General features: G+C 53.6%; 1 protein-coding gene across 5 annotated transcripts; it reads left to right on the top strand.

Moving 5' to 3' along the window:
- Window positions 1–11,040: 11,040 nt before the first annotated feature.
- spag5 (sperm associated antigen 5) lies at window positions 11,041–100,107 on the top strand. 5 transcript variants are annotated; one of them, XM_059973722.1, is made up of 23 exons: window positions 11,041–11,183; window positions 18,623–18,751; window positions 26,625–27,635; window positions 27,669–28,816; window positions 30,027–30,219; window positions 33,478–33,597; window positions 46,343–46,435; window positions 47,092–47,226; window positions 49,757–49,850; window positions 56,831–56,978; window positions 57,574–57,633; window positions 59,128–59,281; window positions 65,889–66,001; window positions 71,880–72,054; window positions 72,974–73,079; window positions 73,551–73,640; window positions 78,411–78,534; window positions 81,526–81,658; window positions 90,371–90,472; window positions 91,215–91,367; window positions 93,345–93,419; window positions 95,633–95,713; window positions 99,557–100,107. In XM_059973722.1, exons 1-23 carry the CDS (start codon window positions 11,118–11,120, stop codon window positions 99,641–99,643), a joined length of 4,590 nt encoding a protein of 1,529 aa, XP_059829705.1. In that variant the 5' UTR covers window positions 11,041–11,117; the 3' UTR covers window positions 99,644–100,107. The 5 variants fall into 5 exon arrangements, with proteins under 5 accessions (XP_059829705.1, XP_059829708.1, XP_059829707.1 ...); XM_059973725.1 differs by having other exon boundaries at window positions 26,625–27,668; window positions 27,702–28,816; XM_059973724.1 differs by having other exon boundaries at window positions 26,625–27,899; window positions 27,933–28,816.
- The last annotated feature ends 4,400 nt before the right edge of the window (window positions 100,108–104,507 follow it).

Here is a 104,507-nt window from a genome sequence, read left to right as displayed (position 1 = left end):
ACGGTGAGGAGGGAGTTTCACTCTGTGTCTGACCCCGGGAGTGTGTGATGGGACGGTGTGGAGGGAGATTCACTCTGTGTCTGACACCGGGAGTGTGTGATGGGACGGTGTGGAGGGAGATTCACTCTGTGTCTGACCCCGGGAGTGTGTGATGGGACGGTGAGGAGGGAGTTTCACTCTGTGTCTGACCCCGGGAGTGTGTGATGGGACGGTGTGGCAGGAGATTCACTCTGTGTCTGACCCCGGGAGTGTGTGATGGGACGGTGTGGAGGGAGATTCACTCTGTGTCTGACCCCGGGAGTGTGTGATGGGACGGTGTGGAAGGAGATTCACTCTGTGTCTGACCCCGGGAGTGTGTGATGGGACGGTGTGGAGGGAGATTCACTCTGTGTCTGACCCCGGGAGTGTGTGATGGGACGGTGTGGAGGGAGTTTCACTCTGTGTCTGACCCCGGGAGTGTGTGATGGGAAGGTGTGGAGGGAGTTTCACTCTGTGTCTGACCCCGGGAGTGTGTGATGGGACGGTGTGGAGGGAGTTTCACTCTGTGTCTGACCCCGGGAGTGTGTGATGGGACGGTGTGGAGGGAGATTCACTCTGTGTCTGACCCCGAGAGTGTGTGATGGGACGGTGTGGAGGGAGATTCACTCTGTATCTGACCCCGGGATTGTGTGATGGGACAGTGTGGAGGGAGATTCACTCTGTGTCTGACCCCGGGAGTGTGTGATGGGCTGGTGTGGAGGGAGATTCACTCTGTGTCTGACCCTGGGAGTGTGTGATGGGACAGTGTGGAGGGAGATTCACTCTGTATCTGACCCTGGGAGTGTGTGATGGGACGGTATGGAGGGAGTTTCACTCTGTATCTTACCCTGGGAGTGAGTGATGGGACAGTGTGGAGGGAGATTCACTCTGTGTCTGATCCTGGGAGTGTGTGATGGGACGGTGTGGAGGGAGAGTCACTCTGTGTCCGACCCCGGGCGTGTGTGATGGGACAGTGTGGAGGGAGTTTCACTCTGTGTCTGACCCCGGGAGTGTGTGATGGGACGGTGTGGAGGGAGATTCACTCTGTGTCCGACCCCGGGCGTGTGTGATGGGACAGTGTGGAGGGAGCGCCACCTAGTGTCTGGCGGTGGGAGTGTGATGGGATGAGCCTCCGGTAATTCGAGTTTGGGGAATCTGTGTTGACAGCATAATTTATTTAAAGATTAATTGTATTTGTCACTTGTGCATCTAAACATTAAAACACAGTGAAATAAGTTTGACAATAGGTGCGGGAGTAGGCCATTCGGCCCTTCGAGCCAGCACCTCCATTCTCTATGATCATGGCTGATCATCCACAATCAGTAACCCGTTTCTGCCCTCTCCCCATATCCCTTGACCCCGCTATCTTTAAGAGCTCTATCTAACTCACTCTTGAAAGCATCCAGAGAATTGCAGAGCATGCCATAGATCCAAAACTCTCTGGGTGAAAAAGTTTTTCCTCAACTCTGTTCTAAATGGCCAACCCCTTAATCTTAAACTGTGGCCTCTGGTTCTGGACTCCCCCAGCATCGGGAACATGTTTCCTGCCTCTAGCGTGTCCAATCCCTTAATAATCTTATATGTTTCAATCAGATCCCCTCTCATCTTTCTAAATTCCAGTGTATACAAGCCCAATCGCTCCAATCTTTCAACATGACAGTCCCGCCATTCCGGGAATTAACTTCGTGAACCTATGCTGCACTCCCTTAATAGTAAGAAGGTCCTTCCTCAAACTTGGAGACCAACACTGAACACAATACTCCAGGTGGGGTCTCACCAGGGCCCTGTACAACTGCAGAAGGACCTTTTTGCTCCTATCCTCAACTGACCTTGTTATGAAGGCCAACATACCATTAGCTTTCTTCACTGCCTGCTGTACCTGCATGCTTACTTTCAGTGACTGATGAACAAGGACACCTAGATCTCGTTGTACTTCCCCTTTTCCTAACTTGACTCCATTTAGATAGTAATCTGCCTTCCTGTTCTTGCCACCAAAGTGGATAACCTCACATTTATCCACATTAAACTGCATCTGCCATACATTTGCCCACTCACCCAACTTGTCCAAGTCACCCTGCATTCTCGTAACATCCTCCTCACATTTTACACTGCTACCCAGCTTTGTGTCATCCGCAAATTTGCTAATGTTACTTTTAATCCCTTCATCTAAATCATTAATGTGTATTGTAAACAGCTGAGGTCCCAGCACTGAACCTTGCGGTACCCCGCTGGGTCACAGCCTGCCATTCCGAAAGGACCTGTTAATCACTACTCTTTGTTTCCTGTCAGCCAGCCAATTTTCAATCCATGTCAGTACTCTTCCCCCAATACCATGTGCCCTAATTTTGCCCACTAATCTCCTATATGGGACCTTATCAAAGGTTTTCTGAAAGTCCAGGTACACTACATCCATTGGCTCTCCCTTGACCATTTTCATAGTTACATCCTCAAAAAACTCCAGATTAGTCAAGCATGATTTCCCCTTTGTAAATCCATGCTGACTCGGACTGATCCTACTACTGCTATCCAAATGTGCCGCTATTTCATCTTTTATAATTGACTCCAGCATCTTCCCCACCACTGATGTCAGGCTAACTGGTCTATAATTCCCTGTTTTCTCTCTCCCTCCTTTCTTAAAAAGTGGGATAACATCAGCCACCTGCCAATCCTCAGGAACTGGTCCTGAATCTATAGAACATTGGAAAATGATACCAATGCGTCCACAATTTCTAGAGCCACCTCCTTAAGTATCCTGGGATGCAGACCATCAGGTCCCGGGGACTTATCAGCCTTCAGACCCAACAGTCTATCCAACATCATTTTCTGCCTAATGTGAATTTCCTTCAGTTCCTCTGATACCCTAGGTCCTCTGGCCACTGTTACATCTGGGAGATTGTCTGTGCCTTCCCTAGTGAAGCCAGATCCAAAGTACCTGTTCAACTCATCTGCCATTTCCTTGTTCCCCATAATAAATTCACCCGTTTCTGTCTTCAAGGGCCCAACTTTGGTCTTAACTAATTTTTTCCTCTTCACATACCTAAAGAAGCATTTACTATCCTCCTTTATATTCTTGGCTAGCTCACCTTCGTACCTCATCTTTTTTCCCCTTATGTCCTTTTCAGTTATCTTCTGTTGCTCTTTAAAAGTTTTCCAATCCTCTGGCTTCCCGCTCATCTTTGATATGTTATCCTTCTTCTCTTTTATTTTTGTACTGTCCTTGACTTCTCTTGTCAACCACAGTCGCCCCTTACTCCCCTTAGGATCTTTCTTCCTCTTTGGAATGAACCGATCCTGCACCTTCTGCATTATTCCCAGAAGTACCTGCCATTGTTGTTTCGCTGTCATCCCTGCGAGGGTATTGTCCCATTGAACTTTGGCCAGCTCCTCCCTTATGGCTCCATAGTCCCCTTTGTTCAACTGCAATACTGACACTTCCAATTTTCTTCTCCCTCTCAAATTGTAGATTAAAACATATTGTATTATGGTCACTACTTCCTAATGGCTCGTTTCGAGTTCCCTTATCAAATCCGGTTCATTACACAACACTAGATCCAGAATTGCCTTCTCCCTGGTAGGCTCCAGTACAAGCTGCTCTAAGAATCCATCTCAGAGGCACTCCACAAACTCCCTTTCTTGGGGTCCAGTACGAACCTGATTTTCCCAGTCTACCTGCATGTTGAAATCCCCCATGACAACCGTAGTATTACCTTTGCGACATGCCAGTTTTAACTCTTGATTCAACTTGCACCCTATATCCAGGATACTGTAGATAACTCCCATTAGGGTCTTTTTGCCCTTACAATTTCTCAGTTCTATCCACACTGGCTCTACATCTCCTGATTCTATGTCACCCCTTGCAAGGGACTGAATTTCATTCCTCACCAGCAGAGCCACCCCACCCCCTCTGCCCACCTGTCTGTCCTTTCGATCGGATGTATATCCTTGAATATTCATTTCCCAGCCCTGGTCCTCTTGCAGCCTTGTCTCTATTATTCCTGCAACATCATACTTACCAACTTCCAACTGAGCCTCAAGCTCATCCACTTTATTTCTAATACTTTGTGCATTCATATATAATACTTTTAATCCATTACTCCCCTCGCTTCTCACATCGGTCCCTATTGCACTTGGCCATACACTCCGATCCCTTCCTGAGCTTTCTGCCCCGTCAATTCTGTCATTCTCTCTTTCCCTTTGACACCATCCTTATATTTCCAGTTCTTCTGCTCCCCCCCACCACTACTTAGTTTAAACACACCCGTGTTGCAGTGGCAAACCTGTCTGCCAGAGTGCTGGTCCCCCGCCTGTTAAGGTGCAACCTGTGCCTTTTGTACAATTCATCCCTACCCCAAAACAGATGCCAGTGGTCTACGAATCTAAAGCCCTGTTTCCCACACGGTTTGTGTCAATGATCAACACTTTCAGGGGTCAACCTGTAAGTATCACTGTTTCTGGTGGAAACACAGCACGCCCACAACCCGTACGGATTCGGACTGTCGGAGGAAACCTGTGCTGTCACGGGGAGAACGTACAACTCCTTACGGACATCAGTGGGAATTGAACCCAGATCACTGGCTCTATCAAGCGTTATGCCAACCACGATGCCACCTTCATTGGTTGAATGAAAGGCTGAGTGGACACAGAAGCTGGTTTGAAGAGAACCACCCACTATTAGATAAATGTTGGGCCCAGAGGCCTTCTGTTTGTCCGCGTCCACCTGGGAGGGAGATAGGACTTCATCTGGACATGTCCTGCCCGGAGGGAACCCACTACATCCTCCCCCCCCCACCCCGCCTGGCTTCATCTGGACATGTCCTGCCCGCGGAGGGAACCCACTACATCCTCCCCCCCCCACCCCGCCTGGCTTCATCTGGACATGTCCTGCCCGCGGAGGGAACCCACTACATCCTCCCCCCCCACCCCGCCTGGCTTCCGGGTTTGTTTTTGAAGTCCAGCAGCATAGCGGTTGGCGTGTTGCTATTACAGCTCGTGGGCTGGAGTCCAGAGTTCAATTCCAGCGTCCTCTGTAAGGAGTCTGTATGTTCTCTCCGTGACTGTGTGGGTTTCCTCCGGGTGCTCTGGTTTCCTCCCACGGTCCAAAGATGTACTGATTGGTAGGTTAATTGGTCATTGTAAGTTGTCCTGTTATTTGGGCTAGGGTGGCAGTGTATCTCAGCGGGCCAGGAAGGCCTGTTCCACATGATCTCTGAATAAGTAAATAGTTACTAGGCTGGGATTTACTTTCCATCCCCGTTTGCCCTCGGGAACAATTCCAAATACAAGTCCTTGTGCGGAAGGCTCGTGACACAAATGTGGCCCGGGTGAGCGAGTTGCCAGACAGATTCTGGGCTGCGTTGACAAGCAGATTATCTTTATCTCTGTCGGTGGAATGAAATCTCTAAACTGTCGAGTGTTTCCTGAAATACAACCAGACGATTTTTAAAATGCCAGAATTTAAGTTTTTGTTTGCTGGGGATGGCATCCTGGCGTAATGCTTAACAGCGCCAGTAATTGGGGTTCAACTCCCTTCTGCTGTCTGTGAGGAGTTTGCATGCTCTCCCCGCGACTGTGTGGGTTTCCTCCCTGGTCCGTCCACAGCGGGAGCTCACGGTGCAGCTGTGGGGGGTCTGAGCAGGAACAGAACACGTTTCTGCTATTTCTGGATAATTGCGTTAATTAGTGAGTCAACCTTGTCTTATTCCTCACTGAATAGTCTCAGTAATTAATCTTGTCACACTCTGACAGGAACGTAGATGCAGCTCAGCTGGAGGTCGCTCCGCTGCTCATCGACCAGCCCAGACCGTCACAAGGAGGGTCAACACAGCCTGGGTCTGGGAACGCTGTACCTGCTCATACCGTGCGTGTACACCGGGGACAGGTCACACGACAGAACCTCAATAAGAGACGTGTGTGAGAGAGTGTGTATATACACACATTATGTATATTATCTGTTTCACATTGCCCAACAGTTGAAGGGTCAGGGGTCGGAGACCGTTCCACATCACACACCATTCTGCCGGGGAATGTCTCACCTTGCCCGGGTCTAAAGGAGGCAAATCACCCCCAGGGTCCCAAAGAGGGAGTGAGGGATGTGCGGCCAATGCGGGTAGGGTTGTGATGCCAGCATCCCAGAAATGGACATCTGCACACACACCCACACCGCGCTACCGTGTGTGGGATCGCACTGTGCATTGGTCGGTTTGCATCAGTGACGTGTCACGTGTTCTGTGAGTGAAACGAACACGTGATTATTTGTCACGCGTGCGGTGAGGCGTGTCCATGCTGCCAGTTTACTCAGCCCGACCCGCCCGTCTCGACAATGCGCGGGACGAAACCGGAGCTCCCGGGGGGAAGCCGCACAGACACGGCAGGAATTGAACGCCAATCGTTGGCGCCGTAACAGCGTCGCACCAACCACTGCGATGGCGTGCCGGCCAAATGGCGCGTCCAGTGTCCGGTTTGCCGGTGACGCTCCCCAGCTGCGGGTCATCCCAGGAAACTCCCTGAAACACGGTTCCCTGGCTCAGAAACAGGTCGAGAAATGTGTTGCTTTGTGGCAGCAGTACAGCGCAATACAGAAAGTAAAATCTATAAGGTGCAATAAGAAACATATACAATTAAATTAAATAATTAAACAGGTCGTGCAAAAAGAGAGACAGAAGTAGTGAGGTCACTGTCCACTCAGACATCTGAGGGCAGAGGGGAAGAAGCTGTTCCTGAATCGCTGAGTGTGTGTCTTCCGGATGGTAGCAGTGAGAAGAGGACCCGTCCCGGGTAATGTGGGTCTTTAAAGATGGATGTTGTCTTCCTGACACATTGCATTTTGACGCTGACCTGCATGGTGGAGGAACGACGAGATCTCGGTGTTCTTGTACATCAGTCAATGAAAGCAAGCATGCAGGTACAGCAGGCAGTGAAGAAAGCTAATGGCATGCTGGCCTTTATAACAAGAGGAATTGAGTATAGGAGTAAAGAGGTCCTTCTGCAGCTGTACAGGGCCCTGCTGAGACCCCACCTGGAGTATTGTGTGCAGTTTTGGTCTCCAAATTTGAGGAAGGACATCCTTGCTATTGAGGGAGTGCAGCGCAGGTTCACAAGGTTAATTCCCGGAATGGCGGGACTGTCATATGTTGAAAGATTGGAGTGACTGGGCTTGTATACACTGGAATTTAGAAGGATGAGAGGGGATCTGACTGAAACATATAAGATTATTAAGGGATTGGACACAATGGAGGCAGGAAGCATGTTCCCGCTGATGGGTGAGTCCAGAACTAGAGGCCACAGTTTAAGAATAAGGGGTAGGCCGTTTAGAACAGAGACGCGGAAAAACCTTTTCACCCAGACAGTGGTGGATATGTGGAATGGTCTGCCCCAGAAGGCAGTGGAGGCCAAGTCTCTGGATGCATTCAAGAGAGAGTTAGATAGAGCTCTTATAGATAGCGGGGTCAAGGGATATGGGGAGAGGGCAGGAACGGGGTACTGATTGTGTACGATCAGCCATGATCACAGTGAATGGCGGTGCTGGCTAGAAGGGCCGAATGGCCTACTGTCTATTGTCTATAACTGGTCGTTATGGTGGAGCTATCTGAGTTTACAACCTCCTGCGGTTTTTCCGATCCCGTGCTGTGCAGCGTCCGCGTCAGAACGCTCTCCACAGTACATCAGCAGAAACCTGCAGAGTCTTCGGTGACCAACCAAATCTCCTCAAACTCCAGTGAAATATAGCCCGTGTCTTTGTGATTGCTTCGACATGTCGGGCCCAGGACAGATCCTCGGAGATGTTGACACACCAGAATTGAAACTGCTTGCTTTCCACTTGATAGGGGCTGGTGTGTGTTCCACCGGCTTCCCTTTCCTGAAGTCCACAATCCATTCCTGGGTCTTAATGACATCAACAATCTTATAGTGTGCTCTCCCCCCTCCCACCCACGTGTCCTCCGGTCTGAAGAATTAAACGAATACTGACCCACGGGGTGGAACACAGTGGTCAGAGCCTGCCATTTGTACCCATACCCAGCACCACGTTCATCATTCAGAGAAGCATCAGCGGTCGGCTGAGGCTGGCCCTCGAAGCAATTGCTGTGGATCTGCGGGAAATGTTATTCCCTTAAAGCAGGGGGATATATTCTTACTTTATTCCCATTAGGCAGAGGGATATATTCCTACTTTATTCCCATTAGGCAGAGGGATATATTCCTACTTTATTCCCATTAGGCAGAGGGATATATTCCTACATTATTCCCATTAGGCAGAGGGATATATTCCTACTTTATTCCCATTAGGCAGAGGGATATATTCCTACTTTATTCCCATTAGGCAGAGGGATATATTCCTACATTATTCCCATTAGGCAGAGGGATATATTCCTACATTATTCCCATTAGGCAGAGGGATATATTTCTACATTATTCCCATTAGGCAGAGGGATATATTCCTACTTTATTCCCATTAGGCAGAGGGATATATTCCTACATTATTCCCATTAGGCAGAGGGATATATTCCTACTTTATTCCCATTAGGCAGAGGGATATATTCCTACTTTATTCCCATTAGGCAGAGGGACCACCAGAAAACGGATCCATCTGTGGCATTTAACAGCCGTCTCAAATTCCAAGAAGGAGATGTTCCCTGGCTCAGCAGTGTGAGCTTTTGGGAACTCAAGTTCAAAGTAACTTATTATCTATGTATCTGTACATCCTGTATAGGAACCTGAGATTCATTTTCACAGTGAAATACAGTAAATACACAGAAACACAGCAGAATCAATAAAAGACCGTGCACACCAAGACGAACAACCAGCCAGCGTGTAAAAGACTGTGCAAATAAATAAGTAATAAATATCGACAGCGTGAGTTGTAGAGTGTTTGAAAGTGAGTCTGTGGGATGTGGGAACGGTTCAGAGTTGTGCTGAGTGAATTATCCACGCTGGTTTGGGAGACTAATGGTTGAGGGGTATAACTTTTCCTGAACCTGGTGGTATGATTCCTGAGGCTCCTGCGGCGAGAAGAGAGCACGGCCTGGGTGGCGGGGCCCCTGGAGATGAATGCTGCTTTCCCATGATTGTCACAGTCAAAGTAAATTTAACTACATACACGTCACCTTGAGATTCATTTCCTTGTGAGCATTCACAGGAAAATAAATAAATACTACCAAATTTACAAAAAGCTCTACACAAACAAAGACTGTCAACCATGCACATTGAAATTGACAGACCAGGGATATTTTACACAAAACTTTATAAATAGAGGGACCAAGTGAAGAGGAGTTTAGATATGTACCCTCTGGGAGGGACATGGGAGGTGAGGAGGAATTCAGATAGGAGGGAATTGAAGAGGAGTTTAGATATGTACCCTCTGGGAAGGACATGGGAGGTGAGGAGGAATTCAGATAGGAGGGAATTGAAGAGGAGTTTAGATATGTACCCTCTGGGAGGGACATGGGAGGAATTCAGATAGGAGGCAATTGAAGAGTTTAGCGATGTACACAGATGGGAGAGGTATAGGAAGCTCTGGTCTATGAGTAACAGTACAGCTGAGACTAGATGGACCGAATGGCCTGTTTCAGTTCTGTGACTGTATGACCAAATGGAGGGAGAGGTGCTTTGCTCATGGTGATGGTACAGGAGACCCCAGACCAATAGGTCAGAGTCAGATGAGGAAATACAGGCTCAGGATTGCCTGTGAAATGTGCCCGGGTCCTTACTGTTGTGATTTATGAATGTGTGCCTGTGTGGGTAAGGGCAATGAAACTCAGCTGGAGAACAGTTCTGGATCCCTAGCTTTAGGGAACTTGTAAAGAGGTGCAGAAGAGATTTGGTGTGGTGTTCCTGGCTTGGACACAGATCAGAGAAGATGGAACAGGGGAAGTAGTAAAAGAAATACTACAGTTTCAAATATAAAGTAACAGCAGAGTTCAGGTCAAAGCCCTCGAAACTCTAGTTAGGCCTCATCTGTAGTAATGCTTACAGATCTGGTCAGCCCACTGCAGGAAGGGTATCAAGATTCAAGAGACGGTGCAGAAGAAGTTCACCAGAATTCTGCCTGGATTAAAGGGCACGTGCTGTAATGCGAGGTTGGACAAACTTGGGTTGTTTGCTCTGGAGTGACGGAGGCTGAGGGGAGATCTGTTAGAGGTTTATAAGATTATGAGAGGCACAGATCGAACAGACAAAAACTAATATGTTTCATGAGTTGAAATGTCTAATACCAGACAGCATGCATTTAAGGTGAGATGGGGTCATTTCAGATGTGAGGGGCAATTTTTTTTGTACACAGAGAGTGGTGGGTGCTGCCTGGGCAGTGGTAGATGCAGATATATTAGGGACTTTTAAGGGACATTGAAATTGGCACAAATGTGAGGAAAATGGAAGGGTGTGTAGGCAGAAGCGATTAGTTTAGTTGGGTATTTGATTACTAATTTAATAGATTCGGGACAATATTGTGGGCTGAAGGGCTGTACTGTTCTATGTTGTGAAGGAATCTGAAGCAAGTGGATGAAAGAGCGGATGGGTTAGGAGTTGGGGAGCTCAGTGCAGCCCCACAATGAGGAGAGGACCTCGTACATTCAGTCACCTTGCCTTTATTTAGAGGAACCAGTTGCCAGTGGAAGTAGTTAAAGTGGGTACAATCGCAATATTGAAGAGGCATTTGCATAGTACATAGAAGAGAGGGGGGTTGAAGAGTTTTGGGCAATTGGGAGGATATTGTGCTCAGCATTGACCAGTTCCCACGCTGCAAAACTCTGTGATTTTGTAGCTAGGTCAGGATGTGAAAAGGAAGGCTGTGGGGGAAGCAGCAACAAACACGCACACACAGCGCTGGAGAAACTCAGCGGGTCGAGCAGCGTCTATGGAGGGAGGAGGTCAGCGGTGTGTTGGGGCGAGATTGCAGCACGGCCGCTTGGACCTCCGATCGGTGGCGGCGCTGCAGCGACCCGTCTCCTCTTGGATCCACTTCACCCTCCTCGTTCTTGGCGACCGGCGCGATGTCGTCACCGGTTCCCGTTGGCGGAGCAGCCAATGAGTGAAGGGGCGGTGGATTTGAAATTGGCGGAACCGGAGTAACGGAGGCCCCCTGCGCGCCTCCCCAGCTGAGGGGAAATGTTCGGCGAGCGGCAGTCGGTGAAGTCCTCGTCCGTGGAGAATGACGGCCAGCGGCCGAGCACGGTAGGCAGGCGAGGGAGCGGCCTCCTTCATCCTCGGGAGACACCAGCTTTACCGGCGGTGATCGAGCTGACCTTGAGTGCGGGGGGAAAGTGTCCGGCCAGGGGCTCGGTTTCTGGGTTCACTGGCTCTCCTCTTCGTCTCTGTGGAATACAGAGAACCGGCTGCCGCTCCTTATGGAAGGAAGGGTGGTGATGAAGTGGGGGTGTCAGAGCAGGTTTGTCACACTGTTACCTGGAATGGCATGAGCAGAAGAGATTGACCAGGATGCTGCCTGGATTAGAGAGGGTGCAGAGGAGATTGACCAGGATGCGGCCTGGATTAGAGAGGGTGCAGAGGAGATTGACCAGGATGCGGCCTGGATTAGAGAGGGTGCAGAGGAGATTGAGCAGGATGCTGTCCGGATTAGAGAGGGAGCAGAAGAGATTGACCAGGATGCTGCCTGGATTAGAGAGGGTGCAGAGGAGATTGACCAGGTTGCTGCCTGGATTAGGGAGGGTGCAGAGGAGATTGACCAGGTTGCTGCCTGGATTAGGGAGGGTGCAGAGGAGATTGACCAGGTTGCTGCCTGGATTAGAGAGGGTGCAGAGGAGATTGACCAGGTTGCTGCCTGGATTAGGGAGGGTGCAGAGGAGATTGACCAGGATGATGCCTGGATTAGAGAGGGTGCAGAGGAGATTGACCGGGACGCTGCCTGGATTAGAGAGGGTGCAGAGGAGATTGACCAGGATGCTGTCCGGATTAGAGAGGGTGCAGAGGAGATTGACCAGGATGCTGTCTGGATTAGAGAGGGTGCAGAGGAGATTGACCAGGATGCTGTCTGGATTAGAGAGGGTGCAGAGGAGATTGACCAGGATGCTGTCTGGATTAGAGAGGGTGCAGAGGAGATTGACCAGGATGCTGCATGGATTAGAGAGGGTGCAGAGGAGATTGACCAGGATGCTGCATGGATTAGAGAGGGTGCAGAGGAGATTGACCAGGATGCTGTCCGGATTAGAGAGGGAGCAGAAGAGATTGACCGGGACGCTGCCTGGATTAGAGAGGGAGCAGAGGAGATTGACCAGGATGCTGTCCGGATTAGAGAGGGAGCAGAAGAGATTGACCGGGACGCTGCCTGGATTAGAGAGGGTGCAGAGGAGATTGACCAGGATGATGCCTGGATTAGAGAGGGTGCAGAGGAGATTGACCAGGATGCGGCCTGGATTAGAGAGGGTGCAGAGGAGATTGACCAGGATGCTGCCTGGATTAGAGAGGGTGCAGAGGAGATTCACCAGGATGCTGCCTGGATTAGAGAGGGTGCAGAGGAGATTGAGCAGGATGCTGTCCGGATTAGAGAGGGAGCAGAAGAGATTGACCAGGATGCTGCCTGGATTAGAGAGGGTGCAGAGGAGATTGACCAGGTTGCTGCCTGGATTAGGGAGGGTGCAGAGGAGATTGACCAGGTTGCTGCCTGGATTAGGGAGGGTGCAGAGGAGATTGACCAGGTTGCTGCCTGGATTAGAGAGGGTGCAGAGGAGATTGACCAGGTTGCTGCCTGGATTAGGGAGGGTGCAGAGGAGATTGACCAGGATGATGCCTGGATTAGAGAGGGTGCAGAGGAGATTGACCGGGACGCTGCCTGGATTAGAGAGGGAGCAGAGGAGATTGACCAGGATGCTGCCTGGATTAGAGAGGGTGCAGAGGAGATTGACCAGGATGCTGTCCGGATTAGAGAGGGTGCAGAGGAGATTGACCAGGATGCTGTCTGGATTAGAGAGGGTGCAGAGGAGATTGACCAGGATGCTGTCTGGATTAGAGAGGGTGCAGAGGAGATTGACCAGGATGCTGTCTGGATTAGAGAGGGTGCAGAGGAGATTGACCAGGATGCTGCATGGATTAGAGAGGGTGCAGAGGAGATTGACCAGGATGCTGCATGGATTAGAGAGGGTGCAGAGGAGATTGACCAGGATGCTGTCCGGATTAGAGAGGGAGCAGAAGAGATTGACCGGGACGCTGCCTGGATTAGAGAGGGAGCAGAGGAGATTGACCAGGATGCTGTCCGGATTAGAGAGGGAGCAGAAGAGATTGACCGGGACGCTGCCTGGATTAGAGAGGGTGCAGAGGAGATTGACCAGGATGATGCCTGGATTAGAGAGGGTGCAGAGGAGATTGACCGGGACGCTGCCTGGATTAGAGAGGGAGCAGAGGAGATTGACCAGGATGCTGTCCGGATTAGAGGGGAGCAGAAGAGATTGACCAGGATGCTGCCTGGATTAGAGAGGGTGCAGAGGAGATTGACCAGGATGATGCCTGGATTAGAGAGGGTGCAGAGGAGATTGACCAGGATGCTGTCTGGATTAGAGAGGGTGCAGAGGAGATTGACCAGGATGCTGCCTGGATTAGAGAGGGTGCAGAGGAGATTGACCAGGATGCTGCCTGGATTAGAGAGGGTGCAGAGGAGATTGACCAGGATGCTGTCCGGATTAGAGAGGGTGCAGAGGAGATTGACCAGGATGCTGTCTGGATTAGAGAGGGTGCAGAGGAGATTGACCAGGATGCTGCCTGGATTAGAGAGGGTGCAGAGGAGATTGACCAGGATGCTGCCTGGATTAGAGAGGGTGCAGAGGAGATTGACCAGGATGCTGTCCGGATTAGAGAGGGTGCAGAGGAGATTGACCAGGATGCTGTCTGGATTAGAGAGGGTGCAGAGGAGATTGACCAGGATGCTGCCTGGATTAGAGAGGGTGCAGAGGAGATTGACCAGGATGCTGCCTGGATTAGAGAGTGTGCAGAGGAGATTGACCAGGATGCTGCCTGGATTAGAGAGGGTGCAGAGGAGATTGACCGGGATGCTGCCTGGATTAGAGAGGGAGCAGAGGAGATTGACCGGGACGCTGCCTGGATTAGAGAGGGTGCAGAGGAGATTGACCGGGACGCTGCCTGGATTAGAGAGGGTGCAGAGGAGATTAACCAGGATGCTGCCTGGATTAGAGAGGGTGCAGAGGAGATTGACCAGGATGCTGCCTGGATCAGAGAGGGAGCAGAGGAGATTGACCAGGATGCTGCCTGGATCAGAGAGGGAGCAGAAGAGATTGACCAGGATGCAGCCTGGATTAGAGAGGGTGCAGAGGAGATTGACCAGGATGCTGCCTGGATTAGAGAGGGTGCAGAGGAGATTGATCAGGATGCTGCCTGGATTAGAGAAGGTGCAGAGGAGATTGACCAGGATGCTGCCTGGATCAGAGAGGGTGCAGAGGAGATTCACCGGGACGCCGCCTGGATCAGAGAGGGTGCAGAGGAGATTCACCGGGACGCCGCCTGGATCAGAGAGGGTGCAGAGGAGATTCACCGGGACGCCGCCTGGATCAGAGAGGGTGCAGAGGAGATTCACCGGGACGCCGCCTGGATCAGAGAGGGTGCAGAGGAGATTGACCGGGACGCTGCCTGGATTAGAGAGGGTGCGGAGGAGATTGACTGGGACGCCGCCTGGATCAGAGAGGGTGCAGAGGAGATTCACCGGGACGCCGCCTGGATTAGAGAGGGTGCAGAGGAGATTGACTGGGATGCTGCCTGGATTAGAGAGGGTGCAGAGGAGATTGACCGGGATGCTGCCTGGATTAGAGAGGGTGCAGAGGAGATTGACCAGGATGCTGCCTGGATTAGGGAGGGTGCAGAGGAGATTTACCAGGAAGCTGCCTGGATTAGAGAGCGTGCAGAGGAGATTTACCAGGAAGCTGCCTGGATTAGAGAGCGTGCAGAGGAGATTGACCAGGATGCTGCCTGGATTAGAGAGCATGCAGAGGAGATTGACCAGGAAGCTGCCTGGATTAGAGAGGGTGCAGAGGAGATTGACCAGGATGCTGCCTGGATTAGAGAGGGTGCAGAGGAGATTGACCAGGATGCGGCCTGGATTAGAGAGGGTGCAGAGGAGATTGACCAGGATACGGCCTGGATTAGAGAGGGTGCAGAGGAGATTGACCAGGATGCGGCCTGGATTAGAGAGGGTGCAGAGGAGATTGACCGGGATGCTGCCTGGATTAGAGAGGGTGCAGAGGAGATTGACCGGGATGCTGCCTGGATTAGAGAGGGTGCAGAGGAGATTGACCAGGATGCGGCCTGGATTAGAGAGGGTGCAGAGGAGATTGACCGGGATGCTGCCTGGCTTAGAGAGGGTGCAGAGGAGATTGACCGGGATGCTGCCTGGATTAGAGAGGGTGCAGAGGAGATTGACCGGGATGCTGCCTGGATTAGAGTGGGTGCAGAGGAGATTGACCGGGATGCTGCCTGGATTAGAGAGGGTGCAGAGGAGATTGACCGGGATGCTGCCTGGATTAGAGAGGGTGCAGAGGAGATTGACCGGGATGCTGCCTGGATTAGAGAGGGTGCAGAGGAGATTGACCAGGATGCTGCCTGGATTAGGGAGGGTGCAGAGGAGATTTACCAGGAAGCTGCCTGGATTAGAGAGCGTGCAGAGGAGATTTACCAGGAAGCTGCCTGGATTAGAGAGCGTGCAGAGGAGATTGACCAGGATGCTGCCTGGATTAGAGAGGGTGCAGAGGAGATTGACCAGGATGCTGTCCGGATTAGAGAGGGAGCAGAAGAGATTGACCGGGACGCTGCCTGGATTAGAGAGGGAGCAGAGGAGATTGACCAGGATGCTGTCCGGATTAGAGAGGGAGCAGAAGAGATTGACCGGGACGCTGCCTGGATTAGAGAGGGTGCAGAGGAGATTGACCAGGATGATGCCTGGATTAGAGAGGGTGCAGAGGAGATTGACCGGGACGCTGCCTGGATTAGAGAGGGAGCAGAGGAGATTGACCAGGATGCTGTCCGGATTAGAGAGGGTGCAGAGGAGATTGACCAGGATGCTGTCTGGATTAGAGAGGGTGCAGAGGAGATTGACCAGGATGCTGCCTGGATTAGAGAGGGTGCAGAGGAGATTGACCAGGAAGCTGCCTGGATTAGAGAGGGTGCAGAGGAGATTGCCCAGGAAACTGCCTGGATTAGAGAGGGTGGTTTATGAGGACAGGTGGAGTGAGCCAGGGCTTTTCTCTTTGAAGGTAGATGTGAGGTGATTTGATAGAGCTGTACAAGATGGTAAAAGTGGACAGCCAGAAACTTTTTCCCCCAGGGTTAAAATGGCCAATATGGGGGGCATAATTTTAATGGGTTTGCTGGAATGTGTAGTGGGGATGTCAGTGGAGATTTTTTATTGCACAGTGGTTGGTGTGTGGAATGCACTGCCAGTATGTGGTGGAGGCAGATACATTAGGAATAGTTAAGAGACTCTTAGGTACATAAGTGAAAGAAAGATTGTAGATTATGTGGGAAGAAAGGATTAGATTAATCTTGGAGTAGATTTAAAAAGATGTTGCAACACCCTTGGTCAAAGAGTCTGACTGCTGTTGTGTTCTGTGGGCTGGAGTGAGAGGAGACTGAAACAAAAAATCTGTAGGAATTTTGACAGGGTTGATGTGAAGAAGATGTTCATAGAGCATCACAGCTCTGAAATGGATCCTTTGGCCCATCTAGTCCATGCTGATCTGTTATTCTGCCTAGTCCCATTGACCTGCACCCTCCAAACCCCTCCCATCCATGTACCTCTCCAAACTTCTCTCGAACTTTGCTATCAAGCCCACATTCACCACTTGTGCTGGCAGCTCGTTCCACGCTCTCACCACCATTTGAGTGAAGAAATTCTCCGAAAACATTTCATTTTTTACCCTTAACATGTAACCTCTAGTTCTAGACTCACCAGTGGACAAACCTGTTTGCATTCCTCAATCCGGTATACCTCAGTCGAAACTCCCCTCATTCTCCTGTGCTGTAGGCAATAAAGTCCTAACCTTTTCAATCTTTCCCTGTAACTCAGGCCCTCACATCCCAGCAACAGCACAGGAAAGGCCCTTCAGCCCACAATGTGGTGCCATCCAATTAAATGAGTAATCAAATGGCCAACAAATTCCTTCTGCCTACACATATCCTTCCATTTCCCGCACATTCATGTGCCTATCTAAATGTCCCTAACATACAGAGCCTAGAAAAAGTATTCAACCCCCTTGGAAATTTTCATGTTTGATTGTTTTTCAACATTGAATCACAGTGGGTTTAATTTGCCTTCTTTTAACGCTGGTCAACAGGAAAAGACTCCTGTCAAAATGAAGAGATCTGTTTTCACTTTGATGTGGAAGTCTTTTTCTGTAAAAAAACAAGAAGGCAAATTGAATCCTTTGTGATTCAAAGTTGTAAAACAATAAAACATGATTACTTCTTCTGGCGGGGTGGGGTGGGGCGGGGTGGGGTGGGGTGGGTGGATACTTTCTTTAGTCCCTGATGTGTCAGCCTCTTCCACCACCCCAGGCAGCACATTTTAGACACCCTCCTCTCTGTGTAACAAACATGCCCCTCATGTCTCCTTTGAAATTACCCCCTCTCACCTTAATGCATGCCCTCTGGTATTGGACGTTTCAACCCTGGATAAAAGATGCTGTCTGTCTTTTCTGTCGATGTCTCTCATAATCTTAAAAACCATTAGTGAACACCCTTGTAAACTTCCCCTCTACTTTTTCAATCTTATTTGCTGTTTCCTCTTGTGCAAGAACCTCAAATTGGAGGGTCACTTTAAGTGTTAGGGGGCACCTAATGAGGTAATTTATTTCCTGTTGGGGTGGTGGAACTGCCCCCCTCAAAGGGGGGTAGAGGCAGAGTCTTTGTGTTTTTCTCAGACGGGGAATTAGATTGAGTGGGGTGACATTCTGATGTCTACCTGTCTAAGGAGACTGACCAGGTGACACATCTTGGTGCAGGAGCTGACAGTCTCTTCCCCTATCAGAACTGCTGCATTCACAGTGCCTTTAGCATCGTCAGAGACGCCTCCCCTCAGCCCCACAATCTCTTTGACGTATTACCGTCAGAATGCCCTGCTGCCCCCCTTTACTCCCCAGCTCTCATCCTGCACTCGTCACTTTTCAACTTTTATTGCTGTTGTTCCACAAGTTTATACGACTGCTTGTTTTATTACGATAGTGTCTGTAAAATTATCCTGTCTCACACAAACATGTGCCTTACCGTCAATCTTCAGGTCATGTCACTCTGCTAATATTGAGTGTCTGTGTGACTACGTACATACAGACAGTGCAATCACAGCGCGTAGTCACACGTTCACGCACAGCCGAGCACTGATGTTTCGTTTAACTCTATACGTGTGTGTGGTTGAGTGACGATAAACTGGAACTAGAAATTCTGGAGGGACCCATCAGGTTTGGCAATGTGTGTAGGGAGAGGAACAGATAACTCTTTGGTCTCCAGACCTTTGTCAGACCTGTTGCCTGAATCTAATGCTTGGTGCTGCTGAGGGGTCTTGATCCCAATTGTTGACTGTCTCTTCATGCCCTCGTGGATGCTGCCTGACCTGCTGTGTCCTGTCCGACTGGTACTGACTCTTCCCTTATCTCCTCCCGCAGCCGAGCAGGAAATGTGGCCGGGTCCCGTTGCAGGAGGTGCTGCCGCAATGCAGTGCCCAGCGAGACATACGGAGTTCCAGCCGAGTGGGGAGCAGCTTGACCCCACTGCTGCGTGGGCTGCACCTGGAGGTGGGTATGAGAGTGGTATTGTGAACTCCACATCGTGGGCTGCACCTGACGGTGAGTGTGTGAGTGGTATTGTGAACTCCACATCACGGGCTGCACCTGACGGTGAGTGTGAGTGGTATTGTGAGCTCCACATCACGGGCTGCACCTGACGGTGGGTGTGTGAGTGGTATTGTGAGCTCCACATCACGGGCTGCACCTGATGGTGGGTGTGTGAGTGGTATTGTGAACTCCACATCACGGGCTGCACCTGACGGTGAGTGTGAGAGTGGTATTGTGAACTCCACATCACGGGCTGCACCTGACGGTGAGTGTGTGAGTGGTATTGTGAACTCCACATCACGGGCTGCACCTGATGGTGAGTGTGAGACTGGTATTGTGAGCTCCACATCACGGGCTGCCCCTGACGGTGAGTGTGAGAATGGTATTGTGAACTCCACATCACGGGCTGCACCTGACGGTGAGTGTGAGTGGTATTGTGAGCTCCACATCACGGGCTGCACCTGACGGTGGGTGTGTGAGTGGTATTGTGAGCTCCACATCACGGGCTGCACCTGATGGTGGGTGTGTGAGTGGTATTGTGAACTCCACATCACGGGCTGCACCTGACGGTGAGTGTGAGAGTGGTATTGTGAACTCCACATCACGGGCTGCACCTGACGGTGAGTGTGTGAGTGGTATTGTGAACTCCACATCACGGGCTGCACCTGATGGTGAGTGTGAGACTGGTATTGTGAGCTCCACATCACGGGCTGCACCTGACGGTGGGTGTGTGAGTGGTATTGTGAACTCCACATCACGGGCTGCCCCTGACGGTGAGTGTGAGTGGTATTGTGAACTCCACATCACGGGCTGCACCTGGAGGTGGGTATGAGAGTGGTATTGTGAGCTCCACATCACGGGCTGCACCTGATGGTGAGTGTGAGAGAATGGTATTGTGAACTCCACATCACGGGCTGCACCTGACGGTGAGTGTGAGAGAATGGTATTGTGAGCTCCACATCACGGGCTGCACCTGATGGTGAGTGTGTGAGTGGTATTGTGAGCTCCACATCACGGGCTGCACCTGACGGTGAGTGTGAGAGTGGTATTGTGAGCTCCACATCACGGGCTGCACCTGACGGTGAGTGTGAGAGTGGTATTGTGAACTCCACATCACGGGCTGCACCTGACGGTGAGTGTGTGTGAGTGGTATTGTGAACTCCACATCACGGGCTGCACCTGACGGTGAGTGTGTGAGTGGTATTGTGAACTCCACATCACGGGCTGCACCTGACGGTGAGTGTGAGAATGGTATTGTGAGCTCCACATCACGGGCTGCACCTGACGGTGAGTGTGTGAGAATGGTATTGTGAACTCCACATCACGGGCTGCACCTGACGGTGGGTGTGTGAGTGGTATTGTGAGCTCCACATCACGGGCTGCACCTGACGGTGAGTGTGTGAGAATGGTATTGTGAACTCCACATCACGGGCTGCACCTGACGGTGAGTGTGAGAATGGTATTGTGAACTCCACATCACGGGCTGCACCTGACGGTGAGTGTGAGTGGTATTGTGAACTCCACATCACGGGCTGCACCTGACGGTGAGTGTGTGTGAGTGGTATTGTGAACTCCACATCACGGGCTGCACCTGACGGTGAGTGTGTGTGAGTGGTATTGTGAACTCCACATCACGGGCTGCACCTGACGGTGAGTGTGTGTGAGTGGTATTGTGAACTCCACATCACGGGCTGCACCTGACGGTGAGTGTGTGAGTGGTATTGTGAGCTCCACATCACGGGCTGCACCTGACGGTGAGTGTGTGCGTGGTATTGTGAGCTCCACATCACGGGCTGCACCTGACGGTGAGTGTGAGAATGGTATTGTGAACTCCACATCACGGGCTGCACCTGACGGTGAGTGTGTGTGAGTGGTATTGTGAACTCCACATCACGGGCTGCACCTGACGGTGAGTGTGTGTGAGTGGTATTGTGAACTCCACATCACGGGCTGCACCTGACGGTGAGTGTGTGTGAGTGGTATTGTGAACTCCACATCACGGGCTGCACCTGACGGTGAGTGTGTGTGAGTGGTATTGTGAACTCCACATCACGGGCTGCACCTGACGGTGAGTGTGTGTGAGTGGTATTGTGAACTCCACATCACGGGCTGCACCTGACGGTGAGTGTGTGAGTGGTATTGTGAGCTCCACATCACGGGCTGCACCTGACGGTGAGTGTGTGCGTGGTATTGTGAGCTCCACATCACGGGCTGCACCTGACGGTGAGTGTGTGAGTGGTATTGTGAACTCCACATCACGGGCTGCACCTGACGGTGAGTGTGAGAATGGTATTGTGAACTCCACATCACGGGCTGCACCTGACGGTGAGTGTGTGAGAATGGTATTGTGAACTCCACATCACGGGCTGCACCTGACGGTGGGTGTGTGAGTGGTATTGTGAACTCCACATCACGGGCTGCACCTGACGGTGAGTGTGAGAATGGTATTGTGAACTCCACATCACGGGCTGCACCTGACGGTGAGTGTGTGAGAGTGGTATTGTGAGCTCCACATCACGGGCTGCACCTGACGGTGGGTGTGTGAGTGGTATTGTGAACTCCACATCACGGGCTGCACCTGACGGTGAGTGTGAGAATGGTATTGTGAACTCCACATCACGGGCTGCACCTGACGGTGAGTGTGTGAGTGGTATTGTGAGCTCCACATCACGGGCTGCACCTGACGGTGAGTGTGAGAGTGGTATTGTGAGCTCCACATCACGGGCTGCACCTGATGGTGAGTGTGAGAATGGTATTGTGAGCTCCACATCACGGGCTGCACCTGACGGTGAGTGTGAGAATGGTATTGTGAACTCCACATCACGGGCTGCACCTGATGGTGAGTGTGAGAGTGGTATTGTGAGCTCCACATCACGGGCTGCACCTGACGGTGAGTGTGTGAGAATGGTATTGTGAGCTCCACATCACGGGCTGCACCTGATGGTGAGTGTGAGAATGGTATTGTGAGCTCCACATCACGGACTGCACCTGACGGTGAGTGTGAGAATGGTATTGTGAGCTCCACATCACGGGCTGCACCTGATGGTGAGTGTGAGAATGGTATTGTGAGCTCCACATCACGGACTGCACCTGACGGTGAGTGTGTGAGTGGTATTGTGAACTCCACATCACGGGCTGCAACTGACGGTGAGCGTGTGAGTGGTATTGTGAACTCCACATCACGGGCTGCACCTGACGGTGAGTGTGAGAATGGTATTGTGAACTCCACATCACGGGCTGCACCTGACGGTGAGTGTGTGAGTGGTATTGTGAACTCCACATCACGGGCTGCACCTGACGGTGAGTGTGTGAGTGGTATTGTGAACTCCACATCACGGGCTGCACCTGACGGTGAGTGTGAGAATGGTATTGTGAACTCCACATCACGGGCTGCACCTGACGGTGAGTGTGTGAGTGGTATTGTGAACTCCACATCACGGGCTGCACCTGACGGTGAGTGTGAGAGTGGTATTGTGAACTCCACATCACGGGCTGCACCTGACGGTGAGTGTGAGAGTGGTATTGTGAACTCCACATCACGGGCTGCACCTGACGGTGAGTGTGAGAATGGTATTGTGAACTCCACATCACGGGCTGCACCTGACGGTGAGCGTGAGAGTGGTATTGTGAGCTCCACATCACGGGCTGCACCTGACGGTGAGTGTGAGAATGGTATTGTGAACTCCACATCACGGGCTGCACCTGACGGTGAGCGTGAGAGTGGTATTGTGAGCTCCACATCACGGGCTGCACCTGACGGTGAGTGTGTGAGTGGTATTGTGAACTCCACATCACGGGCTGCACCTGATGGTGAGTGTGAGAATGGTATTGTGAACTCCACATCACGGGCTGCACCTGACGGTGGGTGTGTGAGTGGTATTGTGAACTCCACATCACGGGCTGCACCTGACGGTGGGTGTGTGAGTGGTATTGTGAGCTCCACATCACGGGCTGCACCTGACGGTGAGTGTGAGAGTGGTATTGTGAGCTCCACATCACGGGCTGCACCTGACGGTGAGCGTGAGAATGGTATTGTGAGCTCCACATCACGGGCTGCACCTGATGGTGGGTGTGAGAGTGGTATTGTGAGCTCCACATCACGGGCTGCACCTGACGGTGAGTGTGTGAGTGGTATTGTGAGCTCCACATCACGGGCTGCACCTGATGGTGGGTGTGAGAGTGGTATTGTGAGCTCCACATCACGGGCTGCACCTGATGGTGGGTGTGAGAATGGTATTGTGAGCTCCACATCACGGGCTGCACCTGATGGTGGGTGTGAGAATGGTATTGTGAACTCCACATCACGGGCTGCACCTGATGGTGGGTGTGAGAGTGGTATTGTGAACTCCACATCACGGGCTGCACCTGATGGTGAGTGTGAGACTGGTATTGTGAACTCCACATCACGGGCTGCACCTGACGGTGAGTGTGAGAGTGGTATTGTGAACTCCACATCACGGGCTGCACCTGACGGTGAGTGTGTGAGTGGTATTGTGAACTCCACATCACGGGCTGCACCTGATGGTGAGTGTGAGACTGGTATTGTGAGCTCCACATCACGGGCTGCACCTGACGGTGAGTGTGTGAGTGGTATTGTGAGCTCCACATCACGGGCTGCACCTGACGGTGAGTGTGTGAGTGGTATTGTGAGCTCCACATCACGGGCTGCACCTGACGGTGAGTGTGTGAGTGGTATTGTGAACTCCACATCACGGGCTGCACCTGGAGGTGAGTGTGTGAGTGGTATTGTGAACTCCACATCACGGGCTGCACCTGGAGGTGAGTGTGTGAGAATGGTATTGTGAGCTCCACATCACGGGCTGCACCTGACGGTGAGTGTGTGAGTGGTATTGTGAGCTCCACATCACGGGCTGCACCTGACGGTGGGTGTGTGAGAATGGTATTGTGAGCTCCACATCACGGGCTGCACCTGACGGTGAGTGTGAGAATGGTATTGTGAACTCCACATCACGGGCTGCACCTGACGGTGAGCGTGAGAATGGTATTGTGAGCTCCACATCACGGGCTGCACCTGACGGTGAGTGTGTGTGAGTGGTATTGTGAACTCCACATCACGGGCTGCACCTGGAGGTGGGTGTGAGAGTGGTATTGTGAACTCCACATCACGGGCTGCACCTGACGGTGGGTGTGAGAGTGGTATTGTGAACTCCACATCACGGGCTGCACCTGACGGTGAGTGTGAGAGTGGTATTGTGAACTCCACATCACGGGCTGCACCTGACGGTGAGTGTGTGAGAATGGTATTGTGAACTCCACATCACGGGCTGCACCTGGAGGTGGGTGTGAGAGTGGTATTGTGAACTCCACATCACGGGCTGCACCTGACGGTGAGTGTGTGAATGGTATTGTGAACTCCACATCACGGGCTGCACCTGACGGTGGGTGTGTGAGTGGTATTGTGAACTCCACATCACGGGCTGCACCTGACGGTGAGTGTGAGAGTGGTATTGTGAACTCCACATCACGGGCTGCACCTGACGGTGAGTGTGTGAGAATGGTATTGTGAACTCCACATCACGGGCTGCACCTGGAGGTGGGTGTGAGAGTGGTATTGTGAACTCCACATCACGGGCTGCACCTGACGGTGAGTGTGTGAATGGTATTGTGAGCTCCACATCACGGGCTGCACCTGACGGTGAGTGTGAGAGTGGTATTGTGAACTCCACATCACGGGCTGCACCTGACGGTGAGTGTGAGAGTGGTATTGTGAACTCCACATCACGGGCTGCACCTGACGGTGAGTGTCTGAGTGGTATTGTGAACTCCACATCACGGGCTGCACCTGACGGTGAGTGTGTGAGAGTGGTATTGTGAACTCCACATCACGGGCTGCACCTGATGGTGAGTGTGTGAGTGGTATTGTGAACTCCACATCACGGGCTGCACCTGACGGTGGGTGTGTGAGTGGTATTGTGAGCTCCACATCACGGGCTGCACCTGACGGTGAGTGTGTGAGTGGTATTGTGAACTCCACATCACGGGCTGCACCTGACGGTGAGTGTGTGTGAGTGGTATTGTGAACTCCACATCACGGGCTGCACCTGACGGTGAGTGTGTGAGTGGTATTGTGAGCTCCACATCACGGGCTGCACCTGACGGTGGGTGTGTGAGTGGTATTGTGAGCTCCACATCACGGGCTGCACCTGACGGTGGGTGTGTGAGTGGTATTGTGAGCTCCACATCACGGGCTGCACCTGACGGTGGGTGTGAGAGTGGTATTGTGAACTCCACATCACGGGCTGCACCTGACGGTGAGTGTGTGTGAGTGGTATTGTGAACTCCACATCACGGGCTGCACCTGACGGTGAGTGTGTGAGTGGTATTGTGAGCTCCACATCACGGGCTGCACCTGACGGTGGGTGTGTGAGTGGTATTGTGAGCTCCACATCACGGGCTGCACCTGACGGTGGGTGTGTGAGTGGTATTGTGAGCTCCACATCACGGGCTGCACCTGACGGTGGGTGTGAGAGTGGTATTGTGAGCTCCACATCACGGGCTGCACCTGACGGTGGGTGTGAGAGTGGTATTGTGAGCTCCACATCACGGGCTGCACCTGATGGTGGGTGTGAGAGTGGTATTGTGAGCTCCACATCACGGGCTGCACCTGACGGTGAGTGTGAGAGTGGTATTGTGAACTCCACATCACGGGCTGCACCTGATGGTGGGTGTGAGAGTGGTATTGCGCGTTCACACACGCACAGCACCACCTCACCTGGTGGCAGTAAAAACCGTTGTCTCTGCTTTTCCCTCTGACTTGCTACCTGACCTTATTCTGATGCTTGCCTCTGCCCACTGCACCTCCACTCTCAGTACCCTTCAGCTTTTCCAAAATCTTCTGACTGCATCTGAACTCTTCCTTATTCTCCACCAGTTAAGGAACAGTGCAGCCCTTCAGCCCAAAATGTTATGCCAACCCTTTAACTTACTCTAAAGACAATCTAACCCTTCCTTCCATTTTTCTATCATCAGCGCCTACGCAAGAGTCTCTTCGATGTCCCTCATGTATCTGGCAGCAAATTCCACACACCCACCACGATCTGTGTGTGTGTGTGTGGGGGGGGGGGGTTCCCAAACAAACCTGCCTCGGACATCTCTTCCCCACCCCCCCCCCAATACTTTTATCCAATTAGTTTAAAGTCATCCCCTTGTATTTGCCATCTCCACCCTGGGGAAAAGTCTCTGACTCCACTCTGCCTGAACCTCTTATCATCTTGTACACCCTATCAAAATCACCTCTCCTCCTGCTATTCACTCTCACAACCTTTCCTTATAAGACAGGCTCTCAAATCCAGGTGAATCTCTGCACCCTCTCGCATCCTTCCTATGATGAGGTGAGCAGAACTGAACACGATATTCCCAGCGAGGTCTAACCAGGGTTTTATGGAGCAGGAATGTTGTCTCATGATTCTTGAACTCAATCCCCCGACTAATAAAGGTCAACACACCATATGCCTTCTGAACTACAGTATAAATTCATACTGACCTCCAAGTTGAAATGAAAATGTCTGTGAAGATTGAAAGATTAATTTTATTTTTGATATGTACATTGAAACATACAACAAAATGCATCGTTTGCCTGACTGACAGTTCCAGCCCACAAGTATTACCACACTTCCAGTGTCAATATCGCACGCCCACGTTCACTCAGCCGAACCAGTAGGTCTCTGGACTGTGGGAGGAAACCGGAACACCGGGAGGAAATCCGTCGCGGTCACGGGGAGAACTGCTGCCTTCCCGTTGCGTCTGGCTGGTGTGTTGCTGACTTTGTGGTCTCAGTGTGTTTCTCTCCTGAATCTCTGCTTGCTATTTGCAGGATGGTTTCCTACCTGTCTCAACGCTGGTTTACGAGGACGTCTGCAGGAATATCTTTGTGGAGGAGGAGGAGGCAGTCTGTACTCCCTGGCTGCGGGACCGGATCCCTTTGGCAGCCCCAACAGCTGGGAGCCTCAGTGACACGAGCTCACTGCCCTCTGGGGCTTCTGAACCCGCGGCCAGCGAAGGCCCCTCATCTCCGCGGGTGAACCATGGCAACCTGCCTCGGGGAACGTGCGACAACGCTGTCCGGACCATCGTCACTGAGACACGGGAGGATCCCAAGCTGTCGGTGACTGCAGAGTCGGTGCAGCAGGGAACAGAGACGGCAGTCACCGTCGCAGCTGTACGAGAGGCAGGGTGCCCCCCGACCCCGGCTGCTGGGGTGAGCCTGTCGAACTCTGGCCCTGGGGCCGAGCCTTTCGATGACAGTAACCCCGGCTCTGAGCCCCTCGCCCTCCACCCACCCCCTCATCCAGCTCCAACCTCCCCCTCGGGGTCTGTTAGAGCGAGGGGAGACGGGGAGGCATCACCTGCCAATGAAGAGGGAATGAGGTTAGGAAAAAGGAAGAGGCTTTGCTCGGCCGGAGAAGGGGAGGGGTTGAATGTTGATGAGGGGGGGCAGTGTGTTCAGTTGACCATGGGGGGAGAGCAGGCAGGAGTCCGGTCTGGGGACGGAGCGGCGTGGCGTTTAGCGGAGACACAGGAGAACCCGGCAGCAATCCTTGCTGTACACACGGGAGCAGTCTCCCCTCCTCCCTGTGTCTCGGGGCCCACAGACCTGCAGCAGCCAGTGTTCGCAGTGACACCTGTCGAGGGCAGGGTGCCGGTGCAGCTGGGCAGGGCACAGGTTGAGGAGGAAGGTGAGGGGCAGGTGGTGGAGATTGAGGATGATGAGGAGAGGGCAGAGGAGGAGGGCGAGGCACAGGTAGAAACTGGCCCAGGGAGGGTGTTGGGTGAGAGCTCAGTGCAGACGGAGGTGAGTGAGGAGACGGGCACAGTGCAGACAGAGGTGGAGAAAGAGACGGGCACGGTGCAGACGGAGGTGGGTGAGGAGACGGGCACAGTGCAGACAGAGGTGGAGAAAGAGACGGGCACGGTGCAGACGGAGGTGGAGAAAGAGACGGGCACGGTGCAGACGGAGGTTTTTGAGGAGACGGGCACAGTGCAGACAGAGGTGGAGAAAGAGACGGGCACGGTGCAGACGGAGGTGGGTGAGGAGACGGGCACAGTGCAGACAGAGGTGGAGAAAGAGACGGGCACGGTGCAGACGGAGGTGAGTGAGGAGACGGGCACAGTGCAGACAGAGGTGGAGAAAGAGACGGGCACGGTGCAGACGGAGGTGGGTGAGGAGACGGGCACAGTGCAGACAGAGGTGGAGAAAGAGACGGGCACGGTGCAGACGGAGGTGGGTGAGGAGACGGGCACAGTGCAGACAGAGGTGGAGAAAGAGACGGGCACGGTGCAGACAGAGGTGGAGAAAGAGACGGGCACGGTGCAGACGGAGGTTTTTGAGGAGCCAGGCACGGTGCAGACGGAGGTGGAGAAAGAGACGGGCACGGTGCAGACGGAGGTTTTTGAGGAGCCAGGCACGGTGCAGACGGAAGTGGAGCAGGAGACGGGCTCGGTGCAGACAGAGGTGGAGCAGGAGACGGGCTCGGTGCAGACAGAGGTGGAGCAGGAGACGGGCTCGGTGCAGACAGAGGTGGAGCAGGAGACGGTCTCAGTGCAGACGGAGGTTTTTGAGGAGCCAGGCACGGTGCAGACGGAGATGGAGCAGGAGACGGGCTCGGTGCAGACAGAGGTTTTTGAGGAGACGGGCTCGGTGCAGACAGAGGTGGAGCAGGAGACGGGCTCGGTGCAGACAGAGGACGTGGCAGAGGTGCAGACTGAGGAGGCTGTGGATGGGGCCGAGGAGGGAACGGAACTGGGCATGAGCCCGTTGCCACCGCCTGCATCCTGCGCACTGACCTGCCTCATCCACCCGGCCAACGCTCAGACTCCTGCGGACACCTGGAAGCTGCTGGCGGCTCAACTCGGTACGAGGAGGGTCACCTGCCGCGATGTCAGCACGGGGATCACTCCCCTGGGGTCACACTGTGTCGCCACTTGTATGACCCCCGTCAGCCTGGCGGAGGATTCTGGGAGGAGCACGACGGACAGCGCGGTGCTGACGGACTCTCTGCTCTGGAAGTAAGTTGGGGATCGTTGGGCTGGGCAGTGCCAGGACCCATACCTCACCCACCCAGAGTCTGATCCAGCGGCCTGGCGGGGGCTCTCACCGTCTCACAGCCCCACCGAGCTGTGGCCAGTTCCCTGGGAAGCTACCCAGTTGTAATAAGCAACACACTCAAAATGTTGGAGGAGCTCAGCAAGTCAGGCAGTGTATACGGGGGAATAAACTGTTGATGTTTCGGGCCAAGACAGTCCGGGTTCTGATGAAGGTTCTCAGCTGATAATTACCCTCTGTAGATGCTGCCTGACCTGCTGAGTTTCTCCAGCATTTGGTGTGTGTCGTCCTGGAATTGCTGCATTTGCAGAATCTGGTGTGTTAGCACACTGCCCTCTGTTGGAGAGTGGCAGCCACTCTTCCTGGCTTCCCCAGGGCAGTAATGCTGATCCCACAGGAGATATCCTCACTGACCTTCGGATGGTCCTCCTCCCGTTTCCCCTCATCTGTAACAGTATTCTTCACCCCCGCTGGTTTCTGGTGCAGAATGAGAGCCCTAGGGTCCTGCCCTCTGACAACCAGCACAGCCCTTTCTTGCGTCAGCATGCATTGGTGGTGTCCTCAGCTCCCACGCAGTGTGACTGACAGCTGAGCAGCTCCTGTTAATTCAGTGTGCAGGATATTTTAGGGCAGAGATTCCCAATCTGGCACCTGCAGACCCCTCCGTTTATGGTAAGGCTCCATGGCATAAAGAAAGGTCGGGGAATTCTGGTTTAGAGGGGAGGCTGGGGTTCACTATGGCAGGTAGACAGTTGTCCTGGAAATGTGGACTGTGTGATGCTGGATCTGTCCTCCAAGCATCAATCAGTCCTGATGATAGATTTTAACCTTTATTGTCACATGTACGTTGAAACAGTGAAAGGTGTCGATTGTGTCAATGGCTAACACAATCCGAGGATGTGTTGGGGGCAGCCCGCAAATGTCACCACACTTCTGGCGCCAACGTAACTTACTGAACCTAACCGGTGCGCCTTTGGACTGTGGGAGGAAACCCGCGCGCTCACAGGGAGAGCGTACAAAGTCCTTACCGACCGCGGAGGGAATTGAATTCTGATCTCTGGCGCTGTATGTAGTGGTTACAGTCTCCACCATAACTCTGCAGCACCTCGGGGTACGTTACTAAAGGGACCCTGACCCCCTGAACCATAACTATGACTGCCTTGCCACCCACAGCTTCAACCTGGAGAAGCTGCAGATGGTGCCCCGGGGAGAGCTGGAGCGGCGCCTGGAGACGACCCTGATCATCACCGAGGTTCTGTCCAGCCAGATGAGTGAGCTGTCCAGGAGCAAGGGGCTGCACCGGTGTGTGGGGCCAGCAGACCAGAGAGAGGCCTTCACCCAGACCTCCTGTACCCAGGCTCCCCAGGTAAGGGGTGACCCCTCGGGCCACGTTTTGCTGTGGAAAAGGGGCCATTCGGCCCCTCTGTTCTGTGCCAGTCTTTGTACATTGTGCTCCCCCTCCCCAGCGCCCCCGCTCCACTCTGCTCCCACAAGATCGAGGCTGTTTTATGTCATTTCCAGTACTCGTGTAAAGGAGAATGAAATAATTATTTCTGCAGATCCGACGCAGCACAAAAAACACAATAAGATAAAGACACAATAATAAAAAACACGATAAATATAAATACATAAGATAGCTTCTCTACAGATTGATTGTCTGTCCATAAAGTGACACCAGGGACAGGAGTGTCTGTACACAAGGTGACTGACAGGAAATGTTAAAGTAGTGGTGACTGGGGGTGTGGAGGGGTGGGTGAGTGGGTGGAGGTGTTGATCAGCCTCACTGCTTGGGGAAGGGAACAGATTTCCTCCCTTTCGAGAGGAAAAAACCATCTTTTCTGATGTGTCACATTATCTATCTTTCATTCATTCAGCACAGAACAGGCTCGTCCGGCCCACTAGCCACACCACCCAGCAATCCACCTATTTAACACTAGCTTAATCACAGGATAATTACCATTTACCTTCAGACCGTACGTCTGGACTGTCGGAGGAAACCAGAGGACCCCAAGGAAACTCACACAATCACGTGGAGAACGTTCAACCACCTTTCAGGCAGCGGTGGAATTGAACTCTGAACTCTGGAATAACTGAGCTGTAATAGTGTCACACTATACACTAGGCTTCTGTGGTGCCAAGTAGCCAAGCAATGGCATCTGTTCCAGTCCTTCTCAGCTTTGGAGATAAACTGTCCCGGGGAGTCCCCGTGAGGGAGCTCACACCGACCCGGGGAGACCCCATGAGGGAGCTTGCGCTGACCCGGGGAGTCCTCGTGAGGGAGCTCGCACTGACCCGGGGAGTCCCCGTGAGGGAGCTCGGGGTGTCCCCGTGAGGGAGTTCGGGGAGTCCCCATGAGGAAGCTCACTTTGACCCAGTTTACTGTAACCAGTATTTGTGGTTTTGACTTCACTGTGACGTTTACCTGGAGGAACCTGCCTAGGCCACGTTGTGTACACAGTGTGGGGTGCCCCTGTTACGTGACCTTTGGACGAGTTTAAACCCCACCCCAGACAGGTGAGGGTGAGATCCTTGTACATGATGTGGTGACTTTTAAATGCTGACCCTGCTGCCTATGATATCGGTGCAGAGGGTAGAATGATCTGCGTACAACTGTACAGCAGCCTCCTGCCATTAAGGTTCTCTGCACGTCCATAATGAGGTGTAGAACTTGTAGGTTGGGTGTTTTATTTGCTGTGACAAGAGCCAAGAAAACCGATAATAAAACAGAAACTGTGCCCATCTCAGACCTGAGGTAGCAACACTCCAGTGATAACGAAAGACCTCTTCTGTAGCCAGATTCAAATGGTGAGATGCTACAGGGAAACAGAAGCTTCTAGCAAATATAGCATCAACTATACAACAACTACTGGAACATTCTCTGAACAATTATATAAATCATTCTATGATGATCATAAATAAACACAAACAGTAAAGTTAAACTACATAGAACCATAGAACATTACAGCACAGAAACAGGCCTTTTGGCCCTTCTTGGCTGTGCCAAACCATTTTTCTGTCTAGTCCCACTGACCTGCACCTGGACCATATCCCTCTGTACACCTCTCATCCATGTACCTGTCCAAGTTTTTCTTAAATGTTAAAAGTGAGCCCTCATTTACAACTTCATCTGACAGCTCATTCCACACTCCCACCACTCTCTGTGAAGAAGCCCCCCCTAAAGTTCCCTTTAAACTTTTCCCCTTCACCCTTAATCCATGTCCTCTGGTTTTTCTCTCCCCTAGCCTCAGTGGAAAAAGCCTGCTTGCATTCACTCTATCTATACCCATCATAATTTTATTCACCTCTATCAAATCTCCCTCATTCTTCTACGCTCCAGGGAATAAGGTCCTAACCTATTCAATCTTTCTCTGTAACTCAGTTTCTCAAGTCCTGGCAACATCCTTGTAAACCTTCTCTGCACTCTTTCGACCTCATTAATAACCTTCCTATAATTCGGTGACCAAAAGGATATTACGTGAGAAAATAATCCAAGACGCTTCACCCTGGTGGCCGAGATCCCTCCCCCAGGATCGTGATGGGGACATCCACGCTTTCTCTAACCCTCCAACCTGACTATTCACTCCACTGCACCCTCCTGCCAAACTCTCTCACCTCCAAGTGAGGCCGAACCAGAGTTTTATAGAGCTGCTTCGTTACATCGCGTCTCTTAAACGCTATCCCTCGACTTATGAAAGCTAACACTCCATAAGCTTTCTTAACTACCCTATCTACCTGTGAGGCAGCTTTCAGGGATCTGTGGACATGTAGCCCCAGATCCCTCTGCTCCTCCACACTACCAAGTATCCTGCCATTTCCTTTGTACTCTGCCTTGGAGTTTGTCCTTCCAAAGTGTAACACCTCACACTTCTCTGGGTTAAACTCCATCTGCCAGTTCTCAGTCCACTTCTGCATCCTATCAATGTCTCTCTGCAATCTTCGACAATCCTCTACACTATCTACAACACCACCAACTTTATGGATGTAGTTGAAAAGGTATAAAAACACAAATTGAGTAACAGATTATGTATTTCAATGAAATACAGAACAAATGAGAACACTACCGATATCATAAAGCTGTGTAAGTTCCTAATAATTTATAGATGACACTCAGTGTACGCTGCCGTGTTCTTTTGATTGACTGTAAATGAACAATCTGCTCAGACACCTGGTGTAGATAATGGACTGTATTCATACAACACTTCATGCATCCTCTAAATCTTCATTTTCATTGCAACAATTCAAGATAACTGTCAATACCTCCAAATTCTTTGTAGTTCCTAACTTGTTGAAGTAGTGAGTTTGTTTTGTTTTCACTCCCGGCCATTTCTGGCATCTCCAAGCCTGAATACTCAGTTCTTGCCAACTACGAGTGACAAAAATCGCTGGTTTTTGCAACTGATTTCGTTTAAAAACTGATCACTCTAAGCACAGTGTGGTGTCTAAAGGCCACACATGCACGCGACTGACACCAGTTGGAAACTGTTTGGCAGCAGTCTTCTGTCCCGATTAACGGAATTAACCAGAATCCACTGTATATTGAGAATAGCACTGACCCTCGATCTGACTGAACCCCAGCTCTCCAGTGCGAGTTCTGTTCACCTGTTGTTTCTGCCTTCCCCATCAGCTGGAGGAGCGTTACCAGCAGCTGTACCTGGAGCAGGCCGCCAGGCTGCGGGAGCTGGAGCTCGGGCTGCAGCAGTGCCGACAGCTCCACTCCACCATCAGCACCTTCCAGCATCAGCAGGTCAGTCCGTGCAAAGAAACTAGTGAGTATAGGAGCTTGGCTGACTGGCACGGTGAAGGGTGGGAAGAAAGCTTGCTTCCCTGGCTGGCTGGCTGCCAGTGACCAGTGTCCCACAGGGGCCGGTATTAGGAACACTTCTTTTCACATTGTACGCCAATGATTTGGATGATGGGAACAATAGCTTTGTGGACAAGATGAAGAAAGTGGGGGGGGGCAGGTAGTGTTGAGGAAGTGGGGGTCTGCAGAAGGATTTGGACAGATTGGGTGAAGAAATGGCAGATGGAATATAGATGGAAGTGTATGGTCATGTACTCTGGGAGAAGGAATAGAGGTATGGACTGTTTTCTAAAGAGGGAGCAAATGTAGAAATTGAAGCTGTGAAGGGAATTGGGAGTCTTTGTGCAGGATTGAAGGTTAACTTGCAGGTTGAGTCAGTGGTGAGGAAGGCAAATGCAATGTTGGCATTCATTTCAAGAGGACTAGAATATAAAAACAAGGGATGTAATGTTGAGGCTTTATAAAGCACTGGTCAAACCTCACTTGGAATATTATGAGTTACCTAAGAATGGATGGACTGGTATCCACTGAGGCTAAGGGAGAGAAAAACCAGAGGACATGGGTTAAGGGTGAAGGGGGAAAGTTTAAAGGGAACATTGGGGGGGGGGAGCTTCTTCACACAGAGAGTGGTGGGAGTGTGGAATGAGCTGACAGATGAAGTGGTGAATGTGGGCTCACTTTTAACATTTAAGAAAAACTTGGACAGGTACATGGATGGGAGGTGTATGGAGGGATATGGTCCAGGCACAGGTCAGTGGGACTAGGCAAAAAAATGGTTCGGCACAGCCAAGAAGGGCCAAAAGGCCTGTTTCTGTGCTGTAATGTTCTATGGTTCTATGGCGTTAGAGAGGGTCCAGAGGAGGCTCACGAGAATGATCACAAACACAAGAAAATCTGCAGTTGCTGGAAATCCAAAGCAACATGCATGAAATGCTGGAGGAACTCAGCAGGCCAGCAGCGTCTGTGGAGAAGAGTACAGTCGATGTTTCAGACTGAGATCCTAGAGTCCTGATGAAGGGTCTCAGCATGAAACATCAACTGTACTCTTTTCCATGTTGCCTGACCCGCTGAGCTCCTCCAGATTTTGTGTGTGTCTCTTCACAATTATCCCAGGAATGAAAAGTTAACATTTATCTAGAGATACAGTGTGAAGCAGGGCTTTCTGACCCAATGAGTCTCTCCAGCCAGCAACCCTCAGTTTAACCCCAGCCTAATCACAGGACAATTTACAGAGACCAAGTAATCTACTAACCTGAAGATGAGCGTTTGATAGCTCTGGGTCTGTACTCACTAGCGTTTAGAAGAATGGTTGGGAGGGTGGGGAACACATTGAACTGTTTCCTATGGTGTGGCGGTCCAGATCCAGGGGGCACAGACTCAAATGGAGGGACTCCCTTTAGAACAGAGATGAACAGGAATTTCCTCAGCTGAAAGGTGGTGAATCTGTGGAATTTATTGCTGTGTAGGCAGAGTCATTGGGTACATTTGAAGCAGAGGTTGATTGGTTCTCGATTAGTGAGGGCATTAAAGGTTACAGGGAGAAGGTAGGAGAACGGGTTGGGAGGGATAATAAATCAGCCATGATGGAATGGCAGAGCAGACTCGATGGGCTGAAAAGCCTAATTCTGCTTGTATTTTCTATGTTCTGCTCTGGGATCTGCATAAAGTCTGTGTTTGGGGAGTTAGTTTCAGGTCTGGGTGATTGAGTGGATTCTGGGTTTGGGAGGGGGTCTGGGCAGAGTTTGGGGTCAGGGTGGTCTGTGTTTGGGGAGTCAGTTTCAGGTCTGTTTGGGAGGGGGTCTGTGTTTGGGGAGTCTGGGTGAATGAGTGAACTCTGGGTCTGGGAGGGGGCCTGGGCAGTGTCTGGATGATTGAGTGGGTCTGGGAGGGGGCCTGGGCAGTGTCTGGGTGATTGAGTGGGTCTGGGAGGGGGCCTGGGCAGTGTCTGGGTGATTGAGTGGGTCTGGGAGGGGGCCTGGGCAGTGTCTGGGTGATTGAGTGGGTCTGGGAGGGGGCCTGGGCAGTGTCTGGGTGATTGAATGGGTATGGGTCTGGGAGGGGGCCTGGGCAGTGTCTGGGTGATTGAGTGGGTCTGGGAGGGGGCCTGGGCAGTGTCTGGGTGATTGAGTGGGTCTGGGAGGGGGTCTGGGCAGTGTCTGGGTGATTGAGTGGGTCTGGGAGGGGGTCTGGGCAGTGTCTGGGTGATTGAGTGGGTCTGGGAGGGGGCCTGGGCAGTGTCTGGGTGATTGAGTGGGTCTGGGTCTGGGAGGGAGCCTGGGCAGTGTCTGGGTGATTGAGTGGGTCTGGGAGGGGGCCTGGGCAGTGTCTGGGTGATTGAGTGGGTCTGGGTCTGGGAGGGGGCCTGGGCAGTGTCTGGGTGATTGAGTGGGTCTGGGTCTGGGAGGGGGCCTGGGCAGTGTCTGGATGATTGAGTGGGTCTGGGTCTGGGAGGGGGCCTGGGCAGTGTCTGGATGATTGAGTGGGTCTGGGAGGGGGCCTGGGCAGTGTCTGGGTGATTGAGTGGGTCTGGGAGGAGGCCTGGGCAGTGTCTGGGTGATTGAGTGGGTCTGGGTCTGGGAGGGGGCCTGGGCAGTGTCTGGGTGATTGAGTGGGTCTGGGAGGGGGCCTGGGCAGTGTCTGGGTGATTGAGTGGGTCTGGGTCTGGGAGGGGGCCTGGGCAGTGTCTGGGTGATTGAGTGGGTCTGGGAGGGGGCCTGGGCAGTGTCTGGGTGATTGAGTGGGACTGGGAGGGGGCCTGGGCAGTGTCTGGGTGATTGAGTGGGTCTGGGAGGGGGCCTGGGCAGTGTCTGGGTGATTGAGTGGGTCTGGGTCTGGGAGGGGGCCTGGGCAGTGTCTGGATGATTGAGTGGGTCTGGGAGGGGGCCTGGGCAGTGTCTGGATGATTGAGTGGGTCTGGGAGGGGGCCTGGGCAGTGTCTGGGTGATTGAGTGGGTCTGGGTCTGGGAGGGGGCCTGGGCAGTGTCTGGATGATTGAGTGGGTCTGGGTCTGGGAGGGGGCCTGGGCAGTGTCTGGGTGATTGAGTGGACTGGGAGGGGGTCTGGGCAGTGTCTGGGTGATTGAGTGGGTCTGGGTCTGGGAGGGGGCCTGGGCAGTGTCTGGATGATTGAGTGGGTCTGGGAGGGGGTCTGGGCAGTGTCTGGATGATTGAGTGGGTCTGGGTCTGGGAGGGGGCCTGGGCAGTTTCTGGGTGATTGAGTGGGTCTGGGTCTGGGAGGGGGTCTGGGCAGTGTCTGGGTGATTGAGTGGGTCTGGGAGGGGGCCTGGGCAGTGTCTGGGTGATTGAGTGGGTCTGGGTCTGGGAGGGGGCCTGGGCAGTGTCTGGGTGATTGAGTGGGTCTGGGAGGGGGCCTGGGCAGTGTCTGGGTGATTGAGTGGGTCTGGGAGGGGGCCTGGGCAGTGTCTGGATGATTGAGTGGGTCTGGGAGGGGGCCTGGGCAGTGTCTGGGTGATTGAGTGGGTCTGGGAGGGGGCCTGGGCAGTCTGGGTGATTGAGTGGGTCTGGGTCTGGGAGGGAGTCTGGGCAGTGTCTGGGTGATTGAGTGGGTCTGGGAGGGGGTCTGGGCAGTGTCTGGGTGATTGAGTGGGTCTGGGAGGGGGCCTGGGCAGTGTCTGGGTGATTGAGTGGGTCTGGGTCTGGGAGGGAGCCTGGGCAGTGTCTGGGTGATTGAGTGGGTCTGGGAGGGGGCCTGGGCAGTGTCTGGGTGATTGAGTGGGTCTGGGTCTGGGAGGGGGCCTGGGCAGTGTCTGGGTGATTGAGTGGGTCTGGGTCTGGGAGGGGGCCTGGGCAGTGTCTGGATGATTGAGTGGGTCTGGGTCTGGGAGGGGGCCTGGGCAGTGTCTGGATGATTGAGTGGGTCTGGGAGGGGGCCTGGGCAGTGTCTGGGTGATTGAGTGGGTCTGTGAGGGGGCCTGGGCAGTGTCTGGGTGATTGAGTGGGTCTGGGTCTGGGAGGGGGCCTGGGCAGTGTCTGGGTGATTGAGTGGGTCTGGGAGGGGGCCTGGGCAGTGTCTGGGTGATTGAGTGGGTCTGGGTCTGGGAGGGGGCCTGGGCAGTGTCTGGGTGATTGAGTGGGTCTGGGAGGGGGCCTGGGCAGTGTCTGGGTGATTGAGTGGGTCTGGGTCTGGGAGGGGGCCTGGGCAGTGTCTGGGTGATTGAGTGGGTCTGGGTCTGGGAGGGGGCCTGGGCAGTGTCTGGATGATTGAGTGGGTCTGGGTCTGGGAGGGGGCCTGGGCAGTGTCTGGATGATTGAGTGGGTCTGGGAGGGGGCCTGGGCAGTGTCTGGGTGATTGAGTGGGTCTGGGAGGGGGCCTGGGCAGTGTCTGGGTGATTGAGTGGGTCTGGGAGGGGGCCTGGGCAGTGTCTGGATGATTGAGTGGGTCTGGGAGGGGGCCTGGGCAGTGTCTGGGTGATTGAGTGGGTCTGGGAGGGGGCCTGGGCAGTCTGGGTGATTGAGTGGGTCTGGGTCTGGGAGGGAGTCTGGGCACTGTCTGGATGATTGAGTGGGTCTGGGAGGGGGCCTGGGCAGTGTCTGGATGATTGAGTGGGTCTGGGAGGGGGCCTGGGCAGTGTCTGGGTGATTGAGTGGGTCTGGGAGGGGGCCTGGGCAGTGTCTGGGTGATTGAGTGGGTCTGGGAGGGGGCCTGGGCAGTGTCTGGGTGATTGAGTGGGTCTAGGAGGGGGCCTGGGCAGTGTCTGGGTGATTGAGTGGGTCTGGGTCTGGGAGGGGGCCTGGGCAGTGTCTGGATGATTGAGAGGGTCTGGGAGGGGGCCTGGGCAGTGTCTGGATGATTGAGTGGGTCTGGGAGGGGGGCCTGGGCAGTGTCTGGGTGATTGAGTGGGTCTGGGAGGGGGCCTGGGCAGTGTCTGGGTGATTGAGTGGGTCTGGGAGGGGGCCTGGGCAGTGTCTGGATGATTGAGTGGGTCTGGGTCTGGGAGGGGGCCTGGGCAGTGTCTGGGTGATTGAGTGGGTCTGGGAGGGGGTCTGGGCAGTGTCTGGGTGATTGAGTGGGTCTGGGTCTGGGAGGGGGCCTGGGCAGTGTCTGGGTGATTGAGTGGGTCTGGGAGGGGGTCTGGGCAGTGTCTGGATGATTGAGTGGGTCTGGGAGGGGGCCTGGGCAGTGTCTGGATGATTGAGTGGGTCTGGGTCTGGGAGGGGGCCTGGGCAGTGTCTGGGTGATTGAGTGGGTATGGGAGGGGGCCTGGGCAGTGTCTGGGTGATTGAGTGGGTCTGGGAGGGGGTCTGGGCAGTGTCTGGATGATTGAGTGGGTCTGGGTGGGGGCCTGGGCAGTGTCTGGGTGATTGAGTGGGTCTGGGAGGGGGCCTGGGCAGTGTCTGGATGATTGAGTGGGTCTGGGAGGGGGCCTGGGCACTGTCTGGGTGATTGAGTGGGTCTGGGAGGGGGCCTGGGCAGTGTCTGGGTGATTGAGTGGGTCTGGGAGGGGGTCTGGGCAGTGTCTGGGTGATTGAGTGGGTCTGGGAGGGGGCCTGGGCAGTGTCTGGGTGATTGAGTGGGTCTGGGAGGGGGTCTGGGCAGTGTCTGGATGATTGAGTGGGTCTGGGAGGGGGCCTGGGCAGTGTCTGGGTGATTGAGTGGGTCTGGGAGGGGGTCTGGGCAGTGTCTGGATGATTGAGTGGGTCTGGGAGGGGGTCTGGGCAGTGTCTGGGTGATTGAGTGGGTCAGGGAGGGGGCCTGGGCAGTGTCTGGATGATTGAGTGGGTCTGGGAGGGGGCCTGGGCAGTGTCTGGATGATTGAGTGGGTCTGGGTCTGGGAGGGGGCCTGGGCAGTTTCTGGGTGATTGAGTGGGTCTGGGTCTGGGAGGGGGTCTGGGCAGTGTCTGGGTGATTGAGTGGGTCTGGGAGGGGGCCTGGGCAGTGTCTGGATGATTGAGTGGGTCTGGGAGGGGGCCTGGGCAGTGTCTGGATGATTGAGTGGGTCTGGGAGGGGGCCTGGGCAGTGTCTGGGTGATTGAGTGGGTCTGGGTCTGGGAGGGGGCCTGGGCAGTGTCTGGATGATTGAGTGGGTCTGGGTCTGGGAGGGGGCCTGGGCAGTGTTTGGGTGATTGAGTGGACTGGGAGGGGGTCTGGGCAGTGTCTGGGTGATTGAGTGGGTCTGGGTCTGGGAGGGGGCCTGGGCAGTGTCTGGATGATTGAGTGGGTCTGGGAGGGGGTCTGGGCAGTGTCTGGATGATTGAGTGGGTCTGGGAGGGGGTCTGGGCAGTGTCTGGATGATTGAGTGGGTCTGGGAGGGGGCCTGGGCAGTGTCTGGGTGATTGAGTGGGTCTGGGTCTGGGAGGGGGCCTGGGCAGTGTCTGGGTGATTGAGTGGGTCTGGGTCTGGGAGGGGGCCTGGGCAGTGTCTGGATGATTGAGTGGGTCTGGGAGGGGGCCTGGGCAGTGTCTGGGTGATTGAGTGGGTCTGGGTCTGGGAGGGGGCCTGGGCAGTGTCTGGGTGATTGAGTGGGTCTGGGAGGGGGCCTGGGCAGTGTCTGGGTGATTGAGTGGGTCTGGGAGGGGGTCTGGGCAGTGTCTGGGTGATTGAGTGGGTCTGGGAGGGGGCCCGGGCAGTGTCTGGATGATTGAGTGGGTCTGGGAGGGGGCCTGGGCAGTGTCTGGGTGATTGAGTGGGTCTGGGAGGGGGCCTGGGCAGTGTCTGGGTGATTGAGTGGGTCTGGGAGGGGGTCTGGGCAGTGTCTGGATGATTGAGTGGGTCTGGGAGGGGGCCTGGGCAGTGTCTGGGTGATTGAGTGGGTCTGGGAGGGGGCCTGGGCAGTGTCTGGGTGATTGAGTGGGTCTGGGAGGGGGCCTGGGCAGTGTCTGGGAGATTGAGTGGGTCTGGGAGGGGGCCTGGGCAGTGTCTGGTTGATTGAGTGGGTCTGGGAGGGGGCCTGGGCAGTGTCTGGGTGATTGAGTGGGTCTGGGTCTGGGAGGGGGCCTGGGCAGTGTCTGGGTGATTGAGTGGGTCTGGGAGGGGGCCTGGGCAGTGTCTGGGTGATTGAGTGGGTCTGGGAGGGGGCCTGGGCAGTGTCTGGGTGATTGAGTGGGTCTGGGAGGGGGCCTGGGCAGTGTCTGGGTGATTGAGTGGGTCTGGGAGGGGGCCTGGGCAGTGTCTGGGTGATTGAGTGGGTCTGGGAGGGGGCCTGGGCAGTGTCTGGGTGATTGAGTGGGACTGGGAGGGGGCATGGGCAGTGTCTGGATGATTGAGTGGGTCTGGGAGGGGGCCTGGGCAGTGTCTGGGTGATTGAGTGGGTCTGGGAGGGGGCCTGGGCAGTGTCTGGATGATTGAGTGGGTCTGGGAGGGGGCCTGGGCAGTGTCTGGATGATTGAGTGGGTCTGGGAGGGGGTCTGGGCAGTGTCTGGATGATTGAGTGGGTCTGGGAGGGGGCCTGGGCAGTGTCTGGATGATTGAGTGGGTCTGGGAGGGGGCCTGGGCAGTGTCTGGGTGATTGAGTGGGTCTGGGTCTGGGAGGGGGCCTGGGCAGTGTCTGGGTGATTGAGTGGGTCTGGGAGGGGGTCTGGGCAGTGTCTGGGTGATTGAGTGGGTCTGGGAGGGGGCCTGGGCAGTGTCTGGGTGATTGAGTGGGTCTGGGAGGGGGTCTGGGCAGTGTCTGGATGATTGAGTGGGTCTGGGAGGGGGCCTGGGCAGTGTCTGGATGATTGAGTGGGTCTGGGAGGGGGCCTGGGCAGTGTCTGGGTGATTGAGTGGGTCTGGGTATGGGAGGGGGCCTGGGCAGTGTCTGGGTGATTGAGTGGGTCTGGGAGGGGGTCTGGGCAGTGTCTGGGTGATTGAGTGGGTCTGGGAGGGGGTCTGGGCAGTGTCTGGGTGATTGAGTGGGTCTGGGAGGGGGTCTGGGCAGTGTCTGGGTGATTGAGTGGGTCTGGGAGGGGGTCTGGGCAGTGTCTGGGTGATTGAGTGGGTCTGGGAGGGGGTCTGGGCAGTGTCTGGGTGATTGAGTGGGTCTGGGAGGGGGTCAGGGCAGTGTCTGGGTGATTGAGTGGGTCTGGGAGGGGGTCTGGGCAGTGTCTGGGTGATTGAGTGGGTCTGGGAGGGGGCCTGGACAGTGTCTGGGTGATTGAGTGGGTCTGGGAGGGGGTCTGGGCAGTGTCTGGATGATTGAGTGGGTCTGGGAGGGGGCCTGGACAGTGTCTGGATGATTGAGTGGATCTGGGAGGGGGCCTGGGCAGTGTCTGGGTGATTGAGTGGGTCTGGGTCTGGGAGGGGGCCTGGGCAGTGTCTGGGTGATTGAGTGGGTCTGGGAGGGGGTCTGGGCAGTGTCTGGGTGATTGAGTGGGTCTGGGAGGGGGTCTGGGCAGTGTCTGGGTGATTGAGTGGGTCTGGGAGGGGGCCTGGGCAGTGTCTGGGTGATTGAGTGGGTCTGGGAGGGGGTCTGGGCAGTGTCTGGGTGATTGAGTGGGTCTGGGAGGGGGTCTGGGCAGTGTCTGGGTGATTGAGTGGGTCTGGGAGGGGGCCTGGGCAGTGTCTGGGTGATTGAGTGGGTCTGGGAGGGGGCCTGTGCAGTGTCTGGATGATTGAGTGGGTCTGGGAGGGGGCCTGGGCAGTGTCTGGGTGATTGAGTGGGTCTGGGAGGGGGCCTGGGCAGTGTCTGGGTGATTGAGTGGGTCTGGGTCTGGGAGGGGGCCTGGGCAGTGTCTGGGTGATTGAGTGGGTCTGGGAGGGGGCCTGGGCAGTGTCTGGATGATTGAGTGGGTCTGGGAGGGGGCCTGGGCAGTGTCTGGATGATTGAGTGGGTCTGGGAGGGGGCCTGGGCAGTGTCTGGATGATTGAGTGGGTCTGGGAGGGGGCCTGGGCAGTGTCTGGGTGATTGAGTGGGTCTGGGTCTGGGAGGGGGCCTGGGGAGTGTCTGGGTGATTGAGTGGGTCTGGGAGGGGGTCTGGGCAGTGTCTGGGTGATTGAGTGGGTCTGGGAGGGGGTCTGGGCAGTGTCTGGGTGATTGAGTGGGTCTGGGAGGGGGTCTGGGCAGTGTCTGGGTGATTGAGTGGGTCTGGGAGGGGGTCTGGGCAGTGTCTGGATGATTGAGTGGGTCTGGGAGGGGGCCTGGGCAGTGTCTGGATGATTGAGTGGGTCTGGGAGGGGGCCTGGGCAGTGTCTGGGTGATTGAGTGGGTCTGGGTCTGGGAGGGGGCCTGGGCAGTGTCTGGGTGATTGAGTGGGTCTGGGTCTGGGAGGGGGCCTGGGCAGTGTCTGGGTGATTGAGTGGGTCTGGGAGGGGGTCTGGGCAGTGTCTGGGTGATTGAGTGGGTCTGGGAGGGGGTCTGGGCAGTGTCTGGGTGATTGAGTGGGTCTGGGAGGGGGTCTGGGCAGTGTCTGGGTGATTGAGTGGGTCTGGGAGGGGGTCTGGGCAGTGTCTGGGTGATTGAGTGGGTCTGGGAGGGGGTCTGGGCAGTGTCTGGGTGATTGAGTGGGTCTGGGAGGGGGTCTGGGCAGTGTCTGGGTGATTGAGTGGGTCTGGGAGGGGGTCTGGGCAGTGTCTGGGTGATTGAGTGGGTCTGGGAGGGGGCCTGGACAGTGTCTGGGTGATTGAGTGGGTCTGGGAGGGGGTCTGGGCAGTGTCTGGATGATTGAGTGGGTCTGGGAGGGGGCCTGGACAGTGTCTGGATGATTGAGTGGGTCTGGGAGGGGGCCTGGGCAGTGTCTGGGTGATTGAGTGGGTCTGGGTCTGGGAGGGGGCCTGGGCAGTGTCTGGGTGATTGAGTGGGTCTGGGAGGGGGTCTGGGCAGTGTCTGGATGATTGAGTGGGTCTGGGAGGGGGCCTGGACAGTGTCTGGATGATTGAGTGGGTCTGGGAGGGGGCCTGGGCAGTGTCTGGGTGATTGAGTGGGTCTGGGTCTGGGAGGGGGCCTGGGCAGTGTCTGGGTGATTGAGTGGGTCTGGGAGGGGGCCTGGGCAGTGTCTGGGTGATTGAGTGGGTCTGGGAGGGGGCCTGTGCAGTGTCTGGATGATTGAGTGGGTCTGGGAGGGGGCCTGGGCAGTGTCTGGGTGATTGAGTGGGTCTGGGAGGGGGCCTGGGCAGTGTCTGGGTGATTGAGTGGGTCTGGGTCTGGGAGGGGGCCTGGGCAGTGTCTGGGTGATTGAGTGGGTCTGGGAGGGGGCCTGGGCAGTGTCTGGATGATTGAGTGGGTCTGGGAGGGGGCCTGGGCAGTGTCTGGATGATTGAGTGGGTCTGGGAGGGGGCCTGGGCAGTGTCTGGATGATTGAGTGGGTCTGGGAGGGGGCCTGGGCAGTGTCAGGGTGATTGAGTGGGTCTGGGTCTGGGAGGGGGCCTGGGGAGTGTCTGGGTGATTGAGTGGGTCTGGGAGGGGGTCTGGGCTGTGTCTGGGTGATTGTGTGGGTCTGGGAGGGGGTCTGGGCAGTGTCTGGGTGATTGAGTGGGTCTGGGAGGGGGTCTGGGCAGTGTCTGGGTGATTGAGTGGGTCTGGGAGGGGGTCTGGGCAGTGTCTGGATGATTGAGTGGGTCTGGGAGGGGGCCTGGGCAGTGTCTGGATGATTGAGTGGGTCTGGGAGGGGGCCTGGGCAGTGTCTGGGTGATTGAGTGGGTCTGGGTCTGGGAGGGGGCCTGGGCAGTGTCTGGGTGATTGAGTGGGTCTGGGTCTGGGAGGGGGCCTGGGCAGTGTCTGGGTGATTGAGTGGGTCTGGGAGGGGGTCTGGGCAGTGTCTGGGTGATTGAGTGGGTCTGGGAGGGGGTCTGGGCAGTGTCTGGGTGATTGAGTGGGTCTGGGAGGGGGTCTGGGCAGTGTCTGGGTGATTGAGTGGGTCTGGGAGGGGGTCTGGGCAGTGTCTGGGTGATTGAGTGGGTCTGGGAGGGGGTCTGGGCAGTGTCTGGGTGATTGAGTGGGTCTGGGAGGGGGTCTGGGCAGTGTCTGTGTGATTGAGTGGGTCTGGGAGGGGGTCTGGGCAGTGTCTGGGTGATTGAGTGGGTCTGGGAGGGGGCCTGGACAGTGTCTGGGTGATTGAGTGGGTCTGGGAGGGGGTCTGGGCTGTGTCTGGATGATTGAGTGGGTCTGGGAGGGGGCCTGGACAGTGTCTGGATGATTGAGTGGGTCTGGGAGGGGGCCTGGGCAGTGTCTGGGTGATTGAGTGGGTCTGGGTCTGGGAGGGGGCCTGGGCAGTGTCTGGGTGATTGAGTGGGTCTGGGAGGGGGTCTGGGCAGTGTCTGGGTGATTGAGTGGGTCTGGGAGGGGGTCTGGGCAGTGTCTGGGTGATTGAGTGGGTCTGGGAGGGGGCCTGGGCAGTGTCTGGGTGATTGAGTGGGTCTGGGAGGGGGTCTGGGCAGTGTCTGGGTGATTGAGTGGGTCTGGGAGGGGGTCTGGGCAGTGTCTGGGTGATTGAGTGGGTCTGGGAGGGGGCCTGGGCAGTGTCTGGGTGATTGAGTGGGTCTGGGAGGGGGCCTGGGCAGTGTCTGGATGTTTGAGTGGGTCTGGGAGGGGGCCTGGGCAGTGTCTGGGTGATTGAGTGGGTCTGGGAGGGGGCCTGGGCAGTGTCTGGGTGATTGAGTGGGTCTGGGTCTGGGGGGGGCCTGGGCAGTGTCTGGGTGATTGAGTGGGTCTGGGAGGGGGCCTGGGCAGTGTCTGGATGATTGAGTGGGTCTGGGAGGGGGCCTGGGCAGTGTCTGGATGATTGAGTGGGTCTGGGAGGGGGCCTGGGCAGTGTCTGGGTGATTGAGTGGGTCTGGGAGGGGGCCTGGGCAGTGTCTGGGTGATTGAGTGGGTCTGGGAGGGGGCCTGGGCAGTGTCTGGGTGATTGAGTGGGTCTGGGAGGGGGCCTGGGCAGTGTCTGGGTGATTGAGTGGGTCTGGGAGGGGGTCTGGGCAGTGTCTGGATGATTGAGTGGGTCTGGGAGGGGGTCTGGGCAGTGTCTGGGTTGAGTGGGTCTGGGAGGGGGCCTGGGCAGTGTCTGGATGATTGAGTGGGTCTGGGAGGGGGCCTGGGCAGTGTCTGGATGATTGAGTGGGTCTGGGAGGGGGCCTGGGCAGTGTCTGGGTGATTGAGTGGGTCTGGGAGGGGGCCTGGGCAGTGTCTGGATGATTGAGTGGGTCTGGGAGGGGGCCTGGGCAGTGTCTGGGTGATTGAGTGGGTCTGGGAGGGGGCCTGGGCAGTGTCTGGGTGATTGAGTGGGTCTGGGAGGGGGCCTGGGCAGTGTCTGGGTGATTGAGTGGGTCTGGGAGGGGGTCTGGGCAGTGTCTGGGTGATTGAGTGGGTCTGGGAGGGGGCCTGGGCAGTGTCTGGATGATTGAGTGGGTCTGGGAGGGGGTCTGGGCAGTGTCTGGGTGATTGAGTGGGTCTGGGTCTGGGAGGGGGCCTGGGCAGTGTCTGGGTGATTGAGTGGGTCTGGGAGGGGGCCTGGGCAGTGTCTGGGTGATTGAGTGGGTCTGGGTCTGGGAGGGGGCCTGGGCAGTGTCTGGGTGATTGAGTGGGTCTGGGAGGGGGCCTGGGCAGTGTCTGGATGATTGAGTGGGTCTGGGTCTGGGAGGGGGCCTGGGCAGTGTCTGGATGATTGAGTGGGTCTGGGAGGGAGCCTGGGCAGTGTCTGGGTGATTGAGTGGGTCTGGGAGGGGGCCTGGGCAGTGTCTGGGTGATTGAGTGGGCCTGGGTCTGGGAGGGGGTCTGGGCAGTGTCTGGGTGATTGAGTGGACTCTGTTGATTCCCTTGCAGAATTCGCTGCAGAAGGAAGTGGAGGACAGCCTTTCAGCCGCTGACTCTGCTTGTGAGGAGATGCAGAGGGAACGAGAGCGGATGATGGAGCAGGTGAGGGAATGGAGACCAGAGCCCTCCCCCCCGACTGGGACATGTGTCTGGGGATATCTTCCCAACAGCACTGGGCTCCCTGTGAGATGGCTCTCCTCTCCCCTGGGGCACCACGATGCAGCAGGTGACGGGCAGGGAGGAGGTGCCTGCCCCCACTCTACCCTGCGGCTGCTTGCCCCTCCCCCATTGCCAGCTGTGCTGCCTCGTCGTTGCTCCTGCGTCTGGTCATGGTGCCCGAGCGTCTGGCGGCCCTGCGAGTGGGAATACCAGCACAGCACAGTCCGGGGATGCGCTGGGGACGGCCTGAACCTCACACGTATCCGCACAGCTTACTGAGCCAAATCCGGACGCCCCTGGGCTGCGAGAGGAAACCGGAATACCCGGAGAAAGCCCAAGCAGTCACGGGGAGAACGTACAAACTCCTTACAGGCCGTGTTGGGAATCGAGCCGCTCTTCAAGCTGGCTTTGTAACGAGTAACACGTTCCCGTGTCACCCTGCAGGTAGTGATCTACCTCCAACCTGTGACCATGCCCTCCCACGTAACTGATGAACCGTGCGAGTTTGGAATGAGGAACAAACCCCCACGGTCACAGGGAGAACAATGCTGGAGTGAACTCTGAGCCCCGAGCTAACTGACTGTGTTCTGTCGTCACAGCTGCAGGATGCCAGGCAGCTGGCCCGCGAGAGTACCAGGACGCTCGGAGCCATGGCCCAGGCAACCAGCGAGGCCCGGGAGGAGGCTGCAGCCATGAAGAGCCAAGCGGCAGAGGCCGAGTGGAGGAGGGTGAATGTAAGTGGCTCCTTGCCTGTCTCTCACAGCTCCCAGTTCCTGCAACCTTCCCAGCCTCCCTCAGCAAGCCCTGTGTCAGCCCCCAGAGCAGAGAAGACGTTCCCAGTTCCCCAGCAAGGGTAGCAGCACTCATAAACACGAGGCTGGAAATCCAGAGCAGCACACGCTAAATGCTGCAGGAACTCAGCAGGTCAGCAATGAATAAGCAGTCGGTGTGGACGCTGCCTGACCTGCTGAGTCCATCCAGCATTGCATGTGAGACAGATGGCCGACAGTATCCATTCACCAGCGGCTCTGGAACAATTATCTGCTTCTTGGATCAATAACTGAGGGATTAATCAATAATCTCTTCCCCCATTCCTATTTTACCGACGTTCCTGCAGATCTGAGTGTTGCAACGTGACACAGACTGCATTCCCAGTCCCCTTCCCCGTCCCTGTGTTCCAGATGAGATTAGCTCTGTTTGTCTCAGGAATATCCAGACAGAAATGTTGGTGAAATGTATCATTGTGAACAATCCAACCCTTCCTTCCCACGTAACCCTCCAGTTTTCTACCATCCATCTTCCAATCTAAGAGTCTGGCCGCAGGTGGCACAATGGCACCAGTGCCGGATTCCTGATTTCAAATCCACGTCGGGCCAGCCCCAAGCACACTATCCATCCGTGCTGGGTTGAATGTCGAGCCAGCCACTCGGCCTCGTGAGAAACACAAGGGTCGAGTCAGGAACATTCATACTGTGACCTGTTAATCCGAAAGGAGATCAGTCCTGACACTGCGCCAGATGAGAACGGCTGACTGTCTGGTGCGACATGCGAAAACCAACCTCGCATCGTGTTCCACGCACCCACTCTCTCCGCGTGTATAAAAACCCCACTCTGACATCTTACCCTATTCTTCCCTCCAATCTCATTAAAATTGTCCCCTTGAGTTAACCGTTTCTGACCTGGGCAAAGTCTCAGGGTCTCTGCTCAATTTATACCCTTTCATCTTCGGTAAGGGGTTTGATTTTCTTTGAATGGGCTGGCTCTGGTTTGCAGACTGTCTGTGGAAAGACAGATCTCAGGGTTGTGGACTACATACATAATAATAATGCACTTTGACTTGTGAACCAACTTGTACACCTCTGTCAAGTCACTTCCCATCCTCCGCTCCAGAGAGAGAAGCCCCAGCTCGTTCATCTTATCCTGACAAGACACCATCTCTAATCCAGGCCGCATCCCGGTGAATCTCCTCTGCACCCTCTCTAATCCAGGCAGCATCCCGGTGAATCTCCTCTGCACCCTCTCTAATCCAGGCAGCAATCTGGTAAATCTCCTCTGCACCCTCTCTAATCCAGGCAGCATCCTGGTGAATCTCCTCTGCACCCTCTCTGATCCAGGCGGCATCCTGGTCAATCTCCTCTGCACCCTCTCTAATCCAGGCAGCATCCTGGTCAATCTCCTCTGCACCCTCTCTAATCCAGGCAGCATCCTGGTCAATCTCCTCTGCACCCTCTCTAATCCAGGCAGCATCCTGGTCAATCTCCTCTGCACCCTCTCTAATCCAGGCAGCATCCCGGTCAATCTCCTCTGCACCCTCTCTAATCCAGGCAGCATCCTGGTCAATCTCCTCTGCACCCTCTCTAATCCAGGCAGCATCCCGGTCAATCTCCTCTGCACCCTCTCTAATCCAGGCAGCATCCTGGTCAATCTCCTCTGCACCCTCTCTAATCCAGGCAGCATCCTGGTCAATCTCCTCTGTACCCTCTCTGATCCAGGCAGCATCCTGGTCAATCTCCTCTGCACCCTCTCTAATCCAGGCAGCATCCTGGTCAATCTCCTCTGCACCCTCTCTAATCCAGGCAGCATCCTGGTCAATCTCCTCTGTACCCTCTCTGATCCAGGCAGCATCCTGGTCAATCTCCTCTGCACCCTCTCTAATCCAGGCAGCATCCTGGTCAATCTCCTCTGCACCCTCTCTAATCCAGGCAGCATCCTGGTCAATCTCCTCTGCACCCTCTCTAATACAGGCAGCATCCTGGTCAATCTCCTCCACACCCTCTTTAAAGCTTCCACATCCTTCGTATAATGAGACAACCAGAACTGAGCACAATATCCCAGTGTGGTCCAGCCAGGGTTTTATAGAGCTGCAATGTTACCTGCAGCTCTTGAACTCAGTCCCCCAAATAACGAAAGCCGACACACCATTCACTTTCCCAAACAGCCTGTCAAGCTGTGCTGCAGCTCAGGGATCCATGGACATGAAGCTCGAGATTCCCGTTGCTCCACATTAACAACCCTGCAGTCTGCACCGCTTCACACATTTCCAGATTGAACTGCCTCTTCTCATCCCAGCTCTGTTGTGCTGTTGTAATCTACAATGTCCTACACCACCCACAACTCCACCAACCTCCGTGTCATGTGCTAACCCATCACTGCACTTCCTCATCAAAAACTAACAGGAGTCTTCAGTGGGTCCGCTGGCAACTTCTTCCTGGGTTGGGATGCCAGCCTTGCCTCCGATTAAACTGGACATTTCCTTTGTCCCAGATGCACCAGGAATTGGAGAATTCCAAGGGAAGGCTGCGTGAGGCGGTGGGCACGGTGAAGCAGCTCACTGCCGAGAAACAGCAGCTCAATTCTGGTAGGTACCAAGGAGGGCCCACGTTATCGAGGGAGGGTCACACTGGGAGGTGGTATGGAGGGGGTCACACTGGGAGGGGTGGTACTGAGGGAGGGTCACACTGGGAGGTGGTATGGAGGGGGTCACACTGGGAGGGGTGGGACTGAGGGAGGGTCACACTGTGCGGGGGTGGTACTGAGGGAGGGTCACACTGTGGGAGGGGTGGTGCTGAGGGAGGGTCACACTGTGCGGGGGTGGTACCGAGGGAGGGTCACACTGTGGGAGGGGTGGTGCTGAGGGAGGGTCACACTGTGGGAGGGGTGGTACTGAGGGAGGGTCACACTGTGAGAGGGGTGGTACCGAGGGAGGGTCACACTGTGGGAGGGGTGGTACTGAGGGAGGGTCACACTGTGGGAGGGGTGGTGCTGAGGGAGGGTCACACTGTGGGAGGGGTGGTACTGAGGGAGGGTCACACTGTGAGAGGGGTGGTACTGAGGGAGGGTCACACTGTGGGAGGGGTGGTACCGAGGGAGGGTCACACTCTGAGAGGGGTGGTACTGAGGGAGGGTCACACTGTGGGAGGGGTGGTACCGAGGGAGGGTCACACTGTGGGAGGGGTGGTGCTGAGGGAGGGTCACACTGTGCGGGGGTGGTACCGAGGGAGGGTCACGCCGTGGGAGGGGTGGTACTGAGAGAGGGTCACTGTGGGAGGGGTGGTACTGAGGGAGGGTCACACTGTGGGAGGGGTGGTACTGAGGGAGGGTCACACTGGGAGGGGTGGTACTGAGGGAGGGTCACGCTGTGGGGGGGTGGGACTGAGGGAGGGTCACACTGTGGGAGGGGTGGTACTGAGGGAGGGTCACACTGGGGGAGGGGTGATACCGAGGGGGGGTCACACTGGGAGGGGTGGTACTGAGGGAGAGTCAAACTGTGCGGGGGTGGTACTGAGGGAGGGTCACACTGTGCGGGGGTGGTACTGAGGGAGGGTCACACTGTGCGGGGGCGGTACTGAGGGAGGGTTGCACTGTGGGAGGGGTGATACCGAGGGGGGGGTCACTCTGAGAGGGGTGGTACTGAGGGAGGGTCACACTGTGCGGGGGTGGTACTGAGGGAGGGTCACACTGTGGGAGGGGTGGTACCGAGGGAGGGTCACACTGTGCGGGGGTGGTACTGAGGGAGGGTCACACTGTGCGGGGGTGGTACTGAGGGAGGGTTGCACTGTGCGGGGGTGGTACTGAGGGAGGGTTGCACTGTGGGAGGGGTGATACCGAGGGGGGGGTCACTCTGAGAGGGGTGGTACTGAGGGAGGGTCACACTGTGGGAGGGGTGGTACTGAGGGAGGGTCACACTGTGCGGGGATGGTACTGAGGGAGGGTCACACTGTGGGGGGGGTGGTACTGAGGGAGGGTCACACTGTGCGGGGGAGGTACTGAGGGAGAGTCACACTGTGCGGGGGTGGTACTGAGGGAGGGTCACACTGTGGGGGGGTGGTACTGAGGGAGGGTCACACTGTGGGAGGTGGTACTGAGGGAGGGTCACACTGTGGGGGGGGTGGTACTGAGGGAGGGTCACACTGTGGGGGGTGGTACTGAGGGAGGGTCACACTGTGGGAGGTGGTACTGAGGGAGGGTCACACTGTGCGGGGGTGGTACCGAGGGAGGGTCACGCTGTGGGAGGGGTGGTACTGAGGGAGGGTCACACTGTGGAAGGGGTGGTACTGAGGGAGGGTCACACTGTGGGGGGGTGGGACTGAGGGAGGGTCACACTGTGGGAGGGGTGGTACCGAGGGAGGGTCACACTGTGGGAGGGGTGGTACTGAGGGAGGGTCACACTGGGGGAGGGGTGATACCGAGGGGGGGTCACACTGGGAGGGGTGGTACTGAGGGAGAGTCAAACTGTGGGGGGGTGGTACTGAGGGAGGGTTGCACTGTGGGAGGGGTGATACCGAGGGGGGGGTCACTCTGAGAGGGGTGGTACTGAGGGAGGGTCACACTGTGGGAGGGGTGGTACCGAGGGAGGGTCACACTGTGGGAGGGGCGGTACCAAGGGAGGGTCACACTGTGGGAGGGGTGAGACTGAGGGAGGGTCACACTGTGGGAGGGATGGTACTGAGGGAGGGTCACTGTGGGAGGGTCACACTGTGGGAGGGGTGGTACTGAGGGAGGGTCACACTGTGCGGGGGTGGTACTGAGGGAGGGTCACACTGTGGGAGGGGTGGTACCGAGGGAGGGTCACACTGTGGGAGGGGCGGTACCGAGGGAGGGTCACACTGTGGGAGGGGTGAGACTGAGGGAGGGTCACACTGTGGGAGGGATGGTACTGAGGGAGGGTCACTGTGGGAGGGGCGGTACTGAGGGAGGGTCACACTGTGGGAGGGGTGGTACTGAGGGAGGGTCACACTGTGCGGGGGTGGTACTGAGGGAGGGTCACACTGTGCGGGGGTGGTACTGAGGGAGAGTCACACTGTGCGGGGGTGGTACTGAGGGAGGGTCACACTGTGGGGGGGTGGTACTGAGGGAGGGTCACACTGTGGGGGGGTGGTACTGAGGGAGGGTCACACTGGGAGGGGTGGTACTGAGGGAGGGTCACACTGTGCGGGGGTGGTACTGAGGGAGGGTCACACTGGGAGGGGTGGTACTGAGGGAGGGTCACACTGTGGGAGGGGTGGTACTGAGGGAGGGTCACACTGCGGGGGTGGTACTGAGGGAGGGTCACACTGTGCGGGGGTGGTACTGAGGGAGGGTCACACTGTGGGGGGGTGGTACTGAGGGAGGGTCACACTGTGGGAGGTGGTACTGAGGGAGGGTCACACTGTGGGGGGGTGGTACTGAGGGAGGGTCACACTGTGGGGGTGGTACTGAGGGAGGGTCGCACTGTGGGAGGTGGTACTGAGGGAGGGTCACACTGTGCGGGGGTGGTACCGAGGGAGGGTCACGCTGTGGGAGGGGTGGTACCGAGGGAGGGTCACACTGTGGGGGGGTGGGACTGAGGGAGGGTCACACTGTGGGAGGGGTGGTACCGAGGGAGGGTCACACTGTGGGAGGGGTGGTACTGAGGGAGGGTCACACTGGGGGAGGGGTGATACCGAGGGGGGGTCACACTGGGAGGGGTGGTACTGAGGGAGAGTCAAACTGTGCGGGGTTGGTACTGAGGGAGGGTTGCACTGTGGGAGGGGTGATACCGAGGGGGGGTGTCACTCTGAGAGTGGTGGTATTGAGGGAGGGTCACACTGTGGGATGGGTGGTACTGAGGGAGGGTCACACTGTGGGAGGGGCGGTACCGAGGGAGGGTCACACTGTGGGAGGGGTGAGACTGAGGGAGGGTCACACTGTGGGAGGGATGGTACTGAGGGAGGGTCACTGTGGGAGGGGCGGTACTGAGGGAGGGTCACACTGTGGGAGGGGTGGTACTGAGGGAGGGTCACACTGGGAGGTGGTACTGAGGGAGGGTCACACGGTGGGAGGGGCGGTACTGAGGGAGGGTCACTGTGGGAGGGTCACACGGTGGGAGGAGGTGGTACTGAGGGAGGGTCACTGTGGGAGGTGGTACCGAGGGAGGGTTGCACTGTGGGAGGGGTGATACTGAGGGGGGGGTCACACTGAGAGGGGTGGTACTGAGGGAGAGTCACACAATGGTATTGAGGGAGGATGGTACCGAGGGAGGGGTGTTATTGAGGGGAGGTACTGAGAGAGGCTCACACGTTTGGAGTTCTCTCTCCTAAAGTTGAAAAGCTGCCAAAGAATGGTTTTGGAGACTTTGGGAGTGTGGACTATCACCTGGGCAGCGGACTGAGACGGTGTCCTTGCTGGAAGGATTTGTTTTGTTGAAGTGCAGAGTCTAACTTCGCCAGGAGTGGGGACAGATTTATTCCGTTTGTAACAGTGGATAACCCTTTCCGTTCGGAGTGCCTAGCTCAGGGCGACTGCTGAAGAGGACTTGGGACTTTGGAGTGACCAAGGGGACAACAGACTGGCCCCGGGAGACGGCTTCAGCAGACGGCCCCGGGACAGCACTGAGGGCTTCACTCACAGACTTCCCTGCCTGTCCACTCCATTCCACCCCACATCCGAACTCTTCCTTTTTGGACTGTTTGCTGGGGCTGCACTGGGCGTAATGGTGTAACATCCCAGCGGTAACATTGAGCTTTTGAATTCATGGCACGGTGCAGCTCTGAGATGTCTGTGCTGAAGTCGTATGCAGGGGCTGCGGGGTTGGGAGTTCCGCCCATTCGAGCTGTACAGCATCCTGCATTCGGTAGGAATGCCCCTGTAAAAGCCATGGCAGATGCTGTTGGAGTCTGTGAGGGCATCGTCGTGTCAGACGTCCACCCCTGCTGTACCCCGCTGCAGGGTGCCTAGTTAAGGTCGGGGCATCGTCGTGTCAGACGTCCACCCCTGCTGTACCCCGCTGCAGGGTGCCTAGTTAAGGTCGGGGCATCGTCGTGTCAGACGTCCACCCCTGCTGTACCCCGCTGCAGGGTGCCTAGTTAAGGTCGGGGCATCGTCGTGTCAGACGTCCACCCCTGCTGTACCCCGCTGCAGGGTGCCTAGTTAAGGTCGACGGGTCCCTGACGGCGCTCTTGTGCTTTGGGAGGGGAGTGTGCCAGGGGTGCTCAATGTCAGGACAGCTGAACTCTGTTTGCATGGAGCCATTCCTGTGCCTACTCTGCGGGAAGTTAACGGGTTTGGTTCTGCGTGAACCGGACACGGAGGTTGTCCTGTCGGCTTACACTGACAGCATCCTCCTCATGGTCACCGACCCCGTTGACTTGCAGTGGGAGTGAGAATGCCAGCGGGTTTTCTCAGCTGCATCCTCTGCAAGGGTCAACGGGAGAAGGGCTCGGGCCTCCTGGTGGGTCAGTGGCAGGTGGACTCCCTACCAGAGGGATTGAGGCCGTTTGTGTGGAGCACCACACACCTCCTCTACTTGGGGGTCTACCTGAGCTCGACGGAGGAGACCTGGCCAGTGAACTGGCAGGAATTGGAGACAAAGATCTCTGCCCGGCTGGTACACTGTTCGGCCTCTTTTGTGTGATCTCGTACGGGGAGGGCATAAGTGACCAATCAGCTGATTACTTTAGTCCTGTCCACAGTGTTTGTATCCAGGATCCAGAAGGTGGACTTCTGGGGCAACAGGAGGCATTGGGTCTCTCTGTGGTCCTGAGTATTCTGATCGCGGAGGGTGGTCAGTCATTGGTGTGTGTCCGCACCCAGCTGGCGGCTCTCCGCCTCAGGACCCTGCAGAGATACCCGTACAGTGACCGCCCTCCGAGCTGGCACACACTGGAGACACACTTTCTCTGCCAGGGACCCCACCTGCACCAGCCACACCACTCTGAGGGAACTGCCTCACTTCTACCAAGAGCCGTTGAGGGTATGAGGACTTGTCTCTTCTAGGCAGGGTGCTCTGGCTGCTGGCGGACTGGTCCCAATCCTATTATGGTGGGTCTTGGGTGAGGAGGGGGCTCAGGGAACTAGAGGGCTCCTACCTGCACTAACACCTGGTCAGCCAGAAATGCTCCTCAGACGCAGGCCTCAGAATACCTCACGGGAGAGGGTCCTGCATAGCGTGAGCCGTCTCATGGGGATGCCCACCGTGCCGTTCCGTGACGATTCAAAGCGATTCTTGCATGAGCTGCAACTGCACAACTTTCATCCTTGCCGTCGTCTGCCAACTGGACTCACCTTGACCGTCCGTGTTACCATCTGGCAGCGGAGGGGGCCCCCAGTGGAAGTATCTGTACACAGGGGCCCGTCCCCGTACACTGGGGACCTGGGGTGGAAGGTGTGGCACTGGGCAGTCCCGGACAGCAGGTTCACTGACACCCGTCCCCCTGTCCGTTCTGAGGCCGGTGTGAGAGGTTGCAGCCCCTGTTTGAGTGTCTGAAGGGGCTGCTCGGGTTCTGGATCACTTCAGCCCCGCGATCCTCCTATACGGGCCCGGTTTGGGTGGGGGCGGGTCGTGAGGAGGATCTCCTCAGGGCTTGCTCCTGGGTCTGGACAAGATGGCCGTTCAGAACAGACAGTTGAGGGCTTTGCCAGGCCCACTGTCTGCCCCTCTCCCGAGGATATGTTCGTGCCCGGCTGTCCTTGGAGAGGGAGCATGTGGTCACAGTGGACACAGTGGGGAATTTCCATGAGCAGTGGGCCTCTCAGTATTGACTGTTTTATAGACAGTAGTAATCATAGTTTAATTGGATTTGAATTTATTTACTCTTGTACATACTGAATGTTTCTATTTTGTGTATTTGTTGTGTAAATAAAATTTAGTTGCTTAAAAAAAAAGGGTTATAGCTACAGACCAAGTGGAAGAAGTTATTGACGGCAGGGAGAGGTTCCTGCTGTCTCGCTCTGGCTGTATGACTCTGCAGGTTGTACAGGTGCTCACTGTGATGGGGTTCCCTTTCAGGCCACCCCTCCCCTCTCTATTTTCCTGTAACCCTTCCCTGTGCCTCTACCCCTGGGCATTCGACCCTCCACTTAGAGAAGTGGCTGTTTGCCATTGACTATCCCAGCCTGTCATAGGGACGAATTACCCCACAGTCTCCTGCTTCAATGGAAGTGACTCCAGTCCAGTCTCTAGCTTCCATCTTCCATCCCAGGCCCGGTGAGTCTGAGCACAGTCTCCTGGGCAGCTGTGCCTTTCTTGTAGTGTGATGAGTGGTTAGCACAACGATGCACAACACCAGCAATCATGATCGGGGTTCAATTCCCACAGCAGTCTGTAAGGATTTGTACATTTTCCCTATTATCACGTGTGTTTCCTCTCAAAGCTGCTGTTAGGATCTGTAAGATGTGGGCATGCTGTGTCGGGGCCACAAGTGCAGTCAGACTTGCGGGCTGCCCTCTGGCTGTTGGTTGCTGAGGCAGACGATGCTTTTCTTGTATGTTCACGTGTGACGGATAAAGCCAGTCTTTACATCTGCAATGTGTACAGTGCCTGACCGGAGTCTCGGTCTGTGTCGATGGTGGCCCTGGTTAACCCTTTGCTTCCTTTCCCAGGCCTGGCTGCTCTGACCAAGGAGCTGGTGGAAGTGGAGCAGGACCGGGACAGGCTGATGAAGGAAAACAGCTGCTACTTTGTGGAGCTGGCAACGGCAGAGGCTGCTCTCAAACTCTCAGAGGCCACTCTAGCTGAGAGGCAGGAGAGGTGAGTCTGCAATGGCAACGTGGTAAAGGAAGTGTTTCAGTGAACGTTTCTTGTACCTGTGTATCCCGATCTTCCTGACTCCTCCCCCCGTACCTGTGTAACCCGATCTTCCTGACTCCTCCCCCCGTACCTGTGTATCCCGATCTTCCTGACTCCTCCCCCCGTACCTGTGTATCCTAATCCTCTTGTCTCCCCCCAGTAACTGTGTGTCCTGACCTTCCTGTGTCCCCCCCGTAACTGTGTCCTGACCTTCTTGTCCCCCCCCCGTAACTGTGTCCTGACCTTCCTGTCCCCCCCCGTAACTGTGTCCTGACCTTCCTGTCCCCCCGTAACTGTGTCCTGACCTTCCTGTCCCCCCCCCCCCGTAACTGTGTCCTGACCTTCCTGTCCCCCCCCCGTAACTGTGTGTCCTGACCTTCCTGTCCCCCTGTAACTGCATCCTCTGACCTTCCTGCCACCTGTGACTGTGCTCCCTGATCTTCCCACCGTCCCCTCCCCCATGACTGTGCCCTGTCTTTCCGGACCCCACTCCCTCACACTGTGACCGTACATTCTGCATTTTCTACCCTTTGGTCTGTTTCCTGCCCCTCTGTAGGTTGCAGGCCTCTGAGGAACGGAACAAGGAGATTGACTCCCTGCAGGAAACTGTGCAGAGGTAAGCATGCTTCCTACTTCCAGTGCAACCCTGGAGTTACTTCAGGATATGTTCCACTGCCGGGGTCTCTCTGCTGGTAAATCTGGGGCAGACTGGCAAAAATTTGCTGAGCCTGGGGGTTGCTGCCTCATGATTGTCTGATTAGACATTTGCATCAAGCAGCCGGTGTGCAGGAGGCCCTGATAAAGGGTGTTTGACAAATGAGGAATGGAGGTTTGTGGAGAGGTGGGTTACTGACCAGCTGTCACCTGAGTGAGTCCTGCACTCAATGACTTAACCAACACAGACAAAAAAAGCGCAAAAGGCAACAAAAGTGTAACTACAAAGAAACAAGTATTGAGAACATGAAGTGAGAATCCTTGAAAGTTGAGTCCAGACGTTGTGGGAACAGTTCAGTGATGGGGCAAGTGGTTATCCCCAGGTTCAAGAGTCTGGTGGTTGAGGGATAATAACTGTTCCTGAACGTGGTGGTTGAGGGATAATAACTGTTCCTGAACCTGGTGGTTGAGGGATAATAACTGTTCCAGAATGTGGTGGTTGAGGGGTAATAACTGTTCCTGAACGTGGTGGTTGAGGGTTAATAACTGTTCCTGAACCTGGTGGTGTGAGTCCTGAGGCTCCTGATGGTAACGTCATGAAGACAGCATTTGAAGTATTGTGAGCTGTTCTGGGCCACATATCTGAGACAGGGTCTGCTGGCTTTTGAGAGGCTTCAGAGGAGATTTATGGGAATAATGAAAGAGAAGCATTTGATGGCTCTGGAGCTTTGAAGAATGAGGGGGAACTCACTGAAACCTACTGAGTATTGAAAGGCCGAGAAGTGCAGATGTTTCCAATAGTGGGGAGTCTTGGACCAGACGGCACAGCATCAGAATTGAGGGCTGTCCATTTAGAACAGAGATGAGGAGGAATTTCTTTAGCCAGAGGGTGGTGAATCTGTGCAATTCATTGCCACAGACGGCTGTGGAGGACAAGTAGCCATTAGGTATATTTAACACAGATGACAATTGGTTTTTGATTAACAAGGACGTGAAAGGTTACAGGGAGAAGGCAGAAAAATGGGGATGAGAGGGGTAATTAGTTGTGATGGGATGGCAGAGCAGTCTTGATGGGCTGAATGGCCTAATTCTGTTTTGCCTGTTATGGAACAGAAGAGGTGTTGAGTCCAAAACACGAGATTCTGCAGATGCTGGAAATCCGGGGCAGCTCTCACAAAATGCTGGAGGAACTCGGCAGATCAGGCAGCATATGTGGGGAGGATTGAAGAGCTGATGTTTCAGGCCAAGACACTTCATTGTGATGGGAAGGGTCCTGACCAGAAACGTCAGCCCTTTATTCCTCTCCACGGACGCTGCCTGCCCGAGTTCCTCCAGCATTTTGAAGAAGGTGAGTCTGGCAGGGCTCAGCACGGTGGTATGGAATGGTGAGCAGGTGTGACAGTCAAATGTTCTCTCTCCATGTCTGATTTCTCTGCTGCTTCGTACCGGCGCCCAGTCTGAGGAGGGAGAAGGAGTGTGCGGAGGGAGCACTGACGGAGTCACGGGCCCGCATCCTCAGCCTGACCCAGTCACTGCAGTCGAGGAACGAGGAGCTGCAGGACCTGTCTGACGTCCGGGCACAGGCCGCCCTGATCTCGGACAACTGCGAGGTAACCGGGCTACGGGGTCCGTGTCTACGGTTAGAGATTGCCACAGGGAAGGAGCAGACCCACATCTCCCACTCCTTCCTCGACAGCATCACCAACGGCCTGTCCTGGTCTAACCATGTAGACATTATGGCCAAGAAACCTCACCAATTCCTCTACTTCCTCAGGAGCCAAAAGAAATTCAGCATGTCCTGTCGACCCTTACTAATTTCCAGTGAAAGCACCCTGTCCGGATACACCATAGCTCTCTGTCTGTGACCGCAAGGAACTGCAGAGAGTTACGGACACAGAAACCAAACTCCCCTCCACGTCTGTACTTCTCACTGCCTCGGTAAAGCACCCAGTGTAATCAAAGACCCTTCCCATCCCGCACATTCTCTCACTTCCCCTCTCCTTTCAGGCAGAAGATACAAATGCCTGAAAGCACAGTTCAAGGCCAGATTTTACCCCGCTGTTATCAGTCTATTGAACAGTCCCCTAGTACCATAAGATGGACTCTTGACCTCAGTCTACTTCGTTAGGGCCTTGCTCCTTGCTCTCTGCCTGCACTGCCCTTTCTCTGCAACTGTTACACTTCGTTACTGTTTTACCCCAATGCACTGTGTGATGACCTGAGCTGAGTGTGAGATGAGCTTTTTCTGAAGGAGCTATCCTTCACAGTCGGCTGCGGACAACGAGTCATTGGGTAATTTAAAGCAGAGGTTGATAGCTTCTTGCTGAGTGAAGGTTACAGGAGAATGGGGTGGACAGGGTTAGTAAAATAACTGAGGTGAAGCTGGATCCTGCTGCCAGTGTCAGGGAGGAGTTGGTGGTGTGCTGTTTAACCGTGAACGATTGTCTTTGCTGACATGGATAACGTGGAATGCTGATTCACTGGTTTATTGGCGGGTGGTGGGGGGAGCGTCAAGGCAAGGATGAGGCCACAAGCCACGGGTGGCCTGTTCGCAGCCGCCCAGGAGAGCCGGGGCATCGAGCTGCTGTGCCCCATCAGGGTGCCAGAGGCTGTGTGCTGAGGCATCCATGCTGGAGTCTGAGCTGCCCCCAGTGTTTGCTTGGCAGAGATCGAGCTGCAGACACTCGGAGTTGGGGACTTGGACTGTACTTCCTGTGTGTGACTGTATTTTACAGCTATCTTAACTGTGCTTTGTGTTGTGTGTGACTGTTAGGACTGATTTGTTTGGCTTTACTCTGGGTATTCATGTATGATTGAATGACAATTAAATCTGAACTAAAACCAGTCATGATCGAATGGTGGAACAGACTTGATGGGTTGAGTGGCCTAATTCTTATGGAAAACAGTCTCCCCAGTACAGAAGGAGGCTGTTTGCCCCTCTGGTCTGTGCTAGCAGGGCCCTGTGTCTCCCTCCCTGTCCAGTTTCTTGCTGAAGCTCTGTCAATGTGTCCCACTGCCGCTTCGAGCAGAAGTCTCCAGCTGGCTTGATGGGCGGAGATCCTTGTCTCTCTGCCTCATGCGTGGTGTCAGGAAGGGTTCTTATGGCTGGGCGGTTGCCTTGGGAACCCGGCATGAGATTGTGACCACGGGCCGTGGAGAGGCCATAATGTATCGGAGCAGAATTAGGCCATTCAGCCATCATGTCTGCTCTGCCATTTGATCATGGCTGATTTATTATCCGTTCTCCTGCCTTCTCCCCATCACCTTTTGACAGCCTGGCGAATCAACCGCCACTTTATAAATACTCGATGACTTGGCCTGTACTGCGGTGTGTGACAATGAGACCCTCCCTGTATACCCACACTAAGTATCACCCCCACCATCCTCACATATGAGACCCTTCCCTCCTCCCCCTGATCTCATTGACTTGTTTCACCAGTGTCTCGTTCCAAATTGCACTTTTCACTTGATTAAAGTCACACCACCAGGGGCTGCTGAAGCTTCCAATCAGCCCAGGTCGTTCTGAGCTGGTGCCCCTCCCTCCTCACGGGACGAGCTGCTGCCAGTTTTAGCCTGGCCTACTTACGAGCCACACTCCTGGGCGGTGTTCTGAATTCCTGTCGCGCTCTGAAAACTGGGCCGTGCTCTAATTCTGAGTGTTTGGGGAAAGGTGTTTCTGAGGGTCACGGGTCTGAACCTCTCATGGTGTTAGCGAGCCCCTGCAAACGGTGCTCATCCGTTAATGCCATCCTGCTGATCTGTCCTGCTTTCCCTCTTCACTTCATCCTGTTACTGGGGTACAGGATACCGACTTGAACTCATCAGCAACCTCTGTCCATCACCCCCACTGGGGCATAAACCAGCTCACCAGAGACCACTGTCCATTACCCCCACTGGGGCATAAACCAGCTCACCAGAGACCACTGTCCATCACCCCCCACTGGGGCATAAACCAGCTCATCGGTGACCTCTGTCCATCACCCCCCACTGGGGCATAAACCAGCTCATCAGTGACCTCTGTCCATCACCCCCACGGGGGCATAAACCAGCTCACCAGACACCTCTGTCCCTCACCCCCACTGGGGCATAAACCAGCTCACCAGACACCCCTGTCCCTCACCCCCACTGGGGCATAAACCAGCTCACCAGACACCCCTGTCCATCACTCCCACTGGGCATAAACCAGCTCATCAGAGACCCCTGTCCATCACCCCCACTGGGGCATAAACCAGCTCACCAGAGACCCCTGTCCCTCACCCCCACTGGGGCATAAACCAGCTCACCAGAGACCTCTGTCCCTCACCCCCACTGGGGCATAAACCAGCTCATCAGTGACCTCTGTCCATCACCCCCACTGGGGCATAAACCAGCTCACCAGAGACCCCTGTCCCTCACCCCCACTGGGGCATAAACCAGCTCACCAGACACCCCTGTCCCTCACCCCCACTGGGGCATAAACCAGCTCACCAGACACCCCTGTCCATCACTCCCACTGGGGCATAAACCAGCTCATCAGAGACCCCTGTCCATCACCCCCACTGGGGCATAAACCAGCTCACCAGACACCCCTGTCCATCACTCCCACTGGGGCATAAACCAGCTCATCAGAGACCCCTGTCCATCACCCCCACTGGGGCATAAACCAGCTCACCAGAGACCCCTGTCCCTCACCCCCACTGGGGCATAAACCAGCTCACCAGAGACCCCTGTCCATCACTCCCACTGGGGCATAAACCAGCTCACCAGAGACCTCTGTCCCTCACCCCCACTGGGGCATAAACCAGCTCATCAGTGACCTCTGTCCATCACCCCCACGGGGGCATAAACCAGCTCACCAGAGACCCCTGTCCCTCACCCCCACTGGGGCATAAACCAGCTCACCAGACACCCCTGTCCCTCACCCCCACTGGGGCATAAACCAGCTCACCAGACACCCCTGTCCATCACTCCCACTGGGGCATAAACCAGCTCATCAGAGACCCCTGTCCATCACCCCCACTGGGGCATAAACCAGCTCACCAGAGACCCCTGTCCCTCACCCCCACTGGGGCATAAACCAGCTCACCAGAGACCCCTGTCCCTCACCCCCACTGGGGCATAAACCAGCTCACCAGAGACCCCTGTCTCTCACCCCCACTGGGGCATAAACCAGCTCATCAGAGACCCCTGTCCCTCACCCCCACTGGGGCATAAACCAGCTCACCAGAGACCCCTGTCCCTCACCCCCACTGGGGCATAAACCAGCTCACCAGACACCCCTGTCCCTCATCCCCACTGGGGCATAAACCAGCTCACCAGACACCCCTGTCCATCACTCCCACTGGGGCATAAACCAGCTCATCAGAGACCCCTGTCCATCACCCCCACTGGGGCATAAACCAGCTCACCAGAGACCCCTGTCCCTCACCCCCACTGGGGCATAAACCAGCTCACCAGAGACCCCTGTCCCTCACCCCCACTGGGGCATAAACCAGCTCACCAGAGACCCCTGTCTCTCACCCCCACTGGGGCATAAACCAGCTCATCAGAGACCCCTGTCCCTCACCCCCACTGGGGCATAAACCAGCTCACCAGAGACCCCTGTCCCTCACCCCCACTGGGGCATAAACCAGCTCATCAGAGACCCCTGTCCATCACCCCCACTGGGGCATAAACCAGCTCACCAGAGACCCCTGTCCCTCACCCCCACTGGGGCATAAACCAGCTCACCAGAGACCCCTGTCCCTCACCCCCACTGGGGCATAAACCAGCTCACCAGAGACCCCTGTCTCTCACCCCCACTGGGGCATAAACCAGCTCATCAGAGACCCCTGTCCCTCACCCCCACTGGGGCATAAACCAGCTCACCAGAGACCCCTGTCCCTCACCCCCACTGGGGCATAAACCAGCTCATCAGAGACCCCTGTCCATCACCCCCACTGGGGCATAAACCAGCTCACCAGAGACCCCTGTCCCTCACCCCCACTGGGGCATAAACCAGCTCACCAGAGACCCCTGTCCCTCACCCCCACTGGGGCATAAACCAGCTCACCAGAGACCCCTGTCTCTCACCCCCACTGGGGCATAAACCAGCTCATCAGAGACCCCTGTCCCTCACCCCCACTGGGGCATAAACCAGCTCACCAGAGACCCCTGTCCCTCACCCCCACTGGGGCATAAACCAGCTCATCAGAGACCCCTGTCCATCACCCCCACTGGGGCATAAACCAGCTCACCAGAGACCCCTGTCCCTCACCCCCACTGGGGCATAAACCAGCTCACCAGAGACCCCTGTCCCTCACCCCCACTGGGGCATAAACCAGCTCACCAGAGACCCCTGTCTCTCACCCCCACTGGGGCATAAACCAGCTCATCAGAGACCCCTGTCCCTCACCCCCACTGGGGCATAAACCAGCTCACCAGAGACCCCTGTCCCTCACCCCCACTGGGGCATAAACCAGCTCATCAGAGACCCCTGTCCATCACCCCCACTGGGGCATAAACCAGCTCACCAGAGACCCCTGTCCCTCACCCCCACTGGGGCATAAACCAGCTCATCAGAGACCACTGTCCATCACCCCCACTGGGGCATAAACCAGCTCACCAGAGACCCCTGTCCCTCACCCCCACAGGGGCATAAACCAGCTCATCAGAGACCCCTGTCCCTCACCCCCACTGGGGCATAAACCAGCTCATCAGAGACCCCTGTCCCTCACCCCCACTGGGGCATAAACCAGCTCATCAGAGACCCCTGTCCCTCACCCCCACTGGGGCATAAACCAGCTCATCAGAGACCCCTGTCCCTCACCCCCACTGGGGCATAAACCAGCTCATCAGAGACCCCTGTCCCTCACCCCCACTGGGGCATAAACCAGCTCACCAGAGACCCCTGTCCCTCACCCCCACTGGGGCATAAACCAGCTCACCAGACACCCCTGTCCATCACCCCCACTGGGGCATAAACCAGCTCATCAGAGACCCCTGTCCATCACCCCCCACTGGGGCATAAACCAGCTCACCAGACACCCCTGTCCATCACCCCCACTGGGGCATAAACCAGCTCATCAGAGACCCCTGTCCATCACCCCCCACTGGGGCACAGGCTCGTCAGCGACCTCTGACCTGGGCCAGCCATTCAAGCTGTCCCCAGGTGGAGCCCATCTTGAGAGCTCCTCCCTCTCCCGGGGATGTCCTTTGGAGTTTCTGTGGCTCTGGGATTTTACGGAAGGGGTTGCTAGTCGCAGGTCCCATTTTCCTCCTCTCACAGCGGGAGTCGGCACCGTTCACGCTGGCGTTCAGTTTCATCCCATTCTCACTGTCCTTTCTTGGACTCCCCTCCGTCTCAGCTGCTCCCCGAGCACTTGTGTAGCCTGCCCCGTTCACGTTCATCATACCTCCAGCTCCGAATTCGGAGTGTGTCCCAGCGTCCTGTCCAGTGAGTTGGTGGAGTCCGCTCTCCGGACATCCCAATGCAGTAATGACTGGGCCGGGTCATGGTGCCAGAGACATCAATCAAGGGGTCAGCTTCGCCCCAGGGATAGGGGGAGAATTGCCCTCCTTTCACTTCCACTTCCGATCATTGTCCCTCCCATTATCCCATGGAAGCTGAATTGTGCCATTCAGCCCATCGTCTGCTCATGGCTGATTTATTAACCCTCTCAACCCCATTCTCCTCCCTTTTCTATGTAACCTTTGACAGCCTCACCCTGACTAATCGAGAACCTGCTTTAAATATACCCAATGACTTGGCCTCCACAGCCGTCTGTGGTAATAAATTCCACAGATTCATCACCCATCTCTGATCATTCTGTGGCTGTGCCCTGTGGTCCTGGACTCTCTCACTACAGGAAACGTCCTCCCTACATCCACTCTAACTATGTTGTTCAATATTCAGTAGGTTTCAATGAGAGCCCCCCCTCGTTCTTTTGAACACCAACAAGTACAGGCCCAGGGACATCAAATGCTCCTCATAGTTAACCCTTTAATTCCTGGAATCATTCTTGTGATCCTCCTCTGGACCCTCTCCAGTGCCAACACATATCTCATAGATGAGGCCTGACGTGGGAGACCCTCTCACCTCCCACTGGGTGGGTGCTTAACCCGACGGCAGAAGGCAAGGGTCGCTGTGCGCTGGGGAGGGTGTAGATGAAGTCTGCAGGATCTGTCTGGTGCCAGAGGAGAATCGGGTGGGGTGGGTGGTCTGTGGAGATCTCTGAACCTCTCTCTGCTTGTTGCCAGTTCTTGGAGCAGGAGCTGAAGATTTGCCGGGAGCAGCTGGCAGAGACGGAGGGTCAGCTCAGTGAGCAGATGCGCATTCTGCACAGTCGCAACCTGCAGTGTGAGGAGCTACGGTGAGTGGTCGTGTGCAAATCGCAGGAGGCATGGGATCCACATCGTGACTCCTGTCGGCTGTGGCCCAGGCACAATATGAGGTGTCACCTGACTGTGGCCTCACCATGGCAGTAGAAGAGGCCGTGGGTTGACATGTCGGAATGGGAATGGGAAACCGAATTGGGACAGGTGGCAACGTGTCGGAATGGGAAACCGAATTGGGACGGGTGGCAACGTGTCGGAATGGGAAACCGAATTGTGAGGGGTGGCAACGTGTCAGAATGGGAAACCGAATTGGGACGGGGGGCAACGTGTCGGAATGGGAATGGGAAACCGAATTGGGATAGGTGGTCGACGTGTCGGAATAGGAAACCAAATTGGGACGGGTGGCAACGTGTCGGAATGGGAAACCGAATTGGGACGGGTGGCAACGTGTCGGAATGGGAAACCGAATTGGGACGGGTGGCAACGTGTCGGAATGGGAATGGGAAACCGAATTGGGACGGGTGGCAACGTGTCGGAATGGGAAACCGAATTGGGACAGGTGGCAACGTGTCGGAATGGGAATGGGAAACCGAATTGGGACGGGTGGCAGCGTGTCGGAATGGGAATGGGAAACCGAATTGGGACGGGTGGCAACGTGTCGGAATGGGAAACCGAATTGGGACGGGCGGCAACGTGTCGGAATGGGAATGGGAAACCGAATTGGGATGGGTGGCCGACGTGTCGGATTGGGAAACCGAATTGGGACGGGTGGCAACGTGTCGGAATGGGAATGGGAAACCGAATTGGGACGGGTGGCAACGTGTCGGAATGGGAAACCGAATTGGGATGGGTGGCAACGTGTCGGAATGGGAATGGGAAACCGAATTGGGACGGGTGGCAACGTGTCGGAATGGGAAACCGAATTGGGACGGGCGGCAACGTGTCGGAATGGGAATGGGAAACCGAATTGGGATGGGTGGTCGACGTGTCGGAATAGGAAACCAAATTGGGACGGGTGGCAACGTGTCGGAATGGGAATGGGAAACCGAATTGGGACGGGTGGCAACGTGTCGGAATGGGAAACCGAATTGGGACGGGTGGCAACGTGTCGGAATAGGAAACCAAATTGGGACGGATGGCAACGTGTCGGAATCGGAATGGGAAACCGAATTGGGATGGGTGGTCGACGTGACGGAATAGGAAACCAAATTGGGACGGGTGGCAACGTGTCGGAATGGGAAACCGAATTGGGATGGGTGGTCGACGTGTCGGAATGGGAAACCGAATTGGGACGGGTGGCAACGTGTCGGAATGGGAATGGGAAACCGAATTGGGACGGGTGGCAACGTGTCAGAATGGGAAACCGAATTGGGACGGGTGGCAACGTGTCGGAATGGGAATGGGAAACCGAATTGGGATGGGTGGTCGACGTGTCGGAATGGGAAACCGAATTGGGACGGGTGGTCACGTGTCGGAATGGGAATGGGAAACCGAATTGGGATGGGTGGTCGACGTGTCGGAATGGGAAACCGAATTGGGACGGGTGGCAACGTGTCGGAATGGGAATGGGAAACCGAATTGGGATGGGTGGTCGACGTGTCGGAATGGGAAACCGAATTGGGACGGGTGGCAACGTGTCGGAATGGGAATGGGAAATCGAATTGGGATGGGTGGTCGACGTGACGGAATGGGAAACCAAATTGGGACGGGTGGCAACGTGTCGGAATGGGAAACCGAATTGGGACGGGTGGCAACGTGTCGGAATGGGAATGGGAAACCGAATTGGGACGGGTGGCAACGTGTCAGAATGGGAATGGGAAACCGAATTGGGACGGGTGGCAACGTGTCGGAATGGGAATGGGAAACCGAATTGGGACGGGTGGTCGACGTGTCGGAATGGGAAACCGAATTGGGACGGGTGGCAACGTGTCGGAATGGGAAACCGAATTGGGACGGGTGGCAACGTGCCGGAATGGGAAACCGAATTGGGACGGGTGGCAACGTGTCGGAATGGGAAACCGAATTGGGACGGGTGGCAACGTGTCGGAATGGGAATGGGAAACCGAATTGGGACGGGTGGCAACGTGTCGGAATGGGAAACCGAATTGGGACGGGTGGCAACGTGTCGGAATGGGAATGGGAAACCGAATTGGGACGGGTGGCCGACGTGTCGGAATGGGAATGGGAAACCGAATTGGGACGGGTGGCCGACGTGTCGGAATGGGAATGGGAAACCGAATTGGGACGGGTGGCAACGTGTCGGAATGGGAATGGGAAACCGAATTGGGACGGGTGGCAACGTGTCGGAATGGGAATGGGAAACCGAATTGGGACGGGTGGTCGACGTGTCGGAATGGGAAACCGAATTGGGACGGGTGGCAACGTGTCGGAATGGGAAACCGAATTGGGACGGGTGGCAACGTGTCGGAATGGGAAACCGAATTGGGACGGGTGGCAACGTGCCGGAATGGGAAACCGAATTGGGACGGGTGGCAACGTGTCGGAATGGGAAACCGAATTGGGACGGGTGGCAACGTGTCGGAATGGGAATGGGAAACCGAATTGGGACGGGTGGTCGACGTGTCGGAATGGGAAACCGAATTGGGACGGGTGGCAACGTGTCGGAATGGGAATGGGAAACCGAATTGGGACGGGTGGCCGACGTGTCGGAATGGGAATGGGAAACCGAATTGGGACGGGTGGTCGACGTGTCGGAATGGGAAACCGAATTGGGACGGGTGGCAACGTGTCGGAATGGGAATGTGAAACCGAATTGGGACGGGTGGTCGACGTGTCGGAATGGGAAACCGAATTGGGATGGGTGGCAACGTGTCGGAATGGGAATGGGAAACCGAATTGGGACGGGTGGCCGACGTGTCGGAATGGGAATGGGAAACCGAATTGGGACGGGTGGCAACGTGTCGGAATGGGAATGGGAAACCGAATTGGGACGGGTGGCAACGTGTCGGAATGGGAATGGGAAACCGAATTGGGACGGGTGGCAACGTGTCGGAATGGGAATGGGAAACCGAATTGGGACGGGTGGTCGACGTGTCGGAATGGGAAACCGAATTGGGACGGGTGGCAACGTGTCGGAATGGGAAACCGAATTGGGACGGGTGGCAACGTGCCGGAATGGGAAACCGAATTGGGACGGGTGGCAACGTGTCGGAATGGGAATGGGAAACCGAATTGGGACGGGTGGTCGACGTGTCGGAATGGGAAACCGAATTGGGACGGGTGGCAACGTGTCGGAATGGGAATGGGAAACCGAATTGGGACGGGTGGCCGACGTGTCGGAATGGGAATGGGAAACCGAATTGGGACGGGTGGCAACGTGTCGGAATGGGAAACCGAATTGGGACGGGTGGCAACGTGCCGGAATGGGAATGGGAAACCGAATTGGGACGGGTGGCAACGTGTCGGAATGGGAATGGGAAACCAAATTGGGACGGGTGGCAACGTGTCGGAATGGGAATGGGAAACCGAATTGGGACGGGTGGCAACGTGTCGGAATGGGAATGGGAAACCGAATTGGGACGGGTGGCAACGTGTCGGAATGGGAATGGGAAACCGAATTGGGACGGGTGGCAACGTGTCGGAATGGGAATGGGAAACCGAATTGGGATGGGTGGCAACGTGTCGGAATGGGAATGGGAAACCGAATTGGGACGGGTGGTCGACGTGCCGGAATGGGAAACCGAATTGGGACGGGTGGCAACGTGTAGGAATGGGAAACCGAATTGGGACGGGTGGCAACGTGCCGGAATGGGAAACCGAATTGGGACGGGTGGCAACGTGTCGGAATGGGAAACCGAATTGGGACGGGTGGCAACGTGTCGGAATGGGAAACCGAATTGGGACGGGTGGCAACGTGTCGGAATGGGAATGGGAAACCGAATTGGGACGGGTGGTCGACGTGTCGGAATGGGAAACCGAATTGGGACGGGTGGCAACGTGTCGGAATGGGAATGGGAAACCGAATTGGGACGGGTGGCCGACGTGTCGGAATGGGAATGGGAAACCGAATTGGGACGGGTGGTCGACGTGTCGGAATGGGAATGGGAAACCGAATTGGGACGGGTGGCAACGTGTCGGAATGGGAATGGGAAACCGAATTGGGACGGGTGGTCGACGTGTCGGAATGGGAAACCGAATTGGGACGGGTGGCAACGTGTCGGAATGGGAAACCGAATTGGGACGGGTGGCAACGTGCCGGAATGGGAAACCTAATTGGGACGGGTGGCAACGTGTCGGAATGGGAAACCGAATTGGGACGGGTGGCAACGTGTCGGAATGGGAATGGGAAACCGAATTGGGACGGGTGGTCGACGTGTCGGAATGGGAAACCGAATTGGGACGGGTGGCAACGTGTCGGAATGGGAATGGGAAACCGAATTGGGACGGGTGGCCGATGTGTCGGAATGGGAATGGGAAACCGAATTGGGACGGGTGGTCGACGTGTCGGAATGGGAAACCGAATTGGGACGGGTGGTCGACGTGTCGGAATGGGAAACCGAATTGGGACGGGTGGCAACGTGCCGGAATGGGAAACCGAATTGGGACGGGTGGCAACGTGTCGGAATGGGAAACCGAATTGGGACGGGTGGCAACGTGCCGGAATGGGAAACCGAATTGGGACGGGTGGCAACGTGTCGGAATGGGAAACCGAATTGGGACGGGTGGCAACGTGTCGGAATGGGAATGGGAAACCGAATTGGGATGGGTGGTCGACGTGCCGGAATGGGAAACCGAATTGGGATGGGTGGCAACGTGTCGGAATGGGAATGGGAAACCGAATTGGGACGGGTGGCAACGTGTCGGAATGGGAATGGGAAACCGAATTGGGACGGGTGGCAACGTGTCGGAATGGGAATGGGAAACCGAATTGGGACGGGTGGCAACGTGTCGGAATGGGAATGGGAAACCGAATTGGGATGGGTGGTCGACGTGCCGGAATGGGAAACCGAATTGGGACGGGTGGCAACGTGTCGGAATGGGAATGGGAAACCGAATTGGGACGGGTGGCAACGTGTCGGAATGGGAATGGGAAACCGAATTGGGACGGGTGGCAACGTGTCGGAATGGGAAACCGAATTGGGACGGGTGGCAACGTGTCGGAATGGGAATGGGAAACCGAATTGGGACGGGTGGCAACGTGTCGGAATGGGAATGGGAAACCGAATTGGGATGGGTGGTCGACGTGCCGGAATGGGAAACCGAATTGGGACGGGTGGCAACGTGTCGGAATGGGAAACCGAATTGGGACGGGTGGCAACGTGTCGGAATGGGAAACCGAATTGGGACGTGTGGCAACGTGTCGGAATGGGAATGGGAAACCGAATTGGGATGGGTGGTCGACGTGCCGGAATGGGAAACCGAATTGGGATGGGTGGCGACTGGGCAATCCTGCCTTTTGTGGCTAACAGAGCAAGTGTGCTTGACAAAGTGGCCCCCACCCACCCCAATCAGCGCTGGGTCTCACCAGTGACCGGGTACACTGGGTGACCCCCGACAGATTCACGCCTGGAAGGACTGTTTGAATCCGCGAGTGGTGGTGAGGGAGGAGGTGTAGGGGCAGGTGAGAAATAGGGTGAAATAATGCCTCAGTCTGAGGATGTGCTGGGGGCAGCCCGCAACTGTCCCCACGTATCCAGCACCCACACAGAGTGATCACAGTTTACTAACACTCACTTTGGCCTGCTGGGAGGAAACCCACACAGTCGGGAGAAGAACGTACAGTCAGCGGTGGGAATTAAACCCGGCTCACCGGCACTGTAGAGCGTTTGCTACCCTGCTGTGGCCACTCGTTAAGCAGTCTGCCGCTGGGGTTTAATCTCGGAGGGGATCAGGGCTTGGTGTGGTTCCGTCCCCATGTCATCACGGTGCCAGTGACAAAACGTCCCTCAACAGGGCTCAGCGTGACCGCCTCCAGTCAGAGCTGGACACCGTTAAGATAGATGCACGAGAGATGCTGATGGAGATGGGGGAGCAGATGAGCCAGACCACCGTGAACATCATGGACATGGAAAGTCAGATGGAAGCAGCCTCCAGGACAGCCGAGACTTACCTGAAGATCTGGCAACAGGTAGGTCTGGCTCCGGAGCTGATGCACACCTGGCTTGTCTGGGGTGGAGGCCCTGCAGCCAGTAATTGTTTAATCCCGTTCATTTCATTCACAAGACGCACTGTTGGGGGGGTGGTTGGAGGCAGATACATCAGGGACATTTAAGAGATTCTTAGACAGGCATATGGATGATAGAAAAATGGAGACTGTGTGGGAGGGAAATTGATCTTGGAGTAGGTTAAAACTTGGCAGGCACTGTGGGCCGAAGGGCCTGTACTGTGCTGGACTCTTCTATGTTCTTCTGTTGAGCTGTTTAACTTTGGGGCGGGTGCTGGCTGAGTTTATAACAGTCTGCAGCTTGCTTTGATCCTGTTCACCCCCCATACCAGAAGTCACAGTGATCTCCTCGGGAGTTGTAGACATCTGCAAGCTTCTTTGCTGACAAACCAAATCCCCTCAGCCTCCTCATGATCCCGTTGCTGGTGTTGCCCGTCTGTAAATGCGTTAGTATGTTGCCCCAGGATAGATCAGCAGAGATGCTGACACACAGGAGCCTCAGATTCTGAGATGAGCAGATGGATGATGGAAAAATGGAGGGCTATGTAGGAGGGGTGGGTAAGATTGATGGTACAGTAGATTAAAAGGTAGGTGCAACATTATGGGCTGAAGGGCCTGTACTATATGGTTTTATATTCTCTGTCACTCTCCTGAACTGTTCTAGCAAGCCTCTTGGTTCCCAGGAATGGGCCATAAATGCTAGGAATGCCTGGGTCCTGGGACGTGAATGAGAATGTTGTCAGGGTCCCGTTGTTGTCTTGGTCCGAGTGCTGTTGGGGTCCCAGGTTCAGAGAGGCTTACAACCTGTTGCTGACGGCCGTTTTCTGAAGCGAGGTGCAATGTCTCTACCTGTGACCAACTCCCACTGCTTTCCTTGCCCAAGGATCTCTTTCGGATGGTGGGTGAAGACAGAGCAGAACCACGAACCCCAGCTCTCCAATCCGACCAACAGGCAGCTGCGGCAGAGGAGGAGGCCCGGTCGTGTCCAGGTAGACCTGGGGACGGGCTGGAGGTGGGAGCCAGACATGGCTGGGTGCTCACAAACTCAGAGGGCTAACAACCACTGGGCCCATCACTTCCATGGTAGGACAGGAGGGAGGGAGGAGGCTGAGTGGGGGTATAGGTGAGGACTGAAAGTGGACGCGGGTGGCGGGAGAGGAAGGGGAGGGGTGTGTGAGGAGGCAAGTCACTAGGTGGTGAATGGGCTGGGGGTAAGGCCCTTGTCAAAATGGCAGTGCCTGGTATCGATCGTCTCCGGTGGTGCTTTTGCCCACAGCCAACCCCCCCTGTTGTTTCCAGGGCTGTGCAGGGAGAGATCGGCCTGATTCGAACCCCGAGCCACTGGGTGTAGTGCTGTGTCGTAGGAGCCTGCACACAGGCAGTGGGGTGTGAGGGTCGAAAGAGGCACCAGGAAGTGCACTGCATAACTCGGCCTTAACCTTCCTCTCCTTGGCTGTCAGGTCCAGAGCATCAGGGAGCACCTCGCTGTGACCTCAGGAGTGAACAGAGTGCCTTTGCTCCGATTCAGCCTGCAAGTACGGACACCGCAGGTAGGGTCATGGCCAAATCACAGAACTAACCATAACCACTGCCTGCTCCTATCCCGCAAGTGTGGGGTGGGATAGTAGAGAGAGTTTCACTCAGTGCCCGACCCCAGGAATGTGCTATGGGACGGTGTGGAGGGAGTTTCACTCTGTGTCTGACCCCGGGAGTGTGTGATGGGACGGTGTGCAGGGAGATTCACTCTGTGTCTGACCCGGGAGTGTGTGATGGGACGGTGTGGAGGGAGATTCACTCTGTGTCTAAACCCGGGAGTGTGTGATGGGACGGTGTGGAGGAAGATTCACTCTGTGTCTGACACCGGGAGTGTGTAATGGGACGGTGTGGAGGGAGATTCACTGTGTCTGACCCCGGGAGTGTGTGATGGGACGGTGTGAAGGGAGTTTCACTCTGTGTCTGACCCCGGGAGTGTGTGATGGGACAGTGTGGAGGGAGATTCACTCTGTGTCTGACCCCGGGAGTGTGTGATGGGACAGTGTGGAGGAAGATTCACTCTGTGTCTGACACCGGGAGTGTGTGATGGGACGGTGTGGAGGGAGATTCACTGTGTCTGACCCCGGGAGTGTGTGATGGGACGGTGTGGAGGGAGATTCACTGTGACTGACCCTGGGAGTGTGTGATGGGACGGTGTGGAGGGAGATTCACTCTGTGTCTGACCCCGGAAGTGTGTGATGGGACGGTGTGAAGGGAGTTTCACTCTGTGTCTGACCCCGGGAGTGTGTGATGGGACAGTGTGGAGGGAGATTCACTCTGTGTCTGACCCCGGGAGTGTGTGATGGGACGGTGTGGAGGGAGTTTCACTCTGTGTCTGACCCCGGGAGTGTGTGATGGGACGGTGTGGAGGGAGATTCACTCTGTGTCTGACCCCGGGAGTGTGTGATGGGACGGTGTGGAGGGAGATTCACTCTGTGTCTGACCCCGGGAGTGTGTGATGGGATGGTGTGAAGAGAACCTCACTCTGTTCCTGAGTGTGGAGGGAGGATTTGAAGAAAATTATTGCAACAGCCAATGCTGCAAGGTCAGGTGGCACCTGTGACGAGAGAAACTGTTAACGTCATGGTGAACCTCTTAAGCACTCTCTCTCCTTTACTACTGCTCCCTTCCTGTCGTGTAGTAACCAGAACTGTTCTACCCGTGGGCATCTCAAGTTCAAGTTTATTGCCATCTGTCTATACATATATACAACCAAATAAAACAATGTTCCTCTGGGCCCTGGAGCACACACACAGCACAAAATAAAATATTACCAGAAATAAGTTAATGTATAATTCAAAATGCACAGGTAAACATTTAACAGCTCTTTGACATCGGTGTTGACAGGGTATTCATTCATCTCACAGTCTGAGGGAAGACTCTGACAGTCCTAGTCCTGATGGTAGTGAATGAAAGAATGGAGGGAAGTCATCAAGTGTTTGAGATATTGTATGATGCCATCTCCAAGCAAGGAACAGTTCACCCTGAAGCATTTCTAACCATGGTCAGGGTCTGTGTGAAGAAATCCCTGCCCAATTACAATCAGCATTTAACCTGCAGCACCAGAGGTCCCAACACACGACACCACTGTTAGACTAAGATACGGAATGCCTCCCGTTCCAAGCCCCGACTGCATATCAGGAAATCGGATCACTTGGCTATCGGTCTCCTGCCTGCACACCGGCAGAGCAAGTCCAGAGATTCGGACAGTAAGTAGGTGGCAGAGGAGTGGCTACGGGATTGTTTCGGGTCACTGGACTGGACTCATCAGAGGATCTGAATGAATTCACCGTGGTTGTTACAGGCTTTAATAAAACAGTCACAGACGAGTGTGTCCCCACAAAATCATTCAGATCTTCCCCAATCAGGAGCCCTGGGTGAAGCAGGAGCTTCACAATTGGGGCCAGATCAGAGGCATTCAGCTCTGGAAAACAGGGAAGTTACAAGAAGTCCAGGTATGATCACCGGAAAGCCATTTGGCAATTCCAGACTAAACTTGAATCAGTGATGGATGTTTGACAGTTGTGACAGGGCTTGAATACTCTCACCTCTCGCATAGTTAAATCAAGTGACAAGGCGACAGCAGGGCTCCGCTTCCAGATGAGCTCAATGCATTCTATGTTCACTTTTGGCTGTAAAAACATGGAGGAACCATCTCAAGCTCCCACAGCCCCTGACCATCCGGTGATTTCAGTCTCTGAGGCCAGCCTTCAGGGTGGATGAACCAGGTGGCACACTGGGCCAGCTGCCAAAGAGCCGTGCTGATCAACTGCTGGAGTGTTCACTGACATCTTTAACCTCTCACTTGCTTCAGGCAGAATTCAATGATGCTGGTGGTGGCCTGCCTCCATGACTGTCGTTCAATAGCACCTACGTACTCGGGTCCTGATATGAAACATATCAGGTCCTGTCTCAGAAGCAACTTGGATCCACTGCCATTTGCCCACCGGCACAGCAGATGCCTTCACTCAACCCTGGAACATCTGGACAGCAAACAGCAGGATGCTCTTCATCGATTACAGCTCCGCATTCAATACCATCATCCTGTCAAACCTAATCAATAAGCTCCAAGACCTCAGTATCTCCTTGATTTCCTTACTAGCAGATGACAGTCAATTTGGATAGGCAGTAACATCTCCTCCACAATCTCCAACACAGGAGCACTACGGGGTGTGTGCTGAGCCCCTGCTCTACTTGCTTTACACTTGTAACTGTGCGGCTAAGCACAACTCCAATGCCATATTCAAATTTGCTGCTGACACCACTGTCATAGGCCAAATCAAAGATGGTGACGAATGCTGACTCGTCATACAGGAGGGAGGCTGAGTGGTGTCAGAACAACAACCTCTTTCAATGTCAGCAGGGCCAAGGAGCTGATTATTGACTTCAGGAGAAGGAAACCAGGGGTCCGTGAACCAGTCCTCATCGGAGGAGATGATCAATAACTTTAAATTCCTTGGTGTTGTTATTTCAGGGGACTGTTCTGGGCCCAGTGTGTAAGGGCAATTATGAAAAAAGCACATCAGTGCCTCTACTTCCTTGGCAGCTTGCAAAGATTCGGCACAACATCTAAAACGTTGTCAAACTTCTATAGGTGTGTGTTGGAGAGTATATTGACAGGTGGCATCATAGTCTTGAATGGGAACATCATGCCCTTGAATGGAAAATCCTACAAAACGTAGTGGTTGCAGCCCAATCTATCATGGGTAAAGCCCCCCCGTTCCACCATTGAACACACCTACACGGAGCGTTGTCGCAGGAAATCAGCGTCCATCATCAGAGACCCCACCACCCAGGTCATGCTCTCTTCTTGCTGCTGCCATCAGGAAGGATGTACAGGAGTCTCAGGACCCAACCAACCAGGTTCAGGAACAGTTATTACCCCCTCAAACATCAGGCTCTTGAACCAAGGGGATAACTTCATTCAACTTCACTTGCCCCATCACTGAACTGTTCCCACAACCACTTTCAACAACTCTTCATCTCATGTTCTCAATACTTATTGTCTGTTCATTCATCCATCCATCCATCCATTTATTTATTTATTTATTCTTTCTCTTTGTATTTGCAGTTTGTTGTCTTTTCACATTGGTTGTCTGCCCTCTCGAATGTGATTCTGCTCTGGTTGTTGGATTTACTGAGTATGCCCACAAGATCTGCGTGCAGATCTAACCCATGTACCATTGGAACACGATGTGGCAACCGTCACGCTCAATCCCTCAGTCACCCTTTCTACCTGTGTCACCATTGTGGGGGAGCAACAGGAGAGAGAGGGGCCCATTGCATCCTAGCTGTCTACTTGAAACAGTAGTCAGTAAACAAGACGGGACAGTATGATATGGAGAGCAGGCTGTTGCTCATGCAGCACGTCCCCCGCTCCACATAGCTGATGAATCCAAAGGAATGACAGAGACCGATACAGTTTGGCACCAGCAGCATCGCAGGAGTTGCCAGTCAGAGTTGAACTCGATGTTTGGAGCTTAGAAAAACAGAGGCTATGCACGAGGGAAATTCTAGACAGTTTCTAGAGCAGGTTACGTGGTTGGCACAACATTGTGGGCCGTAGGGCCTGTAATGTGCTATAGATGTCTATGCACGAGGGAAATTCTAGACAGTTTCTAGAGCAGGTTACGTGGTTGGCACAACATTGTGGGCGGTAGGGCCTGTAATGTGCTATAGATATCTATGCACGAGGGAAATTCTAGACAGTTTCTAGAGCAGGTTACGTGGTTGGCACAACATTGTGGGCGGTAGGGCCTGTGTTCAGTGGGGGACTGTCTCAGGGACTCCAGCTCTGGATTTTTCCCTTGGGATTTACTCCCGAAGCCTTCCGTGTGAATGGGTATAGCTGTGAGGCAGCGGAGGTTTGAGATCAGTTTTCCTTCTAGATGAGCTGCCAAACAAGCCCCATCTGCCCGAAACGACTGGTGTTAAGGTGCCAGCAAGCTGCCTTTGCCCCTTCCTCTGTTCCGCCTAGTTTAGTAGCTAAGCCACACACAAAGGCCAGGAGCTGGACTTGTTTGTCAGAGGTTGTTTGAAATGTACGCCATTGGGAGCATTTAATAGATTGTGGGAGCTCGTCACCACAAATCCCCCACCACACCCTCCCTGGCTACAAATACCTTCAGGAATCTGGAGCTATGGACTTGCAACCTGAAGAACTTCGAAATTCCGCTGCCCCTGGCCCAGAGGTTGATCTTTCTCCCCACCATGTTTCCTCTGGGGTGGTAGGCTAAGTAGTCTCTGAATCCCCACCCTGTGACAGACTCTGCCCTTTCCTACCTCAGGTGGAGAGGACACGTTGCTGGTGCGCGTCACCCGGGCGCGGGCAGCACTTGGCAGACTGCTGGACCTGCAGAGCCAGGCGGAGAGTGCCTTACAGCGGCAAGTGAAGGCACTGCGGCTGGAGATGTAAGTCTGTGGGGGGGTGTTGGGCTGAGGTGGTAGTGAATCCAACATCACACAACTCAGGAAGGGGTGGCCTCAGAATCCGGTTTAACTCACTGGCATAAGTTGTGAAATGTCTTGTTTTGCAGCAGCAGTAGAGCGCAAATACGTTGAAATATACTATAAGTTACTGTAAGAAAAACAGTGCCTGTAGAAAGTATTCACTCCCTTGGAAGTTTTCATGTTATTGTTTTACAACATTGAATCAGAGTAGCTTTAATATGGCTTTTTGACACTGATCAACAGAAAATGACTTTCATGTCAAAGTGAAAACGGATCTCTACAAAGTGATCTATATTAATTACCAATATAAAATACAAAATAATTGATTGCATAAGTATTCACCCCCCCCCCCCATTAATATGATACAAATTATCACTGGTGCAGCCAGTTTTAGAAGTTTTTAGAAGTCACAGAATTAGTTAAATGGAGATCTGTGTGTAGTCAAGCTGTTTCAATCGATTGTAGTAAAAATACACCTGTATCTGGAAGGTCCAACTGCTGGTGAGTCAGTATCCTGGCAAAAACTACACCATGAAGACAAAAGAACACTCTAAACAATTCCTTGAAAAGGTTAATGAAAAGCACAAGTCAGGAGATGGATACAAGAAAATTTCCAAGCCACTGAATATCCCTTGGAGTGCAGTTAAATCAATCATCAAGAAATAGAAAGAATATGGCACAACGGTAAATCTACCTAGAGCAGCCATCTTCAAAAAGTGACCATGCAAGAAGGGGACTAGTGAGGGAGGCCACCAAGAGACCTAAGACAACTCCGGAGGAGTTACAAGCTTCAGTGGCTGAGATGGGAGAGACTGTGTATACAACAACTGTTGCCCGGGTGTTTCACCTGTCACAGCTTTATGGGAGAGGGGCAAAGAGAGAGCCACTGTTGAAAAATCTCACATGAAATCTTGGCTAGAGCTTGCCAGGAGGCATGTGGGAGACTCTGAAGTCAGCTGGAAGAAGGTTCTATGGTCTGATGAAACCAAAATCGAGCTTCTCAGCCATCAGACTACATACTCTGTTTGGTGTAAGCCAAACTCCACACATCGTGAAACACACTATCCCTACTGTGAAGCAAGGTGGTGGCTGCATCATGCTGTGGGGATGCTTCACTGCAGCAGGTCCTGGAAGGCTTGTGAAGGTAGAGGGTAAAATGAATGCAGCAAAGTACAGGGAAATCCTGGAGGTAAACCTGATGCAGTCTGTAAGAGGACTGTGACTTGGGAGAAGTTTTGCTTTCCAACAAGACAATGAACCCAAGTATAAAGCCAAAGCTACACAGGCATGGCTTAAAAACAACAAAGTTAATGTCCTGGAGTGGCCAAGTCATAGTGCAGACTTCAATCCAATTGAGAATATGTGGTCAGACTGGAAAAGGGCTGTTCACTCACCATTCCCATGCAATCTGACAGAGTTTGAGCAGTTTTGTAAAGAAGAATGGGGGAAAATTGTAGTGTCCAGATGTGCAAAGCTGATAGAGACCTGTCCACACAGACTCGAGGCTGTAATTGCTGCCAAAGGTGCATCTACCAAATACACATTTGAAAGAGGTGAATACTTCTGTAATCAATTACTTTGTGTTTTATATTTATAAATAATTTTGATCATTTGTAGAGATCTGTTTTCACTTTGACACGAAAGAGTCTCTTTCTGTTGATCAGTATCAAAAAAGTCAAATTAAATCCACTGTGATTCAACATTGCAAAACAATAAAACATGAAAACTTCCAAGGGGGTGAATACTTTTTATAGGCACTGTATGTATATTAAAAAAATTAACTAGTGCAAAAAGAGCAGAAAAGATAAATAGTGAGGTGGTGTTCATGGGTTCATTGTCCATTCAGAAATCCAATGGCAGAGGGGAAGAAGCTGTTCCTAAATCATTGAGATTGTGTCTTCAGGCTCCTGTACCTCCTCCCTGATGGTAGCAATGAGAAGAGGGCATGTCCTGGGTGATGGGTGTCCTTAGTGATGGATGCCACCTTTTTGAGGCATCGCCTTTTGAAGGGGTCCTGCGTGCTAGTGTCCATGCTGGAGCTGGCTGAGTTTACAACTCTCTGCAGCTTTTTAAAATCCTGTGCAGTGGCCCCTCCATACCAGACGGTGATGCAGCCAGTCAGCATACTCTCCACGGTACGTGTAGAGAATCACCCCCAGATTCACACCGTGGCTTCAAAGTTATCCAGGTGGTGGGTGTAGACTAGGGCAGGGGTCCTGTGCAGTGGAGGATACAGACTTTGCAGGACAAGGAGAATGCAAGGAGGAAGGAATGTTGGATTGTGATGGTCTGGGTGTAAGTTAGAATCTAAATCCGGTTTATTGTCACTGAATATGTGGTGAAATTTGTTGTTTTGCGGCAGCAAACTGGTGCAGTACATAGAATGTACTACAAATTGCTGTAGCAATACTCACTCAGTGGCCATTTGTCGTGTACCTTCTGTACCAAAGAAAGTGGGCACTGAGTGTACGTTCGTGGTCTTTTGCTGCTGCAGCCCATCCACTTCAAGGTTCGACATGTTGTGCATTCAGAGATGCTCTTCTGCACACCACTGTTGTAACACAGTTATTTAAATTACTGTTGCCTTCCAGTCAGCTTGAACCAATCTGGCCTCTCTTCTCCGACCTCTCTCATTAACAGGGCATTCTCACTGGATGTCGTTTGTTATTCACACCATTCTCTGTAAACTCTAGAGACTGTCCTGTGTGAAAATCCCAGGAGATCAACAGTTTCTGAGATACAGAAACCACTCTGGCTCCAACAATCATTCCACAGTCAAAGTTCTTAGATCAGACTTCCTCCCCATTTTGATATTTGGTCAAACAACACATACCTGTGTGCTTTTATGCATTGAGGTGCTGCCACACTAGATATTTGCATTAACAAATGTGAGTATGTACCGTATTCTGCGGGTGGGGGATTGAACATCTCCCTGGCTGGATCTCTCCTCAGCGTTGATGGCCGAGAGCAACAGAACGTGAGGAGCAGCCAAAAGCAGCTGGAAATGCACAGTCTGCAGGACCGCGTGGCCGAACTTGAGGCAGAGAACCGTCAACTGGCCCGTGATCTACAGGCACACGTCAAGGTAAGAATCGTCTATGTACTCCCTCAGTGGGGGATGCAGCTGTCCGCCAGCTCAGAATTGGTGCGGGCAGGTGTACGTACTTGTCCTTCCGCCAAGAAATATGGTGCAGAATGAAGCCTCTCGTGACACGGTAGCACCATCTTCAGACTGTTCCACCTGACAAGTGCTGGATTCTCATGTTTTCATCCAAGGTACTTTCAGACGTCAGGAAAGAGGCACAAAACTGGTCGCTTCTTGATCGTTTTATTAAGAGTTGATTCCGACGCCTCTGTCGGTCAGAGTCGACCGTGGATATTGTGTCCCAGCTGTCTCGATACACAAGCCTGGGCAGTACGATCTGGAGAACAAGCTGTTGCTGTGTAGCAAGCTCCCCCTCTCCACACATCTGATGAACCCAGAGGAACGGCAGGGACCGACACAGTTTGGTGCCAGCAGGGTCGCAGGAGTTGCCCGTCAGCATTGAACTCAGTGTAGGGCTGGTACCATCAGTGTCACAGGAGTTGCCCATCAGCATTGAACTCAATGTAGGGCTGGTACCATCAGTGTCGCAGGAGTTGCCCATCAGCATTGAACTCAATGTAGGGCTGGTACCATCAGTGTCGCAGGAGTTGCCCATCAGCATTGAACTCAATGTAGGGCTGGTACCATCAGTGTCGCAGGAGTTGCCCATCAGCATTGAACTCAATGTAGGGCTGGTACCATCAGTGTCGCAGGAGTTGCCCGTCAGCATTGAACTCAATGTAGGGCTGGTACCATCAGTGTCGCAGGAGTTGTCCATCTGCATTGAACTCAATGTAGGGCTGGTACCATCAGTGTCACAGGAGTTGCCCGTCAGCATTGAATTCAATGTAGGGCTGGTACCATCAGTGTCGCAGGAGTTGTCCGTCAGCATTGAACTCAATGTAGGGCTGGTACCATCAGTGTCACAGGAGTTGCCCGTCAGCATTGAACTCAATGTAGGGCTGGTACCATCAGTGTCGCAGGAGTTGCCCGTCAACATTGAACTCAATGTAGGGCTGGTACCATCAGTGTCGCAGGAGTTGCCCGTCAGCATTGAACTCAATGTAGGGCTGGTACCATCAGTGTCACAGGAGTTGCCCATCAGCATTGAACTCAGTGTAGGGCTGGTACCATCAGTGTCGCAGGAGTTGTCCATCAGCATTGAACTCAGTGTAGGGCTGGTACCATCAGTGTCACAGGAGTTGTCCATCAGCATTGAACTCAGTGTAGGGCTGGTACCATCAGTGTCACAGGAGTTGCCAGTCAACATTGAACTCAATGTAGGGCTGGTACCATCAGTGTCGCAGGAGTTGTCCGTCAGCATTGAACTCAATGTAGGGCTGGTACCATCAGTGTCACAGGAGTTGCCCGTCAGCATTGAACTCAATGTAGGGCTGGTACCATCAGTGTCACAGGAGTTGTCCATCAGCATTGAACTCAGTGTAGGGCTGGTACCATCAGTGTCACAGGAGTTGCCCGTCAACATTGAACTCAATGTAGGGCTGGTACCATCAGTGTCACAGGAGTTGCCCATCAGCATTGAACTCAATGTAGGGCTGGTACCATCAGTGTCACAGGAGTTGCCCGTCAACATTGAACTCAATGTAGGGCTGGTACCATCAGTGTCACAGGAGTTGCCCATCAGCATTGAACTCAGTGTAGGGCTGGTACCATCAGTGTCGCAGGAGTTGCCCGTCAGCATTGAACTCAATGTAGGGCTGGTACCATCAGTGTCGCAGGAGTTGCCCGTCAGCATTGAACTCAGTGTAGGGCTGGTACCATCAGTGTCGCAGGAGTTGCCCGTCAGCATTGAACTCAATGTAGGGCTGGTACCATCAGTGTCGCAGGAGTTGCCCGTCAGCATTGAACTCAATGTAGGGCTGGTACCATCAGTGTCGCAGGAGTTGTCCATCTGCATTGAACTCAATGTAGGGCTGGTACCATCAGTGTCACAGGAGTTGTCCATCAGCATTGAACTCAATGTAGGGCTGGTACCATCAGTGTCGCAGGAGTTGCCCGTCAGCATTGAATTCAATGTAGGGCTGGTACCATCAGTGTCACAGGAGTTGCCCATCAGCATTGAACTCAGTGTAGGGCTGGTACCATCAGTGTCACAGGAGTTGCCCGTCAGCATTGAACTCAATGTAGGGCTGGTACCATCAGTGTCACAGGAGTTGCCCATCAGCATTGAACTCAGTGTAGGGCTGGTACCATCAGTGTCACAGGAGTTGCCCGTCAGCATTGAACTCAGTGTAGGGCTGGTACCATCAGTGTCGCAGGAGTTGTCCATCAGCATTGAACTCAATGTAGGGCTGGTACCATCAGTGTTACAGGAGTTGTCCGTCAGCATTGAACTCAATGTAGGGCTGGTACCATCAGTGTTGCAGGAGTTGCCCGTCAGCATTGAACTCAATGTAGGGCTGGTACCATCAGTGTCGCAGGAGTTGTCCATCAGCATTGAACTCAGTGTAGGGCTGGTACCATCAGTGTCGCAGGAGTTGTCCATCAGCATTGAACTCAATGTAGGGCTGGTACCATCAGTGTCACAGGAGTTGCCCGTCAGCATTGAACTCAGTGTAGGGCTGGTACCATCAGTGTCGCAGGAGTTGTCCATCAGCATTGAACTCAGTGTAGGGCTGGTACCATCAGTGTCACAGGAGTTGCCCGTCAGCATTGAACTCAATGTAGGGCTGGTACCATCAGTGTCGCAGGAGTTGCCCGTCAGCATTGAACTCAATGTAGGGCTGGTACCATCAGTGTCACAGGAGTTGCCCGTCAGCATTGAACTCAATGTAGGGCTGGTACCATCAGTGTCACAGCAGTTGCCAGTCAACATTGAACTCAATGTAGGGCTGGTACCATCAGTGTCGCAGGAGTTGTCCATCTGCATTGAACTCAGTGTAGGGCTGGTACCATCAGTGTCACAGGAGTTGCCAGTCAACATTGAACTCAATGTAGGGCTGGTACCATCAGTGTCGCAGGAGTTGTCCATCAGCATTGAACTCAATGTAGGGCTGGTACCATCAGTGTCACAGGAGTTGTCCATCAACATTGAACTCAATGTAGGGCTGGTACCATCAGTGTCACAGCAGTTGCCAGTCAACATTGAACTCAATGTAGGGCTGGTACCATCAGTGTCGCAGGAGTTGCCCATCAGCATTGAACTCAGTGTAGGGCTGGTACCATCAGTGTCACAGGAGTTGTCCATCAGCATTGAACTCAATGTAGGGCTGGTACCATCAGTGTCACAGGAGTTGCCCATCAGCATTGAACTCAATGTAGGGCTGGTATCATCAGTGTCACAGGAGTTGCCCGTCAACATTGAACTCAATGTAGGGCTGGTACCATCAGTGTCACAGGAGTTGCCCATCAGCATTGAACTCAGTGTAGGGCTGGTACCATCAGTGTCACAGGAGTTGCCCGTCAACATTGAACTCAATGTAGGGCTGGTACCATCAGTGTCACAGGAGTTGCCCATCAGCATTGAACTCAGTGTAGGGCTGGTACCATCAGTGTCGCAGGAGTTGCCCGTCAGCATTGAACTCAATGTAGGGCTGGTACCATCAGTGTCGCAGGAGTTGCCCGTCAGCATTGAACTCAGTGTAGGGCTGGTACCATCAGTGTCGCAGGAGTTGCCCGTCAGCATTGAACTCAATGTAGGGCTGGTACCATCAGTGTCGCAGGAGTTGCCCGTCAGCATTGAACTCAATGTAGGGCTGGTACCATCAGTGTCACAGGAGTTGCCCGTCAGCATTGAACTCAATGTAGGGCTGGTACCATCAGTGTCGCAGGAGTTGCCCGTCAGCATTGAACTCAATGTAGGGCTGGTACCATCAGTGTCGCAGGAGTTGTCCATCAGCATTGAACTCAGTGTAGGGCTGGTACCATCAGTGTCGCAGGAGTTGTCCATCAGCATTGAACTCAATGTAGGGCTGGTACCATCAGTGTCACAGGAGTTGCCCGTCAGCATTGAACTCAGTGTAGGGCTGGTACCATCAGTGTCACAGGAGTTGCCCGTCAACATTGAACTCAATGTAGGGCTGGTACCATCAGTGTCACAGGAGTTGCCCATCAGCATTGAACTCAGTGTAGGGCTGGTACCATCAGTGTCGCAGGAGTTGCCCGTCAGCATTGAACTCAATGTAGGGCTGGTACCATCAGTGTCGCAGGAGTTGCCCGTCAGCATTGAACTCAGTGTAGGGCTGGTACCATCAGTGTCGCAGGAGTTGCCCGTCAGCATTGAACTCAATGTAGGGCTGGTACCATCAGTGTCGCAGGAGTTGCCCGTCAGCATTGAACTCAATGTAGGGCTGGTACCATCAGTGTCGCAGGAGTTGTCCATCTGCATTGAACTCAATGTAGGGCTGGTACCATCAGTGTCACAGGAGTTGTCCATCAGCATTGAACTCAATGTAGGGCTGGTACCATCAGTGTCGCAGGAGTTGCCCGTCAGCATTGAATTCAATGTAGGGCTGGTACCATCAGTGTCACAGGAGTTGCCCATCAGCATTGAACTCAGTGTAGGGCTGGTACCATCAGTGTCACAGGAGTTGCCCGGCAGCATTGAACTCAATGTAGGGCTGGTACCATCAGTGTCACAGGAGTTGCCCATCAGCATTGAACTCAGTGTAGGGCTGGTACCATCAGTGTCACAGGAGTTGTCCGTCAGCATTGAACTCAATGTAGGGCTGGTACCATCAGTGTCGCAGGAGTTGCCCGTCAGCATTGAACACAGTGTAGGGCTGGTACCATCAGTGTCGCAGGAGTTGTCCATCAGCATTGAACTCAATGTAGGGCTGGTACCATCAGTGTTACAGGAGTTGTCCGTCAGCATTGAACTCAATGTAGGGCTGGTACCATCAGTGTCGCAGGAGTTGCCCGTCAGCATTGAACTCAATGTAGGGCTGGTACCATCAGTGTCGCAGGAGTTGTCCATCAGCATTGAACTCAGTGTAGGGCTGGTACCATCAGTGTCGCAGGAGTTGTCCATCAGCATTGAACTCAATGTAGGGCTGGTACCATCAGTGTCGCAGGAGTTGTCCATCAGCATTGAACTCAATGTAGGGCTGGTACCATCAGTGTCACAGGAGTTGCCCGTCAGCATTGAACTCAATGCAGGGCTGGTACCATCAGTGTCATGGGAGTTGCCCGTCAGCATTGAACTCAATGTAGGGCTGGTACCATCAGTGTCACAGGAGTTGCCCGTCAACATTGAACTCAATGTAGGGCTGGTACCATCAGTGTCGCAGGAGTTGCCCATCAGCATTGAACTCAATGTAGGGTTGGTACCATCAGTGTCGCAGGAGTTGCCCATCAGCATTGAACTCAATGTAGGGCTGGTACCATCAGTGTCACGGGAGTTGCCTGTCAGCATTGAACTCAATGTAGGGCTGGTACCATCAGTGACACGGGAGTTGCCCGTCAACATTGAACTCAATGTAGGGCTGGTACCATCAGTGTCACAGGAGTTGTCCATCAGCATTGAACTCAATGTAGGGCTGGTACCATCAGTGTCACAGGAGTTGCCCATCAGCATTGAACTCAATGTAGGGCTGGTACCATCAGTGTCACAGGAGTTGCCAGTCAACATTGAACTCAATGTAGGGCTGGTACCATCAGTGTCACAGGAGTTGCCAGTCAACATTGAACTCACTGTAGGGCTGGTACCATCAGTGTCACAGGAGTTGCCCGTCAACATTGAACTCAATGTAGGGCTGATACCATCAGTGTCACAGGAGTTGCCCATCAGCATTGAACTCAATGTAGGGCTGGTACCATCAGTGTCACAGGAGTTGCCAGTCAACATTGAACTCAATGTAGGGCTGGTACCATCAGTGTCGCAGGAGTTGCCCATCAGCATTGAACTCAATGTAGGGCTGGTACCATCAGTGTCGCAGGAGTTGCCCATCAGCATTGAACTCAATGTAGGGCTGGTACCATCAGTGTCACAGGAGTTGTCCATCAGCATTGAACTCAATGTAGGGCTGGTACCATCAGTGTCACAGGAGTTGCCCGTCAACATTGAACTCAATGTAGGGCTGGTACCATCAGTGTCGCAGGAGTTGTCCATCAGCATTGAACTCAGTGTAGGGCTGGTACCATCAGTGTCACAGGAGTTGCCAGTCAACATTGAACTCAATGTAGGGCTGGTACCATCAGTGTCGCAGGAGTTGCCCGTCAGCATTGAACTCAATGTAGGGCTGGTACCATCAGTGTCACAGGAGTTGCCCGTCAGCATTGAACTCAATGTAGGGCTGGTACCATCAGTGTCACGGGAGTTGCCCGTCAGCATTGAACTCAATGTAGGGCTGGTACCATCAGTGTCACAGGAGTTGCCCGTCAACATTGAACTCAATGTAGGGCTGGTACCATCAGTGTCGCAGGAGTTGCCCGTCAGCATTGAACTCAATGTAGGGCTGGTACCATCAGTGTCGCAGGAGTTGCCCATCAGCATTGAACTCAATGTAGGGCTGGTACCATCAGTGTCACGGGAGTTGCCTGTCAGCATTGAACTCAATGTAGGGCTGATACCATCAGTGTCACAGGAGTTGTCCATCAGCATTGAACTCAATGTAGGGCTGGTACCATCAGTGTCACAGGAGTTGCCCATCAGCATTGAACTCAATGTAGGGCTGGTACCATCAGTGTCACAGGAGTTGCCAGTCAACATTGAACTCAATGTAGGGCTGGTACCATCAGTGTCACAGGAGTTGCCAGTCAACATTGAACTCAGTGTAGGGCTGGTACCATCAGTGTCACAGGAGTTGCCCATCAGCATTGAACTCAATGTAGGGCTGGTACCATCAGTGTCGCAGGAGTTGTCCATCTGCATTGAACTCAATGTAGGGCTGGTACCATCAGTGTCACAGGAGTTGTCCATCTGCATTGAACTCAATGTAGGGCTGGTACCATCAGTGTCACAGGAGTTGCCCGTCAACATTGAACTCAATGTAGGGCTGGTACCATCAGTGTCGCAGGAGTTGCCCGTCAGCATTGAACTCAATGTAGGGCTGGTACCATCAGTGTCACAGGAGTTGTCCATCAGCATTGAACTCAATGTAGGGCTGGTACCATCAGTGTCACAGGAGTTGCCCGTCAGCATTGAACTCAGTGTAGGGCTGGTACCATCTGTGTCACAGGAGTTGTCCGTCAGCATTGAACTCAATGTAGGGCTGGTACCATCAGTGTCGCAGGAGTTGCCCGTCAACATTGAACTCAGTGTAGGGCTGGTACCATCAGTGTCACAGGAGTTGCCCGTCAACATTGAACTCAATGTAGGGCTGGTACCATCAGTGTCACAGGAGTTGCCCGTCAGCATTGAACTCAGTGTAGGGCTGCCTTAGGAACTCCAGCTCTGGATTTTTCCCTCAGAATTTACTCCCAAAGTCTTTCCCATGAGTGGGTATAGCTGCAAGGCAGGGGGGGTTTGAGATCTGAGTTTTCCTTCTGGTGAGTTGCCAACCATCTGCCTGAAGCAACTGGTTTTTAGTGCACCAATTGCCCGAAACTGCCCCTTCTCCTGTCAATAGAAACAGTTCAGCCACACGTGAAGGCCAGGAACTGGACTTGGCTGTCAGAGGCTATTTGAGGTGCACGCCATTGGGAGCATTTAATAGGTAGTGGGAACTTATCCCCATTACCACCCCCAGCTATAACAACCTTAAGGCACTTAAGAGTTGATAGAACAAAGAAATAAATGAAGTGGACAGTGATAGAGGTCAGCCAAGCAAAGGGAAATACAGGAGAAGCAAAAGATTTGAAGAGGGTGGCAGCCAACATGGAGCAACGCCTTTATAGATTAGGAAAATTCCTTTCAAATTTGTAGTTAACCAGTGAGATACTGTAGCTCTTATTCAAATAATGCACAAGAAAGAAGCTTCCAGAGCTTTCTAGAATTATACTTTGTATAACTTGCATATACATATTGTGACCACTAGTAAGCAGTTACTTGTATGTAAGTAATTATATAAAATACAAGCAGATAATTGTTCAACTGCAAAGGTATTAATCATTAAACAGTCTTATCTAAGAATTAAACAATTTGATCCAACATGGAGTACCTCCATCTGTTAACTATTCTGTCTGACGGGGTACCAGCATCTTCTGTGCACACATCTGGCAGCAGTCATGGATCCTCTGTGTACACAATGCACACGCACAGAGTACTAACCTTGGCTGTTCCCTCTACCCTGTCTCTTTAATTCCCCCATGCCTTTGCCAGCCTGGGTGTCCAGTACTCCTGTTTAATGTCATTTACAGTACCCGTATCTAAAGGAGAATTGAGAAAAAGTTACAATAAATAAACAATAAGATATAGAACACAATGAATGTGAATACATCAGATACCTTCTATACACAGATTGGTTGTATGTCCATAGAGTGACGCTGGGCACCAGAGTGTCTGTACATAGGGTGAATGATAAAGTAGTGCTGGGTGAGGGTTTGGAGGGGTGAGTGAGTGGGTGGAGTTGTTGATCAGCCTCACTGCTTGGGGAAAGTCACTGTTTTTGAGTCTGGTGGTCCTGGGGTAGATGCATGGGTGGAGTCTTGTTTTTTCATTCTTTATTCTTCATTTGTTCTTTGTTCTTGTAATGTTTAATAAAACAGTCATAACCAGCGAGTATTTTTGCCTCATTCTTGACGTGCAAAGAACCTGTAGATCCGTATCAGCAGGGCTGACAAAATCCAGTGACAGTGTTCCTTCCCTTGCAGACCAAGTGTGACATGGAGGAAACTCTGAGTAATCAGAAACAGACCATCGTCAAATTTCATGAAATGTTGGATTCCAATCTTGAGGAACACACACAGTATCTGGTAAGGTTCTAGTGAACGTGCACTCCGCTCAGCCCAGTACAGGCCACCTAAACTATCCCTCCGTTCCACACACCCTCCATTTTTTTGTTGTCCGTACTCCTATCTGGAGTTTTTTAACTGTCTCTAATGTATCCACCACTGCCCTGGCAGTGTGTTCCACACACCCACCATGTGTATAAAACCTTCCTCCGACATCCCCCTTGTGCTGTCCTTAAAATGAGCCATTTCCACCTTAGGACAAAGTCTCCAGCTAACCACTCAGTCTACACTTCTCTGTCCTGCTTTCATATGACATAGGAGCAGAATGAGGCCATTTGGCCCATTGGGTTTGCTCTGCCATTCCATCATGGCTGACTTATTAACCCTCTCAGCCCCATTCTCCTACCTTCTCCCCGTAACCATTGACACCCTGACTAATCAAGAACCTATCAAACTCCCCTTTAAATATACCCAATGACCTGGCCTCCACAGTCAGCTGTGGTAATGAATTCCACAGATTCACCACCCCCTGGCTAAAGAAATTCCTCCTCCTCCTCCCTAAAGGGATGGCCACCTATTCTGAGGCTGTGCCCTATGGTCCAGAACTTCCTCACTACACAAAACGTGCTCTCCACATCCACTCTATCGAGGCCTTTCAAATCCGACAGGTTTCAGTGAGATTCCCCTCATCTAAACTCCAGTGAGTTCAGGCCCAGAGCCATCAAAGGCTTCTGAAATATTAACCCTTTCATTCTCGGATCAGGCTATGGAGCAGGAAGTCGTGGAGCTGAGGCGGCAGCTGCAGCAGCTGGAGACGGAGACCAGCACCCTCCGGCAAGAGTTTGCCAAACTGCAGACCCCTGGCGATGCTCCAGGCAAGGGCTGGCTTCAGGAGAAGGTGGAGCTGCAACATCAGGTAACACTTGTGGGGTGTCCGATAACGTCTGGGTTCTCAGCATGTACCAGCTCATGATCCATGGGTTACCAGCCAATCTGTCCCCGGGTGGGGTGTCCAATGACGTCTGACCCGTGGGTTACTAGCCAATCTGTCCCCGGGTGGGGTGTCCAATGACGTCTGACCCGTGGGTTACTAACCAGTCTCTCCCCGGGTGGGGTGTCCAATGACGTCTGACCCGTGGGTTACTAGCCAATCTATCCCCGGGTGGGGTGTCCAATGACGTCTTACCCGTGGGTTACTAGCCAATCTCTCTCCGGGTGGGGTGTCCAATGACGTCTGACCCGTGGGTTACTAACCAATCTCTCCCCGGGTGGGGTGTCCAATGACGTCTTACCCGTGGGTTACTAGCCAATCTCTCTCCGGGTGGGGTGTCCAATGACGTCTGACCCGTGGGTTACTAACCAATCTCTCCCCGGGTGGGGTGTCCAATGACGTCTGACCCGTGGGATACTAACCAATCTACCAATCTCTCCCCGGGTGGGGTGTCCAATGACGTCTGACCCCTGGGTTACTAACCAATCTGTCCCCGGGTGGGGTGTCCAATGACGTCTGACCCGTGGGTTACTAACCAATCTCTCCAGGTGGCCATTCACTGCCATTCCCACATTGCTGTGTTCACAGTTCAGTGGGTCGCTCCAGGGGGTAATGAGGGCTGAAGCTGGCCATTTGGCCTGTCATTATCATGGCTAGCCTCTCCCCAGAAGGAGAAATTCTTCATGTAGATTGAGGACTGTGAGACCGTTTTGCAAATGTCAGGGGCTGAGTTGGTCTTCACAGCCTACGCCTTTCTGCGGACTCCTGCTCCTTCAGCAGACTCTTCGATGATGCAAGTGGCTCTGCAGAAACTGGTACGTAGAGTAACGCACACAAAATACTGGAGGAGCCGAGAATTCCCTTCCATAATCTTCGATGCTGTCCTCACCTGCATCTCCTCCGTTTCCTGTGCAGTTGCTCTCACCCCATCCTCCCACTGCCATAACGGGTAGAGGGGTCTCCTTGTCCTTGCATACCGCCCAAGAGCCTTCATAACCAGCACACCATTCTCAGCACTGTCAACAGAATCCTACTACCAACCCCATCATCTCCCCTTCATTTTCCACAGGGATCACTCCCTACATGCCTCCCTTGTCCACTCGTTTCCCCCCACCTCCCACCGATCTCCCTCCAAGTGGAACAGGTGCTACACCTCCTCCCTCACCAGCAGTCAGGGCCCTCCAGGTGAGGCGACAGTTCACCTGTGAGTCTGTCAGGGTCCCTATTGTATCTGGTGCTCCAGGCGCGGCCTCCTCTGCATCAAGGATAATTGATCTGTTTGGGGATTTCCTCGTGCCCATTACTTCAATTCCCATTCCCATTCCGACATGGCTGCCTCTACCATCACTCTCAGGCTGAAGAATCAGAATGAGGTGTTGTTTCTTCATTCTGTCCGGGTGGCCTCCAACCTGAAGGCATGAACATCAATTTCTCTGACTCCCCGCTCCCCCCCCCCATTATCCGTTCCCCCTCACCCCTTCCTTTCTCCTCACCCGCTCACTACTTCCCTCTGGTGCCCCCTTCCTTCCTTTTCTCCTGTGGTCCATCCTCCTCTCCTATCAGATCCCTTCTTCAACCTTTTACCCCTTCCTTCTATCCCCTCCCATTTTCTCACCCATCACCTGCCAACTTGTCCTCCCCCCTTCCTTTCCTGTCCTGAAGGGTCTTGGCCAGAACCATCAACTGTTTGTTCTCCTCCACAGATGCTGCCCGACCTGCCGAGTCCCTCCGGCATTTTGTGTGTGTTGCTCAGCTGCTCTGGGCCGCGGCCGAAGGGTGCAGACATGGGGGGGTGGGGTCTAACAATATGGGACTTCAAAGGGTGGTGTGGCTGTCCACCCCCCACCCCACCTATACTCACTGGAAGTCACAGGTGTCACTTCTTGAATTGTGCTGTTTAAGGTGCGGAAGCTGCGGGGGGCTTACGTGCAAAAGGACAGCGATATGCAGCAACTGAGGGAGAAGATGATCAGACACGTGAGTAACGTCTGATTGCCTGGTGTCCCAGTTCTCTGTACCGTTCCCCCAGAGTTGTCCTGCTCATTCAGTGGTGAACCTGCACTACCTGGTGCGTCAGGCTGGTGTCCCAGCTCTCTGTTTGGTTCTCAGTTCCCCCAGAGTTGTCCTGCTCATTCAGTAGTGAACCTGCACTACCTAGTGTGTCAGGCTGGTGTCCCAGCTCTCTGTTTGGTTCTCAGTTCCCCCAGAGTTGTCCTGCTCGTTCAGTAGTGAACCTGCACTACCTGGTGTGTCAGGCTGGTGTCCCAGCTCTCTGTTTGGTTCTCTGTACTGTTCCCCCAGAGTTGTCCTGCTCGTTCAGTGGTGAACCCGCACGACCTAGTGTGTCAGGCTGGTGTCCCAGCTCTCTGTTTGGTTCTCAGTTCCCCCAGAGTTGTCCTGCTCGTTCAGTGGTGAACCTGCACTGGAATCCATCATTATTCAGACAACAGGGATCAGGACAGGCCCTGGAGCAGCTGTGGAGGCCAAGTCCTTCAGTATATTTAATGCAGAGATTGATAGGTTCTTGACTGGTCAGGGCATGAAGGGATACGGGAGAAGGCAGGAGACTGGAGAGCAGAGAGGAAAATGGATCAACCTCTGCTCCCTCTGTAAAGCTTCCAGATCCTTCCAGTAATGAGGCAATCAGAACTGGACAGGATATTCCATGTGCCCTAACCAGAGTTTTACAGAGTGTTAAACTCTGTCTTGACATTACGCCTCAGCTTTTGAACTCAATCTCCTGACTCGTGAAGGACAACACACAGTAATCTCCCTAATCACGTTAGTTTTAACCTCCAAATTGAAACTAAGTTGTTTTTAAAGATAAAAAGATTTAAATTAGTTTTATTTTTCACTTTGAAACATGTCATTTGTGTGGATGACCAACCCGGTCCCAGGTGTGCTGGGGGAGCCCACAAGGGTCGCCACGATTCCGACACCAACACAGCAGAGGCCTTTGTACTCACCCCATCAACTTGCAGACCTTCTCCCTGGCCTTTCTCATACCGCTGGGGCAAGTAACTCCTCACCTCTATAATCCTCTCTTTGTTCCAAGTATCAGGCACCTGTCCTAACTCCTCCCGACCACTTGGGCAAAACTGTCTTTTTTAAAAATGTAGTTAGGGCCTATTCTGTACTGTATTTCTTTCATTCCGCCAGGAGTCCACCGATTTAACCCATGGGATAATTTACAATGACCAATTAACCTACTAACCGGTAGGTCTTTGGACTGTGGGAGGAAGCCCTGGCTGTCACGAGGAAAACATACAAGCTCCTTACAGACAGTGACAGGAATTGAACTTTGATGCCCCGAGCTGCAATAGTGTCACACTGTAGTTCAGTCTGAGATCATTGGGCAGCACGGTACCGCAGCAGTTCGCATAATACATTACCACACCAACATGCGAGTTCAATTCCCGCTGCTGTCTGTAGGGAAGTTGTCCATTCTCCCTGTAACCATGTGGGGTTCCTCTGGGTGCTCTAAAGATGTACCGGTTAGTTAGTTAGTAAGCTGTGGCTTTCTATAATGATACTGGAAGCGTGGTGACACTTGCAAACTGGCCCAGTCACAATTCCTCGCTGATCTGATTTAACACAACACATGTCACTATACAGTAAATTTTGATGTAAATGTGACAAATAAAACTCGTCTTTAATCTGAGGCAGGTTTAACATCACCTGTCTGTGCCATGAAATTTGTTGTTTTGTGGCGACAGAACATTGCAATAAATAATAAAAAATTATAGATTGCAATAAGTATATATAAAAAAATTAAATAAATTGTGCAAAAAGGGCGAAAATAGTGAGGCTGTGTTCATTGTCCATTCAGAAATCTGATGGTGGAGGGGGAGAAGCTGTTCCTCAATTGCTGAGTGTGTTTAGGGTCCTGTACCTCATCCCAAACGGTAGCAATGAGAAGTGAACACGTCCTGGGTGACAGGTTCCTTTGCAAAGGGTGCTGCTGTTTTGAGGCATCACCTTTTGAAGGTGTCCTGGATGCCAGGGAGACTGGTGCCCATGATGGAGCTGGCTGAGTCTGCAGTGCCAGCCCTTGTAGCAGCCTGCGACCCCCGCCCCCCTCCCAAGTTGGGGTTGGTGAGGCTGCTGGCAGATTGCTGTGGCCAGCTCCGGTGCGTTGGGGTACGGACGTGGCCTTCCCGGTCAGTAACGTCTCCTTTCCCCACTCCTAGCGAACCATTCTGGAGGAGAACAATCAGAAGGCAGAGGCGGAGGTGGCCAAACTGGACCAGATGATCGAGCATGTCAGGAATGTAAGTGTCTGGGAATGGTGGGGTGGTGGGTTGCTGAAGCTTTGTCATTCGGAGTTCTGTGAGCAGTTGTGTGCTGATGTTGGAGAGGAGTCATGAAAATGATTCCAGGAATGAAAGGATTAATATGTGAGGAGCGTTTGATGGTTCTGGGCCTGTACTCACGGAAGTTTAGAGGAATGAGGGCGGATCTCATTAAAACCTATCAAATATTGAAAGGCCTAGATGTTCCTTAAACTGGGGAGTCCAGTACCAGAGGGCACAGCATCAAAATAGAGGCCAAGTCATTGGGCATATTTAAAGTGGAGGTTGTTGATTAGTCAGGCTGTTGAAGGTCACGGGGAGAAGGCAGGAGAATGGGGTTGAGATGGATAATAGATTGGCCATGACAAAACTTTGGAGCAGACTTGATGGGCCCAATGGCCTCATTCCTCTCCTACGGAGTGGGGGTGGGGTCTGCAGGAGGGCAGTTATCAACACCCAGAGCCTTTTTGTTCCACCCCAGGGTGATGACGTCAGCTGCTCAGCCTCGACGGTGCAGCAACCGCTGTCCCTCGCAGTGCGGAGGGGTTCAGCTGAGCCCCAGCCAGCAGTGCGGTCAGTCAGTCCACTCCCCCAGATTCACCTCCCTCTGACTAAGTAAATTCTTCCTCAATTCTGTTCCGTTCCCTCTGATGCTAGACTCCCCAACTACCGAGAACATCCCCTCCACAACCACTCGATCTTGGTCTTTCAATGTGTGATGGGTTTCAATGAGATCCTCCCTCAATCTTCTAAACTCCGTTAGACATAGCAGCAGAATTAGGCCATTCGGCCCATCAAGTCTGCTCTGTCATTGCATCACAGGTGATTTATTATCCCCCTCAACTCCACTCTCCCGCCTTCTCCCTTAACATCTGACACCCTGACTAATCAAAAACCTATCAACCTCCACCTTAAATATATAACCATATAACAATTACAGCACAGAAACAGGCCATCTCGGCCCTTGTAGTCCGTGCCGAACTCTTAATCTCACCTAGTCCCACTGACCCACACTCAGCCCATAACCCTCCATTCCTTTCCTGTCCATATACCTATCCAATTTTACCTACCCAATGACTTGGCCTCCACAGCCGTCTGTGGCAACAAATTCAATAGATTCATCACCTTCTGCAAAAAGAAATTCCTCAGTTCTGTTCTAAAGGGATGTCCCTCTATTCTGAGGCTGTGCCCTCCGGTCCTAGTCTCCCCACTGTAGGAAACTTGCTTTCCACCTCCACTCTGTCTAGGCCTTTCAGTATTTGGTAGATTTCAATGCGATCCCCGTCAGTTCTTCTGAATTCCAGTGAGTACAGGCCCAGAGCAGTCAAACGCTCCTCATACGTTAACCCTTTCATTCCTGTAATCCTTCTCATGAACCTCCTCTGGACCCTCTCCCCTGCCAGCATATCCTTTTTAGATAAGGGGTCCAAAGCTGCTTGGAGTGATGGCGGTGGTTGTCTTGACTCTGTCTCACGACCTAACCCAAAGCTTCTTTCCCTGAAATGTCAGGGTAGCTGGACTGAGTCTGTGTTTGTCTAACCCTTGAGTTCAGACCTCGTGCTGATAGATTCCCCCTGCCCTTCGTCTGTGGCCAGCGTGTCTCGGAGGGCTCTGCTCTCCCGGTCCAGCCACTGGTGACCAGGGCTGTGATGGGGAGAGGCCATTCGGGCCATCCTGTCTGCTCTGTCCTCCAATCTCCATTCCCTTCCAGTACAGCCCCACAACCAGGGATCTCCACAGTACCAGACACCTGCCAACCTATCTCGCATTGTACTGTGGCCTCTTGTGTAGAGGTTCACAAATATTCTCCTCGCCCTGGCTGAAAGCATCTCGCTCCTGACCTCGTTGTGGTCATTGAGCAGTTGTCTGCCTGCAGGGCATTTCCTCTGTCGCTGTTACTGACTCACTACTGTGTAATATAGTCCGGGGCCAAGGACTGGAGGTCAGTGTGTGTGTGAGTGGGTGGGGAAGGGGCTTGTTTTACAGTTGTTCTGCTGAACATTGTGGACATGTTTGACACACTTGCAGGCTGCCCCCAGGCTTTTCACTTTGTTTCGGTGTACGCTTTGATAAGTAGATCTGATTCTAAACAGTGTACATGACAGGTTTTCACTGTATCTGTACATGTGACAATAATGAACTGATACCTATTGCAGACAGTGGTGGTCTTGTGTTCAGCCACAAAGTTCAATCTCTGATATCAACGCACACCGACCCCTCATTGGGCGTTCGCTATTATTAGTTGTACATCACTTAAATTAAATTTATTAGATATTAGAAGTGAGAGGGGGGCTAGGGAGTTCCCAGAATAATGATTTGATTGCCTACTTCACTAAGAGATTCCAAAATTAGAATCCAATTAAGAGGGTGCAATCTACAGACGGCTTCAGTGCGACAGCTGCCTGCCACACATCTCTTCCAGCATCGGTGTCAATAGAGTGCAGGCTGGCCCCCACACCCCCAGACCAGCTTTCATTCACAACGTCACACTTTCCAGCTCACAATCACCATGAGCCCATTCCACCATGGCTGATTTATTATCCCTCTGAACCCCACTCTCCTGCCTTCTCCCCGCAAGCTTTGATGCCCTGACTGATCAAGTACCTGTAACCTCTCCTTGAAAAGATACACGAAGACTTGCTCTCCACAGCTGTCTATGGCAATGAATTCCACAGGTTCAGCACTCTTGGGCTCTCATCTCTGTTCTAATTCAGAGGCTGTGCCCTCTGCTCCTAGACTCCCACACTACATGAACTATCTTCTCCACACCTAGGCATATCTAGACTTTTCAACATTTGATAGGTTTCAATGAGATTCTTCTCAGACACTAAACTCCAGTCAGTACAGCCCCAGAGTCGTTAAACTCTCCCCATACACTAAACTCCAGTGGGTACAGCCCCAGAGTCGTTAAACTCTCCCCATACACTAAACTCCAGTGAGTGCAGCCCCAGAGCCGTTAAACTCTCCTCAGACACTAAACTCCAGTGGGTACAGCCCCAGAGCCGTTAAACTCTCCCCATACACTAAACTCCAGTCAGTACAGCCCCAGAGTCGTTAAACTCTCCTCAGACACTAAACTCCAGTGAGTACAGCCCCAGAGTCGTTAAACTCTCCTCAGACACTAAACTCCAGTGAGTACAGCCCCAGAGTCGTTAAACTCTCCTCAGACACTAAACTCCAGTGAGTGCAGCCCCAGAGCCGTTAAACTCTCCTCAGACACTAAACTCCAGTGAGTGCAGCCCCAGAGCCGTTAAACTCTCCTCAGACACTAAACTCCAGTGAGTACAGCCCCAGAGCCGTTAAACTCTCCTCAGACACTAAACTCCAGTGAGTACAGCCCCAGAGCCGTTAAACTCTCCTCAGACACTAAACTCCAGTGAGTACAGCCCCAGAGCCGTTAAACTCTCCTCAGACACTAAACTCCAGTGAGTACAGCCCCAGAGCCGTTAAACTCTCCTCAGACACTAAACTCCAGTGAGTACAGCCCCAGAGCCGTTAAACTCTCCTCAGACACTAAACTCCAGTGAGTACAGCCCCAGAGCCGTTAAACTCTCCCCATACACTAAACTCCAGTGAGTACAGCCCCAGAGTCGTTAAACTCTCCTCAGACACTAAACTCCAGTGAGTACAGCCCCAGAGCCGTTAAACTCTCCCCATACACTAAACTCCAGTGAGTACAGCCCCAGAGCCGTTAAACTCTCCTCAGACACTAAACTCCAGTGAGTACAGCCCCAGAGCCGTTAAACTCTCCCCATACACTAACACTTCCATCTTTAATTCCTGGAATTGTTCTAGTGAATCTCCTCTGCCTTTGTGTTTCAGACACTCCATTCGGTGCCTGAGGTGGTGTCGAGCTCCGCGGAGTTAAAGGGACTCCTGTTGTACCTGGGAGATGACCTGGGAGCCTAATGCATCCGGACCACTGGGCCTCCCCGATGCTCTCTCCGTTTGCCCGGGGTGTCACTACGAAGCAGGAATTAATGGTTGTGGGTGGGGAGACTGTTTGGGCTCTCCAGTGATCTCAGCATTCATAACCCCACATTCAAAATCGGGCATCTCTAGTTTGGAGAGAAGACCTGACCGTGATCATCCATGTGATGTGCACCAGCTCGATTGTTCCAACAGTTTGATGTGATTGGCGCTGTTTGGTTGGCTTGTCTCAAGGCATGAGTTCTCTGCTGATCCCAGGCACAGTGAGACCCTGATTCAGTGAGACCCTGATTCAGTGAAACATCGTGTGAAATATTTATCTGTTGTACAGAGCTGTGTTTCTCTGCTGTGGTCCATGTGGAGATGCTTCTGTATGGAGGAGCAGTCCCTCCTCTACATTTGGAGGGGAATGTTTCCCGTTGTATATAATAAAGGCTGTGCATGTTAAAGTGTTATTGTGGTGACATTAAGCCTCGGCTGGATGAATAACCTGCCCTCGTTACCATACAACAGAGAACAGAATAAGGCCATTCGGCCCATTGAGTCTGCTCCGCCATTCCATCATGGCTGATCCCAGATCCCCCTCAACCCCATCCTCCCAACTTCTCCGTCACCTTTGGCATTCTTACTAATCGAGAACCGATCAACTTCTGCTTTAAACATACCCAATGATTTGGCCTCCGCAGCTGTCTGTGGTAAATAAATCCCACAGATTCACTACCCTCTGGCTAAAGAAATTCCTCCTCATCTCTGTCTTAAAGGGACAAATCTGTATTCTCAGGCCCGCCGTCTGGTTTGGCCAGGGGTGGGCAATGAGAGCTCGCGTGTCCCAGGGCACAGTAACCTCCCCACCCTCCTGGCATCCACAGTAACCCACAGGAAGTCTCCTCTCTCCCCCCCCCCCCACCCCCCCGCCGAGTCTCTTCCTGACAGCTGTTGGAAATAAACGGAATGAGGGTCAGACAAATCTGATGGTGGGTGAGTTATTGCAGCTCAGGGTGTTGGAGGTCAGAGTTCAATTCCACTCTCCTCTGTAAAATGTTTGTACGTTCTCCCTGTGACCTCGTAGTCCAAAGATGTACCAGACAGGAGGTTAATTGGTCATTGTAAATTGTCCCGTGATTAGGTTAGGGTTAAATCTGTGGATTGCTGGGCGTTCTGTCTCCTTGCACTGGAAAGGTCGGTTCCATGCTGTATCACAAAATAAAATAAAAACGGCAATGGACGAGCCAACCATGGCTTCAAAGCAAGTCATAAACGTGAGATTCTGCAGAGCAACACACACAATGCTGGAGCAACTCAGCAAGTCAGACAGCATCTATGGAGATGAATAAACAGCATTTAAGGCAGAGACACTTCATCGTGACTGGAATGGAAGGGGGAATTAAAAATGTGTGGGGGAAGGAGGATGGCTGGAAGATGATAGGGGAACCCAGGTGGGTAGGAGAGGTGAAGGGCTGGAGAGGAAGGAGTCTGATAGAGAAGAGAGGACCATAGAAGGAGGGGATAGGCAGATGAGAATAGGTTAGAGTGGGGAATAGAAGATAATGGACAGGTGGGGAGGGGGGTTACCAGAAGTAGAAATCGATGTTCATGCCATCAGGGTGGAGGCTACCCAGACAGAATATGATGTTGCCCCTTCACCCAGAGGGTGAGCTGGCACAAGACGAGGCCTTGGACTTGTACGTCAGAATTGGAATGGGAATTAAAATATTTCAGCACTGGGATTCTGCTTGTGATGGATGGAGCAGAGGTGCTCGACAAAGCGGTCTCCCAATTTATGGCAGGTCTCACCAATGTAGTGGAGCAGGGGATACAATAGACGACCCCAGCACATTCACAGGTGAAGTGTTGCCCCACTTTGGGGCCCTGAATGGAGGTGAGAGAGGTGGTGTATGGGCAGGGGCAGCACTTCGGTCACTTGCAGGGACAAACAGCTGGATTAGATCCAGATGAGCCAGCAAACGGGAGATGTTAATTTGCAGGTTGAGTCAGTGATAAGGAAGGCATATGTTCGTATTCACTCTGCTCTGCCATCCTACACGGCTGATCCATTCCCCTCTCAGCAAAGGGGTATCACTGAGGTTTTGTAAGGCATTGGGCATGCAGCATTTGTAGTGTTGTGAGCAGTTTGGGCCCTTTATCCTGAATTCAATTTATTAATTACATCCTTCACGTACATGAGGCGTAAAAATCTATAAATTACATCTCCAGCTGAATGTGCAATTTATAGTAATTCATAATAGCACGTACAACAGGACAGTCAATATAACAGAAATACAGTTGTGTCAGCATGAATTAATCAGTCTGATGGCCTGGTGGAAGGGGCTGTCCCAGAGCCTGTGGTCCAGGTTTTTACGCTGCAGTACCGTTTCCCGGATGATAGCAGCTGGAACAGTTTGTGGTTGGGGTGACTCGGGTCCCCAGTGATCCTTCGGGCCCTTTTTACACACCTGTCTCTGTAAATGTCCTGAATAGTGAGAAGTTCACATCTACAAACACTGCTGAGCTGTCCGCACCACTCTCTGCACAGTCCTACGATTGAGGGAGGTACAGTTCCCATTCCAGGGAGTGATGCAGCCAGTCAGGATGCTCTCAATTGTGCCTCTATAGAAAATTCTTAGAATTTGGGGGGCATACCAAACTTCATCAACTGTTTGACTTGAAAGAGGCTACTGTCGTGTCTTTTTCACCACACAGCTGGTGTGTACAGACCAGTGAGATTCTCAGTGATGTTTATGCTGAGAAATTTAAAGCTTCTCAACCCCTGATCCATTGATGTCAATGGGGGTTAGCCTGTCTCCATTCCTCCTGTAATCCACAACCAGCTCCTTTGTTTTTGCGACGTTGAGGGAGAGACTGTTTTCTTGACACTACTGTGTCAGAGAGATGAATTCTTCCCTGTAGGCTGCCTCATTATTATTTGAGATCAGGCCAATCAATGTAGTGTCGTCAGCAAATTTAATTAGCAAATTGGGAGCTGTGGGTGGCGACACAGTCATGGGTAGGTAGAAAGGGAAAGAGGGGGTTTAGGACATAGCCCTGAGCAGCACCTCTGTTGAGGGTCAGAGATGAGGGAGTCCACTCTTACCACCTGCTGGCGATCTGAGAACGGACGTGCTGGCATTGGAGAGGGCCCAGAGAAGCTTGACGAGAATTATTCTGGGAATGAAAGGGGTGTACGAGGGGTGTTTGATGGCTCTGGGCCTGTACACGCCGGAGTTTAGAAGAATGGGGGGGGGGTCTCATTGAAATGCCTCACTAGAGTGGATGTAGAGAAGATGTTTCCTATAGTGTGTGTGTGAGGTAGGAAGTCTAGGACCAGGGGGCACAGCTTCAGAATAGAGGGATGTCCATTTAGAGCAGAGATGAGGGACTTCTTTAGCCAGAGGCTGGTGAATCTGTGGAATTCATTGTCATAGATGGCTGTGGAGGCCATGTCATAGTGTATATTTAAAGCAGTGGTTACTAGATTCTTGATTAGTCAGGGCATCAAATGTTACCGGGAGAAGGCAATAGAATGCCATTGAGAGGGGCAATAAATCAGTCATGGTGGAATGGCAGTGCAGACACAATGGGCAGAATGGCCTCATTCTGCTCCTATGTCTTATGGTTTAAGGCTCCAGTGACAAGCCTTTGCACTTCTTCTGTTAGTCAAAACGGTTCAACCAGGCTTGATACAGGAGCACACGTGAAGTCAGGAGCGTTCTCAGAGCTGCTTGTTACACATTTAATAGGTAGTGGCAGCTACCCTCTACCTTCCCCGTTGTGACAAACTTCAGTGTTATACCTTGGCACTATAAAGCATTATGATAAGCATTAAGGAATAAAGTAGATGAGCTTGAGGCTCAGTTGGAAATTGGCAAGTACGATACTGTGGGAATAACTGAGACATGGCTTCAAGTGGACAGGGCCTGGGAAATGAATATTCAAGGATATACATCTTATCGAAAGGACAGACTGACTGGCAGAGGGGTGGGGTGGCTCTGCTGGTGAGGAATGATATTCAGTCCCTTGCGAGGGGGAACATAGAATCTGGGGATGTAGAGTCAGTATGGATAGAACTGAGAAATTCTAAGGGTAGAAAGACCCTAATGGGAGTTATCTACAGGCCCCCAAACAGCAGTCTGGATGTAGGGTGTAAGTTGAATGAAGAGTTAAAATTGGCATGTCGCAAAGGTAATGATACAGTTGTCATGGGGGATTTCAACATGCAGGTAGACTGGGAGAATCAGGATGGTACTGGACCCCAAGAAAGGGAGTTTGTGGAGTGCCTCTGAGATGGATTCTTAGAACAGCTTGTACTGGAGCCTACCAGGGAGAAGGCAATTCTAAATGTAGTGTTGTGCAATGAACTGGAGTTGATCAGGGACCTGGAGATAAAGGAACCATTAGGAGGTAGTGACCATAATATGATATGTTTTAACCTACAATTTGAGAAGGAGAAGGGAAAGTCAGTATTACAGTTGAACAAAGGGAACTATGGAGCTATGAGGGAGGAGCTGGCCAAAGTTCAATGGAACAAAACCCTAGCAGGGAAGACAGTGGAACAACAATGGCAGGTATTTCTGGGAATAATGCAGAAGGTGCAGAATCGGTTCATTCCAAAGAGGAAGAAAGATCCTAAGGGGAGTAAGGGGTGGCTGTGGCTGACGAGGGAAGTAAAGGACAGTATAAAAATAAAAGAGAAGACGTATAACACAGCAAAGATGAGCGGGAAACCACAGGACTGGGAAGCTTTTAAAGAGCAACAGAAGATAACAAAAAAGGCAATACACCAAGAAAAAATGAGGTACGAAGGTAAACTAACCAAGAATATAAAGGAGGATAGTAAAAGCTTCTT

Source organism: Hypanus sabinus, chromosome 6 (genome assembly GCF_030144855.1).
Source record: "Hypanus sabinus isolate sHypSab1 chromosome 6, sHypSab1.hap1, whole genome shotgun sequence".
In the NCBI taxonomy this organism is placed as follows: Eukaryota; Metazoa; Chordata; class Chondrichthyes; order Myliobatiformes; family Dasyatidae; genus Hypanus; species Hypanus sabinus.
Note: the sequence above shows the minus strand (reverse complement) of the source record. Positions and strands in the feature narration are given on the sequence as shown.

Coding starts and splice junctions, on each gene's coding strand:
- spag5 (XM_059973720.1), top strand. CDS start 11,118: ATGTTCGGCGAGCGGCAGTCGGTGAAGTCCTCGTCCGTGGAGAATGAC. Junction 46,436..47,091: donor GAGAGCGGATGATGGAGCAG/GTGAGGGAATGG, acceptor CTGTCGTCACAG/CTGCAGGATGCCAGGCAGCT. Junction 90,473..91,214: donor AGGAACACACACAGTATCTG/GTAAGGTTCTAG, acceptor TTCTCGGATCAG/GCTATGGAGCAGGAAGTCGT.